Below are 121896 nucleotides of genomic sequence, written 5' to 3' on the forward strand. Positions count from 1 at the left end.
CCTTCTTATGACCAAGAGACCCTACAGGTTAACATTTCTCTCTTTTCATTTAACTTCTGTACCTTTCTGGGGGGAAGGGGCTCAGGAAAACGTGGCTGGTTGTTCCCCCATACCACTTCAAGCCATGGGAAGTTAGGTGAGGCTGTCCCAGGACCTCTATGTCCCTGGCATCCCACTCCCCCATTTTTACTCTATGGCTCCCACTGCATGAGGGCATGAGCAATTCCTGTGAGGTACTAGAGTTTTGGAGGGCAAGGATGAACAGAGCTCGTCTACTCCCAGCTACCCCCAGGACAGTGCTAGACTATTGGTTTTCACTCATTTGGCTCTAACCTGGGTGGGGAATGACACACTGCCCTGGGACCTCCTCCAGCCTCCAATTCTTCTGCTTCTCTCCAAGTGTCTTCTGTTCCATAGGCCAGAGGGAATCTCTATCTCCCCTTGAGTCTGTGTGGTGGGGCTGGGCGGGGATATATTGGTTACTAGTTTCAAACACCTCTCTCCAGGGCTTTCCCATTACTTCCTCAGTGATATCTGTCATTAAATTGCTGGCCTTGGGGCGCCTGGGTGGCTCAGTCGGTTGGGCGTCTGCCTTCGGCTCAGGTCATGATCTCAGGGTCCTGGAATTGAGCCCCGCATCGGGCTCCCTGCTCTGCGGGAAGCCTGCTTCTCCCTCTCCCACTCCCCTTGCTTGTGTTCCCTCTCTCGCTGTGTCTCTCTCTGTCAAATACATAAATAAAATCTTTAAAAAAAAAAATTGCTGGCCTTGCCTCAGACTCACGAGAAGAGGAAGGGGTTGGTCACACAATGATTTACTGAAAGTGTCCTACGAAAAACTCAATTCCTTTTACTACACAGGAAGCTATTCAAATGGATATTGATTAATAGACTTTAATCTATTAGTTCATTGATATGAACGTTAGATTTTATTGTTATGTAGCATGCATTTCTTTAGCATAACTGAGTTCTGTTAAAAACAAACAGGATTCTGGAATGTGGATCTGGCAAGTGAAAATCTAAGAAAAAGTCATCTCATCTTATCCCAGTGATTGTTCCAAGAGGGAACGTGGATACAAATGAACTGGTAAATATCTAGCAGCTCAGGAGGGGGATTTGGGAGGAGAAAGGAGGGAGGTGCTACAATCCCTAAACAAACTGAGGAATGCCCTGCACCAGCTGTCCGGAGCCGAGTTTACTAAGATCATGTGACAAAGAAAGGAAATATTCAAGAGAGAGAGGAAGAGGAAATGAAAAAGGCGGTAGTGGACCCCCAGCTGCATCCCCACCGGAGCCATAAATAGGCAGTTAAATGTGCTCCTGGAGAGAAATCAGATCTTGAAGTTAAGCACCCAGAAGGAAGTGTGATGTCAAGCTTCCCTCCAGCAACTGAGTGCTGGAGACGTGCATATTCCTTAAAATGTAGCATACTTTTTTTTAATTATGGAAGTGATACATGCTCAGTCTAGGAATCATGGAAAATACAGATAAATACAAAAAAGAAAAGAAAAGTTAATCACTATCCAGATATAAATACTTATCATTTCCTTCTGTTTCATTATAGATGCACACACACTTTACTTTAACATAATTGAGAATATCCTATAGATACATTAGTTTGGTCTTTTTCCCCTTTTTACATTATATCATGAGCATTTTACAATTTCCTTAAAAATTGTTTTAAAATAGCATTTTCATGACCACATAATATTCCATCTTGCAAACTCTCCATAACTCGTTTAACCATTTTCCCGTTGTCAGACTGTTAAGCACTTTCTTCCCTCTTACTAACAGCATGGCCAGTCTCTAGCTGTAGGCTGCTCCTGCCCAGAGGGTCATTTCCCACAGCCAGGGCAATTCTCACTGAATAATGGTTTGCATCATTGTATGTTTGCATCCGCTTATCATGGGTCTTTAGGATTGGAAATCCTACCTTCAAGAGCATGAGTTCTAAACAGTTTTTCATGCACACATGGCCAGATGCCCATCAGACAAGTCTCCGCCGGCCCCAAAAGTCCAATGGTAGACAAGTTTAGGCTGTTTCCTACTTGTCATGTGAGCCCTGTTCAAATCAAAGGATGCCATTTTTCAGTGTCCCGGATATCCTGCAATAGCTTTAGAGCATGCTGGTTATCAGTTTATTGCTTTTCAGCTCCAGAGTCACCCTTTTTGACTGCTCTGGGAAAATGGGGTTGGGACTTTGAGACATTTTTCCTTTCCCAACTGGCACGAAAGTTTGATCAGTAGGGGGCTCTGGAGAGACCCAGCAGAAGGCAAGAGTTTTGCTTCTGGGTCCTGTGTTATTGCTCATGCAGGTTCCTGCAGCAGGAAGGCTTCTCCAGCCCCAGGTTCTGGGAGCCCCCAGAGGTCAGCACCTTCCCCCGACACCACACCTTGAAGCAGTTTTGTAGCACAGCAGCTCTGGGGACACCTGGCCCTGAGCAGCTTGCCCCAGCACCCAGAGGTCTGATCCCCGGGGAAGTTCTGCTACTGCCGCATCTCGGCCGCCTGGCCATCCGGGGCCCCAGGCAGCCCCCAGGGCTAGCTGCCACTACCTGCAACCACTGTTCCTAGATTCTTTTTTTTTTTTTTTTTTAAGATTTTATTTATTTATTTGAGACAGAGAGAATGAGAGACAGAGAGCATGAGAGGGAGGAGGGTCAGAGGGAGAAGCAGACTCCGGGCCGAGCAGGGAGCCTGATGTGGGACTCGATCCCGGGACTCCAGGATCATGACCTGAGCCGAAGGCAGTCGCTTAACCAACTGAGCCACCCAGGCGCCCCTCCTAGATTCTTTAGAGCTCTCTTTGCTCCTTTCTCGCCAACCCCTTGTTACTCCAATCCACTGCCATAGTTAGTAGTTCTTTGTATTAAACTTGCCCCGTTCACGTTGCTGTGTGGTTTCGCTTTTCCGATTGGTCCAGGGGCTAGAGGGCCGTGATCTCTCTCACCGGTGATGTAGCCTGGTGATTCCTCACGCCAACTTGGATCTCGGCTCTGCCAGCCCCAAATAGCCTATGTTGCAGTATTAAATCATTGAAACTCTGACTTAAATGTCCCTTTAAGCTTTCAGGTTAAAAGCCTTATTGACAATTTAGGAGGCAAAGTATAGATGCTCCTGGACCATTGCTTCTTCCTCTTTTCCACCGGCTTCTATGCAGCAGCTACCCAGTCAGTCAATTCCTTCTCTATTCCTTCTCTCCTCTCTGTTGCTGTCTCTCCATTGCCCTCTCTCCATTTCAGGCATCTGATCCAGGTAATTCTTTCTGCGTCTTGCTCCTCTACTCCAAACCAGCGGAATCGGGTTTAACAGTCCCCAGCCATGACCTTGGATGGTCACTAACCTTGGAAACTAATGAAGATCATTTATTTTCCCTTTCCTGTTATTATCCAGAGGCTCCCTGACTTGTTGGGTAAACAAGAGATACCAAGGGTAGCTGCTATTCTGCTCTGTTGAGCGTAAAGCAAAACAAAACAAACCCTCAGCTTAAGGGCATTTGAAATGCTATTGAGTAATAATAAATTCCTCCTCCTCTGCTTGCTGGAAATCACACACATCCTTCAAGATCCAAATCACATGTCACTGTTTCAGCAATGCTTTCTCTCACCTTATCAGTAGGAATGAATCCCCCCTCTCCTCTGTGCCCTTATTATGTTTATCCCTAGGCTGTAGAGCAGATCACAGTTTGTCTGGGTTATAACCAAGTTTCCCATCAGATTGTGAATTGTTCATTTTTGTGTTGACTCACCAGTGCCTAATTAAGGAATGCTATATTGTGATAGTACCAGTGATAAAATTTATCAACATGCAGAGGACAAAAACAACCAGAATATGATGAACTCAGGCAAGTGGTTCTCGAACTTGAGCTTATATCAGGATCTGGAGGTAGGGGTAGGGAGGGTAGAGATAGGAGGTGCTGGGAGAGGGGGGCTTCTTAAAACACAAATTCCTGGGCCCCATCCATAGAGTTTCTAATGCAGCAGGTCTGGGTTGGGATCCCCAAATCTGCATTTTTAACAAATCCCAGGTGATGCTACAGCTGCTGGTCAGGGACCACGTTTTGAGAACCACTAAGCTAGTTCACCCCCATCTTTCTCAATATTCCCTCTAAATGTGCTTCTGTAATCCTTAGATTAACCCCAGGTGTGGGAAGATTCCCACGGTGCACTTTTCCCTAGAGAGGTACCTGTCATAGAATCATTGATTCTTAACACAGAAACTTGCATCAGAGAAACTTCAGTTTTCTCTTAATTCCAACTTTGTGTCCAAAGCAGGAATTCTTTTGACCATCAAGCAGTCCTCTACACTTGAAATTTCCTCCTCCGTTGTCCTATTCCCCTCCCTGACAACCTCTGACTTGGACATAAACAGCTTGCACCTCACTTGGCTGCCTCTGACCAGCCCAGGACTGAAGGTGAGGTCAGGGGACCAGCACCAGGGACTGCCCGTTGCCTGGGAAGCGGGCTCCTCTGAGAACCTTTCTCGTTTTGAAATTCTCACTCACCTGTTCCGGATTCATGCGAGGCCCTCCCCACAGGGCATACGTATTCGAACAGTCCGGGTTTGAACTTGGGGTTAACTTGGGGACCTCACTTAATTGCCGTCCCTCGCGAAGAGCCCAACCCCGCTGAAGGCCGCGAGGGCTTCCTCCCCAGCCGCCGCCGTGGCTTTTCTCGGGCTCTCCCCGCCGGCTCCCCCAGGGGGCGCACCGGCCCCCAGGCCAGTCCCAGGGGAGTAGCCTCCCCTGGGCCGCGCACCGCAGCCCCTTGGCTAGAGTGTCGTAACTGCGGGGAGAAACCCTGTCGCCCGGGCTTGCTTCTCAGTGGGACGGACCGTGGGGCGCAGGCACTGGGGAGGGGCCTTCTGCTCGGGTTGGGGGTCGGATTGCTGGGTCCTGCTCTGACGCTATACTCCTGCGTGACCTCAGGCCAGTTACTCACCGACTCTGAAACCCCGGGAAATTGCAGGATTAGTGTGACGATTTCACAAGAAAATGCATTTAAAGCACTTACCACCAGCTCGGTACATAACAGTGTTCGAAATGTTAGTTGCTATTATTAAGTTTGGATCCATTAACTTCCATCTGAGTCGAGTATTTTCGCATCTGATGGAGGAGGGCTGTTTGCCGGGAAGAGCCCGGGCACAGGATTCTGCAATTAGAGGGAAGGTGTGGGTCGATGGGAAGGCGGAGGAGCAACAGGAATTCAGGGAATACTTATACGCCGCTTGCTTTAAAGACACGGTTGATGAGGGGCGCCTGGGTGGCTCAGTCGTTGAGCGTCTGCCTTCAGCTCAGGTCATGATCCCAGGGTCCTGGGATCGAGCCCGGCATCGGGCTCACTGCTCAGCGGGAAGCCTGCTTCTCCCTCTCCCACTCCCCCTGCCTGTGTTCCCTCTTTCGCTGTGTCTCTCTCTGTCAAATAATTAAATAAAATCTTAAAAAAAATAAAAACTTAAAAATAAAAAGATACGGTTGATGTAGTCCTCTGAGTAAAACAAAACAAGAAAGCCATCCCTATTTTAGAGAGAGGGAGTGGGGTGTCGGGAGGTTAAATAACCTGCCCTCAGTCAGCACCCAGAGCTGGGGTTTGAACCCAGGACTCGAAAAGCCGTGCTGATCTTCACCCAGCGGAAGCCAGGGCATGGAGGACGCGCCGCCCAGGGTAAGGGGCACCTGGGGAACGGCAAAGGAGACTCAGCAAGGGCAGTCTCCGCAGATGCTGTCCTCATTGGGCTGCTTCATGAAGGCAGCCCCAGGGCAGCCTGTCCCACAAACAGCCCAGCAAGCCACCTCCCTCTGCCCCTGAATTTATATTTCAGCCCTCCTCCTTACATATAGATATATGTCACTTGATTGAGGCAAAGTGTAACAGTCTGGTACCAGCCTGCCTCGGTTTGCATCCCAGCTCCGCCACTAACCAGCTCTGACCCCTCCGGCAAGTTACTTAACACTTGTGGGCCTCAGTGTCCTTATCTGTAAAATGGGAAAACCAATACTCACCTCCTAGGACTGTCAGGAGCTTAAGTGAGTTTTATTTGTGAGGCCATTAGCACAATGTCTGGCATAGAGGAAGCCCAGGTTGGGGTTTATGGGAGGGGATCTGACTTGTCAAAGATCGGTTTGGCTTGGCTTTGCTAGGAGCCAGCCCCGCAATCTCAAGTAATCCTCTCCTATCTCTGATCAGCAGCTTCCTCCTCTGTAAGGTGGTGGCAGAATCCTTTTGCTAGTCCTAGGTGTCAGTAGTGTTCTACCCTCTTGACATGTTGAATCATTCAGTGCTCCTGGCTACCCTGGGAGATAATTGCTAATATTATCCCCATCTCACAATGGAGACACTGAGGCTCTGAGAGGTGATGTGCCTAACTTCACGAGGCTAGGAGGGCCAAAGCTAGGAATCAAAGTCCTTTTTTTTCCCCAGACATAGTCCTGCGGGTGAAACAGCTCACACTAACAGCTACACTAACCTCCCCAAGAAGTTCTTGGTCTCCGCCATGGGTGGTCCTTCATAAGGAGGCCTGGAAACAGCAGCCAGTCACCTGAAGAAAAGAGGTGTTGCCTAAGACAAAGCTCTACAGCCTAAAGATAGATGTCGGAAGAGCCACACAACAGGAAACAGAAGAAACTAGCCCTACCAACCCACATGTGGGGGTTGGGCCAGGATGAGGGCCAAGAGCCCCTAGCCTCAATCTCAGCCTTTCCTTGCTGAGCCCTGCCAAAGGGCAACATACCAGCTCTGTCTTCAACAGATAGTACAGTGTCGTCCCCCATCCACCCCTTCTGCTGTTTGAATCCTGTCGGCTCCTGGGGAAGGGCACTGTCTGACTCAGTAACAGTTACAGGCATCTGGGCTGTGACAGGGGAAAGACTATCCTACTGCTTTGAATCCTTTTTGGAAACAAGTAGGGTATAAATTATAAATGAACACATGTGCTAGTCCTATGAGGGAATAGGAAACAGCCAAAGAAAACTTAAAACCTGGGGCACCTGGGTGGCTCAGTCAGTTACACCTCTGCCTTCGACTCGGGTCATGATCCCAGGATTCTGGGATCCAGCCTCTCGTTGGGCACCCTGCTCAGTAAGGGGTCTGCTTGTCCCTCTCCTCTGCCCCTCCCCCCAACTCATGTTCACTCCTTCTCTCTCTCTCAAATAAATAAATAAAATCTTTTTAAAAAAAAAGAAAGAAAAGAAAATGGAAAACTCTACAAGTTTCCAGTCTTTCCACCTCTGATTCTGTGACACTCAAGGAATAGGACAGAACAGTGGCTCCTGGACTTTTGAATTTCAAACATCAGTGAGGCTTAAAAAAAAAACCCAAAAACCCAAACTGAAAGGAGTGACATAAGTTTGGTAACTTTTTACTTTGCCAAGAAAGATATTAACAAAGCAACAATCACTAATTGCTATCACCATTATGTCATAAAAGAAAGGACATATTAATAACTCCAAAGGTAAACAGGATGATCTCAGAATAAGAGATGGTCTTTTAAATGGGATATTAGCTTTATGAAAAATCCACTACATTCTCCTGATTTTTCTTAATGAAAACGCTAACACTGCCAGGTGCTTGTTTTCAGGCTCTACTAGTGAAGTAGAAAGTCCATGGTCTGAAGAAATCAGGTAAGTTCAAATCCCAACTCTGCGACTCTACCTGGAGCTTTACATGGCACTAGCTATCTATTGCTGTGTAACAAACTACCCCAAAACTTAGTGGCAAAAAACAACCACCATTTTATTACACTTATATATTCTGAGTCAGGAATTTAGACAGGGCACAGGATGGCTTACCTCTGCTCCAATATATACAGAAACTCAACTGGGAAGTCTCAGATGGCTGGGGTGATCTAATACCTAGGGGCTAGAATCATCTGGAGGCTTCTTTGCTCACATCTCTGGTGACTAGGCTGGGATGGCTTGAAGGACTGCCAACTGGAGTGCCTACATGTGGCCTCTTCATGTGACTTGGGCTTCCTCACAGCATGGTGGCCTCAGGGTAGTCACACTTCTTTTATGAGCCCAGTAGCTCAGTCCAAGAATGAGTAGTAGGTAAGGGAAAAACTACATGGACTTTTATGATCTGGCCTTAGAAGTCATATGGTGTCACTTCCTCTGTAAAATATTGGTCAAATCATTCACATCCGCACCCAGATCCAACAGGATGGGACACAGACCCCGCTTCTTGACAGTAGACATGCCAAAGAATTTGTAACCATTTTTTGAAATCACCTCATGGAGGTTATTGCATTTAATTTTCACAACAGCACAAGTTATATATCATTTCCCCATTTTATAGATGGAAAAAAAATGAGAATCATAAGGGCCAAGAAATTCACCCCAAATTAGTAAAGTACTGAGGTAATATCTGACTCCGTGACCTTTCTTCTGCTCATGGCCTCTCAACACGAACCTTTAGCCAATAGGCTACACCCTCTCACCTAGCAGGTGAAGGAGCTGCAGGTACCCAACACTGCTTGAAGAAAGGTCAGGGACCCACCATCCAACTTGGCTGATCTATTCCTATAAATTGGCTTCCCAGGCTCCCAGCTCTGCCTCCCATTCTTGGGCTCCAATGCTGCTCTTTGGTCTTGGTGTTGGGTTTTGCCTCTGAGTTTTAACTATCTGTTTGCCTTCAAGGACTTTGCCCTGACTTGTCCCTCTGCCTTCAGCAGGTTGGCACATGGGATTGACCCTCTTGTCTGGCACCTGGATCTATGCTGGCCTAGCCTATGGCCAGGGGATTTAAATAATTTGAGACATTCAACAGCCATGACACAGGTAAGATCAGAGTTAGCAGTGACTGCTGGGCCATTCTTCACAGAGGTCCCTGAGGAGGTGGGCTGGCCTGGGACCCAGGGCCTTATAGTCAGGGTAATACATTTATTTCTCAGGACCCTTACTTGCAAGTGCCAGAAGCCCACCCTATGCCCAAAGTGAGATGTGTGGTAAGGATGCTTACACAACATGTGAAGGGCAGGGATAAAGCTGGACTCAGAGCTCTAGAACCAAGGTTTTAAATGATGCAGACATTTCTTCCTTACTCTTGTTTCTGTATGTCAACTTAAATTCCTCCTAATTCTGATGGTCTTCTTCCATGCAAATAGAAAAATGAGGAGAGCAGCTTCTGATGCATCCTTCATCAGAGCAGGATAATCACATTTCCCTTATTCCAGCTTGAAAAATCTCAAGGAAGTGTTCTGATTGGCCTGTCTTGAGTCAGGTATCGGCCTCTGGACCAATCAACTATAAACAGGGAGGAGGTATCAATAGTCCAGAGTTGACCTCTTGGACTCTTATTGCCGGTCTCCCAGCCACCAGCCTCTCCTGGAGCCCACTCCAGAGCATTTGACTCATATCCATATCCATATCTGAGTATTTCCCCATGAGTCAGACAGCCACCCTATGTGTTGTGTATTTCAGGATGATAGGACCAAAATCCATGGGTATCCTTAGGCAGAGACCACTGACCTTGGCTTATAATATAAGGCTGAGCACTAAAGAAATGTTGACCATTTCTCAATTCATACTATAGTCATCTTGGTGTCCAGGGCTCCTGGATGCAACCTCAGAACAGTGTGAATAGAATGTGAATGGAGTTAGTGGCCCTATGATCTACACCTTACATGGACCTCTGTTCTACTCAGTCATTTCAGCAGGAATCCATTAATAGAATGGAGAAAAAGTCCCAGGGTGTGTTTGGTGTGGTAGAGACAGCTCCATCTATTGGCTGCTTTGAGATATTCCCACTTTCTAATCCACTAGGCAGAGACTCCAAATTGTCTGCTCACTTAGCTCCAAAGCGCTGAGAGGAACTTGTTGCTCACATTCACAAGGTTGACCTGTACGCAACTGTTTTGTTGTTGCGGCTGCCTCATTCTCTGAGCTCAGTATCAAGGAGGGTCCTATGGAAGATGGTGCTGAACTTGCTGCAGTCTCCTGGGCTCAGGTGGGTCTAGAGTTGCCCTGTTAGAGCCTGGAGACAAAAGCTAGTGTTGGGTCGGAGGGTACTGAGGGCACATTCAAGACTGAGTTCTTTATATACTCAGGATACTGAGAGGATGAGATGTGGGTCAAGCAGACCAGGTGGATTTCAGGGATGTCTCAGCCAGGGCTAGGGGTCAAGATTAAGTTTGTTCCACCTTTCCTTTCCCCACCATACCCCTAGGATTGCCTCTGTGGTCAGTGCCTTGATGTGGGTCTTTCTAGGTATAGCCAAAAATCCAATGAGTAGCTGAGACCATTGTTGGAAACCACTGACCATCTCCTTTGGTACCACTCCCTTTTTATTATATCTTTCTTCCATTTCTTTCTTTCTTCCCTTTCTTTCTTTCTTTCTTTTTTTCTTTCTTTCTTTCTTTCTTCTTCTTCTTCTTCTTCTTTTTTTTCTTATGCTCATCCAAACCATTTAATTTTCCCTGTTCTCTCTTCCTCCTTTCTCTCCTAACCTCTTTCCTTCCTTTCTTCTCTCTAAAGCTGCCAGTAGCCCTTAAAGAAGTTACTTTGGTGTAGCTTCTTAATTGTTTTCTGAACCTGGAGGTATGAATTGACAGACAAAGTGGGATTATTTCAAGGAAGTTTCAGAATTGCCACTGGGTGAGAAGTTGATAGGAACTAAGCTAAGTAACACATGGATGAGTCAAATGCTCTGGAGTGGGCTCCAGGAAAGGCTGGAGGCTGGAAGACTGGCAATAACAGAGCTTCTTTCAGGAAAGCAGGGAGAGTTTTTAGAACATGAGTTATTAAGACTGCCATAATGTGCAGTAGGGTACCTGACTGTTACAGCTGAGGCCACTGGCAGTGTGTGCTGAGGTCTGTCCTAGGCTTTGTTCTCTCAGCACTGCATCAGAGATTTGGATATAGGTATCAGTGGTGATTGTTGGGGTTTGAATTGTGTTCCCCCAAAAGATGTTTTGAAGTTCTAACCCTCAGTTCCGAAGAATGTGACCTGATTTGAAAATAGGGTCTTTGCAGATATAATTAGTTAAGTTAAAATGAGGTCATACTAGATCAGGGTGGGCCCTAAATTCAATAACTGATTTCCTTATAAAATGGCCATGTGAAGATAAACAGACAGTCATAAAGGGAAGATGATCACATGAAGATAGAGGCAGAAATTGGAATGATACAGTTACAAGCCAAGGAATACCAAAGACTGCCAGCAGCCATCAGGAGGTAGGAAGAAGTAAGGGAGGATTGTACCCTGGAGTCTTTAGAAGGTGTATGGCCTTGCAAACACCCTGGTTTTGGACTTGCAGCTTCCATAACTATGAGAGAGTAAATTTTTATTGTTTTAAGCCATCTAGTCTATGGTAATTTGTTATGGCAGCTCAAGCAAGCTATTACAGTGATCTTATCAATCTTGTAGATAAGACATTGTTGGTTGCCCACCCAACTGCCAGTTCACCATTCTTTCTGCCTATCTCAACCCCAATTTTGTTCAATGTCAGATAGCAAGGTGTTCAAGGAAGATGGCTGAGCTCTTGAGAAAAAAATCATGAATGAGTCAAAGCAGAGTACATTCATTCCCCTTTTGCCAGGGATTGGATGGAGTGACCATTTGGCCCTGTTCTGGCCTCTGAAACGTAAGGGGAATTCAGGGTTGGGGTAGGGAGGGCTGCTTCTCGGAAATATTTCCTCCTTATTAAAAATGTGAGAGGCCTTTGGACATGTTTGCATGAACGTATATTACTTGGTGCTGTTGCAGCCCTCTCCTAGCCATGGAAGAAAGGCCAAGTGTATTGCAGAGGGGCTGACCTAAGGCTCTGATGTCCCTGAGCTGTTAAACCCCCAACCTCTGCCATGCTTCTTGTTATGTGAGAAAAATGGACTCCTATTGTTTGGTTGGGTGTTCTACTTGCAGCTGAAAACAATCTAATAGATACACTAGGAATAATATTTAATAATACCGATAATCAGATTAAAAATAATTTGATTTGACTGAAACTCTTGCCCCAAGTAAAAAAGACAAAATAGAACAAAGATAAATATCAAGTTTCTGCATTAGAGATAAAGATTAATTGCTGTATTAGCATAAAATATAAATGAATATATATTAAAAATTATGCTCGTCAAAAATACAATAGATTTAAAAGGCAACTGGCAGAGTGGGAAAATTCTAGCATACATGACACATAAGAGGTTGGTAACCTTATTAAGGAACTTTTGGAAACCGGTAAGAAAATGGCAAAAGCACTCCAATAGAAAAATGGTAAGGAATAAGAAAAGGCAATTCTCAAAAGAAGAAACATAAATAGCTGACTAACAGATAAAATTCAATCTCACTGTCCACAGTAGGGAATGCAAATTAAATACAATAAAACATGCGGGGGCATATTCAGGCCTGAAACTTTTGGGAGCTGGGTCCTCAAAACTATACATGCAAAATTAAGTATGAGTGTGAATTATAAATAAAGCTACAATGAACAAGTCTTTGTATGGAGATGTGTATGCAATACTCTTGGCTGAATAAAAAGTGGTATTTCTGAGTCATATATAAAGTATATGTTTAACTTTAAAAGAAACTGCCAAACCATTTTGGAAAAACCATTTCACATTCCCTTGGCAATGTATGAGAGTTTTAGTTGTTCCTCATCCTCATCATGACTGAGTAAGGTCAGTCTTTAATTTTAGCCATTGTTGTAGATGGGTAGTGGTATCTCATTCAAATTGTATTTCCCTAATGATGTTGAGCATCTTTTCATGTCTTTTTTTTTTTTTTATGTCATTTGTGTATTTTCTTTGGTGAAATGTCTGTTCAAATATTATATATTTTAAGATCTTGGCTAATTCCATCATTTCTGTCATTTCTTGGTCTGTTTCTATCAATCTTCTTTCTCCTGCTTATGAATCATGTTCTTTTTCTCATTTTTTCATTTTTCTTTAAGATTTTATTTATTTATTTGAGAGAGAGAGAGCACAAGTCGGGGGCAGGGCAGAGGGAGAGGGAGAAGCAGACTCCCCGATGAGCAGGGAGCCAGACAGGGGCTGGATCCCAGGACCCCAAGATCATGACCTGAGCCGAAGGCAGACACTTAACCAACTGAGACACCCAAGTGCCCCAGTCATGTTCTTTTTCATGCCTGATAATTTTTGTTTGCATGTTGGACATTATACATTTTACCATACTGAGTATTGGATTTTTCTGTTTTTCTTTAAATAATGTTGAACTGTTTATTTGTTTTTCTGGAGCACAGTTAAGTTACTTAGGATAAATTTGATCTTTTTGGCTCTTGCTTTTAATCTGTGTTAAGGAAAGTCCAACTCAGTTTTTAGTCTAGAGCTAATTTTCCCCTAATACTTAGTCTCCTCTTGAGAGCTCTAGCCAGTGTTTCATGTATTAAGAGGTCTCTCCATTTTGGCTTGTGTGAAGATAAAATATTCCCAGCTCTGTGTGAGCTCCAGGAATTATTTGGCACACTGCTTTTTGGTGGTTCTTCCCCTGGCCTCCTGCAATTTCACCCATGCATGCTCTGAACAATATTCAGCTAAAGACTTGAGGGGCTCCCTCTGCACATCTCTGGATCTCTCTCTCTCTCTCTTTCTGCAGCTCCCTCCTCTCTGGTCCTCTGCTCCCCAAATTCTAGCTGCTCCAGCGTTTCTGAACACTGATCTCTGTCTTCTGAACTCTTTGAGATTTCTGGGCTCTGTTCAGGTTCCCCCTCATGCAGTAATACCTGGAAACTGCACTGAAACAGCAAACAACTGGAACCATTTACAGGGCTCACCTAGGTTAGTTTCCTTTTCATAGCTGTCACAATCCTGGGCTGCCTGTTGTCCAATGCTCACAACAGTTGCTTGGTATATTTTTTTCTAGTTTTCTAGTTGTTTAAAATATAAGGACCATTCCCATAGCAGTTAATGCTTCATGGATGACAGTGGAGTCTCTTTTTCCTGTTTCAACTTTAAAAATCCTGGGGAGGAACTTTGGCCCAGTTTATGTTCAGTGATCACCCATGAGCCAATCGAAGTAGTAAGGACACGTAAGAAAATGACATTTTTAAAGACTGGAGTGTGGGAAGAATCATTCTCCAATACAAAATGGAGAGGCCTTCTCAGAAGAAAGGGGAAGGGTGTGGGGGCAAACACAGAAAATAAGCATCCATCATAACAGCAGTTCATGTGAAAAAGAACATAAAGTGAAACAACTGATAAGGCTGTAAGAGTTCTGTTGTCGAGAAGGCTGTGTCCATTCCCTGGCCTCAAGTTTTCCAGGGTCAAGGACAAACTGGAGGGGGTCTAGGGTGGAGAGATGTAATATATGTAACAGTTGCCCTGAGATAAAATGAAGTAAAAATGCAACTCTCTTCTCTCTGCAATCTTTCCCCTCCTCTGCCTGCTGAAATTTGCTGTGTGGAACATTTTTTCCCAAACCTTGACTGAATTATGGGGTTTGCCCATTACTTTTCTGGTCTTCTTCAGACAACAGAGAGACCTCCAGATATTTTAATCCTATGAATGATCTCATTTCATGAATTAAACTGTCCAGTTGTGTGTAACAGTAAAATTCCATTTATAGGAGAATTCCATTTATAGGAATAGGGGACATGCTCCAGGACAAAAACAGTATATGGAGAGATTCTCTTGTTTTTCCACCAAAAGGATGTCTTTGAACCATAATATTCCACTCCCCAAGATTGCTAACAGCATATTCTGACCTCTCCAGGGAGCTAAAGGGCATGGATGGAGAGGAGGGGAGTTCTCAGGAAGGTCCTATTTTCTTAGTGCTATCCTGATCTACCTAGTAGGTATTCCCAGCTTTTTCTTGTGGGGTATTGTTTTAACCGTGTTAGCTTGGGTAAGGCATGGTGAGGTTAGACACAGATCAAGAGAGAGAAACCAGAAAGTTGTACAGTTTTGTTACACTCAAAGTTCCCTGGACACACAGCATGCCATGCAGGGCGTAAACCCTGGAGTACGTTATAAGGCAGAGGGAGAGAGGGAACTGTGGTTTCTGCAGGAAGGAAAGAGCAAGGCAGAACAAGCAGGTTTAGCACTGGCTTCTTTGAATCATTTCAGCGGGCTCTAGGGCAAAGGAGCTGTCTCTTGTTGTTTGGTACCTGACCCTGGAGCGATTAGGCCTGAAGTGTGAGAGCCTGATAAGGAGGTGGTTGGGGGTGTGGACTTAATGGGCTGCACAAGAAGGGGGAACTGACCAGCTTCTAGCCGGGGCCTCAAAACTGGGTCAAGACAGCATTAAACAACAACAACTAAACTAAGCTAATTACAGGTATTTTATAGGTCCTTTGGAGACCCCTTGTCATAGATGTCTCACCTCAGTCCCCTTATTGTGTGGGCAAGGTCTTTCTTCTTCCTGCCTCTCTGTCTCTGTCTCTCTCTGTCTCTGTCTGTCTGTCTGTCTGTCTCTCTCTCTCTCTCTCTCTCACACACACACACACACACACACACTGCTAGTACATTTCCAGCCTCTTTCTGTCCAGGTCTGAGGTCTCCTTGCTTCTGCTGGGAAGCAAGTCATGTTGGGCAGGGCTCCTTTAAAGGAAGCTTCAAGCCAGCTCTCTCTGGTGCCTCTCCCATCTGACACTGAATTATACATGACACGAGCATCACTAAAGGGGAATAGTGCTCAGGAGAGCACCATGGAGGGGGGCGAGAAAGGCAGAAGCAGAACAGAGGAACAGTGGACAAAGGTTTTCCAAGCATAAGGGAATAATGTATCAGAACTTATATAATAAGGGCCAGGACCAGGGTGAGGAAAGTGAGGCATTTGCCTTAGGGGCAAAATTTAAGGGGGTGCCATAAAATGCAGTTATCAAGATAAATAATATTTAATGTAATTTTAAAAATATGTACGGAAGTGTGTTTCCCTTTTGCTTATGGCACCGAAAGCAGGGCCCTGGTGCTGTGCCGTGGCAGCTTCTTACTCCTTCCTGGCCAGACTGAACCCCTGAGCCAATTCCACACAGAAATGCTGGAGCAGCCCCCTAGGAAAGGCCTTCCTCAGGAAATAACCTTTTATCTGAGCCTTGAAGAAGGAGGTGAGGCATGGAGTGTATGAACAGGAGAGAGGGAACAGCACATACATAAATCCGAAATGCCTCAGTTGGAAAGAGCTAGATGGCTATTTGGGGAATGGTGGTGGCAATGAGTTTGCAAGCAGGGACCAGATTATGTAGAAACTCTTTAGTATTTTAATTAGGGGAGACACATGGCCAGATTTGTTTCTTATGCACATAATGCCTTGTGGGGGACAGATTGGAGGGGCCAGGCCTGAATACAGGTCAGTGGTCCCTGAGGAGGCTAGCCGCAGTGTCCAAGTGAGGGATGACCGCATCCCCAACCAGAACAGGTGTAGATAGATTCCCAAGGTCCAGGTGCAGGCCTTGGTTTCCCCACCATAACACTGGGTGGGGCGGCACCCGGGTCTCTGCCCCGCCAACGGGGCCACCTCAGGGTTCCATTTGAGCGGCGGGTGCACCAGCGAGCGCGGAGGAACCGCCCGAATTCAGCCGCGGGCTGGGGCGATGGGGCCGGGGCGGGTCCCGCGGATGCCCGATCCGCTCACCGCCCAATCGCCGCGGGCCCGCCGAGCCCCGGGGGGCTGGGGCCGCCGCCGCCGCCGCCGCCGCCGCCGCCGGAACGTGCCGCGGCTGCGCTGACGCGCGAGCGCCGGGCAGGGCGGCGGGCGCGCTCAGTCTGGTGGCGGCGGCGGCCGTGCGCGGACGGACGTGCCCGGAGCGCCGCAGCCGCCCGCGCCGCCCGCAGCCGAACCGCGCCGCGCTGCCCCGGCCGCGCCCGCCCGCCCGCCCGCCATGGTGTCATGGATCATCTCCAGGCTGGTGGTGTAAGTGGCCTTCCCCGCGCCCCTTCCTTCCCCTCCTTCTCCGCCCCTGGCCCCCGGGCTGCGCGCGCCCCTGCAGCGCCCGGCCCGGTTCGCTCCGGCTATTAATACCCGGCGGCCGCTAAATTTAGCAGGTACAGTAGCTGCCGAGGACGCCTGCAAGCGGGCGACACAGGACGCGGCTGCTGCCCTGGGGCCGGGGACCTGCGGGCTGGGCGGCGAGGCCCGGGGCGCACGGGGGGCTGCGTTGGGGGCTGCGACCCGCAGCGCCCCGGCCGCTTTTGTTCCCCGGGTGGGGGGGATTTGCAGAGGCCCCGAATGGGCGCGCCGCGGGGACACGCGTCTGTCTCCTTTGGGAGAAATGCTGGCGGGGTCTCCCGTCGCCGCGCCGCCACGCTTTTGTCGGGTGAAAATGACAGAGCCCAGACGAGCCTGGGGCGCTGCCTGGAGGGGTCGGCGCGGAGAAGGGTGGAGAGATGAAGGCGGGGCTCCTAATGGGATTGCAAGAATACTCCTTTTTAGGTTTCTCTGACAGCGGTAAAGCCAAGTAGAACATAGCGGGACGTGTATGAATCTTGGGGTAGACGCCTCGCGGACCCCATGTCTGATTCCTTTGGCCGGGGTTTGAGGGAGAGATAGGGGCGGGCATCTCCAGGAATTCACGGGAAATTTCGAAGTGACAGACAGCCGCTTGGGTGGTGGCAATGACACCCCCCAGGCCTTGCAGGAGAGCGCAGAGTCATCTGGGGTGAGGCCTGCGTGAAGTCATTGGGGGTGGGTGTGGGGGGCGTTTTTCTCTGTCAAGCCCCAGAGCTGAGTAGACATTTGAAGAGCTCCTTCCCTCGTGGATTTATTTCCCTTTGGGGATACACATGGCTGTTCCAGTTCCTCTCCTTCCCTAACCATTTTTGCCTGAGTCAGGACAAATTTGCCACCTGCTCAGGGAGAGCCAGGGCTGAAATTGGCCTGGAGAGAGAGGGTGGGAGGTGCACCTCGGGCTTTTTCTTTGTCTGGGAAAGAGGGGCTCCGGACTCTGGTTGATTGTGCACTATCACTCCCAATGTTGTGAAACATCTCTTATCTCCTGCCCTTCTTTACTGATTTTCAAAGAAGCAGCCAGACGCAGCCTTCTGAAGTCATTCTCAGCTTTGTATCCCCGCCACCATTCTGGGCTTTCTTCCCAAAGCCAGAGTGGATGTGCCTCTTGGCCCCCCATCCTTCATTCCATGCAGGCCTCTCCACAGCTGTTGCGGACTGCTGGGGGTTTGTGCTGTACCTCCTGGTGGTATGTTAAATATTTAGAAGATTTCTGAGGGCAGAGCTGGCATGAATAATATAGGGAAGCTACTGGAACGCCTTGCCCCACCTCATGCCTGACCGAAGCCTGTCTTGCCTTCAGAGTGGTATTTTCTCTCCTGAGCTAATGTGTGATCTTCATATTTGGCAGTGGCTTCTGGAGGGCCCTCAGGGTGTGGCCCAAGACTCTCATTGGCCTGGCTGCAGAGCTCATTTTCTAGAGGTCCTCCTGGGCTGGGGCTGGCCCACTGGAGAGTGAGGGCTTTGAGTCTGGGGTCCATGTGACCATCTTTAATTTTATTAGAATCCCCCTCCCATACTGCACAAGGCAGCTGAGGGGGTTGGAGAAAGAGGCATATGTTTGGGAGGGGTCTCAGTGTTGCTGTTACTTTTTAAAACCACGCTCCCCCGAAGTGAAGCTTCAGAGAACATAAATGACCAGAATTGCCCCTCAGGTCAGCCCAGGACCTTCCGCCCCAAGGGAGAATTTGTGGGATTTGGAGTTGTTATTTCCACTGTCAACTCCAAAAGGTCAGAGACACCACCTATCCCCTGATCACTGTCTTTTAAGAAACCCAACATGGAAGTGTCAGTTGTCAATTATTAAAAACCGATTTAATAAGCAGTACCGGTTTCACATAAATAATAACCTGCTCATTATAGGAAAATCAGAAAGTACAGATAAATAGATTGAAAATCATCCACATTATTACCAAACAGATAGCTAATGGTAATTTCAAGAGGTATATTCTTTAAGATGTTTTTCCTATGCATATATGCACATACATTTATATTTCCAATTCAAGGAATTTGTTGATTCAGCCCAAATATCCATATACCTCTTAGTAAGGAGTGGGAATACTGAATTTGGAGTCAGAAAACCCTTGGTTCAAATCCCAGGTCTGCCTCTTGCCAACAGTTCCCAGTTCACAAGAGATCCTAGTTCAGGAGCTAGTTAACCTCATGTTGCCGTTACAAAGATTTCAAGAACATGTGATACATAAATTGCAGAACATCTTCCACTACCAGGTCTGGAAGGGGCTCTCAGACTTAATCTACTCCTGTGTTTTTCATCCAGCCTGAGTGGGTAGGCTCTGGGCTCCCAGCCCTGATCAATGGGAGTAACTTCCCCATTGTTTGGTTTGTGTATTTGGGTTCTAAATGAAAAATAATTTGGGAAATATATGGGTTTTAGCCCTAATAAAAACCACTCGTCAGTTCTCCCCTCTCATCTATAAAACTGCAGAGGGAGTGTGCCTTGCCCAAGGACACAGGGTAAGCTGGTGAAGAAAACAGGCTCTGGATTTTTGGTCCAATGCCCTTTCCACCTCTGCCTGTCCTTGACAGTTGTCCGAAATTGATCTCCCAGGACCTCTGCTATGGCATCCTGGGATTTTGTCCACCAGTCCCATTTCCTATAAGAAGCTTTTTCAAGGCTTTGTAAGCCTCTGTGACATCAAAGAACATTTAAGGAAGACCTATCACTGTGTTCTGAGAATGGAGAGGGAGTGTCTTCCTTCCAACCAGAGGCCTCAAGACAAGCTGATGGTGTCCAGGCACAGCCGGATGGTGCTTGTAGATGTGTGTCTTGCCATTGGCTCTGAGTGTTTTTAGGACAGTAACCATGGCTTATTTCCCTCTCTGACCCCTCGTCTGCTCCCAAGCCTCTTTTTTGAAGTACCTGGCACGTTGAGTGCACTCAGTTAAGGCTGGTTATGTGGAAGGAGCTCAGAGGCCCTGGGATAAGCAGGGGAGCCAGGCAGTGTTATCCCCTGGGCATGAAGGTTAGTGGGCGTCAGGACAGGCTTACGCCCACTGGGCAAAGCTCTTGGAGTGAGAACCAATTGGAGATGCTGCTTTTTTGCTAGTTATCTTCCTCCTAACTCCATTGGCTCAGCCTAGGAAGAATTAAAGACGAAATATTCAGTGTAGTGGCAAGGTTGGCTTTGTTAGAACCTAGTTGATATCTGCATGGAACACAGGGGCTCCTTTATGACTGGCCTGCTTGCCTCCTTTACAATACTTTGTTTTCTTTACAAAGAACTCAAGTCTTAGGCACCAGTGAATTTTAAACTGGGGAGAGAATGTTTATGTGCCCTGGAAGATTCACACAGAGGTTGCTCTCTGCCTTCTTGGGAGAATGCACTATCTTGAAGCATTTATTCCAAGGAGCAGGTGTTGCCTCATTGTCTTTGGACAGAATTTTGGCTGAGGCCCAGAATGTTGGCTAAATGAATCCAGAGCTTCCCCTTTGGTTATTAGGCCAAAACTCCAGTTCACTGTGTGGGGAAAAGAGCGTTCTAATTTTTAAAAATTCTCCAAATAACTAAAAGCTATACAGAAGAAACCCTTATTTCCACAGTGCACATCTTTTAAAAAATGTTAGTTTTTAGAAGGTCCAGTCTAATGTTTAAGACAGAGTCTTAGTTTAATGGCTGCAGATCTGGCTCTGTCCCAGGACTGTGATTTGGAGCAAAAAGTCTATTTGTCCCAGTCAAGGATGTACGAATAGAGAGGACTGGAAAGAATGTGAGTTGTCCTCAAGATATTCTCTAACTATTGCAAAACAAATGAAAATAAATGAAAAGGCCATACATCCTTAAACATGGGCTTGCCTTTCTTTGGGGCTTGCTTTTAAAAGGTGGAATGCAGAAAAATGATCCCATTAATTGGAGGTTTAGGTTGGCTGAGGATTTATTTCCTGGCACTCTGGTATGGTAGAGGGTAGGAGCTGGGAAATCAGTTGAATCCTGAGAGGGAAAATGTTGAGCTGGAAGTCAGAGGATTTGAGATCTAATCCCAGCACTGGACTGACCCACTGTTACAGTCCTCAGGGTACCTGCTCTCACCCTGGGGCCCTGCTCCTGGCCTGTGAGACAAAGCTGTGATCCAGCATCACATTGGAGGTCCTGGCGCACCTCTAGACCCCTTCCTTGTCCCCTCCTCCCCCAGCTGGCCCACATGCACCATGTTTATTTATAAACAAGGGGAATATCCTCAAGAAGTGAAAAATACCAGCTTCGATTTCGCTGTTCTGCTGCCTTGGTCTTTGTTTATGAATCCTGCCTGCCTGCTGGGAAGTCGCTTCTGTGCCCTGTTCCCCACTGTGTCTTCTTTGAAGGTTAGCTCACAAGCGAGGGTCTTACTGGTTAATACTGGCTCAGTTTCCCCTTCCTTCTGAAGTGAGCTATCTTTTTTGGAGCATGTATTATTTGGAGGAGGAAAAGCCCTGGGAAGAATGACAGAAGAGGGAGTCAGGCCCTCAGTGGCCACCTAGTGAGGCTGCTGTTTTGTATTTTGTGTGTGTGTGTGTGTTTTCCAAGGAGGTTCCAGAGGCTGGGGGAAGACAAGAGTCGCAGCGCATGGCACGTTTGGATTTTCATTGTCCAGGATGAGCCACGCACATGCCCAGCTGGTTGCCAGGATTCTTGGTGTCTGTGAGAATTTTTCCAAGAACCAGCAAGAGCCCAGGGGCTGTGCATTTGGGCTATGAGGACGTTTTCCTCTCACTTCTGGGCCTTGGGTGGATTGGCCCCAATGGATTGGAAGATGGATAGTTCTATATGTTTGTTTTGAAATTTCAAATCTCATCTGTCTTCACACAGAAGCACATTGTTTTCCCCTTGGGTTTTCTTTAGTCACACCCAGGGCCTTTTCTGGGATTACAGAAAAAAAGGAAGCATAGATAAAGGACCAAGTATTTGGCACCCAGTAGGGGTGTCTGAAGGAATCTTTTTTTTTTTTTTTTAAATATTTTATTTATTTATTCATGAGAGTCAGAGAGAGAGAGAGAGGCAGAGGCAGAGGGAGAAGCAGGCTCCCCACCCAGCAGGGAGCCCGATGCGGGACTCGACCCCAGGACCCTGGGATCACAACCTGAGCCGAAGGCAGATGCTCAACCATCTGAGCCACCCAGGCGCCCCTGTCTGAAGGAATCTTGACAGGTAATCTGGTGCAGGCCATGGCACGCGTACCTAGACCAGGGATTGCAAGTGAGTTTCATGTCATGATTGATAGGAGGCTGCCTGGGACACTATCTTGACAAGTAGGATTCTGGGTTGGACTCCATGGGGTAGGAGTCCCATGAATGTTTCATGCAGGGAAGAGGACAATGGGGGCACACCTGTTGGTTCATTAGCCCATTCCTGATCCGAGAATCCCACCATCAGAATTTTATACCCTGCCCTCAGTTAGTAAACAGAGAGCTGCGTTCTTTACCTAAGTTCACATCCCCGCCTAACATCCCACCTCCATTAGGCCTTGTCAGTCACTGGAAGTTCTAGACCAAAGGTGTCTCCTTCTTGCCAGTATAGGGGCTGTCCAGCCTGGCGGCTCTCTTATCTGCCTCTTTCCTCTTAGGACCATCACTCATATAGCACATTTTCCCTTTTTTTCTTTGCCTTTCACCAGTCATAGCTCAGTTAAATTCTACCCTGGCCTTCTCTTGTGTGCTTATGCATTCACATCCTTCCTACCTCCTTGTAGGGTCTATGGATGATCCTCTGGGCTTCAAAATGAGGTTCCCTTCCCTTCTTGGCAACATACCCCATCCTACTTCCCTCCACTCAGCCACAGGGGTGGACACGTGACCGAGGCCTAGCTACACATTTCCCTGGGCACAGAGATTGGTCCAGAGGTGGGTATGTGACCTAAACTGAGCCACCAGGTCTTTCCCCAGAGCTTGTTGATTTGGAGCTAAAAGAAAACATCCTTGCCTATAGGGTCCAGAGCTGGAAAGACGTGAAGGTGGGGCTGTTGGTGGCTAAACCCCCTGGCATATGGAGAAGACCTGTTGGCAAAAGGGGAGAATTTGGCAATGCAGAGGTAAATGGAGAGGAGATATTGGTTTCTGCATTTGCCTCTCCTTAAGGGTCACCTCTGTTTCTTTGTCTCCCTCACAGCTCTTCATGTGTAGTAGGTGCCAGTGAGTGAGTTAGGACCTGGCTACTCAAAGAGTAGTCTGTGTACCAACAGCATTGGCATCCCTGGGAGCTAGTTAAGAATGCAGAATCCCAGGTCCCACCAAGACCTCGTGAATCTTCATCTTAATAAGATTCCCATGAAGCTCAGGAAGTGCTGAGTCAGATATCATCATCTCCCCTGTGAAATGAAAAGAAATTGACTTGTCTAAGGTTCCCGTCATTGGCTGTAGATCCAGAATTCAACCCCAAATGAGCCATTTGTGCTGGACTGTGATTCATCCTTCCTGGTTCTGAGAGGTCACAACCCTGACTTTTTATGAGTTCTGGATGGCATCATTGGCCTCGCCCAACCAAGTACCCAACCACAAACCTTTCACAGATGGGCTGCCTAATTGTGATCTGTGTAAAATTTAATTTTGCCCGACTTGGGGTTTAGACTGCCAAGACAATGCCTGTCAGATGTGATATTATGCTGAGCGGATCATGCTACTCAGAAGAGAATGGGATACAGCCCATCTTGAGAGAGAGGCATGGTAAACACAGTAAGCTGATGCTGGGGACTTACAGTGGATTTTCAGGAACACTCAGGGACTTTTCTCATGAGCAGAAGAGGCCAAGAACCAGTGGTCCCCATGTGTCCCTCTTGAGGAAGTTGCAAGGATCCAGCAGGATCTGTAACCTCTTCAGGCCAGGCCCTATGTGCTGTGGAATCCAGTTTTATCAGGAAGTCCTCTTGGCTCTCTCTTCAGAATATTCCCCCATCCAACTGACTCCTACCTCCACTGCCACCATCATGTTCCAACCCCATTATTGCTCTCCCAGACCATTTCAAAACCCTCTTGTTTTCCCTGCTTCTACTCCTGTCCCTCCAATGATTTGTTTCAAATATAAGACAGGTCATAACTTTCCCCTGCCATTTAAAAATTGTCCAAAGAATTCCCATGATGTTAATAATAAAATTCAGATTCCTTACCATTCTTCATGAGATTCAGCAAGGCCTGGCCCCTGCCCACTGCCCTGAACTCACCCTGTACTGGTCTCCCCACACTCAGCTCCAGCTTCCCTACGATTCCTGGAAGATGGCAGGCTTGTCTCACTCAAGGACCTTTGTACTTGATCTTCCTCCTGCCCAGGACACACTCCTCTAGATGGTCCATGGTCATCACCCTCTTTCCGTTTAGGTCTCTGCTCAAATATCACCTCTCTAGGAAATGCTTTTTCTGACTGTCTTCTCCAAAATACATCTCACATTCCACTCTATCCCCTTCCCACTCCCTGAAATTATGCTTTTAATTCATTTGTTTACTGGCTTATGGTCCGTCTCCTCACATAGAATTTGATCTCCATGACTTTTGAGACTTTCACCTTGTTCACAACTGTTTTCCTGGTGCCTAAAGTAGTACCATGCTCACGCTCTGTGTTATATTTGTTAAATGAATGATGACTCAGTATTCCCTTTGGGATGAGAAGATTCTTTTTTAAACCTATGTTCGTAGAACCTTGATTTGTGACCCCTCTAAGCCTCAGTTTTCTCATCTGTAGAATGAAAGATTTGATTTCTGTTTCTAGCAGTATGAAAAACAGTGGTCTGGAAGTCCTCTCATAAAACTAAATTTAAAAATTCCTAGGGACGCCTGAGTGGCACAGTCGATTAAGCGTCTGCCTTTGGCTTGGGTTGTGATCCTGGGGTCCTGGGATCGAGTCCCGCATCAGGCTCCTTGCTCGGTGGGGAGCCTGCTTCTCCCTCTGCTTGCAGCTCTCTCTGCTTATGCTCTCCCTCTCTCTCTCTGGCAAATAAATAAAATATTTTTAAAAATATAAAAATTTCTAAAAGTTCTGGATAAAATATAAGTGATTCCCTCCATAGCATAGTTGAGCTTTTCAGTAAGGGAATTTGCCAGAAGACAGAACAGAGAGGGTATCATTTTGCAAGGCTGTAAACTAGTCCTGGAGCAGGTACTTAATGGATTATCCTGAAATGTAGCTGAAATCAGCAGCCATGTTGTTATCATCTCCCCTGGCTCTGTGGGTCAGGAGTTTGGACAAGATGCAGGATACAAAACTCATCTCCACTCCATGATGTCTGGGTCTTCACTGGGATGGTGCAAATGTCAGTGGCAGACTGGACATTTCTTTCTTTTCATGTGTTCCAAGGCCTCTTCATTTGGTCTTCCTGTGTGATTTTTCCAGCATGGAGGCCTGAAGACAGTCCAGTTTCTTATGTGGTGGCTCAGGACGCCAAGAGTGAATGTCCAAGAAGCATCAGTAGAAACCCTAGGACTTGTTGTGACCTGGTCTCAGAAGTCCCAGGATGACACTTCTACATTCTATTGGCCAAGTGAATACTAAGGCCAACCTAGATTTGAAGGGAGGCAGATTAGACTCCACTTCTCAGTGGGAGGGATAGCAAATAATTTGCAGCCATCTTTAATATACCAAGCGAGAGGATTGGCCTAGTTTGGATTTAATATCTGCATAGCGAAAAGAGGGTCCCTTGGGCCTGTGGAGATGATAAGTCAGAGCTGAACACTTGCATATAGCTGAGAGTTGAAGCACTATTCTGCAGTGTAGTCCTGAGTAGAAGGATAGACCTACAAGCATAAGGAAATGACACCGAAGCTTATCTGTCTTGCCCTGTGTTCTTGGTGGGGGAAAAAAAAAGTCTCCCTTGGGACTTTGAAACCATCCATGGACCTGTCCTCATATGGGTTTGGGGTCTAAATGATTTCATCCTTCATGGTCTGAATACCCATGGCTGAGAGATTAACATGAAAATTGGTCCTGGGCCAGGATTACTCCTGGTTTATCTTGCAGAAATTAATCCAGTCTCTCTAAGGGCCTTCAATACTCATCGTACAGAATTAGCTCAAAGAACATGAATCGACACTCCAAAATTACAAAACGCCTGAAGTAACAGCCACCCTTAAGCAGGAGTTAAACACCACCAGCAGTAGGCTTAGCCCTTTAGACATAAATAAATGAATAACACACGTATATTAATTATATATATTATTTATCTACAATAACTATTACTTAGAGTCCTTAGAATAAGTCTTTCTAAGTGAAAAAATAAAGAATTGAAAATACAAGAAGACAACAGATCCTGGGGCTGAGTAGGGAGAGGAATGGATCCACTGGAAAAGAAGCAATTCTAAAAGTAGAAAATAGGGCACCTGTGTGGCTCAGTTGGTTAAGCGTCTGCCTTCGGCTCAGGACATGATCCCAGGGTCCTGGGATTGAGTCCCCCGCATCAGGCTCCCTGCTCAGCAGGGAGTCTGCTTCTCCCTCTCTCCCCTGCCCCTGCTCATGCTCTCTCTCTCTCTCACACACACACTCTCTCTCTCAAATAAATAAATACAATCTTTAAAAAATATAAAATAAAAAAATAGAAAATAAAGTATTGAAATAAAAAGTCAGTGGATAGTTTAAAATGATGAGAGATTGAACACCAGGGGAGGAGTGTTTTCCACACTACATCTTAGAGCTAGAAGGCATTTTAGAGATCTCAGGCTTTTGTTTGATTGAGAAAGAAGACAGGACCGGAGGGGTTAGGTCATTTATCAAGGTCCATAGCCTGATAGGCTAGGCCAAGACTTGAGGCCAGGTCTTAGTTTCTGAAAGTGCTTAGTTTTATGTTGTTACTAGGGGTTAGACTAGGGCCAGTGGTGACTAGAAGACAAACATTTGGCTTGATAGAAGGACAGGATTTCTAGTAATTGGTGCTAATGTGAGGCAACGAGTTCTTGGCTTCCAACCCTAAGACCTCCCAACTCTAAAACTATGATTTTAATATTTTCCCTTACAGTGGTAGAGGAAGAGAGAGAAGAGTTATTGGAAAGATTCTCTTTTTCGGTGGGTAGACCTTCTGTCCTTGAACGAGATTGACTGATTGATTCATTCATTGATTCACTGCCTATTTATGGACCATTTGCTTTGTGCCAAGCTCTACTCTGGATACCAGGAATATAAAGATGAATGGATTCCAGTTCCATATTTGAGAAGTTGATAAGGTCACATAGCTAGTCAGTGGGAAACTTGGACTTGGATTCAAATGTACCCCCTGCCCAGCCAGCACTCTTTCCATCAAGTGGGTCTTTTGTGGGCACGTGTGAATGACTTTTCTGGCTTTGGTTGGAAATTGTAAGGAGGAGCCCTTTCAGCAGGGGAAGTGGTTCATCTGACATATGAAGGCATTGACCCACTGCTGCATCTGTCTGCCTGGGGAACACTGTGGCATCCAATGTTGGGAGAGAAGAGGCAGAGGAGAGGATGTACTGAGTGAAAATGGTCTGGGATAAACAGGTGGGTGAGGTTGAGCATCTTCACCCACTATATTAGTCTATAATTGTTGCTGTAAGAGCTACAAACTTGGTGGCTCAAAACAACAGAAATACGTCTCTTAGAGTTTTGGAGGCCTGAATTCTGAAATGAGCCTTCTGGTGCTAAAATCCAGATGTTGGCAGGAGTTCTGGAAGCTCCAGGGGAAAATCCATTCCTTGCTTCTTCCAGCTTCTAGTAGCTGTTGGCATTCTTCATGACCACATCCCTCCAGTCTCTGCTTCTGTCATCACTTAGCCTTCTCTCTGTCTTCGTATCCTCCTCTGTCTCTCTCCTACAAGGACTCTTGTGATTACATCTAGGGCCCACCTAGGTAATCCAGGATCCTCTCCCCATCTCAAAATCCTTAACTTCACCACACCTGCCATGTCTCTTTTGCCATAGAAGGTAACATTCATAGGTTCTAGAGACTAGGCCCTGGATAAATTTGGCGGGGGGGGGGGGGGGGGGGGGGCTGTTGTTGGTCCTGCTGTCACTAAGCTGAAGAAAGTTCATCTAAAAACAGACCTAAGAAAGGTGAACACTCTAGGGTTCTAACATCTTATTTTGTCTCCATTTCCAGACTTTCCTTGATTTGTAAAATGCAATAGAAAAGACTGCAAATAAATGGTGAGGGTATAATGGAAAACAATTCCGTAAACACTCCTTTACTCTGTGCCTGTTTAAGAAATAGAACATTACTTTCATTGTATCAGTATACTGCCACTGTTGATGGATGTTAGGGTTCTTTCTAGATTTTTATTTTTCTCTTTCATTCTTGTAAAGAGCTCTGCAATGAACTTTCTTGTATGTGTTTCCAGGTACACCTGTGCACAAATTTCTTTAGGAACAGAATGGCTGAAGCATAGGATATAGGCTTTTTTTCCCTTGCCCAAATAACATAAATTAAATTTTCATTAGATGTGTAGGTCTTTTTCTGGGCTCTTTGTTGTGTCCCATTAACCAATTTGTCTGACCCTGCACCAGGACCACACTGTATTAATTATCATAACTTTATAGAGATTCTTGATATCTGGCCTGGCAAGGCCCCTCCACATCTTGTTCTTCATAAATTATTTTCCAAAATGGTTTTCCTTCAGCCATATATATATATATATATATATATATAAATTATAGGAAATTATATATATATAATATAAATTATATATATATAACATATATATAATTTCAGTTGCACCAAGACTTTACTGTCACTTAATATTGTCACACTTTAGAATTTTTGCCAGTCTGGTGGGTACAAAATGGAATCTCATTATGGTTTTAATTTGCATTTCCCTGAATACTAATGAGAGTGAACATCTTTTCATATGTTTATTGCCCATTCATGTTCTCTCTCCTGTGAAGGGCCTGTTCAAGTCTTGCCAAATTTTCTCTTATCCTTACCTTATTAATTTGTAGTTCTTTAAATATTCTGGACCCTAATCCTCTGTCACTTATGTGTTACAAATGTCTTCTTCCAGTCTTTGGTTTATTTTTCCATTTTCTTTATGGTGTATTTTGATGAACAGAAGTTCTTAATTTTAATGTAATGAATTTATCCATTTTTTCATTTATAGTTTATACTTCTTATGTCCTAGGAAAACCTTACCTACCTGACATAATGAAGATATTCTCCTACATTGCTCCTAGCCATTTCATTGTTTTGCTATTCACATTTAATTTCTTGCTCCATCTTGAGATGATTTTTGTATATGATGTGATTTAGGATGCCAGAATTTTTTTCTTTTTTTTTTTATAAGCAAAATGTTGTCCAAGCACCATTTATTATAAAGTTCATCCTTTTTCTCCAGATCTGCAGTGCCCAGCCTTGTCGTGCATTAAGTTTCTGTAGATGTGTGAGTTTGTTTCTGGGCTCTTTCTTCTGTCCCATTGAATAGTTTGGCTCTGCAACAGTACCACTGTCTTAATGGCCCCAGTCTTGATGTCTGGAATGGCAAGTCCCCCACCTTCAAGAGTGCCTTAGCACTTTCTTCTTTCATATACAGGTTTAGAATTATCTTAGAATTATGTGTTTTCACAGACACACACGCTCACACTTGCTCTAAAATCTGTTGGGTGTTTGACTGGAATAGCATTGAATGTATGAGCCAATGGAAAGTTGATGTTCTTAAGGTGAGTGTTCTGATCCATAAACATGGTATCTATCTCTTCATTTAATTATATTCGGTAAAATTTTGTGAGTTTTGCTGTGTCTTGTATGTTATCTGTTAGGTTTATTCCCAGGTACTTGATATTTGTTGATGCCAGTATATTTAGTATCTTAATAAAATTTTCATCTTCCAGCTATTTGTTGGAAGAATGAAAGCTTGCTAAACTGTAGATTCTTTTGGGATTTCCAGATAAATAGTCATGTCATCTGAGAATATAGCACAGTGTTGTGTCTTTCCAGAAATTATTCCTTTTTTCCCCCTACCCCTTACTGTAATGGTAAAAATCTCTAATGCAAGGTGACTAAAAGTGGTGAAGGCAGGCATACTTGCTTTTTTGTTCCTGATTTTAAAAGGAATGCTTCAACATTCTCCCATAAAGTATTGTGCTTGCTGTAGGAGTTTCAGAAATAAACTTTATCACTCTAAGTTTCTTTCTATTCCTAGTTTGCTCAGAGTTTTTATAATGAATGATACTTTATTTTCTCTAATGCTTCCATTAAGATGGCAGTATATTTTTCTGGCCCTTAATCTGTTAAGTGACAAGTTGTAATAATTATTTTTGCCATTAAGCCAACCTTGCCTTCCAGAAAAAACTGAATTCAGTCACACAGTTTTTTATTTTTTGTGTTGTTAGAATAATTCTGGATTCAATTTGTTAATATTTAGTTTTTTTTAAAGTTATGTTTGTGAATGGTATTGGCTATATTGTCCTTGTCTGGTTTTGGTATTAATATTATGCTAGCCTCATAAATGAAGTGGAGGGTGTATCCTCTTTTTCTATGCTCTGCAATAGTCTGTGTAAGATTAGATTTCTTTCTGGAATAACTTGCCAGTGAGACCATCAGGGCTAGGTGCTTTATATATAGGAAGATTTTAAACTAGTTATTCCATTTCTTTAATGGTTATAGGTCTTCTCTATTTTCTTCAATCAGTTTTAGGTGAGGACTTCATTTAAACATTTTCCCAAGTTATCGTTAACATTGCTTCTGCATCCCATTACTTTTGACCTCTCCTTCTAGCACTCATTAGACATAAGTTCGATATTCTTACTCTGTCACCATATCTCTTCATTTCTTATTTCTGATTCCTTTTTCTGTCATTGTTGCATTATGAATAACTCCCTTCATGTCTGTCTCCTCAGCCATTTCTCCTCAGCTGCTGAACATCCATTGCTTGTTAAATTTCAGTTATTGGGGCGCCTGGGTGGCTCAGTTGGTTAAGCGACTGCCTTCGGCTCAGGTCATGATCCTGGAGTCCCTGGATGGAGTCCCACATCGGGCTTCCTGCTCGGCAGGGAGTCTGCTTCTCCCTCTGACCCTCCCTCCTCTCATGTGCTCGCTCTCATTCTCTCTCTCTCAAATAAATAAATAAAATCTTTAAAAAAAAAATTTCAGTTATTGTATTTTCAAAATTTTGTTTAGTTGTTTCAGAATGGTTTGGACATGTTTTATGGTCTGTGTTCCTTCCATCTTTTAAACTCAAGTTTATTCCTTTAAACATTTATTTTATATCCTGAATCTGATAATTCTAACATCTAAATTCTTTTTGAAGGTCTAACTCAACTATCTATTGTTTCTGTTGGCTACATTGTACAAGGTATGCATTGTATGTTTTCCAATTTAAAATCAACCTTTCTTTCTTTCTTTCCCTCCCTCCTTCCCTCCTCCCTCCCTCTCTTTCTTTCTTTCTTTTTTAAGATTTTATTTATTTATTTGACAGAGAGAGACACAGCGAGAGAGGGAACACAAGCAGGGGGAGTGGGAGAGGGAGAAGCAGGCTTCCCGCGAAGCAGGGAGCATGATGCGGGGCTCAATCCAAGGACCCCGGGATCGTGACCTGAGCTGAAGGCAGATGCTTAACGACTTAGACACCCAGGCACCCGCCTTTCTTCCTCTCTTTCTTTCTTTCTTTCTTTCTTTCTTTCTTTCTTTCTTTCTTTCTTTCTTTCTTTCTTTCTTCTCTCTTTCTTTCTCTCTCTCTCTCTCCCTCTTTCTTTTTTCTTTCTTTCTTCTATAAGCTTGTATTCTTTGGGACTTTATCTGTAGGAATACTTTGAGGCCTGGGTTAAAGGTAAGTTCCTCCAGAGGTTTGCATTTGCTGCAAATGGGTGAGGGCGGGCTGTGGTTACAGATTCCCAGGGGCAAGTACTGTTTTCTCTCCGTCTACTATCATGACTGAACAATGGGCATTTTCCTTTTGTGTATGCTCAGGCATGGTGGCAGGCCATCTCTGGTTCACCCTTTGACTGAGGTATGCTTCCTTGGGGTTTCTGTTTGTTTCCCAGGGCTGCTGGGAATACCAAAGTACCACGAACTGGATAGCTTAAAACAACAGAAATGTATTCTTTCACAGTTCTAGAGGCTAGAAGTCTGACATCAGTGTGATGTCAGGGCCATGTTGTCACTGAGGGCTCCATGGGAGAATCTGTTCCATGCCTTTCTCCTGGCTTTGGGTGGTTGTTAGAAGTCCTTGGCCTTCCTCTGCCTCAGTTGTCACATGATTTTCTTCCTATCTGTGTGTCCCTTTTCCTCTTCTTATAAGGACACTAGTCATTTTGCATTGGGGCCGACCCTGATGATCTCAACTTGATTTCAGATGCAAAGACTATTTCCAAGTAAGGTCCCATGCACAGGCACTGGGGTCAGAGCTTCCTTATATCTTCTTCAGGGACACAGTTCAGTCCATAACAGGGTCCAGACTTCATAGAGGGGTGCCCTGAGACAGTGTTACTCAAACTGTGGTCTGAGGATCCTAGCATCACCTCATCTGGGGATTTATTTGAACTGTACATTTTCAGGCCCCCTCCTCCCCTCAGACCTACTGAATGAGAATACCTGAGGGCAGGGCAGGGGAATCTGTGTATTCATAAGCTCTCCAGGCTTTCTTATTCAGGCTGAAGTTCCAAGTGTTGCCCTTGAGTTTGTCTTCTGTAATCTATAATCTAGATTTTTCATAATTATATTTTATAGAGATTTTATCAGCTTTTATAATCTAAAGCTCAGTGCCTTAGTTCAGCAAGTACCCTTCATTTACCTTTCTGGGGCACTCATTTGATTTGGTGTTTGGCCTGTAAGACATCCTTACATTGATACAGTATATCAATATGTTTTAATAGATTCTTTAAATTCATTACATTTTTATTTCAAAAACTGGGAAACCCATAGAAAACGTGGAAGAACAACACAATGAATACCTGTGTTACTTCAACCTTGGCATACCCACTGCATCTCTTTCTCCATAAACACACGTATTTCCCTCCTGCTTAACCATCTGAAAGTAAGCTGCAGCCATCATGCTCCTTCATTCCCTACTACTTCAGCGTGTCACTCAGGACAAGATTATTCTCCTGTACTGGTGGTTCTCAAACTTGTTGGTTTCAGGACCCCTTTACACTCAGAAAAAACTGAGGATCCCAAAAAAATTTCTGTGGCTTACACTTTTCACTATTTACCATATTAAAAATTTAAATGGAGACATTTTGAAATATGTATCTAGTAATTAATTTTTTAAAATAACAAACACAAGCAGGGGGAGTAGAAGAGGGAAAAGCAGGCTTCCCACTGAGCAGGGAGCCCGATGCGGGGCTCGATCCCAGGACCCTGGGATCACGACCTGAGCATAAGGCAGACGCTTAACGACTGAGCCACCCAGGCGCCCCTATAAAGTAGAAATTCTTAATATCATTATCATTCATCCTAGTATCAGTTTGACAAATTAAATATGTATTTTCACTTTTGTTCCTATTTAACTAATTAGGAAAGTGCCCAAAACAGTAAACTTAAGACTTAGAGGTATAGGAAACTGACCAATGGATTGTGTGCTTTTCTTTTTCTTTTTTTTTTTTTAAGATTTTATTTATTTAACAGAGAGAGACACAGCGAGAGAGGGAACACAAGCAGGGGGAGTGGGAGAGGGAGAAGCAGGCTTCCCGCGGAGCAGGGAGCCCAATGTGGGGCTTGATCCCAGGACCCTGGGATCATGACCTGAGCCGAAGGCAGACACTTAATGACTGAACCACCCAGGCGCCCCATGGTTTACCAAATTAAATGTGGAACCTCTAAATGATGACACATTCCATTTATTTGGTATTCAAAAATCACATTAATTAGTAACACCATCAAGCTCATTACAAAAGTCTTTAAGTGTTGGGATGCGTGTGGTGGTGGATACAAATTTTCCAAAATTCTAATTTTAGCTTGAATTTCAAATTTTTTCATTGGCAACAAGCGCTATTTGTTTTTCTTGAAATAATGAGCTCGTGTTATTTATTTTCTAGAAAATACTTGTCAGATACCCAAGTCTGAATAACCATAGTCTGTCAGTCATTCAAGCAGCAGTGGGGTTCCATGAACAAAATTAGACGTTCAACACACAACTCAATGATACGTGTGCTTTTCCTCAAGACAATTGTCATACTTTGGTATGCAACAGTACTTTTTGTGTACTTTTCATTTTGTCATAGAATACTAAAAATACCTGTACTCAGGAGTCAAGATTTAATAAAATTGATGATTTTTACTGCATTATCAGTGACATTCTTAAGTGAAGCGGGCATTTTTCTCCCTACTGTCTGTCATGGTGGCTGCCGGTAGAGACTGGGGCGCCACTGCCTTGATTGGTGCAAAGGTACCATAGCAGTTTTAACCTTCACTGTCTTTGTACCATCGATGTAAGTTCAACACAGTAAAAAAGGCCCATGTCTTAGCATTATTATTAAAACTGCCTGGACCTCATGGACCCTCTGCACGGGTCCTGGGAACCCCCTGAAAGGGTTCTGGGTTCTCCCAGGAGTCTGTGGATCATAACTTTGAGCACGACTGGCTCTTCTGTACAAGCAAAAACCATTACCACACCTAAGAAAATCAACTCTAATTTTGCAGCATCATCCAACATGTATGTGGTCCGTACTCAAATTAACCCCAATTTTTAAAAGTCCTCTATGTATTTTTTCTTGGTACTCTTTGGATCCAGTTAAAGTTCACACATTGAATTTGGCAATTTTGTCTTTTGACTGATCTAGAACAGTTTTCTCCCCCCACCCTCCGCCCCCAACTTTATGAAGATATAGAGTGTTCTGGATTTGTCAGACTTGTCCTCTTGATGAGATTCACGTCAAACACCGTGCAGATGGTGAGGTGCACCACCTCCCGCCTTCGGTCAGGAGGACAGAATGTCAGACTGTCCCATAATTAGTGATACTAAACTTGACCACTTGGTAAAAAGATTTACGACTTATTTAAATCCAGAATTTTTAGTTGTTTTCAGTGGAAGGGTATGTCAGAACATCTTGTCTGATACTGTTAGATGGTCTCCTCTTAATTCTTCATTTTTGAAGTTTGAAGGTTCTATCAGAATTCTTTTGGTTCTAAGAGGAAACATACAACTCATGCTGGCTTATATAACTTGAAGTCTAGAATGGCACTGACTTCAAGTGAGGCTTGATCCAGTAGCACAAGATTTGTAGCAGGTTCTCTTGGTCTCTTCCCTGCACCCATGGTTAAAGCTGGCTCCCCTCATGGACCCAAGATGGTTGCTGGCAGCTTCCAGGGGGGTTGAGTTTCTCACTGATGTCCAGCAGAGGAGAGCATCTTCTGTGGGACACAAGGAAGTTTCTTCTCCAGAAACTCCTAGCAAGCTTCTTGCTCTCCTGATTTTGGCCACACATCCGTCCCTGAGCCAATCCGTGTGGCTGGAGGACAGGATGTGCTGATTTGCTTAAACCAGCCAAGACTCACTCTGGATCTGGGGCTATGGTCAGCTTCTCCAAAGCACAGGGGCTGCAGAGGGCTGGGGAAAGGACACAGGCAAATATCCACCAAGGTTCAGTTTCGACGATAATGTAAAAGACTCTACTGAGCACCTGCTATGTGACAGATCTTGTGCCAAGCCGTTCTTTCTTCATTCAGCAAGTGTGCTCAGTCACCTGGTATTTAGTGACATGCTACTGGGGGCTGAACGTTGGGCCACCCCAAGGGAAAATGGAGTCATTGCCATCAGAGCAGTTTTCCTGTAAGGCTCTGTGCTGTCATTAATGCAGGATGAGCATTACTATCTCTCTCCCAAACGATAAACTGAAACCCGGAGAGCTAAGTAGGCTGTCCCAGGTTCCCTAGCAAATTAGCAGTGGAGCTGCATCCAGACGAACATGATGTGGCCAGCAGCACCACCTGGCTCAGGCCTGGGTGGGACTAGATTCTGGTCCCAGCTCTACCTGGAGGGGCTGGATGATCATGGACTTCTCTTCGTCTTTGTGGCATTGGGGGGAACCTCCTGGCATGTAGGTTCCCTGGTTGGTCACACCCCCCCATCCTCTGCATCTCCTAGAAGTGTCAACCGCTCAGAGCAAGGTAGGCCTTCTAACACCCCAGAGTCTCAGGAGCCCTAGAGGGTCTTTGATGTTATGATGAGGAGCTGTTGGACAAGAGACTAAGGAGGAGAGACACAGGACCTTCAGGAACTGCCTCCTCCCATTCCTGTGAGGGGAGAAAGGTGGGGATGAGGAGCACTGGATTGGCTGGTGGGGTGTTAGTGCGGCTTCGGCCCCCCCCCCGAACCCAAGAGAATCAACGTAAGTAGCTGCTGGATATGCTTTTGTCCTTCCCTGGTAGCAGTTTAGCCCAGTTGCTGGGTTTCCTGTCCAGGCCCGCATGGCCCCGCCTGCCTGCTCACCACACCTGCACCCGCCTCATCTCAGGAGAGGCTGGGATCCAAACTCTGAGGTCAGCCTGGGCTAGGCCAGCCCCGCAGTGTCCTCTCAGGCGGGACAGAGGCTCGCGCTTGCCCGGAGGCAGCTCATCCAGCTTCATGAGCCTCTGGCCGGGGAGGTGGTTTCCCTGCAGGGCCTGGGCAAATTCCCTGGCTGACGTGGGTGCCTAGGTAGCCGAGCTGCCGCCACTGGGCTGGCAGACTGGCGGCCGGATGAGGTCAGCTGTGGTTGCAGCATGCCTGGCACCCAGCAAGGGGCTATGGGGCTGGATGAAGTCACCTGGGGAGGGAGCTCTGGTCTCAGGGGGAGGATTTGAAGACAGCTTCCTGGGTAGCTGAGCTATACCAGTCCCTGAAGGTCAGTCCTTCCTCTACATGAGTGTGCTACTTGATGGTTTTCAAACTGCTCTCCTTTCCATTGTTGGATACTGGGTCACAAATGCGGTGGCTTCTAAGCTGAGAGCAGCCTGCATGGGCTTGTTTGCCTTGCCGTCTTGTCTTTTCCTTTCTTTTCTTTTCTTTTTTCTTTTCCCTCTTCTTTTCTCTTCTCTTATTTTTTGCCTTGCAGTATTTTATATTTGAATTCCTTACCAACATTTAACACTGAGAGATGTGGCACTTAAATCTAGATTTCTGTCTCCCGTTGGAAGAAGCAGAAGATGTGGCACCCTAGGATGATGCCAGCGGGGCAGCATCAGCTGAGCTGAGCAGTGGTTGCCCGTGGGGTACGTGCTCCCAGATCTCCTCAGCCTCCGCCTGGCCCAGTTCCTGCAGGCTGCTGGTGGTTACAGTTTCTCCTCTTACACCTGGTTATTTCCATCCCCAGTATTTCCAGAGCAAGTTGGGGAGGTGGGCATTAGTATCCCCATTTTGCCAGTGAGGTAACCAAGGCCCAAACTGGTTTCAACATGTGATGCAGGAAAATAGTCATGGCCCAGTTCAGTCATGCCTCTGCCACTTAATAGTTCTGTGGCCTTGAGTGAGTCACTTGCCCTGCCTGGGTCTCAGTCTCCCCATGCATAAAATGAAGTGTGTGAGGGGGGAGGCGAGCAGGTAGCTAAATGCTCCTGGGGTCCAACTTGCCCAGACACTTGTCACTCAGAGTCGTCATCGACAGTGTGCTGCTAGGTGCTGGAGGGACACAGATCTGTGCCTTGTTCCCTTAACCTAAAGGCAAAACCTAGATCCATTTTACCACAATACAGGTAAGTGCTTTCATTGACACGACCATACTCTATATCAGATGTTGTGTTGGCAGTGTGCACGCACTGTTTCATTTACTCCTGACAGTAGTCCTGTGGGGTAGGGGGTACTATTTCCATTTTACAGATGAGCCATCTGAGGTTTTGAAAGGTGAAGGAATTTGCCCAGCCCTTAAATGTTAGAGCCTTGGACCTGTCCTGTATCACGGCCTTTGCTTTGTCTTAGCCTGGGTGTTGCTGTATCCCGTGTGTGTGAAAGGATCATTCATAGCGGAAGGCAGTGAGAGTAAGGGTCCAGTGGGACTCAGGGAAATGCTGAGGTCCTGTGGGCTGGACGGGCTGCTCTGGGGAGGCTGCGTGACAGAGGAGTAAATGGTCATCCAAAGGAGTAAATGGGTCATCCCTATCCTTCTGCGGGGAGGGAGGCATGCTCCAGGTGGTATGAGGTTAGGCGTAGGGGTGCGAATGTGCTAGTTGTGTTCAAAGGACCAGACGGGCTTGAGTTGAGAATTAGTGTGGTGACGTCTTGGGAGTTCAGATGAGAGAGGTAGATTTGAGGTCAAAATACAAATTTTGCTTTTAGGCAGTGGGGAGCCAGGGAGGGTTTTCGTAAGGGGGAGTGATGTGAGAGCAGTGTGTTGGTGTCAGGCTTGACACAGCTAGGCTGAAGCAGAGCCTGGGTAGTGGGAATGGAGAGAAAAGGGCTGAATTGGTGAATCAGGAGGACAGAAGTAATTGACCAGACCTTGACCTACACAGGTGCAGAATCAGAAGGAGTTTTGGAAGCCAGCTAGTCCTATTCTGTTCTGGTGCAAGGACAGCTTTGGTGACATGTCTGACAGTTGTGCAGCAAGTCACTTCCAGTGCATGAGGGTGGGACAGTTTCTCAGGTGGCTGTTAGCTTCTAAAGCCAGTGCGTTAAGGGTGAGGTTACTCAGTGTCTGCACTGGGGTGGTGTCCCTCCCAAAATTCATGTCCACCTGAGACCTCAGAATAGGACTTTATTTGGGAATAGAGCCTTTGCCAGTGTAATCAAGTTTGGATGAGTTCATACTGGCTTAGGGTTGGCTCTAATCCAGTGACTGGTGTCCTTATAAGGAGAAGGAAATTTGGACACAGACTGAGACAGGCAGGCAGAATACCATGTGACAATGGAAGCATTTTGGAGTGATGCCTTTACAGGCCAAGGGACACCAGGGATTGCTGGCAATCGCTAGAAACTAGGAGAAGGCAAGGAAAGATTCTCCCTCAGAGCGTTTGGAGTGAGCATGGCTGTACCAACACCTTGGTTTTAGACTTCTAGCTTCCAGAACTGTGAGAGAATAAATTCCTGTTGTTCTAAACCACCAAGTTTGAGGCACTTTGTTACAAGAGTCCTAGGAAACTAATGTAGTACCCATTACCTTGGAAAACCCATAGTCCCTTGCTGGCCTCCCAGTGTAAGAGGAAACAATGGCTACCCAGCAAGACTTGTCCTTAGAACACTGGTGCAGTCTCCAGTTTCTCGTTTCTTCTTTCTAGTACTCACCATCGTTTTAATAATCCAATATAGAATTTTGCTCTGATGTTCAGGCCCTCCATAATGTAGTTCTAAATGATCTTATTTTTCACTGCTCCCCATGACCATCCCTACATGTGCCAGGAGCTTCTCATGCTCTGACTTGAGTCATTGCTACCTCTCTGCTGAATGGCACTCCTCAGCCCCCAGCTATATCCTATTCATCTTTTTTTTTTTTAAGATTTTATTTATTTATTTGAGAGAGAGAGAATGAGAGAGAGCACATGAGAGGGGGGAGGGTCAGAGGGAGAAGCAGACTCCCCGCTGAGCAGGGAGCCCGATGCGGGACTCGATCCCGGGACTCCAGGATCATGACCTGAGCCGAAGGCAGTCGCTCAACCAACTGAGCCACCCAGGTGCCCTATCCTATTCATCTTTAAGGCCCACTTTTTCTTCCTAGACCATTTAAGGGTAGATTCTTGGTCCTGTAGGCTCAAGGCACGCTCTGCTAGCTATCACCAATCATTGGACAATATCCTACCCCGCTGTCCTGAGATATGTTTTTGTATTTCTTAACTCATAAAATTTTTTTTTAACTTAACAAGGATAGATGACTTGTCTCTTGGGCTCAGGTCTCAGTCCCTTGAAGGTAGGCAGCCTGTCTTTTGCTTCCTTTTCTCCTCCATACACAGTGTACATTTTTTTTTAACTCAACATACATGTAGAGGAGTTTCTAAACAATGATAGATGACAGTTTGCTTTGGGAAAGATTATAAAGAAGAAAGGTTGACTTGAAAGGAAATCTTCTTGACCTTTAGGGTAGAAAACATACTCTGGCTCCTAGAAGGTGGTGATATGTCAGCATATATCCTTGGAGCACAAATTCTGTACCCTTTTCTCTGCAAGTCCAGCCTCATTTGTCCAAAAAGCAACAACAGAGTCATTGAATGTTTCCTGTGTGCCTGGTTCTGTGATGGGCCATGGGGAGGTGATAGTGAATAAGACAGGTATAACCTTTATCCTCAATGAGTGTTTAGTTTTACGTTTTGTAGGAATACTGACAAAAAGGAAATGAATCCTTCTTGACCTGCTGCCAGTAGCATTTCATTCAGGAGGCAAGGTTAGACCTGGAGGTCATGCTAGGCTCTGGCAGCCATGTTTGTACTGAATGACCTGCCCTCTCCACTTGGCTGTGGCTGATTGGATCCAAGTGGACATCTGACTCAGACTGAGCCAGTTTTATTTTTCCTCCCCTGGCAACATAGGAGTGAGATTTCAAGGTAGCCAGTTGCTATGGACTGAATTGTGCTCCCACAAAATTCATAGGTTGAAGCTCTAACCCCAATCTGATGATATTTGGACATGGTGCCTTTGGGAGATAATTAGGTTTTGATGAGGTCATGAAGGTGGAGCGCCCCCCCCCCCCCAATAATGGGAGCAGTGCCCTTATAAGAAGAGATACCAGAGAGCTCTCCCTGTGCTACACGAGGACACAGGGAGAAGGCAGATATTCCTAAGTCCGCACCAGGATGGGGCCATGCCAGCACCGTGATCTTGACTTCCAGCTCTAGAACTGTGGGAGAATAAGTTTCCCTTGTTTAAGCCACACAATCTGTAGTGTTTTGTTATGGTAGCCTGAGCTAAGACACCAGTTATTCAAGAGGCAGGAGCAGTAAAAGTAAGAGTGAGGAGGTGTAGAGGCTGTGTTCTGCCCTGAGGAGCAGGTGAAAGGTGGGCCAGCAGAGAAGGAAGAAGACAGAGATGTTCAGAGAACTGAGGTGGCAGAGATGATGCACGGCTTCCCAGGACTCTTCAGTCCCTGGTTCCAGACACTTGCAAGGCTCAGCTGCCCTGGGGGTCTTGCACCACCCCAGTGTCCTCCCCACAAATAACCTTTATTGCTTATGCCAACTTGAGTCAGTTCCTGTTCATTACAACCAAAACATGGTTTTTACATTTTACAGATGAGGTAAACAAGAGCTGCGAGGCCCTGAGCTACATTAGTAAGTGACAGAGTTCAGGCTGCAATTGAGGTCTTCAGACCAGTGGTCTGCCTTTCCTGTCCTCCCAGGTTAACAATGAACTTGTTAAACAGACCCAGGAAGGTTCTGAAACCTTTTTTTTTTTTTAAAGCTTATTTATTTATTTATTTATTTGAGACAGAGAGAACGAAAGAGAGAGAGAGCACATGAGAGGGGGGAGGGTCAGAGGGAGAAGCAGGTTCCCTGCCGAGCAGGGAGCCTGATGCGGGACTCGATCCAGGGACTCCAGGACCATGACCTGAGCCGAAGGCAGTCACTTAACCAACTGAGCCACCCAGGCGCCCCAGGTTCTGAAACCTTAAGGAGAGATGCTGTTATTCCTCTACTACCAACCTTTTAAAACGAGACTTGTGTTCTGTCATACTGGAAAGTGTCTTTCCAACATCACATGTGTTTGCCCCTTTTTTCTGTAATCCCACAGGGCTGTCCCCACTTGCATTTTTGCCTTTGAACCTTGCGTCTAGGAGATTCTTAGCAGAGCACACTGGCTGACGACAAAGGTCTTCCCAGTCCTTCATGTGTTCTTTGCATTTGTCTTCCTTTTGTTCTTGTAATCTGAGACACGTGTATATCACGAGCTGGTGATCTTCTTCTGAGCTATATGACAGGGAATGCCTGACACCTGTGCCCTGTTTGGTTTCTATATTTATCTTATGATATAGTTTTAAAATGAGCTCATCGTTAAGTGGAAAATATCTGCAAATAGAAAGGAAAAGTTATTAGCATCTGCACCATTTCAGCACAACTGCCAAGAACTAGTAGTTTTCTGCTAATGAACTTCATTTGAAAACCGTATGGCTGCAATTGTAGGTACTAACAATTTTGTATTCCACTTTTTCCCTCAACATGATAATGTACACAGTTTTGTGCTATTTCACACACTTGGTGTCATTTTTAATGGCTGTATCCATTCTAGGAAGTTGAGCACAATTCACTTAAGTGTATAGCAAATCCTTTTTGGCACAAACGGACAATAAATATGAGATGCCTCTCTGGGGGATGTTTCGTTTCCTTCTGATTTTGTGAGTGTGTGACTATAGGTAACGGTACAGTCTTCGCTTTTGTTTTTCAGATGTTTTCCTTTTGCTAGATTTCATAAAGTGGAATTATGGATAAGCAGATGTGACTCTTTGAAAGGCAATCTTGGGAGTGTCTCAGTGCAAGTAACAGAAATCTGCTTCAGATCAGCTTTAGCAAGAGAGGACATTTATGGGAAGGATGCTGGGGCAGCTCCTGGCATATGAGGGTACAGAGACTGTTGGGACCTCACGAAGGACTGAAACCAGGAGCTGAACAATAGTGAGAATGTGGACAGCTCCTCTCTCTCTTTTAATTCATGGAACCAGTATCTATTCAACTCCTAACTATGTGCTGGTTTTAGGTTACGGTGACGAATTAAAATAAAAACAAAAAACAAAACAAAGACTCTGCTCCTGCACTCATAGAGCATGTCTGTCTGTCTGTCTCTCTTTGCATGAAATGTTCTTTCTGCTTCTCTGTGTTCCATTCCTCTCTCTGTCTCTGTGACATCCATTTTTGCTTTGGTGAGCATTTGGCCAGGTGTGGCCCCCTGGCAGCAGCTAGTCTACAGTCTTCATTTTAAGTAACCTGCAGACCTCTCAGCCCTGGTTCTAAATTCCTGGGGGGGAAGCATCTGAGAGGCCCAGCTTGGGTCCGGGGTTGGATGCATCAGCTCCAGCTTGGAGGCGGGGTCCTCGGTACGTGCCTGGGGGTGGGGCTGAGTGGTCCTTAGAGGGGAAGGGGGCAGCAGGGTTGTGCCAAACAGTATCTGTTCCACAGCCCACTGTTTTCCTCTTTACTAGTGTGACCTGTTGGGGGGCAATGGTTTCTGTTTTCTTTCGTAATGAACTTCTTAACAGCATTCCGGCAATGATGTAGCTGCTTCCGGAGGGAGGATGGGAAGGCCCTTTGCGGATTTGTTTGCACTGATTATCAGAAACCTTTGTTGGGGAGGAGCTTGTTGGTACAGAGGGCATTGATGCGTTGCTTTTTTTCTTTTGCGGGGTGGGGGGATAGCCAGAGCGTCTGACTCAGTGGGTCTGCAGTAGGGCCCGAGAGCCTGCATTTCTGACAATTTCTCAGGTGGTGCTGTTGCTGCTGGCCCAGGGACTGTGCTTTGAAGACCACTGCCCTATTTCCATCCACGCCGATACCACCATCTGCCACTCATTCAGATTTCTCTCTTTCTGTCCCTTGGCACCCACATAGAGCAGGCTCCAAGCGCTGCATTATCCTCTAAAGTGACTGTCCTGCTCAGTCCTTTCTTATTCCTCTGACCACACTGGCTCTCCTCATCGTGTCTGGAGGACTTCGAGAACCTTCTAACCGTCTCTCCTCCCCTCTGCTCTGACCAAAAGCAGCCCACCTTGTACATCATAGACAGACTCATCTGCCTGGGGCCAGTGCTCCTCAGGCCACTCTCCTGCTCGTATCCTCCGGCTCTTACGAATAAAGCTGCTGTGAATGGTCAAGTGAAGTCTTTGTGTGGCCATATGTTTTCATTTCTCTTGGGCAAATGCTTAGGAATGGAACTGCTGTGGGGATGGGCAGATAGCCTTAGTTGCTCCCCGACCCTACGAGTCTGTGATTGAAATAATAGCGTTTGGGCATCCAAGACTGAAGGACAGGTTCGTGGCTCACAGACGAGAGAAGGGCATCACAGTGGCTTCTGTGTTCCTTCCTCTTAGAGTAGACTTATCTTTCATCTAGTTCGTGCTGTCTGTGGTGAGTTTGGATGCACCCATCTTTCTTTGCCATGAAATCTGGGGCTTGGTTGCTAATGGTTTTACAGGAATCATCCCTTTGTTGTATTGGAATCTATTGGTATATTTATGCCACAGGGCGTATGTGTGAATGGATCTTTACCCACCTTCCTTAGAAAGGGAGCTTCTACTCACTGGTTTCCTTCAGTCTTTTTTTTTTTTAAAGGCTTTAAAAAAATTATTTATTTATATATTTGTCAGAGAGAGAAAGAGCACAAGCAGGGGAAGTGGCAGGCAGAGGGAGAAGCAGGCTCTGCGCCGACAGGGAGCCTGATGCGGGACTTGATCCCAAGACCCTGGGATCATGACCTGAGCTGAAGGCAGACGCTTAACCAACTGAGCCACCTAGGCATCATGGTTTCCTTTAGTCTTATAAATTGCTTCTCTAACCTCCTGTCTGCCCCTGAGCCATTCATTAATTCATTCGTATTTAGTGCACGTGCACTGTTCCAGGAGTGGAGTTCTTCCTATTTCACATCTTCAGTCACTCAGGCTTGCCACTGAATTTTCCCTCCCCTCACCCTCCAGCCTTTGGATGAATGCTGGCAGAATGTGCTCTGGGGAGAGAGAGCTCCCTCCAGCTGCACTGAGACATTTATAGCCCCCAACCCATGATGCTGTCTCCTGTTTCTGGGCTTTGCTCCTGCTGTTCTCCCTTTCTGGAATGCCTCCCCACCCCCGTCTTCCTCCCCAATCTACCAACCCTGCTCATTTTTCAGAATCTGCTGGAGCATCCCCTACCTAGGGACATTGCTGATTTAGAAGCTTAGCCTTGGCTCATAGAGCGTAATTGTGGGTGTGATGGTCTGCTTGAGTGTTGTCCAGCTAGACTTGAACTTGGTGATGTTTAGGACTGTCCCAGTCATCTTTATATCATGACACTAATGGATAAGGGATCAAATGCTACTGTGGGCAGTAGGATGGGGGAGAAAAGGAAAGGATAAAGAAGAACATAAAAACCACTCAAAATTCCATTACCCGGAGATACATTCTGGAGGGATCCTTAAGACTTTTTGAACACAAAAATTTTATGTGAGGGACACCTGGGTGGCTCATTTGGTTAATCGTCCAACTCTTGATTTCAGCTCAGGTCATGATCTCAGGGTCATGAAACTGAGCCCCGCGTTGGGCTCTGTACTCAGCGGGGAATCTGCTTGGGATTCTCTCTCTTCCTCTCGCTCTGCCCGTCCCCCCACCGTCCTTGCTCTCTCTCTCTCTCTCTCAGATAAATAAATAAACCTTAAAAAAGATTTTATGTGAGGTTACCATGTATCTTGCTTTTCCACAGACATTAATATATTAATATTTTCTTGTGTCCTGAAGATTTCTAAAGAGGATTTTAGTGACCTCTTAAAATCTTATAATCAATTCCCTTTTTTTATTGTTGGGCATTTATATTATTTTCATTTTTTTGGCATAATAAAAAACCCATGTAATGTACTTGTGCCTTAATATTTGTTTGCCTCTGATGATTTCTTTTGGATGGATTCCCAGGAGTACAATTACTAGGTCAGAGGGGTAGCAACAGCTGTTAAGATTTGAAAAATAATGGCAACTTGCCTCCTGGAAAGATTGTAGCAATCTCTGCTCCCATCCTCAGTTTTTGATGGCTAGGCTTTAAATTCTTAAAGAAGATGGAGGCAAAAAACAAGGCACTGATGGCCTTGTAATTATCCATGGCTTCAATTTGGAGGAAGTGGCAGCTTTTCCTGGTGTCAGGAGCCAAACTGGTGGAGAAAGGTCTGTTGCTATGCAGAACCTTGGCTGGGAGCTTGGCCTTCCGTGACCAGGGCCAAAGCTGTCAGCACAGCTGCTCCATTCCAGGCAGGACGCTGGGACTCAGGAGCCTCCTGGAGGGACTGCACAGGTTTCTGAAGCATGGAGGGAAAGAAGCTGCTGGCTGACCTCTGGGCACCAGGCTCCAGGCCACACTCCGTTAGCCACACATCTATTAATGAGCAACTCAAGCTTCAGGAAGCACGCCTGGTTTTATAAAGCTTATCAGGAATTAAAGGAAAATGGAGTGTGGATGAAGCATTTATTGCTGTTGCTGTGTAGGGAGGTCACTGTTGTGTGTTCTTCTGCGTGGGGCCCCCGGCCAGTGAAGCCCAGCCACAAATGTGGGTGCTAAGGGGTCAGTACTTGCCTGACAGGGAACTGGACCTGCCTGGAAACTGAGCTCGCAGCCTCTTGGACGTGTCCATCTGTCAAAGTATTACACATGTTCTGTTGGTATTGCTCATTCCTGGGGACATACTCCTGGCCCTGGTGCCACTTAGAGGGCACTTAGGAAATGAAGTCCAATGAACCCTCATCCAGTTTGTATTTTCCGGCTGATTGTATGTAATGAGGACAATCTCTCATAAATTATGTTTTAAAATTATGTTATAAAACTGAGTGACATGGTATTGTCACTTAGCCAATTGAAAACATGAATGAAGATATGTAATGTGAACAGAGTGGGAGACAGTAAACCAGTACCTGGTGAGTGTAAAACTCTCTTGTGTTAATACCTTGGTCCCTTTAAAACTCTCTTGTTCATTTAATCCTTAAAGTGGGAACTACTGTTATTTCTTATTTCTGTAGATGAGGAAACGGAAGACTTAGAGAAGTTAAGTAACTCGATCAAACTCATAAATTCAGTAAGTGGTAGAAATGAGACGAGAATCTGTCTGTCTGCTCCAGAGCCCCTGCCCTTCTCAGTATTCGGGGTGGGGGGGTGATTTTACATCTGGCTTTGGCGGGAGCTGGAAGAAAGAGCGGTGTAAGCTGGCTACTCTTATCCGCCCCTAGGGAAGCTAGGGCTGCACGCCCCTGGGAAAGCCTGCGTGGCTTCTGCTGGGGCCGGGCTGTGCTCTGAGACGGGCTTAGAGCCTGTGCAAAGGGAAGACCGATGGAGACGTGGAACAGCTCTCAGCTTCTCTGGCCTGAGGTCCTCCCTGTGGCTGCTTGTGTTTCATTGGGGTGATGTGAATTTTCTCGCAAGCATACACTTTTGGTGGCCACCTTATTCAGTCCTGGGTACTATTGGACTGGATTTCTGGCTCCCTCAACTCAGGAATGAGATCCTCACCTTTCAGTCCCATCGTAAATCGGGTTTGTTGGTGGTACTGAGGTGTGAAGGGCTTTGTGCACATAGATGCATAATCTACCATCAGAGAGGCCTTGATCAGTCCTAGTGGATGTACATTCAGGTTGGAGAGATGACGGCCAAGGGGGCCTGAGCTTTCGGACATCAGTTGTCAGAGGTCTATCCTATCTTCCCCTATGATCCTCTTCCTTGTTTCTCAAATTCCATGTATCAGTGAGATCATATGATAATTGTCTTTCTCTGCTTGACTTATTTCACTTAGCATAATACCCTCTAGTTCCATCCACGTTGTTGCAAATGGCAAGATTTCAAATTTTTGATGGTTGCATAATATTCCTGTGTGTGTGTGTGTCTGTGTGTGTGTATGCCGCATCTTCTTTATCCATTCATCTGTTGATGGATGTCTAGGCTCTTTCCATAGTTTGGCTACTGTGAACATTGATGCTATAAACATCGGGGTGCACGTACCCTTCAGATCACTACATTTGTATCTTTGGGGTAAATACCCGGTAGTGCAGTTGCTAGGTCATAGGGTAGCTCTATTTTCAACTTCTTGAGGAACCTCCATACTGTTTTCCAGAGTGGCTGCACCAGCTTGCATTCCCACCAGCAGTGTAGGAGGGGAAGCCTGGTGTTCTCACTTCCTCTCCCTGCCCCCAGACCCCAGTCTCACCACTCTGCCTCTCTAGCCACATCTGCTTTATTTTCTGTATGTGTGTGTGTTGCTCTCTCTGTCTCCAGATTTTTACTTTTCATGGGCACCCACTGTGGCAGTCAGTTCCCCCTTCAAGTATCCAGCAACTACTAACTCAAGTTTCTCAGCTCTAATACCAGCCCCTGGGAGATAGGACCTGACTGCTCAGGATGGGGGGGGGAGCAGATAGTGTGAACCTGGGTGCTGGAGCTCATGCCAGCAGTTGGGAGGGGAAGTTCTTAAACGAGGGGAAGAAGGAGGGCTGGATGACACCCTGTTGAAGGGGAAAAGACTGAGTAGACCAGTATGGCTGCAGAGGTAGAATCTGGATTGGACCAAGAAATGGAAGCTCCCGGGTAACAGATTTCAGGTCAATAGATGGAAGAGCTCTAGACTGGTCCAAGGTGGACAGGCTGCTTTGGGTGATAGCTGAGTTCCTGCATTTGCAGCAGTTCAAACAGAGTCAGGAGTAGCATCCTGAAGGGAATCCAAGCACATGCCAAGGGGGGTCCAGATGGCCCTCAGGCACCCCTGTGGTCATGACAGTCTGGCTCTGAGCGGTCACCTCTGCCACAGGTACTTCCCCTCTATTCTCTGTGCACAGAAAAAGATACATATACAAGTATTTTATCTGCATACCAGTATTGGAGGGACATACCCAGAATGGCAATATTTTGGCTACTGTTACTGCTAGTGATAGGATTGTGGGTGATTTTTATTTTATTCTTTTCTATAATTAACTTTTTTCTACATTAGACATAAACAAGTAGGATAAACAAGTTATGTTTATGTTAACAATAAGCAAGTTAAACCTAGTGATTGAATTTCCCTAGACCAGTATGTATTGTCTACTCTGGATGGTATTGTTGCCTGTGTGAGATGAACAAAATGTGCTCCTTGCCCTTAAGAAACTTACGGCCTGTGGGGAAGGGCCGATAGAACCGCATATAAATCAAGCTGACAGGAGAACCATATTAAATGCTAGTAAAATATAACAACGTGTGTGGAAGGCACATGTGTATGATATAACCCTCCTTCGAAGTAGCTCAGAGAAGCGTTTCTTGAAAAGAGTAGCACTGGATCTGGGTGTAGAACAGTGGTTCTCAACCAGAGGCTGTTTGGCCCCCAGGGGACATTTGGCAATATCTGGGGACGTTTTTGATTGGCACACCAATCAAAAACGGAATGGGGTCGGATGGACGGAAAGTTACTGGCATCTGGAGCTACTGACATTCAGAGCCTAGGGATACCGCTGAGCATCCCACAGTGCTCAGGGCAACCCCCCTCCAACAAGGAATTATCTGGCTCCAAAGGCCAGTCGTGCTAAGGCTTCTAATCCAGTGCATTAGAAACGTGTAGGATTTGGCAGACAGAGACAGGGGAAGAGCATGATGGCATGGTACAGTGGCAGAAACACAGGGGGCGTGCGCAGGGATTAGTGGAAGGCACATGGAGCTGGGGGGGCGCATGGCTAGATGGTGGAGACCCTCATTTCCAAGGTGAGCCGTTTGGATGTTTTCCAGAGGGCAGCAAGGAGCCATAGAAGGTTTTTGAGTGGTGGAATTGCTCCGTCAGGAATGGTGTCAGTTCTTGTCACCCCCACTTTACTTCCTTGTTTGCTCGTCTGCACACCTCTATTTTCCTGTCTTCCATCCCAGTCCATCCATTCTTTGTTTTCCTCCCATCTGAAGGAAAGCTCTGTTAGCACTCTGCCTTGCTGACCATTGATTCCCATCTGGTGACAAAGGGATACAGGAAAGAAAAAAAGATCCCCTTTGACCACACTACTTCTTGCTGCAATTTCCAGGAATATACCGTAGTGAGAGGTGACTGTCCAGGTCTGTCCTGATGGCCTCGTAGCAGCTTTGGTTTTTGGCTTATCACCATGATATTTGGGTGTGTGCTAACATGCTCAGACTATCTCAGGATGCAGAGTTAGGGTGGGAAATGATCATGATCAGTGGTGTCTGGACTGTGCAGGCAGCCAAGCAGAGACCAGGGCCTGGACCTGGATGAGACTGCAGTCATGGGACGAAAGAATGCCTGAGCCGGGGGAAGGGGTGCCCCAGAACGCCACAGCATGCTCTCCCCATCTGTTCACTGCTGGCTCGCCAGCAATAGAACAGGTCGGGACATCTACTGTACTAGGTCAGTACAATGTGTACCAGTAGGTCAGCGTTTTCTGAATGAAAGAATGAGGAGCCCCAGGTCTGGGAGACAGGGGTGGGGAGTTGTGATGGCTTAAGATCACCCTACCAGGTGGGATCAGAGCTGAACCTAGAACCAGGGTTCCTGACCTGCAGCTGGGAGTCCTTCTCTTATGCCATTTCCTCCCTTCAGTGCACGGGGACCCGGAGGTGTCATCCTGAGGCCTAGTGGATATGGATCTTCCTGAGGCCAGGCCCCTTTACCCACGCTGTATGCTCCAAAACCCTCTCATTCCTTGAGTTCCACAGCTCCCCAAACCAACCAACCAACCAACCAACCCACCCTAAGAAACAACTTGCCTTCTCTACCTGCTTCCCTGGCAAAGGAGCTGGAGAGCTACTCTATGCTCAGATGTCAGAGACTGCCAGTTACTTAGTTATACCCCTCAGGGGTATCTCCAGGGATGCCTCAGCCCAGGCATTTCTTGACAGACCAGTGGGTGGGGAGGTAATAGCCTGGAAGTGCTGAGGTTCTGGCCATCTCTACCATTTATGGTAAAGCCTTCTTGGGTCTCCCTTGGGAAAGGGAGTGGGGTGGACTTGTAAATTGTTTTCTCTCTTTATTTTGGAAGGGACCAAGACTGGTGGCCTCTGAGATCCCCCAGAACCTTTTGGGAAGAGGCATTACCCTGATGTCCCACACAGAACCAAGCAATGGATTGGGGAGTAGGATACTTTGATGATTCTCCTGAGACAGTGGGTCCCCGCCCCACAACCTCCAAAAAATATCTGTGTTGAAATGTCAGTGTTCTTTTCCCCACACCAACCCCCAGGGAGAATCTGTCTTGTGGGCAGTGGCTGTCCTTGGTCTTCCAGCTACAGGGCATTCTTGGGTCTTACAGGCCTAGGGACTTGACCCAGCACCACCCCAGGGTTAGTTAAATAACTCCCAGGGCCGAGGGCCCTGAGCCTCTGAGGTTGTTCCTGCTTTGCAAGCAGCTTAGGGTGCAGGCAAATTTGCAGCCAGGCCACAACCCCCCTTCACAGGTGCTGACCAGCTCTATGGTCAAGGAAAGGCACTGGGCATTATGCATATGGAAGATCAAGTGGAGCACAGCGCACAGCCCGGAGTGGGTACTGGGGCTGCGTGTCCGACAGGCTTGTGGCACATACTCCCACGGGACATCCTGAGGGAGAAGTGGCTGTCCCTGACGCCGTCCCTCACCCTTGTTTGCTTGCAGCAGGAACCAAGTTATGTTATGGTTGGCATGAGCCTTGGTATGTGGACCTCTGCTTTGGACGATCTCATTTTTAATTAACGGTCCTTGTGATAACTTAAAAAGATTTCCTCAGCAAAGCCCACAAATAATGTGATACAAGTAATGTGTGACCTAAATATTTTATTGATTTTGTGGCGTCAAAAAGGTGGGGACCTCAGTGATTTTAGCACCAAAGCTTTAAAATCTCACACTCAAGTTCCAGCCCTGTCACAGACTTGCTGTGTGACCTTACCCCAATTATTATTTAACTTCTCTGATCCTTATTTCCAGTCTGCGCGGGGGGAGACTGTAATCATGCCTACTTCACGGAGTTTTTGTACAGTGCCTAAACCCATGGCCAGCATGCGGCAAGCATTCAGTACAACACTTACGGTTATGATGTGATGTTAACTTGTTTCTTCTGTGAAGCTTTCCTCCTCGGTGTTGGCCCCCTGGATTACAGGATTTCCCTCACTAACCACTCCCGTAGGCCTGCCCTATGATTGGGGGCCCACAAATGGAAAGAACGCGTATTGTTTTCATTCTGAAGCAAACAACATTTCTTCTCTCTCCAGCCTCAAAGCCAACTCTTTCAATCTGGGAATGCTTCTCTTCTTCTCAGTGACCTGGTTATATCCATTCTTTCTGGATCTATAGAAACAAATGGCACCATCGTTCAAAAGTAGTTTTTGGGGCGCCTGGCTGGCTGGATCATGCAACTCTTGAGCTCAGCGTCATTGGTTCAGGCCTCATGTTGGGCGTGGATCTTACTTAAAAAAAAAAAAACCAAAAAAACCCCAAAAAACCAGTAGTACTCATTATGTGGTTAGGAGGCATATCTCTATTTTCTAAACAAAGCAGACTTCTATCCCAACTTCTGAACTATTAAGTGGTATTCCATCATACCTTGTAGAGCAGTACCAAAGATTACCTTTACAAGCATGGAAAACAATTATTACTCAGACCAGGGCCTCACCTCCCTCCCTCAGGGCTGGACTGCCCCTGCTGGTGGCCAGAGCCCCTGGAGCTGTGCAGTCAGCACACCCCGGGGTCCACACTCGCTGGCCATCTCAGAGGACCTGCTTGCATCGTCGGCAGGGCAGGTGCTCCCTGTGTGGGGCGCCGGCTGGCCAGCCCTGGAGGCACTTTAGGAGAACATCCGCGGGGACCTTTCTCTAGCAACCATCAGCTGTGTTTGTTCACTACCTGTCCCTCATAATGAACATAACTCCCTCATAATTAAGACATGTGCTGGTGACTCTCCTCTCAAAACTTAAATTTCTCTCCCCGAAGGAAACTTGGGTTGTTTTCTAGCTTGCTTTCCTTTCTCAGGCTGTTGTGGTCTAATCAGGGAGGCATTCTGGGCATGAGCCAGACCATCTTTGTTCTTCCGCGGACATAGGAATCGAGTGTAGACAAGTCCTCCTGCCCCTCCCTCCCCTTCGGGTGGGATGACGTCACTGACTGTACTACCTGCCCCAGACCTTTCTGTGGACAAGCCCAGTGACCTGGAATCATAATTTCTTATGAACCAGCCTCCTCAGCTCCGTTCTGGAACAAATCAAGGTATAAAAAAATAAGTATTTAAAATATCAACAGCAGGAACCTATTTAGTGGTGTAACTTCTGGGTAGAACATAATACACAGCATTTTCTTTCTTTCTCCACAACCAGACCATTTAGAAATGTATTTGCATTGCTTGTTAATGTTCACTCATTTTATGTCATAATATCCTCTAATGAATTGAGAAGACAGTGCCTTCTAAAATTGGTACATTTTTTTATTTTGAAATTGTTTGACAATTTCAGTGAATTAAATAAATAGCATTGTACCATGAAACAGAACAGACGTAACTTGAAAGGCTATATATTCCATTTTTTCTAAATTTGTTAGAATTTTTGTTAGAATTTGTTAGGATGAACCACTTGTGGATTAAATGAACTAATGGCTTATACAAAGTAAATTCTGTTCTTTTAAATTTTCAAATATGGATGATTTTAACAAATATTCATGTCAAGATTTTTTTGGTTCATAAACATCATACATTTATTTTATTTTATTTTATCTGTGGTAGAAAAACATAAAATTTACCATCTTAACCACTTTTAAGTATACAGTTCAGTGGTGTTAAGTATATTTGCATTATTGTGCAACCAGTCTCCAGAACTTCTTCATCTTGCAAAATTAAGAATTAAAGCTCTGTACCTGTTAAACAACAACTCCCTATTTCTTCTCCGCCACCCCCCCAACCCCTGGCAACTACCATTTTAGTTTCTGATTCTATGAATTTGATCTATCTAGAGTAGTATCTATATAAGTAGTAGATTTATCAGAGGGAGTCTACTCATATAAATGAAATCATACAATATTTATCTCTCTTGTGTCTGGCTTATTTCGCTTAGCATGATGTCCTCAAAGTTCATCCATGTTGTAGTAAGTATCAGGATTTCCTTTATTTTTGAGGCTGAATAATATTCCATCATATTTATGTTAATATTAATACTTGTATTTATTTACTCACACATTTTATCACACATAAAATCACATTTTGTTTTGTTTGCATCTCTTGGCCCTTGTGAATAATGCTGCTATGAACATGGGTGTGCAAATACCTCTTAGAGACAGAACCATTTTCAATCTTAGCTACATTCTGCTCTGTTAACTTGGCTTATTTTAACCATCAAAAGCTCAGTAACTGGACATATAGGACCGGCCTCTTTTGGCAGTCTGTGTTCACTTGGTATCGTGGAATTGTAAGCCTGAGATATGCAGCCTCAGTATAGCTGATCGAGAGAGTTGGAGGGACTTGGTTCCTATCTGCCACAGGCCCACATCCTTACCGCAAGGGAAGCTGGAAAAGTGAGCATTAACCATTTTCAGCTTCAGGTATGTTAAGGTGAAAACCTCACTACACAAGGCGGTGGGGGTCATTATTATTCGGGGAGCCAGAGGAATGATAAATGCTTGTAACACCAGCTTACCAGCATCTAGAATTTTCACATCACATTAGGTCACAGCTTTCCTACTTGCCTAGAATGGCTTGGTGTGGCTGAGGAGATCACACTGGGACACATGGGTTTGGGGTAGTGGACCTGTGGTGTAGGACCATCAAAATCCCTGGTGCTTGTGTTGTCCCTCGAAACCCTGGAAAGCCTGTGCACTTTGGTCCATGCTGGTTCCTCTCTGTGGGTTGTCTTTTCTACCTCTGTCAGCTAGAACCAACTCTTTCCTTTCTGTAGGGTTCCACTTGAGTCCAACGCCTTGGAGCCTGCCATTCTTCCTCTCTTGATCGTTTCTTGCACTTGTTACAGGGGTGGGTCTAGTTTCATGGGGCCTGAGGCTTTTACAGTGGAGAGCAGGAATTTTTTCAGAAAAAGTCATAAAAAATTTGATGAACACGGGGATGCCCAGGTGGCTCAGTTGGTTAAGATTCTGCCTTCGGCTCAGGTCATGATCCTGAGGTCCTGGGATCGAGTCCCCCATCGGGCTCCTTGCTCAGTGGGGAGCCTGCTTCTCCCTCTGCCTGCCGCTCCCCCTGCTTGTGTGCTCGCTCGCTCTCTCTCTCTCTCTGACAAATAAATATAAAATCTTTTAAAAAAATGTGATGACCACATTGCTAGGATTCCTCCCAGGGCCCATGCAGTTGAGGAGCCCTGAAGCTTTAACCTGATTAGCTTCACTATAAATCCACTTCTGCTTGTATTCATTATCCCCCCTCCCTTCTTTTTTCCCCCCATTTTAAAAATTAGAAGGGACGTCTGGCTGGCTCAATCGGTGGAGCATTAAGCTCTTGATCTCGGGGTCATGAGTTGGAGCCCCACATTGGGTGTAGAGATTGCTTACATAAATAAACTTTAAAAAATTAGAGTATAATTTACATACAGTAAAATTCACCATTTTTATTGTGTAGCTCTATGAGCTTTGAAAAATGCATATAGTCACATAGTCACTGTCACAATATAAATATAGAACAGTTTCATCTCCCCCAGAATATTCCCCAGGCCCTCCTGTAGTCTTCTCCTCCCACCCCAGCCTCTGGCAACTCCCCTGTCTTCTATCTTTACAGTTTCATCTTTTTCAGAGTGCCATGTAAATGGAATCATGCAGCATGTAGCCTTTTGAGTCTGGCTTCTTTCACTTAGGCTAGTGCATGTGAATTTTGTCTATGTTGTTGTGTGCATTACCTGCCCTGTGCCCAACACTGGAGATGCTTAGACGGAGAAAGCCCAGTCCTTGCCCTTAGAGAGCTCTTAGTCTAATGGAGGAGGCACTTGGGCCCATCATCACAGGCTTTTCCTTTGATACTTAGTATATACACAGCTTTGCCCTACTGCCTGTCTTGTTCTGATATACCTGGCACCCCAATCATTTTGTGATCATCCTGAGGATAAAAATCTCCGACCTTCTCGAGGTATTTTATTGGACGGAAAGAGCAAGGGGTTTGAAGCCAGGTGGACTTTGAATCCAGCTCACCCACTTAGCAGCTCTGTGACCTTGTGTTGGCCTCAGAATTTGGCACAGAATGTACTGAATAGACATCTGTTGAATGAATGAATGAAACCTCCTTAAGTCTCAAGTCCCTCCTGTGTAAAAAGGGAATAATAGTCGCACCTTCACCTGATTGCTGTGGGGATCAGTGCCCGGTACACTGCCTGGTGGGCATCACTAAAGATTTGTTCCCCTCTCCTTCCTTAGAGCCCTATGATATCCTTCCCCAGACAGGCACATGCACGTTGTGCAGACCTCCAGTTGGGCTGGCAGGATGACACTAGCACCTGCTGGGGAGCCAGGAAGGGCACAAGCTGAGCAGACAAGTCCCCAGGAAACCCCCACAGGTACCAACCCCGCAAGTCCAGCTCAAAGAGTCCCTCCCACTAATTCCTGGATCTCATCAGTCCTTTCCTCTCACCAAATATATTCCTTGTAGGGGGATTCAGATGAAGTTCACAGGAGGAGGAAACCATAACCCTTTACCGGGGGACCCCCTGGCTGAATGTCAGGGCTCTGGCTCTCAGACCCAGGGCGAGGGAAGGGGCATGAGCTGGGAGATGAGTGGCCACAGGGTGGTCATTGTGAAGAAATCTGTCGTCTCCTTCAAAACATACTCAGCAACACTCAACACAATGATTGTTATCAATCAGTATACACAGGTATAATTACCTGTGTGCTGGCTGCCTTCCCTACCAGAGGACCCAGGGCACATACTGGGTACTCAACAAATATTTAATATTGAACAGCAAATATTTTGTGGTTAAGAATTGGCACTTGAAGTTACTATTTCTATAGAAAGAAAGGGAATTAATATTTGTCATTCATCTGTGGTGTCTCTGGCATGTGAAATCTTTACCTACAGTCTCATTTAATCTGCATAGTGGCTATTGAAAATGGGTATTTTGAGCTTTACACTCAGGGAAGCTGGCTCACAGTCATTAAGAAATGTGCCCTCAGTCCCGCAGGTGGTCAGTGATGGAGCTGGATTCAATCTTAGGTCTGATGCCAAAGCTCAGCCTCTAGATTTCTTAAGAATGGAAATCTCTACAATTTAGACTTAAAAAAAAATATTCAGACTGACACTTGAGCAGGATTTGAGTGGGTTGGATTGCAGAGTTTAAAGCTTAACAGCATGAATTGAGAATTTGCAGAGTGTTTGTTCCATTTTGTGCTTTTCTAAATTGGGTTTGGGAGTAATTCTGTAATCCAATTTAAATTGGGGTTTCCATCACACCGATTACAAACAACTCTAAATAAGCAGTAAACCCCCCTCTTTGTGCTAAGGGAGGCAGTGTGGGCTGGAAAATGTTTGTGGACTTGGAGGCAGGAGGCCTGGGTTTGAATCTTGTTGGATGGGGAGGGCCTTCTGCAGACCCTGGAGCACTTTAAACTTCAGTTTGTCATTGTTTCGTTGTCTTCATGTTCACTGCTTATCCCAGAGAATTGTGGTGTGTGTCAAACAAGCAAATAAGCCAATGAAATGTTTGTGAGGGGCATAACCCCAGGAGGAGTTTTGTATGTGTCATTTGTTCCAAATCTGGACAGGAGCAGGGGTGAGGGGCACCGCGGGAAAGAAAGACTACAGAGAGAGGTCAGCAGAATCACATGTCAGGGAGAGAACGATGTGGCTTATTTTTGTTCTGTGCAGATCAGCTTGAGTTGAAAGAGAGAGCCTTGTTTGTGTGAAAAGTGTATGTACTTGGAACTTGTAGTTATATTGTGTCAATAAATATATAATACAGGGCCAGAGTCAAATTCTCTTAGGCAAGAAAGCAGGCAATGTTCTCTCTCTCTCTCTGGTCCTCATCAATCCATCCATCCATCCATCCATTCAGGGATCACTGCAGGCTCTGAGCCATGCATTGCAGTCAAGTCAATAAAGCAGCAAATCATGAACAGTAGAGTCAGAAAGACCTGGATTTGAGTCTGGCCTCCTCCCCTGACTAATGTTAAACTCAGTTATTCAGTTTCACTAAACTCTAGTTTCCTCATCTGCAATACAAGGAAAACAGTAATACTTGTCTCATAAGGTTATATGAAGGTTAAAAGTGATAATGCTTATAATGAAGTTTGCACAGATCTTGGCACATAATGAACATTCAATAAGTAAATGGTAGCTTATACGTCTTAATATAACTGCCAAGAAGCCAAAATGCATAATGGGCTAGTTCTGCTGTTTTCATATTTTCTCCTCTATCCTCTTAGAAGGTCACAGTGGGTAAGCAGAAGCAGAGTCCCAAGGGTTGGGACCCATGGCAACCAAAGCGCAGGTGGTTTTCTGTGCCATGGGAATCTTAAGCTGTGCACCCAGCCTGAGCAACTCTGCCCAGGTAAGCTTCTGGATAGCCACTCTGAGTGAGGATGTTCCCTGCAAGTGGCATGGTAAAGATCAGGCTTGCTCAGTTGTATTTGGAACCCAGGCCCATGTTACATCTTTCAGGGCTAGAGTATTAACAGGCCCTGGAGGTGCATTATGGTTTTTGCGAGTCCTTGTTTCATTACATATGGACCCTCAGCCATGAGGAAGTTGTCTCAGAGCTTGGAGGCTGATGCCCAGGTTGGCTTTATCCACTTTTGGAGACACACACACATACACTTACACTTAATGTGTGTGAATTCCTCCAAATGCTTTATTTATTTATTTATTTATTTATTATTATTTTTTTTTTTAAAAGATTTTCTTTCTTTATTTGACAGAGAGATAGAGAGCACAAGTAGGCAGAACGGCAGGCAGAGGGAGAGGGAGAAGCAGGCTCTCCGCTGAGTAGGGAGCCGGATGTGGGGCTTGATCCCAGGACCCCAGGATCATGACCTGAGCCAAAGGCAGCCGCTTAACCAACTGAGCCACCCAGGCTCCCCCAAATGCTTTTTTTTAAAGGCCATATTTATTGAGATATAATTAGTAAAAGTCACTCTTTCAATGTGATTTTTCTTTTAACTGTGAGTTTGAATTCTAAGTTTTAATAAGTGCATACAGTGTGTAACCACCACGACAATCAAGATGTAGGATAGTTCCATTATTTCCCCCAAACTCCTTCACTCTCTTTTGTAGTCAGTCCCTCCCACCCTTAGCTCCAACAACCACTGATCTGGTTTTTTTGTCTCCATACATTTTCCTTTTTCGGAATAGCATATAAATGGAATCATATAGCATGTTGACTCCTGAATTTGGCTTCCTTCACTTAGTGTAATGCATTTGAGGCTCCAAGTGCTTTTGATTGCAGCAGGATTAGTGGTTCTGAGCTCAGCATGGAAAATCAATAACATTCCTGTATGCCATTAGTAACCAATAGAAAATCTAATTCAAAAATTCACAGTACCACCAAAAATCCCTGAAGTACTTAGGAATAAATAAAACAAAACATGTCCAAAATCTTTATGGAAAAAATTTATAAATACCATGAAAAGACATTAAAGATGACATAAGTAGATGGAAAAGATGATGTTCATAAAGAGAAAACCTGATAACAGAGATGGTACTTCTTCCTGAGTAAATCTATAAATTCAGTGCAATTCCAACCAAAATCTGAGTAAAGTTTTTCATGGAATTTGGCAAGCTATTATGAAATTCATATAGAAAAAAGCTGAGCATAGGCCAGACGATTTTAAGAACATTAACATTTTTTATAAAACTCTGAGAATCAAGACACTGCAGTATAGTGCATAGTTAGGTGGTAGACCAGTAGAACAGAATGGAGAGATGAAATAACACCTGAACACGGTGGAAAACTCTACATGTGATGGGTAGCACTGAAACCCAATGGGAAAGGATTCAGTAAATGTTACTAGGACAATTGGGATCCATACGGAAACGAATAAAATTGAATCCTGAACTCACAGCATGCATAAAGATAAATCCAGGTAAATTAAAACCTAATAGTGAAGAAGCAAAAGTTAAACACATTTATGGGAAAATATATGTGACCAGGATTTCTTTAACAAGATGTAAAAACAAGCTATAACCACGTCAAAAACTAATGATGTATTGTATGGTGACTAACATAACATAATAAAATAAAATAAAATAAAAGTTACCAAAAAAGCTATAAAAGTAAAGATTGATATATTTGTCCATATAAAATTTAAAACTTATACAGCAGCAGGGGCCACAAACCAAGTTAAAAGAGTTTTTTTTTTAATTGGAGAAAGATGTTTGCAATGCACATGTCCAAGGAAGGATTTATACCCAGAATTCACAAAGAAGTCCTAAAAATCAGTAAGAAAATATAAGCTAATGGGGGATAGAAATAGGTCAATTAAGCAGGCCCAAATGGCCAATAGGTGTAAAAACTGCTCCACCTCGCTTATAATTGAGGAAATACAAATTAAAACAGTCATGAGATGCCATTTCACACGTAACAGATCAGCAAAAATTTTAAATCTCTATCAGTTTGGCAAGAATGGGGAGCACTGGAAGTCTTCTACACTGTAGGAAGGAGTAGAAACTGGCAGAACCTCCTTGGCGAGTGGATTTGCATTGTATGGTGGACGGTGCTGTACCCCATAATTCACATTATGTATCTACCCTAGAGAAGGATGTGCACAGGAGACGTGTATTAGAATGTTCATTACAGCCCTGTTGAAATTGTAAAAAATTGGAAAGTACCTAAATATGCATGAATAGGTGCATATTTATATATGGATAAACAATTTGTGGTACAGTCACATGGTGAAATATCACATAGTGGTTTAAAATGATCTAAAAAGACTTGTATCAACATGGACCAAATTTCAAAAACACAAAGTTAACATATTTCAGTGGAATACATGGAGTATGATTCCATTTATATAATGTTTAAGCAGGAATAACTTTTTTTTTTTCATTTATGCAAGGCTTACATAGTTAATAAAAACATGGTGAGAATGATAAACACCAAATTCAGGATAGTGGTTATTCTGGGGAAGGAGGGAGTGGGATGTATCAGGAAAGAATATATAGAAGACTTCAAATATATGTCATGTCAAAGTTTTTTCATATTAAAAATTATTAGTGTATTTATTTGAATGCCAGTAGGATCTCAAAAACCAAGGAGCATCCTTCTATTAGAGTGGACTGCAAAAATGGTCTTGGGGATTAATTCTCATAGAGAGTAATAAAAATTGATTCATACGCTTTTAGAAAAAACCTTCAGAGAATGGCAATTAGATACTACATTTTTTTTTTACTAAGAACAGAAAACACAAAATGTGACCAAATGTGACTTTGAAGATCTTTCGTGCAAATTCATTTTTTTTGGATATGGGACATCACTTTTAAAAAATTATAAAATATAGGGGCGCCTGGGTGGCTCAGTCTTTAGGCATCTGCCTTCGGCTCGGGTCATGATCCTGGGGTCCTGGGATCAAGCCCCTCATCGGGCTCTCTGCTCAGCGGGAAGCCTCCTTTTCCCTCTCCCACTCCCCCTGCTTGTGTTCCCTCTCTCGCTGTCTCTGTCTGTCAAATAAATAAATAAAATCTTTAAAAAAAATTATAAAATATAACATTCACATACAAAAAAGTGCATAGAACATATGTGTACAGTTTAATGTACAGTTGTAATTACAAAGCAAAACTCTGTGTGACTACTGCCCAGGTCAAGAAATTCAGCATTCCAGAAGCCCCTATGTGGTGTACCATTCCTTATATTCAATTTGTTTTATCATAATATGAACAACTGTACAGTAGGCCTGTTATTTTTCTTACATTAAAAAATTAATTTTAGAAAAAAAATGTTCCTAGCATTGATCTTTAAATTTTTCAAAACAATCTGGGGGGCACCTGGGTGGCACTGTCGCTTGAGCATCTGACTCATGGTTTCGGCTCGGGTTGTGATCTCAGGGTCATGAGCTAGAGCCCCATGTCAGGCTCCATGCTGAGTGCGGAGTCTGCTTGGGATTCTCTCTCCCTCTCCCTCTGCCCCTCCCACTCGTGCTCGATCTTACTCTTTCTAAAATAAATAAGTAAATCTTTAAAAAATTTTTTTTCATCATATTTTGGGATTGGGAAATGTTAGTCCAATACTAGGATGCCCGAGAAGACTGTGGAAAATACTACATTTCATTGTTTGCAGAAGTCTTGGCCAGGGTTAGCAACTGCCTGTGTCCCAGCTTGTATTGAGCTGCAGGCCAGCGATTGCCCCCCTGCAGGCTCCGGGAATGGTAAGCACTCCTCCTCGGTGACTATAACTGGCATCGCAGTTACGGTTTACTCATGTGAGCAATACCTTTCTTCTCTTGGCCAGAGCTCCAGGAAGTTGAAAAGTAGCTTCAGAGTTGTGTTTTTCCCTGACATTGACCAATGGGGTAGGTATGTGGTCTTTGCCATTTTGGATTGTCTCCTATCTGAGCATCTATTGTCTTACCTGGGACACTGGGCATTTTTTAAAAAACTCCTGGGAGCAGGGGGTGCCTGGGTGGCTCAGTCAGTTACGCGTCTGCCTTCGGCTCAGGTCCTGATCCCAAGAGTCCTGGGATCAAGCCCCACGTCGGACTCCCTGCTCAGTGGGGAGCCTGCTTCTCCCTCTCCCTCCTTGCTCTCCTCCTTGCTCTTGCTCTCTCTCCCTCTCTCAAATAGATAAATGAAATTAAAATAAAATAAAAACTCTTGAGAACAGATTGTCCTTGATGATTGAGTGAAGAATCCATGGCCAAGGACTGGGAAATAGCTCACTAGACCAGGGTTTTTCCACTCTGCACTTTTGAGGCTGGATAATTCTTTGTTGGGGAGGGGGGTGTCCTGTGCACTGTAGGGATGCTTAGCAGCATCCCTGGCTTCCACCCACCACATGCCAATGGCACTCTCTCAGCATGGCAACCAAAGTATTTCCAGACGTCACCCAGATGTCTGGGGAGACGAAATCATCCTGGCTGGGAACCCTTGCCTTAGAAGATGAGACTCATGGTCCCTTGTCGATACTACAGCTGTGGAAGTGGTGGGGGAGGCAACCCCTGGATGAAGGCCCCTAACTTGGAGCAAGAGAAAGAATGAAGGGCAAAGATAGTAGAAATGTGTCAGGCAGGTAAATGGAGCCAGTAAGTTAGGAGCGGGGGCTCCAGGGTAGCAGTACATGACCGTGGCGAGAAGGGGGGGTGCAGGGCTCTGAGGCTGGGGGATGCGGTGTGAGGTTCTGTCCAGTAATAACTGGGAGGAGTGTGTTAGCCAGAGCCTGGTCTCCTCTCCAGAGGGAGGCACCCCAGACTTCCACCGTCTCTCTGCTGGGGCCAGCCTTGAGCGCTTCAGGACTCGAGATCCTCTTAAGTATTTTACTGCTTTCCTCCTGACCTTGTGGGGAGAGATATGTGAATCTATCAAATGGGTTAAGCTCCTTGGAGAGAGATTGCAATTCTTTGATCTTTATTCACTCAACAGACATTTAGCAGGCACCCACTTGGGCAGGGGCTGTGCCAGGCACTAGGGACCCCAGCAGTCGGACCAGAACTGCATCACAGGCCACCTGGGAGGAGAAAGAAGGCAGGCCCTGTCGTCAGGCTGCCCGGGTCCACATCCCACCTGTGCTCCTGGCTGTTCCATCTCCTTTGGCCTCAGTGTCCCAGTCTGTAAGATGGAGTAGTGAGACGTCTTCTCCCAGATGGGTATGGAGAGGCTTGTACAGCAGCGCCTGGCATTAGTGAGCACTCAGTGATCCTACTGTCCTTACTGTTAATGATTCATTATCGAAACTACTACATAAAGGCTATAGTAGAGTGCCCAGAAAATTCTGAGGGACAAGTGATCAGAGATTCACAGAAGTGGCTTTTCTGAGCTGGGTCTTTTTTTTTTTAAAGATTTTATTTATTTATTTGACAGAGAGAGGCACAGCGACAGAGGGAACATAAGCAGGGGGAGTGGGAGAGGGAGAAGCAGGCTTCCCGCCGAGCAGGGAGCCCGATGTGGGACTCGATCCCAGGACCCTGAGATCATGACCTGAGCCGAAGGCAGATGCTTAACAACTGAGCCACCCAGGCGCCCCGTCTGAGCTGGGTCTTAAAGGATTAGTGGGACTTTATCAGGAAGAAGTTGTGGCGTTGTAGAAAGATCACGCACTGAGATGCAGGCAGGAAGTCACAGATTGTGAGCAAGGGAGCATGGCTTATAGGGGACAGCTACTGGCTGTGAGATCCGGAGCCTCGGGCAGGGGTGGGCCGTCAGGCTGGGAAGGAAGGCGGGTGGGGTGGCTGGAGAAGGGACTTGGTCTGAGTGGACGTAAGTGCCCAAACCCTTCGGCTTGGATGTGCTTCATTTGTTACTTTTTGTTATTTCTTTTCTCCAGAACAGATTTGGAAGAACTTGCCATTTTAATCTCATTATCCTTTCCCTGAAGTGCTAAGTGTGCTCCCTTACCGGGAGGCATCATTGAGCCTTTAGAAACCGAAAAGCAAGTCCGTCTTGCTGTCCCCGTGCTGTCAAATATGGGGCGGGTGGCGCGCAGGGGGACACTGGCAACCACGTCACGTCAGGAGCCCGGCAGACGGAGCACGCCGTCTCTTGCCTGGGCGCCCTTGGCCTTTCTGGATGGTGTTGACGTGCTGTTCTACTCACTGGAGTACACAGAGGAGCAAATCAACCAGCCAGCCTTGGGTCATGATGCATTTTCCACCTCTCTCTTTTCGGAAGCTCCCACGCTGCCTCAGGGCAGGGGCTGGAAACCATCCTGGCAGACGTGGCTAATAACCGGGGCATCTGTGCCAAAGGAGCGGCGTGTTTATTTCTCCGGAACCTGTGGCACCGTGCCCGAGGCTTTGCTGAATCAGCCTGGTGCCCTCTGGCGTCCCCCTGGATGCTGAAACCTCAGTCCCAAGGTCACAAGTGTCCCCTGGCTGGCTCTGGCCTTTGCTTCACCACTCTCTGAAACTTCACACAGTGAATATGTACCTGTTGAACTCTTGCCAGGCCCACGGGGGTGATTATGAATGAGAAAGATACCATCCTTGGCTTTGGGAGACACATAGTCTTATGTGAGAGACAGACATTGACTAGACCATTGCAGGTGGTGTGGATCAGGGCTAAGAAAGGGGAACGTCCAGAGTCACGGCGAGAGGAAGCTAGTCCGGGGTGTGGGGTGTGACAAGGTCAGGAAAGGCCTCCTAAGAAAGTAAGACTCCGTGAGATCTGGGAATGCTTGGCGCTGGGGCAGGGCGGAGTGGCTGGAGGGCCCTCCCTCCCCAAGCTGGCTCATGACTGAAGCCAGTAGACTCCTCCATGAGGCATCCCCCTCTGCCCAGTGCCGTTGACACGTTGCCTTCTTTCTCTTTCTTAAACTCCTTGCCTCCCTCCCCCAGGCTTACTTTCTTCCCCGTCCTTTCAGACCACTCTTTTGTCCCCTTTGCTGGCTTCTCTTGCGCCCCACACATAAACTCTGGCCTTCCCAGAGGATGGCCTTGTGCTCAAAGCAGTAGACGGTGGTGAGAAGCCAGGCATGGAGGAGGCCAACCTGGCTGGGTCCTCGCCCCCTGCTTTACTCCTTATGGTGCCACAACCTTAGACAAGCAAGTGACTGACGGCTCCATGTGTTGGTATCCTGTCTATGAAAACGGCTCCTTTTACCAGGCCAGTCTGAGGACTGAGGTGATGCCTATAAAGCACGTAGTGCAAGGCCCGTGTGAGTCAAGGTTGCAAAACCCTTTCTCTTTCAACATCAGAAACTGACTCAGTTCCATTCACTTTCTGTTTTTCCCTGGAAACCTGATGAATATGGAAGGTCAAGGTGTCACCTGGCCACAGAGCTAATAGGAAAGCTGACCCCTGCGTGGTACATTGAATCTGGCCTGGGAGTTCTCTGTATGACCTCTAAATAACCTGATGAGGAAGCCATGGGTTTGGGCTTCTGGAATGTGGTGTCTCCTTGCAGGGACCCTAGAAGCTCCATCTGTGGGGCTGTTACAGGAGATGTTGGCTCCTGTTGGGGCCTGGGACCAGGGTGGCTCTGTTCCCAGTCAGCTTACACCTGGGAGGTGACCCCATCTCTCAGATGAATGGATTAAATTTTTTTAAAAATCCATGCAGCTCTAACATTCTGTCAGTTCATTCACTTAAATATATCCATTGAGAGCCTTCTATTTCATAGGCACTGAGAACACATTGTTGAACAAAACAGATTCATTCCGTGCTCTGAAGGCACTGATAGTTCAGTTGGGAGATGTTGTCAATCAGAGCATGACAGCTAGTAGTAAAAGAGCATTTTGATAATGTGTACATTGTGTCGTAGGAGATTTGACCTAGTCGGGGCGGTCAGGAAAGTTTTCCGTGAAGAAGTCATGATGGAGCTGGGATCTGATGGATGAACAGGCATTAACCGGCAAAGAAGGGAAAGGGAAGATTCCAGAAAGTGAGAACAGCAGAGGCAAAGGCTTTGAGAAGGGATGGGGCAGAGGGGGAGAGAATGAGGGCCGGGAGAGGTCTGGGGCACGGCTGAGAGTCAAACTATTTAATGACCTCATGCCGCAGTGGGCATGGTCACTGAGAGCTGATACCTAGACAGTCACGCTGCTGTTGTTATATTTCCTTCTTCTTCTTAAGAGCACTGAGAAGCGGGTTAATGCGGGGTGGGGATGTGTGTCTTGGGAAGATTGCATTTACATCTTGAAAAGCTGATTCTGGCCGCAGGATGCTGGAATCAAGTGTGAGGGGAGTGAAATTTGAAGGAACTTTAAGTGGAAAGGTTTTTTCTGGAGAAGGAAGCCCAAAGGGCGGGCTTTACAGAGCATCAGTGGGGATTAGCAGCAGGAGAGGAGAGTTTGACCTTTAATTTCAGAGGTCATGGTGGTTCGGCTTGGCTTCCCACCCCCACTCTCACCCCCATTTTTGACTTCCATGACCCCGAATCACTCTTTTACGTTGCCAAATCACAGGCTGAAGGAAGGTGGGTGTGCAGTTGTAGCAGGAGACAGGGGTTCCAAAGCACGGCCCAGCCACGAGAAGAACGCTTCAGGGCATTCGTAAAGCTAGATCAAGCCACACGGCAGCATCTTCTGTAGCTTGGAGAACTGCTTGTGGCATCAAAGACAGACATTTTCCATCAAATAGGATGAATGAGAATCACATTTCTCTTTTCTCTCTCTTTTCCCTCCAGGCTTATATTTGGCACCCTTTACCCTGCGTATTATTCCTACAAGGCTGTGAAATCGAAGGACATTAAAGAATATGTAAGTAGCACTGATTGGTGGGGTCCCGATGGTTGTGGAGAAGCTGGGTGTGAAGTAGTGGGAGAAGGAGGATGCCCTGTGTGGTACGGGCGCTGGTTGCAGGGGACAGGAACCCCTCCTGTACTCTTCTTCTCATGAGGCTTGCCTTGAGGCTTGCCTTGCGTGGTCCAGGAGTCCTCCCCACGTCTGGACCCCTGTAGAACCAGAGAATGGAAGGGAGGTATGGCGAGAGGAAATGGAATCAGGGATCAGAGGCCACCCAGGCTGCCACATACCACTGTGTGGCCTCGGACAAATGACTTTACCTCTCTGAGCCTCAGTTTCCTTGTCTGGAAAACACTGTAGACCACCGTTACTGGGAGATAGTCCGCCATGGGGGACAGGAGCTCAGGTCCTCCTGCCTCTGTGATTCTGGCAGTGATCCCTATTCCAGTTGTGTGATTTGAGTACCCCACGATTTAAACTCTGTTGCTTTATAAGCTTTTTGAGAACAGGGGCTGGTCATCATCTTTCATCTGGTGCCCCAGCACCTAGCAGAGGGCTGAGCACCGTGGGAAGGGAAGCCAGAGTACTTACGGGTTGGAGGATCATATTATTGCTGGTTGGCACCATCACAGCCCTCCATGTCCTGGGCACCTCTAGGCAGGAGAATCATCAGGCCACCCCTGGTTGGCAAGCACCTACATGGGGTGGCTGATGAGGAAAGGGTGCCCCATGTCATGTAGCACAGAAACGCAGGTCAGACAACAGAGGACGTGGATTTGGGCATCAGGAGTCTGAAGTCAAGTGCTGGCTCTGACATTTGATGGATGCAATGCTGGACAAGAAGCTTAACTTCCCAGAGCCTTGGTTTCCTGATCGGAGGGGTGGATATCAGCAAACCTGGCCCCTAGTCTTGTGAGGGACAAAGGGTCTTTGCTTTTCTTCCTTTACTCGGAAGTCACTTTGGAAGTTTGCCACAGGTAAAGAAATAAAGTGTATTTGAGAGTCACTTTCTTTCTCAGATTTTCCAGGATGTCTTTATGATGAAAATCAGCCACCTCCAGGTCAGCTGCAACCGGAACTCACCCCTCACCCCCGTCCACATTTCCTCAGTTTCCCTGAGCTGCTTGTCTGGGCTTGCATCTGCTAAGCAGGGGATCCAGACAGGGGTGGGTTCTCTGGAGACTGGATCCCTGGTATATTCGAGTGAGTCACAGAGTGTGAACTCTAAATAGCTGTTAAGTTGCAAGCACAGAACCTCATGATTCTCAATTGGCTTGGCGCAGGGATAAAGCATGAGGCGGCCTCTCCCAAAGTCTCTCTCCTGACCCCTTCCAGCCAAGGGTGCAGGGAAGCTGTGCCACGTAAGGAGGCATAATCAGGGTCACCATGGTTCAGGGTCTGATCCTCCGCTTTGCAGGGGCAGAAACTCAATTCTGTCAGCTCATCTGGGAGAGATCAGACCCTGGTAAATTGCTTTGCTCTGACCAAACTCACAGGAGCCTGGTTTATGACTAAAATGGCAATTCATTAATTTAGAGTGAAAAATATAACTGACAAGCAGAGCAGCTGTTTGTGTTGGCTAGTGAGCACGAGTTTTTCCCAGTAGGGCAAGCTTGAGAGTTAAGATTAGAAGGTTTCTTGGTAAAAATTGAATTGAAAGAAAGGACCTGAGTAGTATGAGAAGAGATCTGCCTGCTTTTCCTGCACTTGCTCACACCCATGCACACTGTCACTCACTCTCTCACACATGCTCTCACACGTGCTCTTGCACACACCCTCACACTTGCACACAATGCTCTCCAACACTTTCTCACACTTGCATGTGCTCTCACACGTTTTCTCACTCACACACCCGTAACTCGCTCGCATGTTCTCTAATACACTCACACTCACATATTCTCTCACACACGTTCTCTTACACACACTTCTCACACTCACATGCTCTCTCACTCCCACACACACTCACATGTTCTCTCACTCACATTCACATACTCTCTCACACATGTTCTCCCACTCACATACCCCACACACTTCTCACACCCACATGCTCTCTCACTCACTCTCACATAGTCTCACACACACACTCTCACACATATTCTCTCACACTCACATGCTCTCACACACACTCACACACTCTCATGCTCACACACTCTCTCACACACTTTCACACTCACCATCACACTGACCTCTTTCCCTCATTTTGACCAATAAACCCGTTTGTCCAAGACAGAAACCTGGAATTGCCTTCAACTTCTGCCTCCCCCTCACCACCCAACTCCATACACACACCCAGTTGCTGACGGTGTCCGTCTCTATCCCCCTAATAGTACTTCAAACCAGGTCTCTCCTCCAGTGCTGCCACTCTCTTAAATGTGGTTCTTACCACGTTTTCCCTGGAATGCTACAGTGGCCTACTGTATTTATTTTTTATTGCCACTGTAACAAATTACCATGAACTCAGTGCCTTAAAACAACACAAAGATATTATCTCCCAGTTCTAGAGGTCACAAGTCTAATGGCTCTCACTGGGCTAAAATCAGGCCGGAACACATTCCTTCTGGAGACTCTAGGAGAGAATCCATTTCCTTGTCTTTTCCAGTTCCTAGAGGCCATCTGCATTCCTTGGCTCCTGCCCCTTCCTCCATCTTCAGAGCCAACGGGTAGCATCTCTGACCATTCTTCCATAGTCACATTTCACTTAGATGACAGCCTCTTGGTGACAGCCAAGTTCACATCACAGGAAAGCTCTGGTGAGGAAGGTGCTGCCGATGTCACCACCAGGGACACTGGCTGCCAGAAGTCTGTGCCTTTGGAACAGTCCCTGCAGATTCAAAATCCTAAATACGAGCATTTGACTTTTCTAAGCCTATATAACAGGCCTTGTCTCCCACGAAGATCCTCATGCTGGGAGACTCTCCCCAAATTAGAAGGTATTGGATGTTGGTAGTAAAAACAAATAAATATAGATATAGATATATCTCTACTACAGTTACTTCTTTGGCTGCTCAACACCCACATTCACTCCTTAGCCCATATTTTGGCTTTAAAAAAACTTTCCAACGAGAATTCTATATGATTTATGTACTTGGCAAATCCAATTTTTTTCAGCTGAGTCCAGCACCAATCCAGTACCTCTGGCAAAGTCCTCTCCTCCTCTGGCTCTGATCTTACTATTCAGCACTCTAAAAATTAAATTGTCAAGTGAACCATCACTGACATACCCCATATACTATATTAGGGAGAGAAAGAGAATATGTAAAAATAAAACTAGTTAAAATATTTAAATCTATACAGAATACAGAAAGGAAGAAAATATGGATAGAAGCTATAGTCCTTAGTCATGCAAGTAGTCATGAGTTCATAGCTGGTATTCATGTCTTTTGTTAAAAGATAATTTTTTTTAAAAGGGTAAAATCATGACTCTTATACAAAAATAAAGTTGACACATGTTGAAAGTTTTACTTAACTCATTAATTAATAAGGGAACCAGTAAGGTGTTAAAAAAAAAATTCAAAGGAGACTCCAAAGAACAGATGTATCTGAGAAATCAGGAATGATTAAATATATTTATTAATAGATATTCAACTGATTTTGGAGGAGGGTGGGGAGATCCATTGGACAAAATTTATTTGCACCTCTATGGACAAAATCATTTGCATTGCAGTCAGTTTTGTATAACTTACAAAGTTGTAAAAGAGCTCAAAGATATTGAAAAACAAGACACCTGTAGAATCAAGATAATTCAGAAGGATGCTCTGGGCAGCACCTAGCATTTTACAGAACATCCATTCCAGACTCTTTCATAATTTTTCCTACTACTTCCCTCTTCTACCATCTAATTCAAGTTCCCTTTGTCTTCAGTTAGAGCTTTAATTTAGTGAGTGGGGTTCCCTACCCAGGGGTGTGGCCTAAATCCTTCATTTGTGGGCAATCTGAGACCTTAGTAATCTTGCCTCTATAAGGTTGTAGTGATGATCCATTGACTTTTACCTCCGAACAAGGTGGTACTCACTCACGCAAGTGATCACACTCAGATCCCCCCCAGAGGATTCTTAACTCCCATCCACCCTCCTTCCTGCCACACTGCGTAGCAGCCACCCTGGTTCCCCTTGATAATCAGGATCAGTCCTTTAGTATCTGTTTCCTAGAGGCATTGTGGTCCTGAAATGGTCAGGTAGGAGTGTAGTTTGTGCTTTCATGTCATTGAAATCATTTTGTATCCCTGGTGAAAGCACCCATCCCTCAGGTACTAGAAGTATTAAAAAGCAGAATGGAGAGATTTGAAGATAAAAAACAAAAATGTTGTGAATCAGTTAGACCAGTGATTCTCAAACTTCAGTGTGCATGTAGAATGAATAGAGGATTTTATTAAAATGCAGATGCTGATCCATTATGTCTGGGGTGCGTCCTGAGGTTCTACATCTCTAAGAAGCTCCTAGATGATTCCATCTCTAAAAAGCTCCTAGATGATTCCAACGGTACTGACCCATGAACCACAATTTGAGTTGCAAGAAGCTGGTAATAGGCTTACCCATAAGAAACACCGCTCTCATTTCCTTGGTCCCTGAACCTTTAGATTCTGGCTAAGCTGCAGAAGCATGTGTTAGTTACTGGTTCATGGAAGAAACTGCATCCTCCAGGGCGGTGCATCAATCACACAGAATGCTGACTCCCCCCTGGTTCTCTTTCTGAACTCTCCTCAAGCTGTTGCAACACCCTTTAAAGCTGGCTGCCTCAAGGCAGTGGGGGGGTGGGGTGCACAGTAAGATCAGAGACTCCCCAAAGTGTCAGCCTATTGTCTTGGATTTCTTTTCCTATTAAAGAAGGTCCTTGGTTAGAAGGAGTGTTGGGTGGCATGCATCAAAATGAAAAGGACACTGAGTCTACAACTTATTCTACAGCTGCCAGAAACATGGCAGCAGGAAAAGCAAGTCCACATGCAGAATAAGTGAATATTCCAGAAAAGATTCTGCTGCCTTTTCTGGGAGGGAAGGGGCCTGGTACAATGAGCCTGATTCCAGGAGTTTGGCTGGGGCCATGAGATATGGTACCATCATAGAGATGCTTGTGCCGCTGCTGGTAACTTGGTCTCTGAGTGGTGGTTTGGGCAGGTAAGTCTTGGTGAGAGGGATTCCACATTGCCAAGCCCACCTGCTACCTCTCTCCCTTCCACATGGCCACTGGTACGTGAGCACATTGAACATGCACTATCATCCTGGGGTAAGTGTCTAGCTGACATCCACAGGGCTGGGCATCTCATGTACCTGATTACAAAAGCCTCCTCTGCCATGGGGACCTTTTGGTGGGCAGAAGCAGAAGCCACCAGTATCTAAATTCCACGGGCCTATTCACATCATTCCCAAACCACTTCAATGCCAGTCTCTCCGTCTTGTCCCTTCCAAGTACCTCACCATCTAGCCAGTCCCTACCTGGTGTTTTAAAATGTCCCTGGGATTTGTTTTAATCAGGTATGGTAAGGCATGCAGACACAGAAATGACTGTCATGAAGGAAGGAGTTCTTACGGTTTTCCCAGAAGTAGGAGACACAGCATGCCATGGAGGGCCACGTGGGGGAACACCCGGGTCTGTCAGGAGTCACAGGGAGCCACACTCTTTATTGTGGTGTCTGTAGGAAAGTCGAGGCTAGGCAGTGTAAGCAGGTTTACGATTGGCTACTTGGACTAATTTCAGCGGGCTCTGGGGTAATTAGGGCTGGGGAATATTGACTCAACCTGTGAGAGCCCCATGAAAGAGATCATTTAAGAGTATGGGTTCTGGACTGATCGGTTTGCCTATGAAAGGTGTGCTCCAGGGCATGTCCTTTGCTATCTCTAGGACTTGGTTAGTCCTGGGAGGGGCAGTCTCTCCCCAGCCCGTGAAGCCACAGATGCTAGAGCATCAAGAATACAGAGAATAAGAAAATACAGTTAAGATACCTGGTGACAGTGTAAAGGCATTACCTCAAGGCGTTTCTTCTAGGCTAAGTGCACTGTTCAAAGTTCTGCCTGCAGGGGACTGTCGCTTTTGCTACTCTCTCTACCCCTGACTGTACAGCGGTCCACGGTGAGCTCATCCCAGCAGATGGTGCAGAGTCATCTGTAAACCAGGCTCATACTTTTTCTTTCTCAGTCATAGGCAAAGTTAATTCTCTGTGAGGCTGAAGCATGGCTCAGATGCAAAAGAGTGTGAAAGACTTAAGAAATATTAGTGTGGCTGGAGAGATGAGGAGAGATAGGAGAGGGTCCAAAAGGGAGGTGAGGCTAAGGAGGTGACTACACCTACACCTACCTACGACCTCCCCAGCCCATGGACAAGACCTTTTGCAGGCTGCTAGGAGCCCTGGGGGCAGAGTCTGATGAGCTGTGGGATCTCAGCCTGCCTCTGGGGTTCATGAAAAGTCTCCAGGCTCTGCCTCCCACCCTCTTGCTGTGGTTTAGGGTCTTGGCTTTTCTCTATCTCCTCACTCCTGGATCCTGCCCCTGACCAGCTGAGAGGGACTTCCCAGGCATGCTCTGGATTTGCTCCTGGATATTACCCCTAAAATCAGCCATAGCTTTCTCTCCCGATCCTGGATGCTGGCCTACCCAAGCTCCCCTTCATCTTATAGGAAGCGTTACATAGAATCCCTCAAACTTGGCAAGTTCTATTTCAAACCTTGGAAAAAATAGGCATTATTTGGTTTCTGTGTGGCATGATGGGGAAAACCATTTCCTGGTAATTTATTTATGGTTTCCATCTCTGAGTCACATATTCCATTTGCCCTGTTAGGCTCAGCAAATCATTCTCAGACCCTTCTTTCTGCATGACAGTATTTAAAGTGAAGGAGTGCAAGATAGAAACTTCTTTAGGTTAACACTTCAAGCCTCCTCTTTAGCATGGCTCCCTCGTCTTTGTCCATAGTTTCAACCTCCTTTCTGAGATTTGGTCTTATCTTTTAAGTGACCTGTTAGGCATTCTTTGTGAATGTCCTGAACCCTCAGGCTCCCCTAAGCCTTATGGTGCTCAACCTCTTCTCCCTAAATCACCTCTTTCTTTATACTCTTGCTGGTGTGAGTGGCTCCATATCACACTATGCCCTAACTTCAATAAGCCCCTTTCCTCCTATGTATACCCAGCCATCCATTCAGCAGGCACTTGTGGGGAACATCTGTTGCCCTGCAAGCTGTCTAATTTTGCCTTTCTTCTCAAAAAGCCACCTAAACCAGTATTTCCCAAAGTATATTCTTTCTCAACATTTAAAAGCCATCCTTTCTTTCCCATTCACAATGTCAACATTCTAATTGAGTCATTCAAAACATATTCCTTGAGTACCTGCTATATGCCGATAATCGTTTTAGGTACTAGAGATACGGTGATGTGCAAGAATAACTTGTCTCCACTCTCAGGGAGCTTACAGCCTAGTAAGAAAAGCATAGGAATAAACAGGTACTGTCAAAGCAGAGTAAATAAGTGTTATGACAGGGAGCATGTATGAGACACTGTAAGAGGAAGAAAGGAGAAGGTACTTACCCAAACTTTGGACACTTCCTGGAGGAAATGACATTTAGGTTGAGATCTGAGGGCTGAATTCTGGAAGCAAAAGAAGATGCACTGTTCAGAGAACTGAAAGAGGTTCATTATAACTGGAGTGAAAAAGTCAAGAAAGTATTGGTGTGGAGAAGTGCTTTTATGGAGATAATTGGGGTTTTGTTCATGCAAGGACTTGCAAGCCAATTTAAGGAATTTGGGCTCCATCTTAAAAACAACAAGGAACTGTTGAAGACTTTAGGAAGGAGAATCATCAAATTTGGATTTAAGAAGATCATTCTGAATGGAATATGGAGGACAAATTAGTAAGGGGTCAGAGGTTTAGAGACCAAGCTAAAGGCTATAGTTCTATTTTATAGGAGATGTTCGTGGTCTGAAGTAAGCAAATGACAGAGAGGATAGAGAGAAGAAGATAGGTTCAACAGGGTGGAAGTGACAGAACTTGGTGATTGATTGGCTGTGTTAGGTAAGGAATGCAGAGAATACATTCTAGAGTTAGAAGAGAATGTCTAGAACAAAGCCTTGTGGAGAATATCTTGTCTAGAGTTAGAATGTCTAGAACAAAGTCTTGTGGAGGAATTGATGAACCTGAGAAGTAGCCAGAAAGTCAAGAGGGAAACCAGAGCAGTTGAGGTGTTGGGGGAGCTTTTCAGGAAGTGATAGTTTCCTATCCATCTGAAAGTCAAGCAAATCAAGTAAAAAAAAAAAACAAAAAAACCACACACCAAAAAACTTAAAAAAGGGTCTTGAAGTATGTCACAAAGTGGGATCCTCAGTGAGAGCAATATTAATGTAATGAATGCAGTGCACTGAGTAAGTGGGAGACGAGGAGGTAAACACTGCATATATAGATGACTCACTAGACAAGTTTATAGCTAAGGGTTGTGTCAAGGAAAGGGATTTTTTATTGTTGTTGTCATTGTCCTTTTTTTGTTTTTAAATTTTTAAAGAGATTTATTTATTTATTTGAGAGAGAGAGCATGAAGGAGGGGGAGGGGAAGTGGGAGAGAATCTTCAAGCAGACTCCCCGCTGAGCAGGAAGCCCAACCATCACAGGGGCTCGATCTCCTGACCCATGAGATCATGACCTGAGCTGAAACCAAGAGTCGGATGGTCTGAGCTACTCAGGCTCTCCATCACTGTCCTTTGTTTTTAATTGATGGTATTAGAGCATGGTTTAAATACTAAAAAGAAAAAGACAATAGAGTAGGAATTGAGGCTCCTGGCTGTGTATCTGGATACCAGTGTTGGGAATTCCTGGATCCTGGGCCCCAACATGCCATGAAATGTATAGTTGGAAGGACCTTCTTTGCCCCCTGCTGAGGAGCCTGTTCTGCTGCAGGTAATCTTGGCAGCATGTGGTCTCTCAGACAGCAGTTGCTCTTGATGGATTAAAACAAGATGGTTCCCAGGGGACAGTCTTGTTTTTCTGAATAAAGAAGACCTCTAAATAATCTGTTGAGACACATGTTTCAGAGTTACAAAGACAATGGGCATTCACCAGAGCTGCCTTTATTTTTGAAAGATATTTTTGCTGGGAGTAGAAATCTAGGTTGACTTTTTTTTTTTCTTTCAGCATTTTAAATATGTTATTCCGTTTTCTTCTGGTATTCATCATTTCTGACAAAAAGTCATCTATTGTCATTCCCCTGTGTGTAATATGTCTTTTCCCCCTCTCTCTTAACATTTTCTTTCTTTTTTGGCAATTTTACTGTGATGTGCCTGGCTGTGGTTTTCTTGTATTTATCTTCTTTGGGATTTTCTGAGCTCCCTGGTTCAGTGGATTTGCTATTTTTGATCAATTCTGGAAAATTTCAGTCATTATTTATTCAAATAAATTTTCTGTCCCATTCTCTTTTCCTCTCCTCTGAAATTCCTATTCCATGTATGTTAGACTGCTTGATGCTATTCCACAGGTATTGAGCCTCTCCACTTTTTTCCATTCTTGATTTCTGTCTTATTGACTTTATTGTCTTCAAGTTCACAGATTTTTTTCTTTTGTTGTATCCAGTCTGCTCTTAATTCTGTTCAATAATTTAAAAAATTTCAAATATTGTATTTTTTGATTTTAGGGTATCTTTTGTTCTTTTTAAAGAGTTTCCTTCTTGGGCTCCTGGGTGGCTCAGTTGGTTAAGCATCTGCCTTTGGCTCAGGTCATGATCCCAGGGTCCTGCGATCAGGTCCTGCATTGGGTTCCCTGCTCAGCAGGGTGTCTGCTTCTCCCTCTACCCTTACCCACTGCTTGTGATACCTCTCTCTCTCTCTCAAATAAATAAAATCTTTTTAAAAAAAGTTTCCTTCTTGGGGCGCCTGGGTGGCTCAGTCGTTGGGTGTCTGCCTTCAGCTCAGGTCATGATCCCAGGGCCCTGGGATCAAGCCCCACATCGGGCTTTCTGCTCCCACGGGAAGCCTGCTTCCCCCTCTCCCACTCCCCCTGCTTGTGTTCCCTCTCTTGCTGTGTCTCTCTCTGTCAAATAAATAAATAAAATCTTTTTAAAAAAACGTTTTCTTCTTTCTCTTGAAATCCCCCATCTCTTCACTCAATATGTCTACATTTTCCTGTAGCTTCATTAACATATTTATACTTTTTCAAGAAAAATAATATTGAACCTGCCCCTGTGTTCTTAGGATAAGTGTCTTGTTAAGTGGTGACAAAAGAAAAATTTAGATTTTTATATCCAAAGCTTTGTCAATAAGTTGTTATATATCTGTATATCTTTTTTGGTGAGGTGTCTGTTCAGATCTTTTGCCCAAATTTTAATTGGGTTGTTTATTTTTGTTACTGAGTTTAAGAGTTCTTTGTGTATTTTGATATTAGTTCTTTATCAGATACATGTATTGGAAATATTTTCTCCCATTCTGTGGCTTGTCTTTTCGTTCTCTTACCAGTGTCTTGCAGAGCAGAAGTTTTTAATTTTAATGAAGTCCAACTTATCAATTTTTTTCTTCCATGGGTCATGCTGTTGCTGTTGTATTAAAAAACTTATTCCCAAGCCCAAGGTCACCTAGATTTTCTCCTAGGTTATCTTCTAGAAGTTTTATAGTTTTGTATCTTCTTTTAGGCTTATGATCCATTTTAAGTTAATTTTTATGAAGGATGTAAGACCAGTGTCTAGATTCATTCATTCATTTGTTCACTCATTTTCTTATTCATTTACTGATTTACTTATCTGTTTGTTTATTTCATGTGATGTCCAGTTGTTCTAGCACCATTTGTTGAAAAAACTATTCTTTCTCCATTAAATTACCTTTGCTCCTTTGTCAAAGATCAGTTGACTATACTAATGGGGTGTATTTCTGGGCATTCTATTCTATTTGTATTTTTTTCAAGATTTATTTATTTATTAGAGAGAGAGAGAAAGCCGGGGCGGGGGGTGGACAAAGGGAGAGGGAGAGAGAGAATCTCAAGCAGATTTCCCACTGAGTGTGAGGCCTGATGTGGGGCTTAATCTCATGACCTGAGATCATGAGTCAGACACTTAACTGATTGAGCTACCCTGGCGCCCCCTCTATTTGTCTATTCTAAGAATAGATCTATTTATCTATTCCTTAAGCAATAACACTGTCTTGATTATTGTAGCTTTATATTAAGTCCCAAAGGCAGATAGTGTCAAGTCTACAACTTTATTCTTCTTCAGTATTGTGTTGGCTATTCTTGGTCTTTCACCTTTCCATAGCAACTTTAGAATCAGTTTGTTGGCATCCACAAAAGAATTTGCTGGCATTTTGATGTGGATTGCATTGAGTCTCTAGATTAGTCTGGGAAGAAAGAACTGACGTGTTGATAATACTGAGTTTTCTATTCATGAACATGGAATATCTCTGCATTTGTTTAGATCTTTGATTTCTTTCATCATGGTTTATAGTTTTCCTCACATAGACCTTTTACATATTTTGTTAGACATATTCCTGGGTAATTTATTTATTTTTGCTGCTAATGTAAATGGTATTTTAATTTCAAGTTCCAGTTGTCCAGATATGTAGGAAAGCAGTTGACTTTTTTTTTTTTAAGATTTTTATTTATTTATTTGACAGAGAGAGACACAGTGAGAAAGGGAACACAAGCAGGGGGAGTGGGAGAGGGAGAAGCAGGCCTCGACTCTGGGATCATGACCTGAGCCAAAGGCAGATGCTTAACGACTGAGCCACCCAGGCGCCCCAGCAGTTGACTTTTTTAAGACTTCATTTTGAAGTAATCTGTACATCCAATGTGGGGCTCAAACTCACAACCCTGAGATCAAGAGTCAGATGCTCTACTGACTGAGCCAGCCAGGTACCCCTGACTTTTATATATTAACCTTGTATTCTGCAATCTTGCTACAAGGTCACATTACATTCTTGTAAACAATGTTGAGTTTTGTTCTAGTCTGTAGTTAAATTCTGTAGATCATCTTGACATTGTGGCAGTTAAGTTTTACATTTATTGGGGCAGGAGTATTTCAGTTTTGTCCCTTAGTCTTAGAACTGATCTCTTAGTCCTGGGATGAATTTTTATTACTAAGATATGGCCTTTTAGATGTTTCAGTGAAAATTCCCAGATGTTTACCAAGCTCCTCCACTTGGCAAGACTTGAACTCTAAACTCTATTTCTACTACAGTGGGAAGAAACTAAATTTCTGCTTACCTTTTTCGGCTTTCCAACTTTTTTTCTCAGCCACCTTGGAGTATTTCCTGATTCTGTGCAATTCAGGGGCCAGGCAAAGACTTAAAGGAATTTATATATGGATTTTGGAGCCTGCCCCCTTATAACTTCCCTCTTTGGGATTTTTACCACTTAATTTCCAGCTTCTCTAGCAGTCTCAAATTTCATTCTCCAGCTCTACAGACACGAAGACTATAGGTTTCTTTTTGAGTTCTCTCTGTCCCATGATTTGCAGGCTGGGGATTGTCCCCAGCCATATCTACATGGATCTATCCTGGTGTGGTTTCCTTCCAGTTTCTACCAGCTTTTGATAGCTTTCTAGTGCCTTCAAGGAGTTGTTTTTAAATGTTTTGTTCAGAGTGTGTTATTGTTGTTGGTGGGAAGGTTAGTCAAATGCCTTACTCCACCATCACCAGAAACTAGAAGGAGCAGGCTAAGGAATTTGGACTTTATTCTGCAGGCTGGAAGATTTTAAATCAGGGAGTAGTTTGATAAGTTCTTGGTTTGGGGAGATTAGCAAAGGGGTGGTTTATAGGATGAGTTGGTGAGGGGGAAGTCAGGAGACAAGGAAGCAGTTAGAAGACTTACAGTAGGGATGCCTGGGTGGCGTCATTAAGCGTCCGCCTTCAGCTCAGGTCATGATCCCAGGGTCCTGGGATCGAGCCCCACATGGGGCTCCCTGCTCAGCGGGGAGTCTGCTTCTCCCTCTCCCACTCCCCCCGTCTCGTAGTCTCTCTCTCTCATTCTCTCTCTCTGAAATAAAATTTTAAAAATCTTTAAAAAAAAAAAAAAAGAAGACTTACAGTAGTTCGAGAGACAGGGGTCCAAGGCCTCTACTGGGGGAGAGAGGCGGTTGAAATGGAAAAGGTTGGTCACATGGGAGAGATTAAAAAAAAAAAAAAGATCTAGTTTCTGTGAGGGGATGTGAGACTTTTTCACAGGAAAGCATTCCTAAGTGACCACCATTCCATTCCAGAAAGTCTGGTCTGATTAAAGTTCATTCCAAAGTATATCTCTGTTAAGGCCTAGAGAGTTTACTAACCTGGTGTTAGTCTTGGTAAAATGACCTAACTAAATCCTGAGTCTCTCCTGGTCTGCTGGTCTCCCTGGCTCACGTGAAGGCTACAGATAGTCACCCAGGATCTACTTTGACCTTGAGCCTGGGTTATTTGTGGAAACAGCCTGTTTGCCTCCAGCCCCAATGTCTGGAGTGGAACTGGAAACAAGCTGTGGAAGGACAGGGAGAAGGGGAAATGCAGTATACACTGCCTGGACATGCCTCGGCATCCACTGTCTGAGCTTCTTGTACTTGATGTTGGGCAGCCAGCCATTTATCCTTGACCTTTTCTACTAGCGTGTTGCTTTCTCTTTCAACAGGTCAAATGGATGATGTACTGGATTATATTTGCACTTTTCACCACAGCAGAGACATTCACCGACATCTTTCTTTGTTGGTAAGTACTCCAGGACTTGGGACTTTTCAAGGGAAGATGTTGCCTAGTATCAATGGAGAGGTGGGAAAGGTCTAGAAGCACTTTCAACCTTACTTCAGAACAGAGAAGCAAGTGTAGGGATGTTAACTGGGATAGTTTTAATAAATTAATTTATAAAGTTGCTCTTCAAGTAAATATTTGTTCAATGACCTTATAAGAGCAGGTATTGTTCTTATAATATAATGATATAATGATGGACAAAATAAATACAGTTCCTCAATTAATGTAGTTGGCAAGGAAGTATTCATATATAAAAAAAAAAAAAAGGAAAGAAACAGTACACACAAGTTGCCCTTTAACTAATAAAAGTGGGTTTCTCTCAAACACCATTCACTCTCACCGTAACTCCTATTCACAGTTGTATATACTTTTAACATATTTATGTGTATATATACATACATACATATACACATTTTTTCTTTTTTTAAATGATGGCATTATAGTATACATAACAGTTCTCATTTTGTTTATTAGATTTATTTTTAAAATACTTTCATGTAAGCATAAGTAGATCTACCTATTTTTTTTACATGGCCACATGGAATTTCATGGTATAGATGGACCATAATTTATTTAATCAATCCCCTTTTGATGGAAAAATTTTTTCCTTATAAACAATGCCACTATTATAGCAATGGAGCAAGTAAAAAATTATAAGCTAGGTCCATGTATTGATATATTGCATCTTTTAAGGTGAAAGAGGCTGTGAATAATATATAGCATCTTGTTTCTATTCAAAGGGCCTGAGTTTCCCTGTACACATGTGAATGTATACTAAAAGTAGTTTTGAAATACCCATCCGTTAACCAGAGTTATTTCTGCAAGTTGGAATCATGGGGTTGGTTTTGTATTTGCTGTGTTGTATGAATGTTTTACCGTGATCAGGTATCATCAGAGAGAATAATAAAAATATTTCCATTTTGGAGAAAGCCCTTACCCAAAGAGGATCAGTATGAACTTAACCTCCAGAATGTCATAGGCCAGGGATGAGACCTGAATACCACTTCTGTGAATCCGGTTTTGGATCAATGGTTTTAATGCCCTTAGTATGTAGTTTTCCCCCCAAAGGAGGCTGGCTTTCATCTCCACTGGGAAATAGATGTCTCAGCTATTGTGGCCTGAAGCTCTAGGGAAGAAATGTGGATTACCTAATTTAATATGTTGGTGCCATGCACCCAGACAAACAGCAGACTCAGGATGGGGCTGAGTCTCCAGGAGTCTCCAGGAGTAGAGAAGGAACTCTGTTGAGCCATCCTTTGTCTTCCCCAGGCCGCAGGGGCTGGTACTAGGAGTCAGACCCCATATTGTGCAGAGCTGCGTTGGGGAGGTTCCTGCTCCCCACGTTGATGAGGAAAACAGGCCAGGCCCAGTGAGGACTATGTCGTCAGTTAAACATCATGGCTGGTCCTCATGTCCTCCAGTCTTCCCTCTGAACAATGTCCTGTGTGTGGTGCTGGGTGGCCTCTTGCTGTACCCCCATCCCTCCTCGTGAATATCATGGGGGAATAGTGTTAGTCTTACAAGCTCTTTCCCAGGGATATCGGCATTTCTGTCTCACTGCTTTTGGCTAAGTGGAAATCTGGTCTAATAATGGATGCGCCCTCCCTGGTAGCTGGAGTATGTTTTTACTCATGGCCCTGGAACTTTCGAGTTTCATACTTAATAAATGCTTATCAGCTATTTCTGGAGTCGATTTGATTTTGATTTTGGGGAAGAGTATGAGCTTTCCATTGCTGCCGTAACAAATTGTCACAAATTTAGGAGCTTTAAAACAACAGAAATGTATTATTTTAGTTTCCGTGAGTCAGAAGTCCTGGTAGAATCAACTGAGTCCTCTGCTCAGGAACCCACGAGGCCAAAATCAGGGTGTTGGCCAGCCTGGGTTCTTATCTGGAGACTCTGGGGGAGATGCCACTTCAGGCTTATTTGGATAATAGGCAGAATTCAGTTCCTTATGGCTGTAAGACTGAGGTCCCCATTTCCTTGACATGCGCCTCCTGCTTCAGCTTCAAGCCAACAATGGCATGTCAGATCCTTCTCATGCTTCAGATCTCTGCCTTCTGCTACCAGCCAGAGAAAGAGCTCTGCTTCTGCTTTTAAGGGATCATGTTATTAGATTAGGCCTACTCCCAATAATCCAATATAATTTCCCTATTTTAAAGTCAGCTGATTAATAATCTCAATTACATCTTCAGAATCCCCTTTGCCATGTGAAGGAAACATATTTGTGGGAGTAACATCAGGATGAGAAGGTCATGGGACCAAAATTCTGCCCACCACCGGAGGGCCTCTGATACCTGGTGTTTGGGTGCAATCCCCCTCTTCCTGATCCACGTGGATGCCTCATCTGGCCCATCTTAGTGGGAGCTGTCTAGCGGGTTTATGTATGGGAAGTGAGGGTCTTGTCCATCTTCTGCAAGGAAGAGGTTGGGAACCTTCCCTGCCTGGTTTAGCCCATAGTCTGGTCATGCCCTCAGCCTCCTTCCTCTTTCCCCGCAAGCCTGCAGGTATTACAGGTCAAAGTTGTCTTCGGGCAGAGTCTTCCCACTCCTTCCTCCCTCTTGCTCTGGGAATGGCACAGAACAGGCTGATCAGACAGACAGAACCCTATTCCCCTCCTTCCAGGGACACGGACACCAGCTTGGCAGCTCTGCACTCTGTTTATAATGAGAGAGAGAGAAATTGAGAGATTGAGAGAGAGACTGAAGCTTCTGTTATTCCTGGAAGCACCTTCTGGCTTCCTGGGAAGCATCTTTAACTTTGGTTCACTTCCAGGATTGGAGATTGCCCCTCCCCTTTATATTCCCTCCCTCCTCACTCCTCGCTCATCCCCACTGCCCTCTTTCCTCCACTCCCCTAGGGCAGTTCTCACTTCATAGTTAACTTTTTTTAAAACTTTCTATTGAATATAAACAGCATTCATATATGGTCACAGGAGACAGGATGGTGTCTTGTCCACAATATCCATAGGCAATTTCACTTAGTTTTTTAATATTTACAAAACACTATATCATGTGGCAAAATGAAACTGAAACAATACACTAAAAAGTAAGGCCCTCCTCCCCCAGGCCTTCATTCTCTCTCCTCTCCCCAGGGATATGACTGTTAAAAATTACTTGTGTTTTCTTCCAGAAATTTTCTGCACACATTAATTGCATGTGTTTTGACAATTTCATCACGTGTCCAAACCTCTTAGGAAACAGTTACCCCTAGGGAGTGTGAAGGCATAACATCAGAAGGGTGGGAGCCTGCACCTCCCCCATGCACCCTGGGGCTGTGCACCTGTACCTGGGGGAGGCTAATACATCCTAGAGGTCAGGACAGTTCAAGGGCTTATCATCAAGGAATGAGCAGGGTTCTTCTCCATTTCTTGGGTGAAGGCTGGGGCAGCGGTAGGTCAGGTGGAAGGTGACTTGATTGGTAGTGATAGCATTGGTAGAGCCAAGCGAGCCTAAGGCCTCTGGGAAGTACAGGGTCTGAGTGGCTCAACTGGGAGACCCTTATGATACCTGACAAGGGCCTGGTCCTGGGGTGATGATTCCAGGGACAGTTTGAGATCATCCCCCCAAGTATACTGTTGTGTGTGTGTGTGTGTGTGTGTGTGTGTGTGTGTGTGGTGGAGGAAGTGTGGTGTGGGGAAAGGGATTATAGAATATTACCGTGTGTGTTTGGGGGGTGCTAAAGGAATCCTATATACCCACTTGATTGTATATCTTAGGTGTCTGAAGTCTACTACTGATGTTTTTGCTTTTGGAAAAGGGACTAAAGGTCTGGGATGGGAAGAAGACTCTTTGTTGTATATTGTTTTGGATATCTGAATTTTTAAAATGTTATGCATGTATTACCTATTAAAAAAACATCTTTTGGGTGCCTGGGTGGCTCAGTTGGTTGAGCGACTGCCTTCGGCTCAGGTCATGATCCTGGAGTCCGGATCGAGTCCCACATCGGGCTCCCTGCTCAGCAGGGAGTCTGCTTCTCCCTCTGACCCTCCTCCCTCTCATGTTCTCTGTCTCTCATTCTCTCTCTCGCAAATAAATAAAATCTTAAGAAAAAAAACAAAAAAAAAAAACATCTTTTACATAAGCAATAAAAGTGGTGCTGTGTGATAGATCCCTTGGGATTATGTGTGTATCTTGTATTGATGCCTGAGCTTGCTAGATTCATTTGCTTTCCCCCTGGGGTTGGTAAATAGTTGTTTTCAAGACAAAATTTCCTTCATTATTGATCACTGGAGGGTTCCAGTGTAGGAGAATCATGCCTCTGTTCCTTCAGCCTCTTCTCTGGGGTGGCTGTGAAAATTAAACAGTCTTGACATGACAGTGTCCTGAAGTTGCTGAGGGAATATTCGGGAAGAGCCTGCCAGAGGCAGAAGGCAGTGGACCCGGGACCTCGATGAGGAAAGCAGAGTGGGTGGAGCTGCTGATTTGGGGGTCTGTGTGAGAGTTGAAGGCTCTGAACTGACTTGCCAGAAATCGCTCTTTATTTTCAGCTGCGTTATGGGGGGAGAGAGGGTGAGTGGGAGGAATTTACTTTTCTGAGTCTTCAGACTAGCACAGGTGTGCTTTTCCCTCAGAGCATCATGTTTTAAGGGTACCCGCGATTTGTTTTAATCAGGTATGGTAAGACACATAGACTCAGAAATGGCTGTCTTGAGGGAAGAAGTTTGTTAAACTCACAGATTCCTAGAAACAGGAGGCACAGCAGGTCAGTCAAGAGGCAGAGGTAGGAAGTGTGGGCAAGAACCTTTATGGTGGTTTCCACGGAAGGAACGGGCAAGGCAGGGTAATTATGTTTGGGATCAGCTAGTCTGAATAATTTCAGTGGGCTCTGGGGTGTTGGGGCTGTTGCTTGGTGGCCGGTACCTGGCCCTGGGGTGATTAGAGCAGCTGGAGAGTGGCCCAGAGTGTGAGAGCTCATAAAGGAGGTGTTTGGGGTATGGGCTCTGGATTGGTTGGTTTGCATATGAAAGGCTTGCTTGTGGGCTCTTGTTTCCTATCTTTAGGAATTGGCTAACCCAGGGAGGGGCAGTCTCTCCAGAGTCAGGAAAGTCCCATGATGCCAAAGCATCAGAATAAAGAAAATAAAAAACATGGCATTAGTACACAGCAGGACAGCCAAATACCATTGCACAGGTTGTACATAGCACAAGATATCTGGCCAAGGTGGGAGGTGGGGCTGAAATTCAAATGAAGCCCCGTTCACTAGTCCCACGCTCGCAGGACTGCGTCCAGGTGAAGGGGCTGGCTTTTTCTTACACATACAAAGGCACCACGTGGGCTGGCAGAGGCCCATTATGACACTTGTCTCAGGTTGCTGTTCTATGTCATTTGTGATTATTTGATCAATCTCTGTTTTCCTGCTTGGACCATCAGTTCTAAGGATGCGAGACATCTTACCTGTTTCCCACTAGACTGAAAGCTCCAAGAGAGCAGGGATCAGGTCTTCTTTATTCACCATTGTGTCCTCAGGGCTCAGCACAAGCTGACATGTGTTGGTGCTGGTAAGTGTTTACATGATGAATAAATGAATAGTACATAGAACTTCTGACTCCAGAATTGTAGGTTACCTGCACCCTGAACTCTTCTCTTGGCACCAAAAAGATCAAGTTCTGTTCACCTGCCATAGAATTGATTAGGGTGAGTAGCATCCTCTTTGCTGGCGAGAGTTGGGCTCCTGTCCCTGCCTCTTTTGGGACCGAAAAGACAGCCAAGAAGGGGAAGCTTTTTATTCTCAGTCTGGAGATTCTCTGTCAGCTCCTCCCTATTCTAAATCCTCCAGGGGTTTGTGCCTTCTTGGCCACTGGTGAAGAGTGAGTGACTAGGTATAGGGCACAGAAGGCCATGGCCTTCTGAACCTGTAGGCTGTGGCTGGAGCCCCGGCTCCAACCTCAACAAGTGGAACCCTGCAGGAAGCCCCAGGGGTGCCAGGCATGGCCATAGGGTGATTGCTGGAGAGAAGCTGGATCCCTGGCTTGCTCTGACAAAAAGAGAAAACAAGAACCTGCTTTCAAAAGAAGCCTTGGTTGCGGGGGCGAGGGCGAGGGGGGGCGGTTGCTGGCTGGCTCAGTCAGTAGAGCCTGTGACTCTTGATCTCGGGGTTGTGAGTTTGAGCCGCATGTTGGGTGTAAAGATTGCTTTAAAAAATAAAATCTTAGGGCACCTGGGTGGCTCAGTCGGTTAAGCGTCTGCCTTCGGTTCAGGTCATGATCCTGGAGTCCCGGGATCGAGTCCCGCATCGGGCTCCCTGCTCAGCAGGGAGCCTGCTTCTCCCTCTGACCCTACTCCCTCTTGTGCTCTCTCTCAAATAAATAAATAAATAAAAATCTTAAAAAAAATAAAAAATAATAATAAAAACAAAATCTTAGAAAAAGGGAAAAAAAAAAAAAGGAGGCCTTGGGCTTTTGCTCTGTGTTTACACTTCACCGGGGGCCTGCAGCTAGGTGCGGGCAGGAGGGGTGTCTGCGCTGCAGGGTCTCAGGGCCGTGTTGCCGAGAACCTAACTGAACGTGTATTTTCTCATCTCTCTCCAGGTTTCCATTCTATTATGAACTAAAAATAGCATTTGTAGCCTGGCTGCTATCTCCCTACACAAAAGGCTCCAGCCTCCTATACAGGAAGTTTGTACATCCCACGCTGTCTTCAAAAGAAAAGGTAATTTATGCTGCTCAGCCTTTCACTCCTTCCAGCAAGTAAAAAATTTAAAAAGCGATCAGTAAAATGGACAGAGTGTTTTATTGTAGGAGACCCTAGAGTGTCTGTTTGCCTCCAACAATTTGTTCCTTCTAATCTTTTTTTTAATGTATTTTTCTGACATGTTTAGAAATCATGGTGAAATCCTCAAAAAGATGTTATATATCATTGCTTGTTGAAAAACCACTTCCATAAATTGAAACAAAAGACAACAAAAGATTCACTCATAATTCAACTCCCCAAACTGAATTTCCTTCCTTTCAACATGCTCAGCTCCTGTCCTTTTATAGATGTGATTTTTACGTAGACTAGTAAAAAATACTTTTAAAACATACCATAGGAAAACGGAAGCATAAAGAGATTAAATGACTTGAACTAGTGCCCAGATAGTTACCAACAGCCACTGGAAGATAAGAAATTTCTTGTACAGTGTTTGCTTTATTGTTCAGTGATAAATATATGCCTACCAATGGAATCCCTGCTATTTTGGTAATTATCAGTTGGTAAGTACTAATGATAGCAGTCATAAAATTTGTTTCATGGCTATTTACCTTTTGTATTTATTTTGCTTCGAACTACTTCACAAACATCTTTGCAAGGAAAATATAGACTTGTCTAATGCCAGAGATGGGAAAAACAAGATAGGGAAAAAATTCCAGGAAAGGATCAGCAATAATTAAGAACTCAAGTAAGAATTACAACTTACATCTCTTAAAAAGAAATTTAATTCGAGCTACTTATAAGATAATGGCACTGTCTGTAAAATGATTTTTTGCTTAACATCTCTGCTGAACTTAATTTGCTGGATTTGCTTTCACTGGATTGTTTTTTTTTTAAGTTTTCATACAATAATAAATGCATTACCTCGTCTTACTAGTTTGCTTTGATAGCTTTTTTATGCATACCAGTCTATAAGTCTTTTTTTTTTTTTTTAAGATTTTATTTATTTATTTGAGAGAGAGAGAGCACATGAGAGGGGCGAGGGTCAGAGGGAGAAGCAGACGCCCTGCCGAGCAGGGAGCCCGATGCGGGACTCGATCCAGGGACTCCAGGATCATGACCTGAGCCGAAGGCAGTCGCTTAACCAACTGAGCCACCCAGGCGCCCCTATAAGTCTTTCTTAAAATAAAATTCTAAGTGTACCAAAAAAGCCCCCCCAAATACCAAAACATGTCAGAAACACTTAATATAGATACAATATTTAAATTCTGAGATCTTAAACATGTTTGCACATAACCCATTTGTACTTGATCTTCGTAAAGATTCATGAACACCACAGTACATAGAGATTAATTTCTTCTTTTGACTTATTGTCTTAGAATAAATTGCCAAGAGCATGATTATTGGGTCCAATATTGTATAATTCATTAATTATATTACATGATCTTCTAAACTGATTGGGATATGATTTTTAACATAAAATAGGAGCACTGTAGATGGCTTTATATGTAAATTTCTATTGTTTCTGAAAGTTGAGTACTTTGGACTTCTTGGGGGAGGTTTTAGGGGAACGTATTAATTGGATGAGCAGACTACTATAGACATTTCTGAGAACCCTTTTAGGAACTAGGATACAGCACTGCCTACCTCAGAAGGGTGGGTTTTGAGGAATGGGATCTCTCTCTTGACCTGGTTGTCAAATACCTACTCTTGGCACTTCCCTTTCCCCAGACGCTGGGCTTACCCTGAAGCCACCAATGTCATTTCTGTTGAAGTGAAGGTGACTGACTCTTACGAGCTGCCAAGAATCCCTACCAGAGTCAGTCAGGGGTCACAATGAAAACTTAGTGTGGTGAATTCCTGGGGAAGTCTTAAACAAGGAATGCACAGGGGTTGACCGTCTCACTCGATACCTCAAAGCAAAGGAAATGCACTGATGTACTGAACTTCAAATGAGATCAAGGCCAAGTGTCATTGTATTACTGAACTCTGAAATGAGCTACTGTGATATACAAAACAGCTGTTCTTAAAACAGTGACAACAAAACAACCCAACCCAACCCAAATAAAAAGAATAAGCCAGAGTTGATGCAAATTTGAAGTAAACCACTCTTTTGGTCCCTGAAGGAAAGAGACTTCAATCCCCTTTCCAACCTCCCCGCTGACCCTGGGGATATTGTTGAATGACTTCTCATTTCTGCTTTTATTTCATTATCTGTAAAATGATCTCACTTGTCAACAAAAATAGCACTATCTCTTTCTGTGTCCTCATCTCTCCCCTTGTACCTACGTGGGAGGGATTTGGATATCATATGAAATAGCTACAGAATAGTAGAATTTCAGAGCTGCCAGGGCCTGACCCCCTTGAGATAGGAAGATGACAGTGGTTCTCACTTATTGAAACCAGCCACTGTGCTAGATGCTTTTCTGGAATGGTCTCATGTAATCCTCACTGGGCTCCACGAGTTAGGTACTGTCACTGTCCTCATTTTTCTGAAGGCCAAACACTTGCTGAGGCCTGACAGCCAGTTAGTGGCAGGTCTGAGGTTAGATGCTGGATTCTTGGTATTCTCTCCACCTTCAGTTCCTTCAGTGTCTTAGAGAGTGGCTGTGTGTAGAATGGCAGGATCGTCCACATCCAGGACCCCTGGCGCCTTCCTAGAAGGTTAGAGGACTTTAGGAACAATCCTAGGGTATTGCTCGAAGAAAACCTTCCTGGATCAGTAAGTTGCTGTTTTTTTGAAATTCCTCTTTCACTTCCCTGTATCTCTTCTGTTTCCCTCCCTCCTCCTGTCTACCCTCTCCGCAAACACACACCCCACAGTGCCTATGACTTTTCAGTCCCAGCGAGAATCCGTGATTGGGCAAGCTGCCAAGCCCAGTGCTCAGAAGGGAGGAAAGAACAGAGCTTTATTTGAACCTTCCAACTCAGTGTGCCTCTGTTTATCCTTCAACAGGAAATCGATGATTGCCTGGTCCAAGCAAAAGACCGAAGTTACGATGCCCTTGTGCACTTCGGGAAGCGGGGCTTGAACGTGGCGGCCACGGCAGCAGTGATGGCTGCTTCCAAGGTACTGTGTGTGGGTGTGTGTGTGTGTGCGCGCACGCCGGTGGGGGGAAGGGGGGTAGCCTGAGCACCACAGCCGCGTGAGCATCTCCACCCCTCCAACCCACCCTCCCACCCTGCTCAGCACCCACGCAACTCGCATAGGACAGGCATAGGACCCATCAGTGGTTCCTCATCTTTTGGGGGTCCCTTTGAAAATCTGATGGAGGGGCGCCTGGGTGGCTCAGTTGGTTAAGCGACTGCCTTCGGCTCAGGTCATGATCCTGGAGTCCCGGGATCGAGTCCCACATCGGGCTCCCTGCTCAGCAGGGGGTCTGCTTCTCCCTCTGACCCTCCTCCCTCTCATGCTCTCTGTCTCTCATTCTCTCTCTCTCTCAAATAAATAAATAAAATCTTTAAAAAAAAAAAAAAGAAAATCTGATGGAAAAATTGGTGAATTTTACCCCCAGAAGATTGTGCACACGCACACACGCTCACACACACAAATGATGTGTGCAGTATTTTTTTTTTTTTAAAGATTTTATTTATTTGAGAGAGAGAAAGAGAGAGAGAGCATGAGCGGGGGGAGGGTCAGAGGGAGAAGCAGACCCCCCGCTGAGCAGGGAGCCCGATGCAGGACTCGATCCCGGGACTCCAGGATCATGACCTGAGCCGAAGGCAGTCGCTTAACCAACTGAGCCACCCAGGCGCCCTGATGTGTGCAATATTAAGAGGTTCCCCGAGCTCCTGAAACTCATGATGGGTCCCAGATTAAGACCTCTGAATTACTTGGAGCTTAAGCCTGGGGGAAAGAGGAAACGAAAAGGGAGGGAGTGAGCTCTTCTCTGCAGTTTCCCAGGGTCACTGGGAGAGACCCCTAAACTCAGAATATAGCCAAGTGGGAAGACGACCTGAGTGAGTGGGTGGCTCTATGCACACATGGCCCAGCAGACCCAGGGGGAGGAGCCCTGGGTCCCAGAGGAGGTGAGTGTTCAGACATGGAGGAGGAGGATTGTGTAGTAGCAGCAGCTAGAGCTGGAAGACGTTTGAAGTAAACACTGGTCACTTGGGACATTGGGATGAAGACCTCGCTTCCTTCTCTTTCCATCCGGCCCCCTTCCTGTCCTCTGTGGTCCTTCCTAGCTTCTTCTCACGTCACCTTCTCCTTGTCGTTGTATCAGTTTCTCATTGTGGGCTCAGCCCTGAAAAAGTACATTGGTAGACACTTCCCCCAGAGGAAATCCAGCAGATTGCCTTGTGTTTCCTGGTGACAGTCTTTACCCCCAGTCCAAATGTGGAGGAGGGGTCTACCTTCAGCTGGGGGTGGAGGAGAAGCAGTTATACTAATGTTTGGGGAGACACACTGGCTGGGAGGTGAGTTGTATGAGCGAAGGGAAGCTGTATGTCCTAGGTGGTGACTGAGGGTTTTAGGCAAGGAGGGGCAGAGTTGTGAAAGGCCTTGGAAGAGGATGTTTGATACCGACCTTGGTGCTCCATGGGCTCTGAGTGGATGGTTGGATGGAGCGTGTCGACAGGCAGCTGGGTCAGGGGACCGAGCCTGGTTTTCTGTGCCCTGAACCAAGAGAAGCACATTAGGAGCATTTCTGGAAGAAAGACTTACCCCTTGGGGCTGAGCGTTTGTTTGAAAAGTACCATCCACCTGAAGTCAAGGAGTTCTGCAGACAAAGGCTGAGAGAGAGAGAAGGAAACCCAAAGGGAATGATTCCTATTCAGAGAAGGACCAGCTCCTTCTATAACACAGAACTGTAGTGAGGTGTCCCCCCTCCAATAGCTGCTGGCAAGGTGATGGATCCCAGTGAGTATCTTTGGAGGGGACATTCCGTTTTGGTATCCCAAGGAGATGTATCAGGATTTACAAAGAGCAGTGAATGCCGAGATCCTTCTGTTTGAGATGTAACCATTTTGTGCTTTTATTTTTAAGCTGAAAGATAAGAGAACTCAGATTCACTAAATTCTTAATTCATCAGGCCAACTTTGCAACACAAAGCTACAGAAACCTTCTCTCGGCCTCTCTCTCTACCCTATCTCTTCTGCTTCTGAAGCCTGAAGGAAGATGGGTTATTGCTCTTTGCTCTGCTCAGTCACAGAGCGTAAATGTGATGTATTTATCAGTGTGGCTCAGGATGGGTCTCCTGGTGATACGGCAGCATGTGTGTAAATTTTATTCTGATAGGATATTCTGTGTAATTCTGTAGGGCTGTCCTTTTCCAGGTCTGCCTCAAGCTGGACCCTCCAGAGTCTTGATACCATCTTGGCCAACCCCTGCCAGCCCCTCAGACCACCCGGGGAAGCCCATGAGCCCAGGCCTCTCGCCAGGCACCTTACAACACCTAAACGCTGAAGAAGCTCCAGACAGTCTGAAACTTGCCTCAGGAAATAACTGCTCATTAGTTCTTTCTAGTTGTGCTACCATAGTGAGGGATTCCCGTTTCCTGTTGAATTTGTTTTCAAATGGGAAAGTTTTCTGCCTTTTGGGGGCTTTGCTTTTCCTCTCTAAATATAAATATCTTGAGAGAGAAAACACATCTTCTCTTCCAAAAATAATGCCCTCTATTTTTGAAACAGATGTGTACTTAAGAAGAAGAAGTAAAATCCAATCTGGCTGAGGGGTAAATCCATGGTTTCCACAGCAACAATGGATCACTCCAGGCAGGGGTCAAAGGATGATGACTCACCAGTGAGTCCAAATCTGGCTTTCATGTCCAAACCACCTGGGAAGCTTTGTTTTCATTTTTTAATAGATTCTCCGATGTGCTGATTCAGAATCTCAGGCAGTAGGCCCAATCTCTATTTTTAACAAGTTCCCCAGATGATTTTTAAACAGCCAGCTCTGTACAGGTCACTGCCTGAGGCCCCTTCCAGAACCAGAAGCGCACAGGTGATCAGGGTTAGAGCACTTCATTTGAACATCCCTGGGATGCAGAATTAGCTTCCTAGACGTGTTAATGTTGAAAATGAGAAAGTGAGGTATGTGTGTTTCATTTCCTTAAAACTTCATGCCAGTTGGGACATATTATGGTGGGAAGACAAATTCCTCTCCCTCTTTGTAAGGCTCCAAAGAGCCTAGCACAGTGCACTGCACCCAGCTGAGCCCTGAACAACCTTGGGATTCCCCTTGGGGGATAGTCAGAGCAATTTTGTGTGTGTGGGGGGGAAAGACAGCCTGCCAAGTCACCCATGACTAGGGTGACCATATACGTTAATGTCCAAACCAGGTCACATCTGAGAGGGAAAGGGGTGCTGGAATAATTACACCAGGAATAGGTATACATGAGGCCTGTTCCAAGCAAACCGGGACTTAGGGTCACCCTACTCGTGGCTCCATTTAATGACTCTTGGGCCCTGCCTCTGTCCTCCCGGAAAACACCCTCAACTCACAAATCCGTTCGCTAAATATCTAGTGCGTTTGGCCAAATGGACACACAAGAGAGTGTGAGGTAACTGAAAGACTCTTACTTCAGACAGATTAGGGGTCAGGTGCCTGGATGAGGGCTCACTCCTCCCCTATCTTCTGCTCTTTTTTCCATCTTTTGAAGGCTCCCCAGAGGGGAAGTATGGAACTTAAAAGATCTTTTGGTTATACTTTTGTTTCCTTCCTTTTTTTCTAATTGAAGTATAATCGACATGTAAGATTACATTAGTTTCAGGTGTACAACATAATGTGGCCACACTTTGAGTTAATCCCCTTTTTTTTCTTGTAATGCTGAGCCCTGAGCCGTGTCCCTAAAAAAAAAAAAAGAATGTTTGCAGGGTTTTTGCATCATCAGGAAGAGTGAAGAAACTTTGTACACTATATTGTACCAATGTAAGCTGTTATTAATGTTAACATATTTTATCTTAGAACTGGAAAAACAGAAACAACACAATTACACATGGGAAAGTCCTCCCCAGGCCCACTAACCCCCTCCCACTCCTAGTTTTCCCCAGGGTCTCATCCCTCTCTCTGGAAGTGTGGATGCATCTTTTCTTTCTATGAAAACTGCTCTGTCTCCTCCCTGAGGACACCCTTCTGTGGGACCATCTGTCTAAACGTCCCTTGTCTCTGAGTTGGCTCTGAGCCTAGATGTGGGGTGTTTCCTAGCTGGTAATTCCAGCCAGAGGGAAAATTGAGCCCCACTTTTTTTTTAAGACTAGAACTGGAAATCTCTCTCTCTTCTTAAAAATAATACTCTAGAACCGGCAAAACACAACCTCACACACAAGAGAAACCATGGTAAGAAAACCAATTGATCAGAAGTTGGAAAACGGTGAAGTGTCCAAGGCCACCCTATGGTTCTTGAACTTGGAAGCACATAATAGGTTTCTTCTACCTGCCCGCTTCTTAGACCTGGTAAACCAACCTTGCTTTTTATTTGTCTTATAACTTGAAAAATAATGTGATTTTCTCCCCCTAGAGATCCTATCCCTAGAACAGTTCCACTGGTACCCATACCACTGGCAAAGTCAGCTGGTTAAAACACTGCCCCGGGTCGTGCTGACATTCTGTGGATTCGGGATTCTTCTGCCCCAGATTGTGTGTGGGCTTTTCTCCCTAGAATCTGGTATTTCCTATTATATTGTTAGCTTCTGGAGATGAAGGGCTCTAGATTCTTTTCCTTTGTTTCTTGCTTAGAAAAAACAACAACCCAGAATAAAGAACCAAACAGTGCCTACTTGTTCAGTGTTCTGCACACATAGTTACTCATCAAACCTTGCTGACTGATCTGAAGAATAAACTTTTTTGATTCTCTAGTCCTGCTCTACCCAAGCGGCTTTTTACATTTGAATTAATTAGAAGCAAGTGCATTTAAAATGCAGTTCCTCAGTCATACTAGTCGCATTCCTAGTCCTCAGCAGCCATGGTAGCAGGTGGCTGGCATGGACACAGAACGTTTCTGACGTCACAGAAAGTTCTCTTGGGCAGCACTGCCCCAAGCCGTCTCTGAAACCTCTTGGGTTCTCTTTGCCTGGTTTTCACCCCTCTATCTGCAGTGCCCTGGCTTTGATAGGACCCCTCCCTTACCCACTCAGCAGTCTGGGGCCTCTGTATATGAGGTTCACCAGCAAAACAGGGAGATGGAAACTCAGCTTATAACATCACCCATGATATTGCTCTCATTTCTCCAACGTCTCCCCTGGTCCAGCCCCACTTTCACACCATGACTCCATTTCCCCAATTTGCCCGCACAGTCAGCAGCCCAGGGGATAGCCAGGTCTTGGTTACAGCCCTAGCATCTGAACAGCTGGGCACGAGCCACAGAAAGACAAATTGTAGTGTTTTCCCACTCATTTTTTAAATTCCCACTCAATTTTGCCTTAAAAGTAAAACTCTATGAAACAGTTCAGCATAGTTGTTTTTTTTTTTAAAAAAAGTCCTCTCCCTATTATCCTTCTCTTTTATCCATCACTGCTTTATCTAAACCTCTTGCTTGAAAAAAATACTGCTTTTAAACCTTAATGAAACTTTATTTTTGGAACCAGAAGCTCACTCCCAGAAGCTCATAAGACTGGTGACTTGGGGCTTCTGGACAGACTGGAGTTGTTTCCTCTTGCCTTTGGGTTTTTTTCCCTAGCTACCTATTATATACTAATTAGTTGTAAACTACCTGTTTACAATGAATCAGAGGGAAGGTATTGATTTCCCTTTTATAAAACTTCCCCGTCTGGGCTCCCGCTCAGAAGGTATTTCCAAGGAACAAGAAAAGACTGCTGTCCCCTTCAGGTCCCTGAGTCTCACTTCACTGTCACACTCTCGGAGCTGAGGAACATTCCCGAACCATTGTGCTAGGGTTACATCAAGTTAGCCTTCTTTCTTCTGTTTTAGCCAAGGACCATGTGACATAAAATTAATATTTAGAATTCACCACTGCAACCGGTTTTAAACACCAAGATTTATCTAAACTGTTATGGACAATGGCTGAAAAAGTTTGGAAGTATCGCCTACCCTCTGGCTCTCCCACACAAAGTGACTTGCATCCCAGCTGAGCTTTCCGCAACTTGTTGAAGCAGAACCACTCAAGACTTCCTGCCAGAGCGGGTCTACCATGTTGGTCTTCATCACTCAACAGTCCATCTTCCTGGATTCCTCTTCTCCTGTGTTTCTCCCAGGACTGCTGCCTCACCTCGCCACACCTGGTAGATGGTTAGGGAGAGGACAACACACAGAAGATGCAGAGCCGCCAGTCTGCTGAGGAAGAAGGGCTGGGAACTCACGCAGATGTCTCTCGCCTCCTCTCTGTTCCAAGTTTCCCTGTGGAGGTGATATGTAGCCGGATGTCTAAGTGGGAAGAGAGAAGCCTCCCTGATTACCTGGTCTCTGAGAGGAAGTCTGAGAAAGCATTTTTGAGATCACCTGTGAGCAGGAAGAGCTGCTTCTTGGCTGTGGTGATGTGGCACCTTCTTGGTCATCTCCGCCTCCCTGACTTTTCTCTCCTGCTCACTTCATTCCTCCTCCTGTAGCCGCCCCCCTCCTCACAGCGTTGGGTGGGATTTCTCCAGGACCCCACCTCATTCTCCTTTCCCTCCCAGGATCATCTCATCCTCTCCCTCACCGTCAGCCATCCCCCTGATGCACTGGTTCTCAGATTGACTTCTCTGCTGGAGGCTCAATCAGCATTTCTGATTCTCTGCTGAACTTCTCCTCCCTTTGTCTCCTTGATACTTTTAGTCAGCATTTCCCTAACTCTGAATCTGCCCTTCTTGTATCCCATCTTTGTGTGATGACAATGAAATCACTATCCACCCTCTCAGGCCTTCAGGCTCCAGATTTCAGTCATCTTTGATGCTCCTCCTTCTTCCCACTTACTCTTCAAGTCCTGCCCATTTGACATCCCTTCCCTTTCTCCAGGCTTTCTTCCCCACCCCCTTCCTTTCAGGTTGGACTATTGCAGTAGCCAGGCAAGTAGTCACTGCTCCTCTCCTCTCCCTTCCTGTTTGAGCCCCTATCCCAGCTTTTCATCCTTGTCTTGTCTCTCCTTACCTTTCTGGCTCCTCTTGTACTGTACTCACAGCACCACCTTCTGTCCTATTCTGGAAATAGCAACTCTGTGTGCTATTTCTAGACCTTTCTCTTTCCTACCTCTCCTCCTATTGGTCCTTCATCTGTCCCTGTTGCCACCTGTTTGAAATCCTGTCCACCTTTCGAGGTCAAATGCCACCTTCTCCACGGAAACCTCTTCTGATTCCAGGTGGAACTGTTCTCTTGCTTCTTGGTCCCCTCTGGCACTCTGTTGTGATCATTATAATTCATGTCTTACTAGCAGATGCTCAGTCAATGTTAAAGGAATGAAGAACTGTCGTACATATTTTTAGCTGTGTCAGCTAATAGAGCAATGGTTAGCATCACGGGTGGGCCTTGGAGGTAAGCAGAGCCAGATTAAAAACTCCAGCTCCCACACTTACTGCTTCATCTCTGTGAGTCTCAGTTTCTTCACCTGCAAAATGGGCATGACCATGGTGCCTGCCACCAAACACTTATGAGACAGTGTACCTAAAGACTTTGCAGAATGCAGAGCTCATACTAAATGCTTAATAAAGGTTGCCTATTATTCACTTCTCCTGTATGTTGGTTTGATCTTGAGGCTGATCATTATTCTGTTGAGCAGAATAAAGGAAACGTCAGATGCTGGCATTGGGCAGCCATTTGCAATTCAGCCTCTTCTGGAGAGGAAGCTGAGTTTCCCTCTCATGTGGATCTAGACTCTCCTCCCGTCTTTTCTCTATGTGTGAGCACAGTATCTGGTGCTACCTGGGCTCTTGTCCCAGTCAGCCTTGCCTGTGCTGGGTCTCCCGGGGCAAGCCACCCTCCAGCCCTCGAATTCAGGTCCCTCATTGCTCTCCACCTGACTTTCCATACCATTGTTTCCTCCTCCTCTTCAGCCTCCAGGTGAGTGGGTCCCTGGGGTCAGCTTCCAACTGTCAGCACCTGCCCTCCCCAAAGAGAGAAGGAATGTCAAACCTGTGGGTTGCTAGAGCAGGCAGGAGCCTTAGATGCCATCTTTGTCACCCCCTTACTTCACAGGACTGGACACTGAGACCTGGATGTTGAGGGGCGCACCCAGGGTCACACAGCTGGGAGATGCCAAGCTGGGTTCCCAGTGAGACTTTCTAGTCCCCAGTCCAGCATTCCCTGCATCCCTGCAAGCACCCCCAGGCTCCTTCCCCAAACCCCCGCCCCCGCGCTTCCCCCCCATGCTGGGCTGACACTTCCTGACCATTATGTGCTGGGGTCACATCACCAGTCCCCGAGAACCCATGGCTGAGTCCCTGAGAGATGACTGTCTACCACTGAGAATTTTAGAGTCAGTCACAGCCCTGGATACTTCTCAGGTGGTCTGCCTGTTCTTGTGACCATTTTATATCAAATGTCCCTCAGAATGAAGAAGGTGCGTTAATATGCATAAGGCAGCCAGCAAATGGAACCAGGGTAGGCTCCCTCTTTGCCCTGAGGCAAGGCTGGGGCAACACTTAAGTGCAGGATGTGGTACATACTAGGTTGAAGGAATTTGAATCACAAATACATGTTACTGTAAGATCTAGTTCCTTTAAAGCTTCATCATTTATGATAATGTGGGCATATTTGCAAATATAACTGTAGCTCTACTTCTCACTAACAGTGGAACAAATGGGTCTTGGGATGTCCTTCCCCCTCCGACCCTAGTCCTTTCTCCCCCTCATTGTCCTTTGGCAACATCCCTCCCGTGTCCCCTCCACTCCCCGCCCAGGAAGAGGGATCCTCTACCACATCAACCTCCCCTCAGGACCTTTGCGTCTCCAAGGAGGAAGCTTGGACAAGGCAAAGCTTCACAGCTGGGACTCAGTGGTGGACTCCTACATGTGAGGGCAGGGACATCAGCTGTGTGTGGAGAGTCCTTCCTGGTGACCCCGAAACCCTATCGCCGGGGTGCAGGCCTGACTCAGATGGCCAGGCCACAGTATCCTTCCCCTTTCTTTCGGGTGATGCAGCCCTGGCTTCACTCAAGTTCGAGCTCCGCCAGGTGTCAGCCGGCTGCCCTCTCTCCCTCCCCTGAAAGTCAGCCCCACAATGTGTCATCTTTGTCATTTGCTGCCTTGTGTACATTTGTGTCTAGATGCCCCGGGCTAGACTCTGAGCTCCTTGGGAGTAGGAATCGCTTATCGTGTTTCATATTCATCTTTGTTCCTCTGTGGGGCTTCACACGGAGCTTTGTAAACACTCCCTCTGCATCCCCTGCGAATGGAGGAAGGAAGAAAGGAGTGAGTGAGCGAGTGAGTGAGTGAGTGAGAAAGTGAGTGAGTGAGCGAGTGTCCTAGGTGAAGACAGCATGGCGCCCTTCAACCTGCTTTTGTAGGCTTGGTGCCCATGGCTTTTTTTCTTTTCCCCTTTGTCAGGTGGCTCGACTCTTTCATTTTGTCTCCTCTTTGGACCTCAGAGAAGGGCAGGTAACCCTGTTGAGAGGTGTGACTAACTCCAAACCGATCCAGTCGGGTAGAGAGGCCAGCAGCCCCCTCTGCCCGCCACCAGCCCATGGTCTGGATCCAAGCCAGGTGTTTTTTCTCCCGGCACCTGTGTGTGTATGTGTGAATTAATCCCAGAGCCAGTCCCACTTCAGCATCCTTGCAGAGCCTCTTTTTTGTGTTAATTTGGTAGCATCTAACATGTGATTAACTTACTTGGGGTTTTTTTTTTTCTTCTTTGTTTAATGCCCGGAGAATGAGTTGAATTTGATGATTGATGCTGTTGTGGGAGAAATCCTATCTCGTTCTTTCTTTCTCCTTTGTTTGTTAATCTAATGTTATGTCACAGTCAAGGGCCCCCGTCTTCATCCAGCATGTCGAAAAGGAGCCTGCTTGGCATCGATGTGGAGCATGTGTAGCTCTAGAGGTTAGCTCTGTCAGCGAGGTGGGTGGCCCTTTAGAAGGAAGCACTAACTCTCTTTTTGAATTACCAGTGGGAAATGTGGATATGCTGGTGGCTTTCTTATCAATTGCCTGACTCACTAAAACTTGTTGTCTTTATTCTCTTTGTCATCAGTTACAGGCATTCGATATCTGCGAAGGCTCTGCTGGAGCCTTCCCCTGTGACTTGGTGTGTCTCTCTGGTAAAGAGAACCTCATCAAGGGCTTGCAGCCAAGCTTAGCTGCCGTGCTGAATCCGGGCTCTGTGGGCCCTAATGGCAGGCATCCTGTTAGTGGTAAATTGTTTTACTTGGAATGCCAGATTATTAAAGGTCTGGGTTTTCCAGGAACACACCCCCTCCCCTGACTAAGAAAAACATCAAAATGGGCACTTAGCTGGCTCAGTCCGTAGAGCATGCAACTCTTGTTCTCAGAGTTGAGAGTTTGAGGCCCACGTTAGGGGTAGAATTTACTTTAAAAAAAGATAATTAAAAAAAACAACACCACCAAAACATACAGAATTTGGTATGTGTTGGCTAAGTGGCTTTCTCATTCCTTACCAATTGAGGGACACATTAAAGATCTCATATTAATAGAAAGTTCAGTGACACAGTTTACCTCTTGAAGTCTTATTTTCTAAGGGTTTTAGCTAGAAAATAAAGATTAAAGAATTAGGAATGGATTACCCTCCCTTGTCCCCAGGCACATCTGTGGGATTTCTGGGGGTTCTAGGAGCACCGATGAAAGAACCCCCAGGCCATATTGTGTTGACGTGCCCAGAAAGCAGCCAACTGGGTCTGTGAAAACAAACAACAATAACAAAACTGGGTAGATGTGCTTATAACACCATAGGGAATGAAGAAGTCAGGAGTACAAGAGATTATAAGTAAGTAAGAGATTTGTTCTCATGGAAGGCTGAGTATGTCTCCCTTCCCAGTCCCATGATGACAGGCTTTGGAGAGGCTCTTCCAGAGGTGGGCTGGTAAGGACAGTGCTGACATGTGGTATGACAGCCCTAGGGACAGGCTCAGATGTACCTGAAGTAGGCTGACCTAGCATTCTTAGCTTTTCTTAGCTTTTCCTATGGCTCATATTCTAAACTGAGTGTTGGCTGGGGAGGAAGTTGATACAGGACTTTAAACACACACACACACACACACACACTGGAATCTATTCATCCATCAGAGTTGCCATGGGAGACCCAACTTTTATTCTAGAGATTTTCAAATAATTCTAGAATCCCTTATTTTGGAATTGCAATCAGAGCCAGATAATGAGCCACAGAAGAGGGTCATAGATTCCTGAACTCAGAAGTTTCCAGTTGGAAGGGAATCTTGTTCAGTGCTTTAATTTCTCAGTGAGGTTGCAAGGCTGAGAAAGACCAAGGTGAACGGGTCAAGGCCCCTCATAGCAGAGTTGAGTCTAAGCTCTCAGAGCTGGACAGTGAATACATTGCACTGTCTAGAGACACCACTTCTTCCTTCTCTGCTCTCGTTTATTTTTTAAAAAATAGTTCCGTGTCATTCTTTTTTGGTCCAGATGGCATTTGTCAGCGTCACGCAAGCCCTGTGTTTACAAAAATGGGTCCTCAAGGCGATCTTGGGAAAGTGCTTTGAGTGTGCTGAAAATGAAATGGTAATGATTTCTTAAAGGTAATACACGTTTATGGCATAAAATCCTAAAAGCACAGAAGAGGGCATGCAGTGAAGAGTAGGTCGTACTCCTGCCCCTGTCCTCCACTGGCCTAGCTGTTTTAAAAGAAACCTGTGACCTTTCAGCAGGCACTTTCACCAATGCGTTCATTTGGCCATTAACCCAGTATAAGGGTGATAGCCCCATCTCCTTAGCAGACAAAACTGCACAGACCTCCTGTGGCACGGAATGAAGTGGAAGCTCTGAGTGGCGGGTGACTAAGAAATCTACTTCTCCTTCCACTTGGCCCCCATCTTCACCTACCCACGTCCTCCAAGGCCAGGTCACGTGTAGTCTCCTGTGGTAAGCCTGGCCCCTTTGACCTTTGCACCCGCCAGCCCTCTGGCATTTCTCATACACTCCTTGAGGACAGAGCCCGAGTCCCTGCTCCACAGGATGCTCCTTCAGGTCTGGGACCCTGGCCGATGCAGTGGGTGGAGGAGGGGATTTCCTGTTGCTGCACGTTACCTAGGGGATTGCTCAGTAAACGGCCGTATGTTCCTTCATTCAACTCCTTGACCCCTAATGTGTATCAGACAGAGTGGCAGACACCAAGGCTGCACTAGTAAATAAAACAAACAGTCTGGAGGGGAAGACAAACCAACAAACAATAGCAGTAGTTAAATACAATTGTGTGAGGTGCTACAGGGAATCCCAGACTGCACTGAAAGCCTATGTCAGCTTGCTGAGCTGGTCAGAGAAAACTTCACAGAGAAGTGCAACCATATTGCATTGAACCTAAAATGCTGTGGTTTCTAAGATACATTGTTATCTTATGTACCACTAAGGAAGAAGATAATTGCCAAGTAAATTAGGACAGAATGCTTTTGCGCTTAGAATTTTTACTTCTACTTATCAAAAGGACTCTTTTTAGACTAGTTTAGACATAGATTCTTCGTGTGTCACTTTTGTACATACATTAAAAGGAACATATAAGCACAGTCAGTTGGTTGAGGTCTTCCCAAACTAAGGTTAGACTCACTTTCTGAGTCTGACTCTCCTGAATCACTTTTCAGCCGAGCTCCTCCATATCCCTTTATGACCACGCCGTATCACTCTCTGCCTTCCAGAGCACTGGTAATACAGAGCTCTTGTCTCTGTGATTTTCATCCACGCTGCTGATATCCATTCTGCCAGGTTGGATGCTGCCACTTTCTTGATCTTACCAGAGGTGTCAGGGGAATGTGTTTCAGACAACCAGGACACATATTTCTTCTTCAGGTGGTTCTTAATGGTTTGTAAATTGAACACTCAGTTCAGTTCAGTTGTCCAGTCCGTGCCAACCAAAATGCATTGATATGTAGGAATGACAACTAAATGCATTCATATGTAGACAATGACAGTGATAGATATCAAGGCAACAATAATTGTAAGACACACCCTCATCTCAGAGATGAGAAAAATATATATGTCTTGAAACTGATGAAAGTCATTTACAAGAAGTCTAGGAGTAAGTGGGTGCTGTCATTATTCTAGTGAGGGAGTGATGTCAAGGCTCTGGATGGATGTTTCTGTGAGTCTCTTAGTCACAAGATGGCAGCTCCACCATGCTCAGAGGCAGAAAACAGGGAGCAGGGTCAGGCCTTTCTTCTCTTAGCAAGAGAAAATACCTTTCCCGGAAATCCCCTAGCAGATCTCCCCTTACATTGGGCAGAATTACATCACATAGCCATCCATCGCTACAAGGGGGATTGGGAAATCTGTTTTTTTGTTTGTTTGTTTGTTTTTTTAACATATCAAGAACGGGGTTGGGGATGACTTTTGGATGGCCAACTAACAATATAACCCACTGTGGGCAAATTCGTTTGAGATACGGTAAGTTAACCTGAAACACTGTAGGACCTCTCAAAGCCTTTAATATGGTAATGTGGCTCATTGAATTATGGAGAATATGGCATTAAGCTTTAACAAACTTAGGGGATCCAACTTTATTTTTGCAAAATAGGGAGCCCAATTTTGCAGAGTACCAGTGAATAATTCTTGGTTGTTCCCAGAATAATAAAATGGAGGTTCTTCAGAGCAGAGCCCAAGTGGCAGGGTGGATTGGGGTTTGTGGAAAGCGAATAGGAGTGAGGTTTGGAGAGGAGACTGAGCGGGGCTGAGAGGTTTACAAATGAGAGAACCATATCAATTCTAACCATCTCAGATTGTTTTGACAGATAAAGGCTAATTTGTTTTTGAGATCCTTGTATCCATGCCACTGTGATGTCGCCTGAGTCGGGACTGTGTTGATACAGAGCTATTATTATCCCTTTTTCTTTCCTAACCTCTGCCACTTCCAGTCTTCATGATGCTAGTGATATTGGAGCTAGGCTGGCTGGCTGGCTTCTGGGAGTGGAACTGAGTGCTTTGCCAAAAAGGACATGTACGGTGTCCGCTGCTGCTTGCTCTCAGATACGTTGCTGAGCATTTGCAAGAGCTGCTAGACACATTGATGGAGTTCGTCCCGGCCATTTATTTGGGCTTGGGGTCATGAAGCCCCTCCATGTCCTTTTGGCCAGATGTTCTCTTTTGATTTTTTTTTTTTTAAGATTTTTAAAATTTATTTATTTGAGAGAGAGGATGAGAGGAGAGAGAGAGCACATGAGAGGGGGGAGGGTCAGAGGGAGAAGCAGACTCCCTGCCGAGCAGGGAGCCCGATGCGGGACTCGATCCAGGGACTCCAGGATCATGACCTGAGCCGAAGGCAGTCGCTTAACCAACTGAGCCACCCAGGCGCCCCTCTCTTTTGATTTTTTATTTCAACAGCAACTTGTGTGTCTCAGGCAACAGTATCCTCCTCACCATCATCATCATCAACATCACCATCATAACTGGCATTTTTTGAACACTTACTATGCATTGGGCTTTATAATGGATAGTGTATGGGCATAAACTCATGTAATCCTCATCATGTGGATGCTCCTTGGCAGAGGAGAATATTGAGGGGTGGACAGAGGTTAAGGTCACCCAGCTATTACTGATAGGACTGTAATTTGACTCTAGTCTGACTCTAGAACCCTTGCTCTTAATCTTCACTTTCTGTAGCTTCTGGTATAGCAGCTCTGTGTGGTTATTTGTACATTTGTCTTTTTACATTTTGTCCGAAATCGAGCTGTATTTTTGGTTTCCTAATAACACCTAGCACACTGTCTTGCCCAGAGAACTTGTCCTTGATAAATAATTGTTGAACAGAAGTAATTGAACAGGAGGAAACTGAAAGTGAGCCAGTGAGTGGTCTTCCTGGGCGTGAACCTAACACTGAATTACTCCATTGTCCGTAGCAGTATTTCTCCCCTCTTTTCAGAGTCCGTTTTTGTTCTTTAGTCCTCTCATTTCTTCTAAGTTCTCGATGTCCCCTAAAATGCTTCCAAGTGGGTCATTGGCTGATAGATTTTGGAGGGGATTATACTGGGCAGCTACTCCCAGTTTTGTGGCGCAGACCACCCAACTGTTAATGTCTAGAAGGTGAGCCCTCAGACCCCTTGGCTGCCATCGTGCAGTGTGGTATCTGAGGCTACCAGGGGGATTTCCATCTCTTTTTTACATCAGACCCCTTTGCCTGGATTTACAATTTGAATTGTATCTGTTTAATTATTTAAATAGTTTTCTTTTTTGCTGTTAGTTTCCTAGAGACGTTTTTATATCTTTGGTAGAACTGATCTTTTTCATATTTTCACGCATCTTTGTTTTATTCTGACGTTTCTTCTAGACCTGTCTGCAAGCTCCTTTTGTTTCCCCCCTTCCCCTTAACGAACTCATTCTGCATTTGCTCCTTTATCTGACTGGCTCTTTGACTAGTCACTTCTATGGACTGTTGTGCTTTGCTGGCCTTTTTCATTGCCTTTTTTTTTTTTCTCCTTAAGTAAAATGAAAAAAGTCCTCCAAACCCTCTGCCATGTTGAAAGTGTCCTACTAAGCTGTTGTGGTCCTTGTTTGTTTCATCAATCCCACCCCCAACCCAGAGCCCTCTTGTTAGCTGTTCTCACTGATTTTGTGCTGATTTGTTGGTTCTGTTCGATCTGTTGTGCTTTATTGTCCCCAAGTCCTCTAGCCCTCTAGAACCACTCTTTCCTTCATTATCCAAATAGAATACCTCCTCCCCCTTCCCCTGCTGTCCCATGTACCCTCGGGAAGTCTGCAGGCCCTCCAGTATTTCTGAAGACACCAAACTTCATCAATTTGCTTGGTGGTTACTTGCCTGTCTCCTTCTGCTCCAATCCCAACCCAATTCTCGATAACTCCAGTCTCCTATCAGAGCCCAGTCCCCTCTCAGGTTCCTTCTCCCCCAAACACAAGCTCCCTCTCCAGCCCCTGAGGCGCCCCTGAGGGAATGCCGCTCTCCCTGAGCCTTCACTGTGATCCTTTTCACTCTGACACAGATTCTCTCACCCAGACAGCAAGGACCTTCCCTTTCATAAATATAATGGATTGATCTTGCTTTCCTAAACAAAAGAACTATTTTCCCCTGAGATGACTTCTGTGACTCTCGCAGAATATGAAATGGTTATAGTCAGCAGGTTTTTTTTTTTTTTTTCTTAGTATCATTTTTTTCCCCTTCCTGATTCATTACCTTTTGGGTATTTTATGAAGCTCAAATGCGAGAGTGGAAGTAAATGTGCCTCATAGTAACATGAACAGATAAGAGAAATTGCTCTTGTCAAACATTTTTAAAAATACTGGCTGAATATTATTTCCTTGGAAAAGAGTAAGGACTGAGCACATAGATTATTAGGTTTTGCTCTTTCTGACCAGATTCTTGGGTACTGGGAACTGAGCAAAATGTGGCTATGTAGGGATTTTTATTTATGTCAAGCCAGAGAAGCAGCAAACAACCCCTCAAGAGCAGGAACTGCAAGCAACAATTATCCCCTTGGCCCTGGGTCTATCCCCGGTTCTAGCCCATCCTGCGATGGGGGGCGTCTGAAGGACATGAAGGAGCCGGGAGCCAGAGGAACAATTACTGAGACCCACAGGAGGCCCTGTAACATTCTGGGCCTTGACCCGCTCAGTGGTTCCAGCAAGTCCACCAGGGACCTGCCCCTCTGCAGAGTCCTTCCAGCTCTTGAGTTCCACCTGGCTGACTGGCAGAATCCCCCTTTGTGGTGTCTGCCCCCCACAACTGCCTGTGCAGTATGGGGCAGGCCTCTGACGTGTGCCCCCTCTTGTGTTGTATCCAGGGACAGGGTGCCTTATCGGAGAGACTCCGGAGCTTCAGCATGCAGGACCTCACCACCATCAGGGGTGACGGTGCCCCTGCTCCCTCCAGCCCCCCACCACCGGGGGCTGGGCGAGCCAGCGGCAAACACGGCCAGCCCAAGATGTCCCGGAGCGCTTCTGAGAGCGCTGGCAGCTCAGGTAGGTGTCCTTTCACTCCTCCCCCTTTCCGGTTTCTAGGCCTTGCTTTCGCTGTGAGCAGCCCAGTCCACACCACGTGGCATGTAACCTGGAGTTGCCGTCCACACAGATGTCCGTCAGATGGTGCCAGGCCTGCCGAGAGGCAGAGCACCACTTGGGCCAGGATGGGAGGCTGGCCTGAGGACTCTGATCAGGGGCAGGATTAGGCCACCTGCACCAAAGGGTCTTGCCTGCTCCATCTGATGATCTGAGGGTTTGGGGGTGGTTGGGGAATAGTGCCTGAACGAAGCCTGGAGGCAATGGGCATGGCTGGCCCTGGGCCAAGGCAGCTTTCTCTGCTCTCTTCCTCTCTGACCCTGTACTCCCGGGAGGGCTTACCTGCACCTGAGTGTCTCCTCCTACCCACCCAGGGCTTAGGGCTCTTGTGGTCCCTTTTCCCTGCATGAGTGTTTCCTGTCCTCTCTCTCTCCCTCCACCATGTCCTCCCATCCCTGAGCCCATTCACCATGCACAGCCTCAGCCACTACGTGCCAAGGGCCGCACTACCTCCGGGGTCTGATTCCTGTGGAGGCCACGGCTTTATGGAAACCCCACCTGTATCCCCGATGTCTCAGGTTACTTGTATTAGGATTGACCTGGGGGCCTCATTAAACATGCAGAGTCCTGGGCCCATCCCTGAGGTCCTGGTAAGTCTGGGACAAGGCCCAGATATGTGATGGTGGTGAGGTGCAGCCACATTCAGAACCCACTGGTGTCCGATCCATTAGTGGGTTTCAGGCTTATGGAGGGCAGGGGCATGGATTAGAGGTGGGGAACTGGGCCAGGATTCATATCTTCCCAGACCATTCTGTGGAGACCTTCCAGGGCCCTTGGCTCTCAAGAGCTGAGCACTGCCGGGTTAATGGGGCCGGTTCTGGATTGCCCCCTCGACTCCTCACCCTTGGTGGAAAATTGAGCCTCCCGGATGGGAATCGGACCACCCTTCTGGAGACTGTGTCTGTGACATAGGCCTGGTGGCTGCCCTGCTCTTAAACATAGAGACAGGGCCACGCAAGCCACCTGTGCTGGGAAGTGCAGCCTGCAGGGGGCGTGTGGGCCCCGAGCCTCAAGGACCACCGGACTTTTGGGGGTCTTGGACAGCGATGGGAAAGAAGAGGTCCTGCGGCTGCCCTAGGAATGAGGACTCATGTGTTCTGCCAGAGAGAGGAGAACAGCTCAGAGCCGGGCCAGGTGTCCATCAGTTTCCTCCCCTCTGAGGAATATCCCGCTTTACCCTGGCCCCATGTGTGAAGATTGTGGCTTTTTTGTTGGAGGGGAGATGGTTTAACTCTGGCGGGGTTGGGAAGGTAGAAGCTTGGCAGTAGGGGTGAGGATCACCTCGGGGCGGGGGGTATCTCCTAAGTGAACCCTCCCAGGGGAGTTGAGAATGGAATCCCAGAAGACCAGGCAGGAACGGACCTCAGGATCATTCAGGATCGTTCAGTCTAACCCTCGGGTTTTACCAATGAAGAGACAGAAGCCCAGCAAAGGGAACTGTCACCAGGGTCGCCCACTGATTGGCGTTCTCCTGGGGCCTCCTGACTCCTGGACCAGTGCCCTCTGGGTGCTCACCCTCTGGCCATCTAGGTTTCCTTGGGCATCTACAGCTTCTGACCTACTGGGCACTGTCTCAGAAATAGGGATAGGAACTGGAATTAGGTATCACCTCCACCTTTGGTCAGCTCATTGGCTATAGAGCTTCAAATGAAAACTGTTATTTGGAAGAAAAACAGGCCCCAATTCTGTGAGGCTCAGAGGACAGAGCAAGAACCAATGGGATAAAGTTGGATAAAGTTCCAGGGGGACAGCTGCTTACTAGCTGTGTGACCTGGGCAAGCTCTTACCCTCTCTGAACCTCAGATTCCAGATCTGTACACAAGGGATGACAACACCCATTTGTAGGGGTGTCTTGAGGATTCAAATAAGATAATCCATGTGAAAGTGCTTAGGATCACGCCTGGTATTCTGTGTAGTAGCTGCTATTATTGTTCCCATTGTTATCTAACTCACCCATGAAAGCACTTTCTAATAGGAAAGTGTCTGGGAGAGAAATGGGCTGCCTTGCGAGGTCCCTGACATTGGAAGGGCCCAAACCAAAGTTGAATGGTCATGTACTGAGGCTCTAGGGAGGTCTTCCTGCTTGGACCAGCAAGTGGGCCTCAGTGGCCCCACAGTCCCTTGCCCTCTAAGGCTCTATGTTGTCATTATAAAGTGAACCAAGGAGAGGAAGTAGGCTCAGAGAGGTCAGGTACTGTGCCAAGGCCACACAGGACCAGATCCAGGCCTCCTGCCTAGACCTCTCCTTGGTGCGTGATTCAGGGCAGCCTCAGAACGTGGGAAAGGAAGTCTGGTAAGGTCTGAAGGCGATGGAAAGCATCTCCTGGGCTTTGACCATGTCCCCAGACCAGCACTAGACAGACACGGGTCTGGGATGCTTTGTTTCGGCGCTGGCCCCGCTGCCTCCCATTAGCAGCGATGCCCTCCGCCGCACCCCGGGACGCAGGCTGAGCCTGTGGAGCTCACAGAGAAGCAGAGAACCCGCGATGCTGCAACATGATGCTGCACTCCCCACTGCTCGCCCTTGGCCACAGCACCTGTGATTCCAGGGGCCAGAGAAGGGAGGTGCTGACCTAGCAGGGAGGGCAGGGACCATGTGGTACCCATTCCAGCTGTTCTGGGGCCTAAAATAAAAGTCCTCTCAGGAAGAGAGACAGGTGAAAGATGACCCAGCGCCGGGGCATGGGGTAGAAGCACCCAGATCAGAGGCTCCGGGGGCAGTTGGGGATCGAGGTGCCTGGAAGAAAGTCTGGCAAGGGAGGCCCAGCTACAAAAGGCTTGTGTCCCCTCGCTCCCCGGGCATGGTCGGCTGGGGCCCGAGCCTGGGCTCCCACCCTGGCAGGGCGACCGTGGGCCTGTGTAGAGCAGCAGAGGTAGTGTGAGCGAGGCAGACCTTGCCAGGCAATTGCCACATTTGTTCACCCGGGGCCTTGGTTCGGCCTCCGACCCTTTCTCAGAAAGATACCCCAGGCAGTCGCTACGGGAGAATTTGACCTGGGCACGGAAGATGAGCACAGTTCCCTTGAGCTTTCTCCTCTGAGAAGAGGGTACCATAATCCCTACTCAGCCTGTGTGTCAGGGCTGGGAGGAGAGCAAACAGGAGAATCTGCAAACCCTGGACGGGCGGCAGCTGTTGAAGGCAGCCTGGCAGCGGGACAGATAGGAGGCGGTGCTGGACCCCGCGGAGGTGCATGCAGCCGTGGGAGGCCACGGTCTCAACGTACATCCAGGCAGATCTCGAATACGTGATGCCTAGTGAGAAAAGCACAAAGCAGAGTGAGATATTATGTAACAGCGTATGTAAAATAAAATACATGCCCATGGTGTAGAATAATAATATGGACTCTCCAGGAGCAGATCGCCCTCCCGACAGATTTTTGTTAGGCCCCGTTCACTGAAAGCATTGAACCCAAGGAAGGGTGCAGAGGGTGTTAAAAGAATGATCCTTACCTTCCATGAATGTGGAGACAGCATACACTTAGTAAGCACCTACTGTATACCAAGCCCCAGATGAGCACCGAGACCAGTGGAGTTTGCAAGGCAATAGCCAAATGACTGACACTAAGCACTAAGCACTCTGGAGAGTCAGAGGTCAGTCTGAGAAGGTTTCCTGGATGTCATTCTGAACTGGAAGGCGTCGAGAGGAGGACGGGTGTGTGGGCAGGTGCAGTGGGAATTGTTTCTTAGAGGACATAAGGCAGAGCCCCTGTGGGCCAGGCAAGGGCATTTTCTAGCACCTGAGAGGAAGCTGAGTCTGGAATGATCTCTTCCCCAACCTTGGTGTCTCTACAGAGACCCACATGCCTGGGACCCCTATACTGAACCCCCTGGAATCCCCACACCTCCCTGGGGCCTCCCTGTTTCCTGGGGCTGGTTCCTGTCGAGTTAGGGATATCCCTGATGATGTCCCCCATCCCCACAGTGTGTACCTGCTGCTCCACCTGCAGGACCCGGAAAGGTGAGTAGGCCGCCAGCCTCTGTGCAGCGCGCTGGACGCTCGCCTCAGGAGGACGTTCTAACCGGAAGCTGGCGCCTGACCCTGGGGCTCCCTTTCAGCTGCGTAGTCTGTGGGGAGGAGTCAGGGGGTTAACTCCCTAAGATGACAAACCTGTTATCCTACAGCGTCTGCAGACTAGGAATGCAGGAGCAGCCTAACTGGGTGGTTCTGGGTCAGGGTCTATTAAGAGTGGTAGTCAAGATGTCGGCCGGGGCTGTGGTCATCTGAAGGCTTGACTGAGCCTTGAGGATCCACCTCCAAGATGGCTCTCTCGTGGCTGCTGGATGCAGGCTCAGATCCTTACCACAGGAGTCTCTCTGGGGCTGCTCGAGCGTCCTCACGACATGGCAGCTGGCTTCACCCAGAGTGAGTGATCCAGTCGAGAGAGGACATGCGGGAAGCCACAGTATGTTTTAGGACCCAGTCTTTGAAGTCACACACCACCACCTCGGCCTTCTTCTGTTTGTTTGTTGGAAGTGAGTCATTAGGTCCAGCCCCACTCAAGGGCACGGAGATTAATCTCCACCTCTTGGAGGAAGAGTATCAGCGAATGTGTGGAAATATTTTGAAACCCCGGCAGGGTCATATTTCCTGGTGCTCTGGGGATGAGGACACAGGAGCTTACCCAGGTCCTGGGAAGTGACAGAGCCCCATAGCTCCAGGGGTCTCAGTCCAGGTGCAGCCAAGGGAGCCCTGGTCCTGCTTTGCCACTTACTAGCCATGTAACTGTGCGTGAACCATCTAACCACGCTGAGCCTCGATTTCCTCATTAAAATAGACGTAAAGGTCCTGCTTCCCCATCTCACTGTGTGGTTGTGAAAAGGCTTTTTGTTATAGCCCACAGCAGCCGGGAAACCTCAGGGAGCAGGGAGGGGCCTGGGGTGTCCCAGTCCTGGGCGGGGACTCCGGCTCCTGCCCTCCCTGTGAGCGAGTGATGGCTTGGTGCAGCCATGGCCACCCCGCGGTTGGCCATGTTCTCTCCTGACCTGCTCCTGCTGTTCCCCTAACCTTGACTAGACACATGAGGGACTGGAGGTGGTGCTGGACTGGCTCAGCTCCCCTCTCGTCTGCCATGGAGGGCGCCCCCCGCCCCCAGGGAGGAGCTGCCTTTGGCTCCGAAGGCAAAAGGCCACCCCTCCCGTCGCTGCTGGCTGGCGTGAGGGGAGGAGGAGGGAGGCACTGGGGCCCCTGAGGCATGGCCATACCTCCCACACTACTGAGAGCGGAGGGCATGAGCTAGTGTTAAGAAGTGTCCTGTTTTCCCTTCATTTCTTCACTTGTAAGACTTCTCTAAGGCTTTTTTTTTTTTTTTAAGATTTTATTTATTTATTTGACACAGAGAGAGAGCGAGCGAGAGCAGGAACACAAGCAGGGGGAGTGGGAGAGGGAGAAGCAGGCTTCCCGCCGAGCAGGGAGCCCGATGCGGGGCTCGATCCCAGGACCCTGGGATCATGACCTGAGCCGAAGGCAGACGCTTAACGGCTGAGCCACCCAGGCGCCCCTTCTCTAAGGCTTTTGAAAGTCCACATAAGACCTGGGGGTTTTGGACACCATAAACGCAATGTGAACTGACCCTCAAAAGAGTTCTGAGCAGGGGAACAGTGGAGACCAGTGTCCTACCCGGGGGTCTAACTCTGACCAGCTCTGTGTGCCTCAGAGGCCTCCAGTCCACATCAGAAACAGAAACAACTAACTAAAAAGGGAGAAATGAATGGAGGGCTGCATTGCAGCGCTTAGAGGCTAATACTTGCCCTTGGTGGACATGGACTCATGGGAAACAACTGCGAGGTCCCAGCAACCTCAGGTGACTGTGGTTATTTCTAACTATTCACCAATTTTGAGTCTGTAAATTTCCGTGAGCCATTCTGAAAGCCTCTAATTCTGGGATATTACTCCTTGGGGGACCAGGAAGAAGAAAGGCTGCCTTCTCCATTCCTTCCTCATGGGACGGCTCTGTGCTGTTCTCTGGGAAGCCCTCACCTTTCGTGACTGCTGATGGTTTCCAAATCAGAGGCTGCATTCCCAGTGCGTTGAAATAAAATTGCAGTTGACTGCAGGGATTTAGTCGAGTTTGCTCTCCCCAGGCCCTGTGGGGACTGGGTAGCGGGCCGGGCTGGGTGGGGCCTCAGGTGACTCTGCTCAGAGCTGTGATCTGGGAGGCTTTGCCCCAGCCCTCTCTTTCTCGCGCCCTCTAACACCCACTGCCCCAGAGTTCTCCCCACACCTCCCAGTCTCCCCATGGTCTGCTTGCAAGGAGCCAGGCTGGTCTACACCAAGTCCCTCTGTGCTGGTGGGAAAGTCCCTGAGCTCTGCAGACCTCTGTCCCCTCCTCCATAAAGTGTGGCCAGCTCTGCAAGTGAAGGGTGCCAGGTGTGAAGTGTCAGCAGATGGTGTTGGGGGGCTGGAGGCCACCTCTTGGGCAGTGACAACATGCGAGAGGAGTTCAGGGGGTCACAGACACTCTGGTCAGAGGACCCCTCCTAGTCCCTTGAGATGATTTTCATCTGTGCATCTCAGACCCCAGAAGAACATTCTCTCCCGACTTCGGTTCCATTCCTGCCCCTCTGTCAGTCGATTCCCTGCTGTTTCTGGCACGGGTCTCTTTCTATTATGATTATTATGATCTCTCCTTCCTGCCTCTTCTCTCTACCTGCCTTGATGTAATATAGAACTCAAGTCTGTATGACTGCTCAGAATTAGTCATAGAGGTGTACGTTTATCTTAAAAAAAAAAAAATCCAGTGTGTGGGACATCATTTTAAAAAGCAAAGTCATGCCTTTTACCTCCCTCCCCCACCCCCGCCCCATCCTGAAAGAGGGAGAGAGAGAATTGCGTTGGCCAAGAGTGCGGCTGGGCTGCGCGTTGCCTCTGGCAGCAGCAGGAACTGTCCAAGGTTGAGCGCGTGAGGAGGGAGGGAGTGTCCGGCTCTGCGTGCACCCGCGCGTCTGCACGCACGCTCACACGTGTGTGAGCTGCATCCCCAAAGACCCTTTCCCTAACAGAATATTGTCTTCTTTCTCCTCGGTGGCCGTCGGGGATGCGGATGTAAGTGTTCCAGATGGGCGTGCTCTTCTTCAACACGTTTGCTGACTTCCATTAATGGCTCCCGCTAATGTGTGCTGTGTGGGATGTGTCTGCTAACCTGGGGGTTGTTTGGCACTACGGGAGGCGGGGGGAGGTGTCGGGCTCAGTGCAGACGCATCTAGCATCGACTCAGGCCTCCAAGGGTTCTTCCTCCCTGCCCTCCCCACAGGGAGAAGAGGTGGAGCACCCGCTAGCCTCCTTAGTCCTGCTGATGCATTCGCTAATACAGAATGTCAGCCGAGGCTGGGGTAGACAGCAGGGACTCCTGCACTTTCCTCGAGGCTGCCCAGCCTTGGGCACTAGGGTGGCAGCTCTGCAGGCTCAAGGCCTTGGCTGCCATCACCGGAGGTTTGGAGGTGGTGGCTGTGGCCATGAACTTACATGAGAGTCACTCCCCCCAAAGGTCATCTCTGGGAGTGATGAGAGTATTAAGGAGTGGATAGCAACAGCACAGGGAAAGCCCTGGAGCAAGATTTGGAGGGAACAGAGGCACAGACTCAAACCAGTCCCCAAGCCCACTCCCAGGATCCAGTTTCGTGCTGGGGCGGAGCTGGCCAGGCTGCTTCTGTGGTTTCTGCCTTCGTCTGAGGTCTTTGGGCTCTAGGCAGGCCTGTTTCTTTTTCCTCTTGTCAGGCAAGAGGTATCTGTGTCCAGAAGGAATTTCTCTGTGGACTGTGTCAAGGTCTGACTTGAGATGAGAACTAAGCTCTCAGATGATGTCAGGATTCCACCTAGGATGGGACCGGAGGACCCCCCAGGTTGGGGGGTGCACAGAGCAAAGAAATCAAGGAAGATTAATGATCTAAGTCTTGGCCCTTAACAAGGCGCTCGCTGTCGGAGCAGGCCGTTCCCCGCCTACAAGACCGTTTTGCAACTCCTAGCTCTCGTGCTGCCTCCTGCTGGCTGCTGGGGAGTACAGCAGCAGGACCTGGCAAAGCGGCTCAAGGTTAGGGTCTGTTGTTACTTTTGCTTAAAACACCTGGTTAAATCGGGTGCTGTGTTTTAGTCTAGCGAGTCCCCTGTTACAGTCTAGCAAGTCCCCTGTTGATGGAGAGGACACATTTGATGGCTCACTGTGTTTTTAGGAGCAGTAGCAGGGTGTTCTAGAAGGAGATCCGTTTTCTTTCTTTCTTTAGGCCTTCGGGTGGTTGACCAGATGATCTGAGGGCCCCCTATGTCTACAGTCTGTGATTCTAAGTAAAAACAATATATGAAACATAGAATGCTATCTCTTTGAGTGTCAGATAAGCTGGGAATGTGCTGACCACCTGGCCAGATGACATGGAATATGCTTAAGCATTGAACGTTTTAAAAAACACTATGCATTCAATGACATGAATTAACTCTGGAGTTTTTCCTGTGGATTTAATCGTGGTAGACTAAAACAGGGATCTTGCTGTCGGCCGGGGGGAAAAGATTCTCTTTCCACTAGGCTTCTTGGCTTCTCTGGGACTTAGCCTTTGAAATGAAAAACTCTACATAACTTTGCCTAAGGTTCTCTCAGTAAGGCTTCCTGGCATTTGACATCCTGTCTCAAAGAAGGCTTGGAGCTGAATATGCAAGTGTAAGGCGCTGCCAACATTGCTTGTCTGTAGAACAGAGGAAGCTGCCAGGCCCTCTGAAATCACTGCAGTTATCCGTTCTAGAGGAGATTCTTTCCCTGAGCATTCTTTGGTGTGGCATCACACGTCTCAGCCGCAGGGTTTGACACCTCTCAGCTAAGGCAGCGTCCTCCTTCCCCCCCGGGGCAGCGGTGCCCGCATGTCCCTTGGTAGCTCCTCAGTAGGTTCTAGAGCCTCTGCTTCTTCCTGTGCACAGTGCCTGCTGGTTTCCAGTGGCACCCTCACAGCCCGGGACCGCCCCGCAGCGAGGCCCAGAGGATGCTGACTGCTTCTTCAGACACCGGGACCTCGGCTGTCCTAACAGGCTTGTTGTGTGGCGTGCCTAACCTCGACCTTGCCTGGCCTTCCTTGCTCCTTTCTACACTGATCCCTCGCTGCTGTACTTTGTCTCCTTTGTGTAGATTGTAAATGGACATTAAGTGGTTGAGGGAGATGTGAATGAGGGTGGTGTGAAGGCTTGGGAGCCCCACCAGGTCCAAAACCCATTGGCATTTTCGGACGAGGAGGAGGAAGATCTGCTGGATTTCATGTACAAGTATAAGGCGCCTCGAAAGATGGAGTTCTCCCTGGAGGTACACGGTGTCTGGGGCTGCAGGTTGGAGCATGTGTTTGCGCAGGGGCTTTGCCCTGGAGGTCTGGGGGTCTCCTGAGTGCCTGGGGTAGGAAGATCTCTCCCCATTAGATAGGACAAACCGCTAGGTAGCATCCAGATCCTTGCCCAGGGGCAAAAAAGACTGCTCATTTTACTTAGAAATAGGAGAAGTGATATAGTACCTGTAATTAAATTTAAAAATGTGCAGCCACTAACCTAAGATGATATGTGAATGAAAAGCAACCCAAATGTGTGTTTTAGAGGAAGAAAATGTGTTATTTGACACGTTTCTGTAAATGAAGCTGTTCATCACTATATCTCCAAGACACAGCACAAAGCAGACACCGATAAAATGTTATTGAAAGGCCACAGCCCTCTAAAAGGACCCAAACCAAATATACCTGATAGATGTACTGTGGCCAGTTGTGGATGTGGGTGGAGTTTTGGCAGCAGGAGGGCAAAGCCTCGAGCCTCAGGGGCCTTGCTTTGTGATGTGGATCGGGAGTCGCCAGCCTTGGGCCCAGTTACAGAGCTGGCAGAATTGGGGACTCCCGAGTCTTCCTCTCTGCCCCTCACGTCTCCTCTCCTGGGCCCCATCTGCCGAATACTGTGGCCTGAGCATCCATCTGAGGCAAGGTGGGAGTCCCCCTGTCCTCGGTGTAGGGAGCCTGTGAGCTTAGATGAGGGAATGCACTGAAATGTTCCCCCACTCAAGCACCTTGGCCTATCGACCCCTTTCCGACTAGGACTGTGGTTATTACCACTGGGTACACATGAGTTTATCAGATTCCTTTCCAGGGTGGGGCACACATGGGTCAGTTTTGAAGTTAGAGGTTTTGGTAAGACTGGGTTTGGACTCTGCTCAGGGACTCAGTCTCAGCCTGGGCAGCCCCATGATGGGGGGGAGGGGCTCAGCTCTCTCAAGGAAGGTGCCCCAAACATTGTAGGGCCTGAGGGTTTGTGCCATTTGGGTTTGGTTTTGTTAAAGCTGCACAAGCTGCTTTACTGTTTAAACAGCCCGAGGCAGGTAACCAGAAGTTAGGTTTCTCTGATTCTTCTCTTACTCATGTCTGGGGGTGGCTGGGAAACGTTTCCTAGTCAAAAAGGTGTCCTGAGGACTCAGGATGCGGAAGGCCAGAGCTTTCTATTTCCTGCTTTGTTCTCTCCCTTTCTCCCTCCCTCCCTTCTGTGTGCCTTCCAGGCACTGAGCTACTTACTGGGCAATGGTGAAGATGGACATGCCCCCCGGGAAGTTCACAGTGAGAAGGGGGAGACAGGGCGCAGAGTCCCCTGATGTCCTCTCGTGTGCATGTGCAAAACACTAGGAGAACCAAGAAGGTGACCCTGCCTATGTGTGTCTGGGCTGTGCGGAGAGGGGTTTCAGGAGTGACTTTTGAGCTGGGTCCTAAAAGAGGACTTTAAATAGCAAGACAGAGAAGGGAGGGAAGGGCTTCAGGTCAGAAGGAATAGAGGTAGAGAAGGGTGCCATAGAAAAAGAAGTTAGTAGAGAGAAGTGGACGGAGACAGGGGTTGAGGAGAGCTTGGGATCAGTTGTGTTACTGCCCCCACCTTCTGTCCCTGGCCTTGAGTGCTATACCAGGACAAAAATTTCCTTTTCTTTCACTGTAGAAGTAACTTCTGTGATTTGTGTGTTCCGTGGAAGGAGGGCTGCCCCCCCCCCGCCCCCGCCTTGATAGCCATTTGTAGGGGAGATGAGGTGGAACCCTTTATCCTTAAGGACAATGTTTCCCTCTGCTGTGTGGCCTGCTGTGCATTCAACGATTTCACATCCAGAAAGAGGACTGGGAACTTGGTGATGGAAATTTTAGGCACATACCTGGAAACAACTGGCTGGTTTCCAAAGGAAATAACAAAGACAAGGGAAGAGACGCGGAGGCATTTCTCTGTGCTGAGTCACTTGTTAGGATCATTTTGCTCCCAAGGCAGAAACAAGAGAGGTGTGTCATCCTTCCGTGCAACCATTTGCTTGGGAGACCCAGGGACTTAGGAGAGTTGGCTCAGCATGGGATGCTTGGGATGTGACCCTGATTCCCAGCCAGCTGCCTCACACACGTGTGCGTGTGGCCAGAGGAGCTGTGTGTCCCAACACAAACCCACACAGGTGCTCGCCTCAAAAGGTTCCACGCTTAAGCCAAATTGAGGGATGCCTTTTCTGTTTTCTCTGCCAGGCACCGCCTAGAGTTCTTCGATCCCGCTTTAGGAAGAAAAGTACCTCATCCTCAGCCACTGAAACCACGTGAGTGAGATGAGCCAACAGCACCGGACCCACAGAATGTTTCTTCTCTGCCTTAAAGAGCTAGTCACTATTAACATAGAAACCCGCAAGCTGGTGTGCTTTGAGTGTGCAGCCTCACAGACACGGCCTTTTCTCTCTCCCCTCTTACACTTTTAAGACTTTTATTTTCCTTTTCTTTATGTTGCTGGGGAGAGGCTAAAGGGAAAGGTAGTGGGGGGGGGGTGACCTTTAAGTCTTCTGAGGTTAGTAATTTTCCACAATTGGATTGTCAGCAGTGTGTTTTTAGAAATATGAGATCACCCTCACGCTGCTGAGATGTACATTTGTAATTTATTTGTTGCATACTTCGTTTTTAGTCCTGTAAATGCAAACAGAGCAATTTTTTAAAACTTTTTTTTGTTCTTGGTACTAATACTTTGGACTACGATGTACATATTTATGGCTTTTGGCTTAATCTGATGGACTCGCAAGGGCTGCCAGAGGTTCTGATATGTAAGAAAACTACAAGATATGTAAAAAATTATTTTGATTCTAGAGAATGTCTCAGATGTGCTTCTAAAGCTTCTAAATACAACTCCAGTAGAACATCCCTTTTCCTGCAGGACGATGGTCCATCTTCTTTAGACAGGTGTTTAGTCAAAACACCAGAGATGCTTAGCATGAAGAGACAATATTGTAATGACAGAGATGAGTGCAATGAGGCCAGGGGAGCAGCCCAGAATAAGAGAAATCACAAGAAGCTTGTCTCCCCCTGGATTCTGGATTAAGAGCTTCTGAATCTTTTCAAGGGATTTACCAAAGCCTTAGGCAGGTGGCTGACCCTTGGTAAAACTTCCTGGGGATGTGAACTCACAGGCCTGTTGAGAGGAATCATTTTGAGTGTTCCAAAAGTGCTGGACGAATGACTGTTTCTGCTTCATAGTAACTGGTTCCGTGACTTACTTCCCCAGGTAGAGGAGCCTATAATCTGAGCACCTTGATTTAAGAGAACACTAAGCAAAAGCCAACCAGGCAACCCAAACCAAACCAAACCAAAAACTATGTTTCACATATGCCATCAAATACACCTGAGACACCTGTCAAAATGCTGGGTTCTAGAAAGGTTCCAGAGGTTGAGATCTTTACGGACTGACTTGCTGCTCAGCCCTCTGGGCAGCCAGGGCTCACACTCTTCTGTTCCCTTCCTGGCTTGCTCAGAATGTGAGCGAGAAGTCGCACACTCATGGGCACTCCGTGTCTTACTGGATGTCTTATGCAAGCCAGGATCGCTTAGTAGAATAGAGCACTAGCTGAGGGGACTCTCTACTTAGACTGAGAACTTTATCTGAAAAGAAGAATCTGGTTTAGATAGCATTTTGGTCCGAGGTAGCTCCTCCACCCCCTGGGGAGAGCGGAGCCTAAATGTAGGACTTGTATATTTGTGCTTAGAGTTGGTGTTTTCTTTCAGTGTAATGCATGCAGTGGTCACAACCCAGTTACTTATAATACTTGGATTGTGTTTGTTCATAGATATGCCCTGGAGACTAGAGAATTAGTGTTATGTACCACATAGAACTTACTGTCAACCAGCTATAAACAGGCCCGGTTCAAGACTATTGCGTTACTGAGCTCCGCGAACACACATCAGTAGTCTCGGCTGATGACACACTGGCTGGATCTTAGCCACCTGAGAAGGGGTTTTACCTGAAGTTGATAGTTGCCAGATATGCATATTTAAATCCCTTCTTCCCACAATTTCCTTGAAAGGTGACTTTGTAATTTACAACAGGATTTAGGAAAACAAACCTAAAAGCAAATTTGTGGTTCAGAGGGCTCTTCATTGTCTGTGCCCCACACCCACCAATACCTAGACTCTTTAGCGGGGGGACAGAACATCTGTTTCTTCAAGCTCACTGAATAGTTTCAGAGGAAAAAATATATGCTTTAAATGTATTTACCTGTTAGCTGGGAGTACCCAGAATTATCAGAAACAGCTTCACTTAAGCAGCTTTTTAGCAAATTTTTTTTTTTTTGCCAGAATAATAAATGCCTTTAGCAGCAGAGATCCTTCATGAACAAACTATATTTTCACCATTTACAATGTAAAGTTTTAACAAGTACAAGCTACCGAGTTTGCACTCGACTATGCCAAAAACAAGTTGGAAGCACTCTACTCTCAGACACGCTGTATTACTTCTCGTTCAAGATTTAAAAAATATAAAGGTATCCAAACTGCTGTCTTAATGTAAATGTAACTATTTTTCCTTCAAGTGTTGATTAGGGAGTTGGTTTCTCTCCTAAAAACACTCACTGTACAAATGAGAGCAGCTTTCATATTTCTGGCAAAATGTGTTTACTTACCCAACGAGCTGTATATTTGTGTATGGACTGCCACAAAATGTGAACGCCTCCAAGTGTACATGTAGTGGTGTGCTCTTCTGTCTAGAGGATATAACGGAACCTTTTTAATTTGCTGATTTACAGACACAGGCTGTTTACAAAATGCTAGCTCGAAAGTCTGTAATTTTCATGTAATAACTCTTAGTTATTTGCCATCGGGCACCTGTTCCGTTTCTGAGGTGAGGTGGGGTGGTGTACTTAGACCCCGGAGAGCTTCGTCATAATCCCTCCTGGCTTTGTGTGAATAGCTTGCTCACTCCCCTGGCCCCTGAAATGTATGTTCTCCACAGTAAACTGTCTGTGTGTTTGTGGTAACAGTGCTCGTCTACCATGATCACAGCTGAGTATCTCCCTAGTCCTCACCGTGCACAGTATTTGACATGGCAAAAGGACGTGCTTCCTTCTCCAACAGCACACACTACGAGAGCTGACCTTCCAGATGCTGACTGTGCAGTTTCCCTAGTTTATTCCTGTAGTCCCTATAGAATGATCTGTAATAAAATAGTATACTGGACTGTGCATCAAAGGGGTGTAAAATTACAGTATTCCAAAGGTTGAAGTTCTGCTGTTTTGTTATAATGCCTGATATATATCTTGAATAAAGTCTTAACATTTTTCTTTTAAAAAACATCTTTGTAATGTTGAGCTTATGAGGAAAGGGAAAACACTTAAAAAAAAAGACAAAACATGGAAGGTAGCAAGGATGAGAAGCTGAGTGGTCAGTCACTAACTGGCCTGGTGCTGTGGCCCCATGACTAGGATCTAGAATTGTTGCGGGGCAGGGGGGGGGGGGGGGGAGTGGATCAAATGAGTGTTTTGCAAACCAGTTGATCACATAAATATAAACCTGGTAGTATGTTTTACATTTTAAAAGTCACCAGTGGAAACTGTGTAGCTGTAAAAATAGAGTTCATCAGGTGGGCAGTTTTAATTCTGCATACAGAAAATTTGGTCTGTCATTTCCCTTCCTGGTATCTGTTCCCTCACCTGCAAGGGAGGGAGTATGTGTGCAGGTTAAGAGGGTGGTACGTGCAGAGGCGCACAGGGTGCTGTGGACACCCATTACACCACTGCGGCCCTTGCCTTTAAAATATGAACAGGCTGGGGCGCCTGG

At 46.2% G+C, this 121896-nt stretch overlaps 1 protein-coding gene across 8 annotated transcripts; it reads left to right on the forward strand.

Moving 5' to 3' along the window:
- The first annotated feature begins 16647 nt into the window (after positions 1-16647).
- Positions 16648-121410, forward strand: REEP1 (receptor accessory protein 1). 8 transcript variants are annotated; one of them, XM_045884600.2, is made up of 11 exons: positions 16648-16793; positions 66457-66529; positions 80061-80137; positions 86706-86826; positions 89762-89875; positions 99220-99375; positions 106578-106755; positions 110774-110809; positions 115975-116126; positions 118336-118403; positions 121101-121410. In XM_045884600.2, the coding sequence occupies exons 1-11, from the start codon at positions 16762-16764 to the stop codon at positions 121114-121116; spliced, it is 1023 nt and encodes a 340-aa protein (XP_045740556.1). In that variant the 5' UTR covers positions 16648-16761; the 3' UTR covers positions 121117-121410. The 8 variants fall into 8 exon arrangements, 6 of the variants coding, with proteins under 6 accessions (XP_045740556.1, XP_054365707.1, XP_054365708.1 ...); XR_008506864.1 differs by lacking the exon at positions 115975-116126 and having other exon boundaries at positions 121101-121118; XR_008506863.2 differs by lacking the exons at positions 118336-118403; positions 121101-121410 and adding an exon at positions 112757-113893 and having other exon boundaries at positions 115956-116066.
- The last annotated feature ends 486 nt before the right edge of the window (positions 121411-121896 follow it).

This window comes from Mirounga angustirostris, unplaced genomic scaffold (assembly GCF_029215605.1).
Source record: "Mirounga angustirostris isolate CCGP_5_RB_7025 unplaced genomic scaffold, mMirAng1.0.hap1 SCAF_10, whole genome shotgun sequence".
Lineage (NCBI taxonomy): Eukaryota > Metazoa > Chordata > Mammalia > Carnivora > Phocidae > Mirounga > Mirounga angustirostris.

Excerpts from the sequence above, each read along its gene's own strand:
- REEP1 (XM_045884600.2), top strand. The coding sequence starts at position 16,762 with ATGGTGTCATGGATCATCTCCAGGCTGGTGGT. Across the intron at positions 80,138-86,705 it reads ACCGACATCTTTCTTTGTTG|GTTTCCATTCTATTATGAAC; the intron begins GTAAGTACTCCA and ends ATCTCTCTCCAG. Across the intron at positions 86,827-89,761 it reads CGCTGTCTTCAAAAGAAAAG|GAAATCGATGATTGCCTGGT; the intron begins GTAATTTATGCT and ends ATCCTTCAACAG.